This window comes from Oncorhynchus masou, chromosome 30, assembly GCF_036934945.1.
Source record: "Oncorhynchus masou masou isolate Uvic2021 chromosome 30, UVic_Omas_1.1, whole genome shotgun sequence".
NCBI classification, from domain to species: domain Eukaryota; kingdom Metazoa; phylum Chordata; class Actinopteri; order Salmoniformes; family Salmonidae; genus Oncorhynchus; species Oncorhynchus masou.
In genome coordinates this window covers 6,022,232-6,129,315 of record NC_088241.1, presented here as the reverse complement: position 1 = coordinate 6,129,315, position 107,084 = coordinate 6,022,232, and the positions used below count along the sequence as shown (strand labels likewise).

General features: G+C 43.4%; 6 protein-coding genes across 13 annotated transcripts in view; 3 read left to right on the top strand and 3 right to left on the bottom strand.

Moving 5' to 3' along the window:
* LOC135523014 (chloride channel protein 1-like) overlaps positions 1-12,243 on the bottom strand; it is a 31,513-nt gene extending 19,270 nt beyond the window's left edge. Inside the window, exons 1-7 of the mRNA XM_064949743.1 lie at positions 12,184-12,243; positions 11,796-12,012; positions 11,557-11,688; positions 8,045-8,173; positions 7,764-7,897; positions 6,962-7,039; positions 5,317-5,395 (exon numbers count right to left, since the gene is read on the bottom strand). Coding sequence (XP_064805815.1) covers positions 5,317-5,395; positions 6,962-7,039; positions 7,764-7,897; positions 8,045-8,173; positions 11,557-11,688; positions 11,796-12,012; positions 12,184-12,243 — 829 coding nt within the window. The remainder of the gene's footprint in view (positions 1-5,316; positions 5,396-6,961; positions 7,040-7,763; positions 7,898-8,044; positions 8,174-11,556; positions 11,689-11,795; positions 12,013-12,183) is intronic.
* A 27,027-nt stretch (positions 12,244-39,270) lies between these two features.
* On the bottom strand, positions 39,271-55,611 carry LOC135521914 (caspase-2-like). Of its 3 annotated transcripts, none has more exons than XM_064947725.1 (11): positions 55,591-55,611; positions 50,437-50,590; positions 49,901-50,062; positions 46,678-46,750; positions 45,850-45,941; positions 43,025-43,207; positions 42,530-42,658; positions 42,356-42,446; positions 42,080-42,268; positions 41,502-41,611; positions 39,271-41,390 (listed from the first exon to the last, which is right to left on the bottom strand). In XM_064947725.1, exons 2-11 carry the CDS (start codon positions 50,587-50,589, stop codon positions 41,256-41,258), a joined length of 1,317 nt encoding a protein of 438 aa, XP_064803797.1. In that variant the 5' UTR covers position 50,590; positions 55,591-55,611; the 3' UTR covers positions 39,271-41,255. The 3 variants fall into 3 exon arrangements, with proteins under 3 accessions (XP_064803797.1, XP_064803795.1, XP_064803796.1); XM_064947723.1 differs by lacking the exon at positions 55,591-55,611 and adding an exon at positions 51,315-51,381 and having other exon boundaries at positions 50,437-50,593; XM_064947724.1 differs by lacking the exon at positions 55,591-55,611 and adding an exon at positions 51,315-51,348.
* Positions 55,612-60,029: 4,418 nt separating this feature from the next.
* On the top strand, positions 60,030-65,586 carry LOC135521904 (rap1 GTPase-activating protein 2-like). Of its 3 annotated transcripts, none has more exons than XM_064947711.1 (19): positions 60,030-60,194; positions 60,343-60,375; positions 60,544-60,634; positions 60,901-60,936; positions 61,050-61,097; positions 61,359-61,556; positions 61,679-61,776; positions 61,874-61,952; positions 62,068-62,121; positions 62,315-62,398; positions 62,496-62,596; positions 62,771-62,900; positions 63,002-63,181; positions 63,287-63,358; positions 63,444-63,530; positions 64,839-64,994; positions 65,084-65,170; positions 65,279-65,304; positions 65,417-65,586. In XM_064947711.1, exons 1-19 carry the CDS (start codon positions 60,124-60,126, stop codon positions 65,514-65,516), a joined length of 1,731 nt encoding a protein of 576 aa, XP_064803783.1. In that variant the 5' UTR covers positions 60,030-60,123; the 3' UTR covers positions 65,517-65,586. The 3 variants fall into 3 exon arrangements, with proteins under 3 accessions (XP_064803783.1, XP_064803784.1, XP_064803782.1); XM_064947712.1 differs by having other exon boundaries at positions 60,541-60,634; positions 61,365-61,556; XM_064947710.1 differs by having other exon boundaries at positions 60,541-60,634.
* A 5,179-nt stretch (positions 65,587-70,765) lies between these two features.
* Positions 70,766-75,807, top strand: LOC135521932 (glutathione S-transferase kappa 1-like). Of its 3 annotated transcripts, XM_064947749.1 has the most exons (9): positions 70,767-71,136; positions 71,255-71,279; positions 71,638-71,709; positions 71,999-72,080; positions 72,240-72,368; positions 74,043-74,188; positions 74,439-74,555; positions 74,712-74,805; positions 75,697-75,807. In XM_064947749.1, exons 3-9 carry the CDS (start codon positions 71,638-71,640, stop codon positions 75,738-75,740), a joined length of 684 nt encoding a protein of 227 aa, XP_064803821.1. In that variant the 5' UTR covers positions 70,767-71,136; positions 71,255-71,279; the 3' UTR covers positions 75,741-75,807. The 3 variants fall into 3 exon arrangements, with proteins under 3 accessions (XP_064803823.1, XP_064803821.1, XP_064803822.1); XM_064947751.1 differs by lacking the exon at positions 72,240-72,368 and having other exon boundaries at positions 70,766-71,136; XM_064947750.1 differs by lacking the exon at positions 71,638-71,709.
* Positions 75,808-76,023: 216 nt separating this feature from the next.
* LOC135521908 (tyrosine-protein kinase STYK1-like) lies at positions 76,024-90,375 on the top strand. Its single transcript, XM_064947715.1, has 10 exons — positions 76,024-76,465; positions 80,123-80,178; positions 80,357-80,542; positions 80,828-81,199; positions 81,759-81,940; positions 82,064-82,144; positions 84,873-85,081; positions 85,173-85,213; positions 85,387-85,483; positions 86,613-90,375. The coding sequence occupies exons 1-10, from the start codon at positions 76,359-76,361 to the stop codon at positions 86,803-86,805; spliced, it is 1,524 nt and encodes a 507-aa protein (XP_064803787.1). The 5' UTR covers positions 76,024-76,358; the 3' UTR covers positions 86,806-90,375.
* Positions 90,376-91,127: 752 nt separating this feature from the next.
* On the bottom strand, positions 91,128-99,619 carry LOC135521896 (polyhomeotic-like protein 1). 2 transcript variants are annotated; one of them, XM_064947689.1, is made up of 15 exons: positions 99,417-99,619; positions 98,679-98,800; positions 98,152-98,265; positions 97,217-97,282; positions 96,949-97,092; positions 96,699-96,863; positions 96,486-96,567; positions 95,644-96,350; positions 95,420-95,561; positions 95,050-95,228; positions 94,842-94,908; positions 94,116-94,203; positions 93,790-93,961; positions 92,477-92,717; positions 91,128-92,066 (listed from the first exon to the last, which is right to left on the bottom strand). In XM_064947689.1, the coding sequence occupies exons 2-15, from the start codon at positions 98,793-98,795 to the stop codon at positions 91,915-91,917; spliced, it is 2,436 nt and encodes an 811-aa protein (XP_064803761.1). In that variant the 5' UTR covers positions 98,796-98,800; positions 99,417-99,619; the 3' UTR covers positions 91,128-91,914. The 2 variants fall into 2 exon arrangements, with proteins under 2 accessions (XP_064803761.1, XP_064803763.1); XM_064947691.1 differs by lacking the exons at positions 98,679-98,800; positions 99,417-99,619 and adding an exon at positions 98,418-98,640.
* Between the last annotated feature and the right edge of the window lie 7,465 nt (positions 99,620-107,084).

Genomic DNA, 107,084 nt, shown 5'->3' with positions numbered 1-107,084 from the left:
GAGAAAGATAGAGGGGGTTAGCGGGAGAGAGAGAGGTGGATGTAGTGAGAGAAAGGGAGTTAGAGGGACAGAGAGGGATGTAGAGAGAGATAGAGGAGGTTAGAGGGAGAGAGAGAGAGGGATGTAGAGAGAGATAGAAGGGGTTAGAGGGAGAGAGATATGGATGGATGTAGAGAGAGATAGAAGGGGTTAGAGGGAGAGAGAGAGAGGGATGAAGAGAGAGATCAAAGGGGTGAGAGGGAGAGAGAGGGAGAGGGATGTAGAGAGATATAAAGTAGTCGGAATGACATGGAGAGGTAATCAGAAAGGGAGAGCAGGGGTTAAAAAGGACGATAGGGTTGTGAGAGTGGTATAGAAAGAGGTGTAGTGAAGGAGTGATAATGGTATATAAAGATGTGTAGTGAAGGAATGATTATGGTACAGAAAGAGGTGTAGTGAAGGAGTGATTGTGGTACAGAAAGAGGTGTAGTGAAGGAGTGATTGTGGTATAGAAAGAGGTGTAGCGAATGAGTGATAGTGGTATAGAAAGAGGTGTAGTGAAGGAATTATAGTGGTATAGAAAGAGGTGTAGTAAAGGAATTATAGTGGTATAGAAAGAGGTGTAGTAAAGGTGTGATAGTGGCATAGAAAGAGGTGTAGTATAGGAGACAGTATAGGAGTGGTATAGAAAGATGTGTAGTTAAGGATTGTTAGTGGTATATAAATAGGTGTAGTGAAAGTGTGATAGTGGTATAGAAAGAGGTGTGGTGAAGGAGTGAAAGTGATATATAAAGAGGTGTAGTGAAGGAGTGATATTTGTATAGAAAGTGCTGTAGTGAAGTAATGATGGTGGTATAGAAAGAGGTGTATTGAAGGAGTGATAGTGGCATAGAAAGAGGTGTAGTGTAGGAGTGATATTGGTATAGAAAGATATGTAGTGAAGGATTGGTAATGGTATATAAAACAGGTGTAGCGAAAGTGTGATAGTGGTATAGAAAGAGGTGTGGTGAAGGAGTGATAGTGATATATAACGAGTTGTAGTGAAGGAATGATAGTGGTGTAGAAAGAGGTGTAGTAAAGGAGTGATAGTGGTATTGAAAAGGTGTATTGAGTGAGTGATAGTGGCATAGAAAGAGATGTAGTGAAGGAGTGATAGTGGTATAGAAAGAGGTGTAGTGAAGGAGTGCTCGTGGTATAGAAAGAGTTGTAGTGAAGGAGTGGTAGTGGTATAGAAAGAGGTGTAGTGAAGGAATGATAGTGGTATATAAAGAGGTGTAGTAAAGGAGTGATAGTGGTATAGAAAGAGGTGTAGTAAATGATTGATATAGGTATAGAAAGAGGTGTAGTGAAGGAGATATATTGGTATAGAAATATGTGTAGTGAAGGATTGGTAGTGGTATATAAAGAGGTGTAGTGAAAGTGTGATAGTGGTATAGAAAGATGTGTAGTGAAGGAGTGATGGTGGTATAGAAAGAGGTGTAGTGAAGGAGTGGTTGTGGTATATAAAGAGGTGTCGTGAAGGAGTGATAGTGGTATAGAAAGATGTGTATTGAAGGAATGATAGTGGTATAGAAAGAGGTGTAGTGAAGGAGTGATATTGGTATAGAAAGAGTTGTAGTGAAGGATTGGTAATGGTATATAAAGAGGTGTAGCGAAAGTGTGATAGTGGTATAGAAAGAGGTGTGGTGAAGGAGTGATAGTGATATATAAAGAGGTGTAGTGAAGGAGTGATAGTGATATATTACGAGCTGTAGTGAAGGAATGATAGTGGTGTAGAAAGAGGTGTAGTAAAGGAGTGATAGTGGTATAGAAAGAGGTGCATTGAAGGAGTGATAGTGGCATAGAAAGAGGTGTAGTGAAGGAGTGATAGTGGTATAGAAAGAGGTGTAGTGAAGGCTTGCTAGTGGTATAGAAAGAGTTGTAGTGAAGGAGTGGTAGTGGTATAGAAAGAGGTGTAGTGAAGGAGTGATAGTGGTATAGAAAGAGGTGTAGTAAAGGATTGATATTTGTATAGAAAGCGGTGTAGTGATGTAGTGATAGTGGTATAGAAAGAGGTGTAGTAATGGAGTGATAGTGGTATAGAAAGAGGTGTAGTAAAGGATTGATAGTGGTATAGAAAGAGGTGTAGTGAAGGAGGTAAATTGGTATAGAAATATGTGTAGTGAACGATTGGTAGTGGTATAGAAAGAGCTTTGGTGAAGGAGTGGCAGTGATATATAAAGGGGTGTAGTGAAGGAATGACAGTGGCATAGAAAGAGGTGTTGTGATGGAGTGATAGTGATATATAAAGAGGTGTAGTAAAGGAGTGATAGTGGTGTAGAAAGAGGTGTAGTAATGGAGTGATAGTGGTATAGAAAGAAGTGTAGTAAAGGAGGTTTATTGGTATAGAAATATGTGTAGTGAAGGATTGGTAGTGGTATATAAAGAGGTGTAGTGAAAGTGTGATAGTGGTATAGAAAGAGGTGTGGTGAAGGAGTGATAGTGATATAGAGTGTAGTGATGTAGTGATAGTGGTATAGAAAGAACTGTAGTAAAGGAGTGATAGTGGTATAGAAAGAGGTGTGGTGAAGGAGTGATAGTGGTATAGAAAGAGGTATAGTAAAGGATTGATAGTGGTATAGAAAGAGGTGTAGTGAAGGAGTGATAGTGGTATAGAAAAAGGTGTTGTGAAGGAGTGATATTGGTATAGAAAGATGTGTAGTGAAGGATTGGTAGTGGTATATAAAGAGGTGTACTGAAAGTGTGATAGTGGTATAGAAAGAGGTGTGGTGAAGGAGTGATAGTGATATATAAAGAGGTTTAGTGAAGGAGTGATAGTGGTATAGAAAGAGGTGTAGTAAAGGAGTGATAGTGGTATAGAAAGAGGTGTGGTGAAGGAGTGATAGTGGTATAGAAAGAGGTGTAGTAAAGGATTGATAGTGGTATATAAAGAGGTGTAGTGAAGGAATGATAGTGGTATAGAAAGAGGTGCAGTAAAGGAGTGATAGTGGTGTAGAAAGAGGTGTAGTAAAGGAGTGATAGTGGTATAGAAGGAGGTGTAGTGAAGGAGGTATATTGGTATAGAAAGAGGTGTAGTGAAGGATTGATAGTGATATATAAAGAGGTGTAGTGAAGGAGTGGTAGTGGTATAGAAAGAGGTGTCGTGAAGGAGTGATAGTGGTATAGAAAGAGGTGTCGTGAAGGAGTGATAGTGGTATAGAAAGAGGTGTAGTGAAGGAGTGATAGTGGTATATAAAGAGGTGTGGTGAAGGAGTGATAGTTATATATAAAGAGGTGTAGTGAAGGAGTGATAGTGATATATTACGAGCTGTAGTGAAGGAATGATAGTGGTGTAGAAAGAGGTGTATTGATGGAGTGATAGTGGTATAGAAAGAAGTGTAGTAAAGGAGGTTTATTGGTATAGAAATATGTGTAGTGAAGGATTGGTAGTGGTATATAAAGAGGTGTAGTGAAAGTGTGATAGTGGTATAGAAAGAGGTGTGGTGAAGGAGTGATAGTGATATAGAAAGAGGTGTAGTGAAGGATTGATATTTGTATAGAAAGCGGTGTAGTGATGTAGTGATAGTGGTATAGAAAGAGGTGTAGTAATGGAGTGATAGTGGTATAGAAAGAGCTGTAGTAAAGGAGTGATAGTGGTATAGAAAGAGGTGTGGTGAAGGAGTGATAGTGATATAGAAAGAGGTGTAGTAAAGTATTGATATTTGTATAGAAAGCGGTGTAGTGAAGAAGTGATAGTGGTATATAAAGAGGTGTAGTAAAGGAGTGGTAGTGGTATATAAAGAGTTGCAGTGAAGGAGTGATAGTGTTATATAAAGAGGTGTGGTGAAGAAGTAATAGTGATATATAAAGAGCTGTAGTGAAGGAGTGATATTGGTATAGAAAGAGGTGTAGTGAAGGAGTGATATTGGTATAGAAAGATGTGTAGTGAAGGAGTGATAGTTATATATAAAGAGGTGTAGTGAAGGAGTGATAGTGATATATTACGAGCTGTAGTGAAGGAATGATAGTGGTGTAGAAAGAGGTGTATTGATGGAGTGATAGTGGTATAGAAAGAGGTGTATTGATGGAGTGATAGTGGTATAGAAAGAAGTGTAGTAAAGGAGGTTTATTGGTATAGAAATATGTGTAGTGAAGGATTGGTAGTGGTATATAAAGAGGTGTAGTGAAAGTGTGATAGTGGTATAGAAAGAGGTGTGGTGAAGGAGTGATAGTGATATAGAAAGAGGTGTAGTAAAGGATTGATATTTGTATAGAAAGCGGTGTAGTGATGTAGTGATAGAGGTATAGAAAGAGGTGTAGTAATGGAGTGATAGTGGTATAGAAAGAGGTGTAGTAATGGAGTGATAGTGGTATAGAAAGAAGTGTAGTAAAGGAGGTATATTGGTATAGAAATATGTGTGGTGAAGTATTGGTAGTGGTATATACAGAGGTGTAGTGAAAGTGTGATAGTGGTATAGAAAGAGGTGTGGTGAAGGAGTGATAGTGATATAGAAAGAGGTGTAGTGAAGGATTGATATTTGTATAGAAAGCGGTGTAGTGATGTAGTGATAGAGGTATAGAAAGAGGTGTAGTGATGTAGTGATAGTGGTATAGAAAGAGGTGTAGTAATGGAGTGATAGTGGTATAGAAAGAGCTGTAGTAAAGGAGTGATAGTGGTATAGAAAGAGGTGTGGTGAAGGAGTGATAGTGATATTGAAAGAGGTGTAGTAAAGTATTGATATTTGTATAGAAAGCGGTGTAGTGAAGAAGTGATAGTGGTATATAAAGAGGTGTAGTAAAGGAGTGGTAGTGGTATATAAAGAGTTGCAGTGAAGGAGTGATAGTGTTATATAAAGAGGTGTGGTGAAGAAGTAATAGTGATATATAAAGAGCTGTAGTGAAGGAGTGATAGTGGTATAGAAAGAGGTGTAGTGAAGGAGTGATATTGGTATAGAAAGATGTGTAGTGAAGGAGTGGTAGTGGTATATAAAGAGGTGCTGTGAAAGTGTGATAGTGGCATAGAAAGAGGTGTGGTGAAGGAATGATAGTGGCATAGAAAGAGGTGTAGTGAAGGAGTGATAGTGGTATAGAAAGAGGTGTGGTGAAGGAATGATAGTGGTATAGAAAGAGTTGTAAGTGAAGGAGTGGTTGTGGTATATAAAGAGGTGTGTTGAAGGAGTGATAGTGGTAGAGAAAGAGGTGTAGTGAAGGAGTGATAGTGGTATAGAAAGACGTGTAGTGAAGGAACGATAGTGGTATAGAGAGAGGTGTAGTGAAGGAGTGTTAGCGGTATACAGAGAGGTGTAGTGAAGTACAGCAGAGAGGTCATAGTGCAGCGGTTAGGGCTTTATACAGTACCTCCTAGAGGAGTGCCGAAACAGCAGCCCACCCCCACGGCACAGCCCACTGTCAGAATGTCTGTGTAACCACAGGGGTTCTACTGACAGAGAAGAGAGGGAGGAGAGAGGGGGAGAGGGAGGGAGGGGAGGCGAGAGACAGAGGTAGAAAATACAGAACAGCACAGCAGAGAACCGCCAAACCAACCAAGCTCACCAGAGAGTCACACAAGCCCTGAGCAAATCATCAAAATAGACAGAGACAGAGAGAGACCAGACAGACAGAACATGCTGTCTCGTCAATATGACAAAATGCTCAGGCCATTGCAGATAGAATTACTTACACCCAGTAATATTCATTTTTCATTACGCAGTTATTTCCATTCTATACAATACATTTCTATCTGTAACATTCTATGCATTGCACCCCACTGCTCCATAACCCCCAAGTCTCTGGTGCAGCCATGGAGAGGTGCATGTAGGGATATGTGGACGGGACTTGCCTCCCACGGGGGCGGCGAAGCAGGTGGCCACTCCCACAGCACACGCACATACCAGCAGGTCCTGGTTATGGGCACTACTCTGGGGGCAGGGGTCCACGGAACAAACGAGAGGTGGTGGGTGGGTGGAGGGTGAGGTGATAAACAAGGGGGGAAAGAGAGAGCAGAGAGGGAGTGGGAGAGGAGAGGAAGGGGAGAACATGGGAGGCAGGGATGGGGAGGAGAGAAATGTGTGAAGGGAGAGAGGGAAGAGCGAGGGGAGGGGGGAGACAGAGACAGTCACGGGGGGTCAGTGTTAATACACATGCCAGACATAGCCATCACACTATTAATACACAGACAATGTGTGAGAGACTGCTGAGCCTAAACAAAGACAAGAGGGAAGGAGGGAGAGAAAGAGCCAGAGAGGGAGAGAAAGAGACAGAGAGTGAGAGACAGAGAGAAGAGAGAGAGAGAGTGAGAGAGGAGAGCGAGGGAGGGAGAGAGAGAGAGAGAGAACAAGAGAAAGGGGGGAGAGAAAGAGAGAGAGAGAGAGAGAGGAGAGAGAGAAATAGAGAGAGAGAGGAGAGAGAGAGGAAAGAGAGAGAGAGAGAAAGAGAGAGAGGAGGGAGAGAAAGAGACAGAGAGTGAGAGACAGAGAGAAGAGAGAGAGAGAGTGAGAGAGGAGAGCGAGGGAGGGAGAGAGAGAGAGAGAACAAGAGAAAGGGGGGAGAGAAAGAGAGAGAGAGAGAGAGAGAGAGAGAGAGAGAGAGGAGAGAGAGAAATAGAGAGAGAGAGGAGAGAGAGAGAGGAAAGAGAGAGAGAGAGAAAGAGAGAGAGGAAAGATAGAGAGAGAGAGAGGAGAGCGAGGGAGGGAGAGAGAGAGAGAACGAGAGAAACGGGGGAGAGAGAGAGAAAGAGAGAGAGAGAGAGAGGAAAGAGAGAGAGACAGAGGAAAGAGAGAGGAAAGAGAGAGAGCGAGAGAGAGAGAGAGATTGAGAGTCATAACAGCAACAAGAACAAGAGCTGTGAGACTTAAAAGATACATAATTAAGAGGTCAGACATGACAGAGCGACAGCCTCACAGCCACGTTCAATATTACTGGTATTACTCAGGTCAAATGTCATGCTGGTCCGAGTGGGGGTTGCTGGGAGTTGTAGTTTGTTTTGGTCAGGGCTTCGGTTTACCTCATACACTCCAGAGAAGATGGACATGATTTTACTCAGCACAGCAGCACAGATACTGGCAATGTGGACGAAGGGACCCTAGGAAGCACGGGAGGGATGAGGACAGAGTCAGTCATACACTTGAGGTAGAAGTTACCTTCTCCAGTCCCGACAGATCTCGGATCAGATTACCCTTCCCTTAATCCTAATTCTTAACCATTAGGGGGATGAGAAAATACCAGACCTTGTATCAGTGGTTGGGAAAATCTCCTGCTACTCACAGAGACAAAGAGCACAGAGCACAGAGGTAGACCCACCATACACAGGATCTGCATAGACATGGACAATTTGCTCTGACTTGAATTCTTATTAACTAGGGCACATTGTATCAGCAAAGATGAATCATGATATAATTGCTTTGTTTGACAGTTGACTAGGGAAATGTTGATGAGTTGAGTAAATTTGTTTCTGTCCCACAAGGAGGAGCAGAAAACACAACAGAATATGATTTATTATACTGCTCACTGGGAAAGAAGGAGACAGAAAGGAGGAGAGGGGGAGGGCAGATACAGTAACGGAGGAAAGTAAGGAAAGAGAGGACGAGGAAGGGAAGAAGCAGAGAAAAAAAGGGTGAGATAATAGACATAGAGAGAGAGTTAGAGAAAGAGGTCAGAGAGAAAGAGGTCAGAGAGAAAGAAGTCAGAGAGAGAGAAAGAGGTCAGAGAGAGAGAAAGAGGTCAGAGAGAGAGAAAGAGAGCGAGAGAAAGGAAGTGAGAGAGGGAGAGAGATAATACTAATAATTGGAGGAGAGGAGTAGGTCCACCTCTTTCCCCACGGGCATGCCACTGCCCAGGCCGGCGGTCAGCCCGATGACTTTGGCCACAAAGGCTTTAAGAGTTAGATACTCCTTCAACACCACCCCTCGCAGAATGGTCTTCAGCTCAGGAATACCAGAACCTACATGAGAAAAAACAACAGAGAGAATATATGAACGGTAGGTAGATCCTGGAAACAGAGCAGTTATATCCCATTTATGTACTTTTGGGCAACCGGGTGGGAGAAATAGATGGAGATAAGGAGAGCAACACTATGTTCAGTACCTACCTATGGCCTGAGGGGCGACTATGTTGCAGAAGAGGGAGGCGAACATGACGAGGACCATGGGGTAGACGACCCAGGCCAGGTACTGGATCAGGACATTCCCCCTCAGCTCCCCGTGCATCCACTTATACGCTGGGAGAGGGGAGATAGGAGGAGGAGGAAGGGAGATTGGAGCAGTGGATTGCAATCTTTAAAAAAAGGTTATATCTAGAACCTAAAACAGTTCTTCGGCTGTTCTTATAGGAGAATCCAGGTAGAACCCTTTCCACAGAAAGTTGAAACTAAAAAGGGTTCTACCTGTAATCAGAAAGGGTTCTCCTATGGGGACAACCAAAGAACCCCTTTGAATCCTTTTTTTCTGTGTGCAGTGCAGGGAAGAGCAGGGAAGAGTGAAGAGCAGGGAAGAGCAGGGAACAGCAGGGAAGCGTGAAGGGCAGGGAAGAGCAGGGAAAGTGTAGAGCAGGGAAGAGCCGGGAAGATTGTAGAGCAGGGAAGAGCAGGGAAGAGTGTAAAACAGGAAAGTGCAGGGAAGAGTGTAGAGCAGGGAAGTGCAGGGAAGCATGTAGAGCAGGGAAGAGTGTAGAGCAGGGAAGAGAAGGAAATAGCAGGGAAGTGTGTAGAGCAGGGAAGAGCAGGGAAGTGTGTAGAGCAGGGAAGAGCAGGGAAGAGCATGGAGAGCAGGGAAGTGTGTAGAGCAGGGAAGAGCCGGGAAGATTGTAGAGCAGGGAAGAGCAGGGAAGAGTGTAAAACAGGAAAGTGCAGGGAAGAGTGTAGAGCAGGGAAGTGCAGGGAAGCATGTAGAGCAGGGAAGAGTGTAGAGCAGGGAAGAGAAGGAAATAGCAGGGAAGTGTGTAGAGCAGGGAAGAGCAGGGAAGTGTGTAGAGCAGGGAAGAGCAGGGAAGAGCATGGAGAGCAGGGAAGTGTGTAGAGCAGGGAAGAGCAGGGGAGTGTGTAGAGCAGGGAAGAGCAGGGAAGACTGTAGAGCAGGGAATAGTGTAGAGCAGGGAAGAGAAGGAAATAGCAGTGTGTAGAGCAGGGAAGAGTAGGGAAGTGTGTAGAGCAGGGAAGGTCAACATCTATACACTTCAACATCGTCCCCACAGTGACCGTACGCACATATCCTAACCAGAAGCCATGGATTATTGGCAACATCCTCACTGAGCTGCTGCTTTCAAGGAGCGGGACACTAATCCAGATGCTTATAAGAAATGTCCCTACGTCCTCCAACGAACCATCAAATAGGCAATACAGGACTAAGATCGAAACTTACTACACTGGCTCTGACGCTCGTCGGATATGGCTTGCAAACTATCACAGATTACAATGGGAAACCCTGCCGAGAGCTGACCAGTGACGCAAGCCTACCAGACGGGCCCCTCCCAGGTGGTGAGGGTAGGCAACAACACATCTGCAATGCTTATCCTAAACACGGGGGCCCCTCAGGGGTGGTTGTTCAGTCCTCTCCTGTACTCCCTGCTCACCCATGACTTTGTGACCGCGCATGACTCCAACACCCTCGTTAAGTTTCCCGACGACACGATGGTGGTAGGCCTGGACGATGAGACAACCTATAGGGAGGCGGTCAGAGACCTGGCAGAACAACCTCTCCCTCAATGTGGGCAAGACAAAGGACCTTATCATGGACTACAGAAAATGGAGGGCAGAACACGCACCCATTCACATCGACATGGCTGTAGTGGAGCGGGTCAAGTTCCTCGGTGTCCAAATCAGTGAGGCCCTATCATGGTCCAAATGCACCTACACAGTCATGAAGAGGGCACGACAATGCCTCTTCCCCCTCAGGAGGCTGAAAAGATTTGGCATGGGCCCTCAGATCCTCAAAAGGTTCTACAGCTGCACCATTGGGGAGCATCTTGACTGGCTGCATCACCACTTGGTATGACAACTACTTGGCATCTGACCCCAAGGCGCTACAGAGGGTAATGCATACGGCCCAAGTACATCACTGGTGCAGAACTGCCTGCCATCCAGAACCTCTATACCAGGCGGTGTCAGAGGAAGGCCCCAAAGATTGTCAGACTTCAGCTACCAAGTCATAGTGCTCTTTCTGCTACCGCAAGGCAAGCGGTACCGGGGCTCCAAGTCTGGGGCCAAAAGGCTCCTGAACAGCTTCTAACCCGAAAGCCATAAGACTGCTGAACAGTTAATCAAATGTTTGCAGACTCACTAGACTCTACCCACACACTCACACATACTACACTGACACACCAACACACACACACACACACACGCTACATAAGCTCACACATACAAAACACACACACACACACACACACACACACACACACACACACACACACACACACACACACACACACACACACACACACACACACACACACGCATATGTATGGCAACAGCTCGGCATCTGACCATAAGGCGCTATACAGGGTAGTAGGAACGGCCAAGTACATCACTAGGACCAAGCTTCCTGACATCCAGGACCTACTGTATATAATAGGCGGTGTCAGAGACTCCAGTCACCCAAGTTATAGCCTGTTTTCTCTGCTACCGCATGGCAAGTATTACCGGAGCGCCAAGTCTAGGACCAAAAGGCTCCTTAACAGCTTCTACCCCCAAGTTATAAGACTGCTGAACAATTAACGACCCCCCCATTTGTTTGTACACCGCTGCTACTTGCTGTTTATTATCTATGAATAGTCACTTCACCCCTACCTACATGTACAAAATAACCTCTAACCTTTACCCCCGCACATTGACTCGGTACCGGTACCCCAGGTATATAGCCTCATTATTGTTATTTTATTGTGTTACTTTTAATTTAGTTTATTTGGTAAATATTTTCTTAACTCTTCTTGAACTGCAATGTTGGTTAAGGGCTTGTAAGTAAGCATTTCACGGTGAAGTCTACACTTGTTGTATTCGGCGCATGTGACAAATACAGTTTGATTTGATTTGATTTGACACCACACACACACACACACACACACACACCACACACACACACACACACACACACACACACTCACACACATAGACACACTTTCATGCTGCTGCTACTCTGTTTATGATATATCCTGATTGCCTAGTGACTTTTACCCCTACCTACCTGTACATACAGTATTACCATGATGACCTCAACTACCTGGTGGCCCTGCACATTGACTTGGCACTGGAACTCCTTGTATTTGGCCTCGCGATTGTTCTCATTGTCTTCTTGTTTCCTTTTTTATTTAGCAAATATGTGTATTACTTTTGAACTCTGTTTTGTTGGTTAGGGGCTCGTAAGTAAGCATTAAAGTCTACACCTGTTTAATTTGGCGCATCTCACTAATAACATTTGATTTGACTTTATTTGACTTACCTAGGGGGTAGGGACAGGGAGTTGACTTGGAATTGGGTAGCAGGCCTAAATTGAGGTCAAATAGCTCATGATATTGATCATCAGTTTTTATCCTGTCTTGTATGGCCATCTCGTGAGGGTACCTGGCCTGCTACAGCCACAGTGGATTATGGGGACTGAAGTCATGTACCTTGTAAGCTCTTGGCACTGGTGTAGTCCATGCTCCAGCTGACCAGGGCCATAGTGAGGCCCAGCAGCACCAGGAAGATCCAGTCCTCCCCCAGCTTGGTCACAATGTACCGCTGTATACGAGCCACACAGTCTGGACCAACACAATAAGTTATATTACTGTATGTGTTTAGGCCTCAAAATAACTTTTACCGGGGGTTATTTACAGTGATGTAGCTAGAACTAGTCCTTGTCTCTCACCTTGGCATTTGGAGTAGGGGCGGGGCTTCTTTGTAGAGGAGGTGTGGCTGAGATATGACTCCATGGTGACGGGGTTGTGATGTCGTTGGCCACGCCCCCGTCTGGCATTGACCATGTTGTTTTCTCCTGTCTGTTTCCTCCATTGTCTCTCTGTCAGCAGCCGTGTGGCTTCCCGCCTGGCAAAGCTACCCAGTTGTTCCCTGTACTCCCCGTAGAGCTGGACAGAGCAAAGACTACATTACCCAGGAAGCATTGTTGAATCTACATTACATTAACCAGAAGGCCCAGCGGGTTCCCTCTACTCACCCATGGACATGGACAGAGCAGGATACTACATATAATTACCAAGAGCACCTCCTTGGATCGAGCAAAGACTATATAATTTTACCCAGAAACCCTTGCAGTTTCCTGGACAGAGCAGACTGTCCAGCCTTCTAGTTCTCTTCATTACCAAGAGGCTCCCTAGGACTTCTCCCCATAGAGCTGAACACTGAGATCAAAGACAACATTACCCAGAACCCCTTGCAGTTTCCTGTACAGAGTAGACTTCATTACCCAGAAAGCAGTGCAGCTTTTCTTCACTACCAAGAGGCTCCCTGTAGACCTTCTCCCCATAGAGCTAAACACTGAGATAAGAGATTACATTAGCAAGAAATCCCAGAAATCCCCAGGATGCAGTAGGGTTTTTTCATGTGTTGCATTGTCTTGAATTTGAGGTTAGGGGAGAAAGGCAGATGAGAGAGAGAGAGGAAGTGATTGGGAGTGGGAGGATCAGAGGAAATTAAAAGGGGGATCATAAATCGGAGCAGTAGAGAAAACTGGACCCGGCACAGTGGGATAGCTGGAGATAACGAGGTAGAGAGGGAATGTGCGGCGTGTCTGTAAGGGATACACACCAACCTGAATACCCTGCCGCAGGCCAGAAATAGACAAAACGGGCCAAGAGATCGGAAAAACCCCTCCCTGAGTGGAAGCTGGGCTGGACAGGAGCCAGGTTGCCAGAGGAAGAGATCCCAGGAAGACAGAACATTCCACACCTTCCTCTTCCCACACGCTCGCTCGCACACACACACACACACACACACACACAGGAGCTGCTCTAGGATCAGCTTTCACCACCCCACTCCTAATTAACCTACACAGGCTATAAAACACACCTGGACCTGGACCTGTGCTTCAAAACAAGTTATGCTTACACCTACAGTATATCTGCATACCACTAAGTTGCAACGCTTGAGTCTAAATCAGTGGAAGAACTAAATCACTGGCGCCAGACAGTCCTGTATCAGGTTCTCACAGGAGAGGAAAGCTGATGCAACCAACCAGGAGGCCCACTGACAAACATGTCAGATGATACCAGGGTTGTGGAGAAATCCAGTTTGATTTGATAGGAGAATTTACATTGAATTAAATTCAAATTTCAACAAGTTTGGACTGTTGGAATTAGAATGTCATTGGAATTGTAAAAACATGTCATCTTTAGAATTGAATTGGAATTCAATATTTGTACATTTCCCAGTTAATATCCAAAAATTGACAGCATGATTTGTTTTAAATAATTTCAACTTGAATTTCTATATTTCCAGTATAGCTAAGCTGTATGAACAGTGGCATCATGAAAGCCTGAAGGAATTATACTGGAATTGGAATTTGTGGAAATGTCTGGTGGAATTTTAAATTGGAAATTTACATAACATTGGGATTGAGAAGAATTTACATTTTGTTAGAATTCAAATTGGAATTTGTGGAATTGTCTGGTACAATATTGAATTGGGAAAATTAATTATTGAAATTTACTTGAATTGTAATTGAGAATAATTGACATTTTCTTTGAATTCAAAGACTGACCTGAAATTAGATTGGAATTTGTGGAATTAACCAGAACCCTGGATAATACAGGTGCAACTGTTGTTCATTTCAAAATGGCTTTGTATATTTATGCAGAGTAAAATCATTAACGATGTGACACTCTAGTGATTTGTGTTTCACTGTTTACCCACCTCACGTGTGTTTGTAATCTGTTTCTAAATCTCTTCATTCAAAGACTCAATCATGGACACTCTTACTGACAGTTGTGGCTGCTTTGTGTGATGTATTGTTGTCTCTACCTTCTTGACCTTTGTGCTGTTGACTGTGCCCAGTAATATTTGTACCATGTTTTGTGCTGCTACCATGTTGTGTTGCTACCATGTTGTTGTCATGTTGTGTTGTTACCATGCTGTGTTGTCATGTGTTGCTGCCTTGCTATGTTGTTGTCTTAGGTCTCTCTTTATGTAGTATTGTGGTGTCTCTCTTGTTGTGATGTATGTTTTGTCAAATATTTATATTCTTTTTTTATATTTGTATGTATCCCAGGCCCGGTCCCCGCAGGAGGCCTTTTGCCTTTTGGTAGGCCGTCATTGTAAATAAGAATGTGTTCTTAACTGACTGCCTGGTTAAATAAAGGTTAAATAAAAAATTCTAGGGGCAATGTCTAGGCTACTTTGAGGGATTCATTTTTTATGAACAATAAACAGTCAACAACACTAATGCTGAACTGCCTTGTGCAATGTTTCACCTTGGTTGAAACTCTCTTGACTCATTCCCCATAGTGACCCTTCCCTATACCCTAATAGGGTGATGGAATTACAGGCTATAGTGAGGCTGGTGTTAAACACATCTAATGTTGCCAACTGTTCTTGAACACACCTCTTAAAAGTTATTTTGATGTTTTTAAAGTCCTATAGAAAATGTTACTGCAAGTGAGCAAACTATCTCTACGATCTGTTCATTCCTATTGAAAACAGCGCTGTATTATATCCAGAGGCTTATGAACTGCCATGCAACAAGCATTTCATTGTTTTCATTCTGACACTTACACTGTAATAGCTGTACGAACAGTGGATCTATAATGAATGAAGATAAAAACAAGTAGAACACTGATGTCTTGCCAGGGCAAGTTGACTTGAATGTTCCCTCTCTTGAGGAAGCAATAGACATTATACTGTATTGACCACATGAACATACAGTAAGTACACATATAAGTGAAATTGTCCCAATACTTTTGTTCCCCTAAAATGGGGGACGATGTACAAAGTTTTGTTCTTTTTACATGGTTCAGCGGATATGGATGAAAATACCCTCATATTAAAGCTGGCAGTCTGCACTTTAATCTCCTAGTAATTGTATCATTTCAAATCCAAAACAACAAAAACAGCTCACTGTATAACCCCTCAAAAGATACATACGCATTTAACAGCTTAAGATAAATATATAATGCTGTTGCATACAGTACCTGTTCTGTGTCTGCTTTCTTCTGCATTATTTAATGGGACTGTTCTCTCCCTGCCCTACAGTATTATATGTGACTGTAATACCAGGTCAACACTAAACATTAACAACACAACACTATCAATCTGGGATGAACAAACAGGCAGGACTGGGGAGTGATGACAAAAATGAGAGGGGGAGACAGAGGGTGAGAGACAGACAGCATGATAGATTGAGAGATCAAAAGATAAGACACGGAATGAAAGAATGAATCATCGACAGGGAGAAAAGAGTATCTCTCTCTAGAGAAAGAAAGGGAGAGAAAAAGAAAGAGAGACAGCGTGAGAGAGTCTGAGACCTGTGATACATCTATTACTGAGAGCCTATCACTCTTCATCTGTCAGCCTGTGTTGGTCCTGTGTCACTGTGTGACCCTGTGTGTGGAGTCATACACTGTACACTCCACTCAATACACTGATAACACATTCACTACTATTCCACACACATACTCACCATGCCAAAGGACTCAATACGCACAGAGCCAGAGAGAAACTAGCTCAGTGTTCAATCCTACCCATTTCTTTATATTGAAATACATACAAGTGGTATCAGAGAAACACTCACTTCAAAACCAACCTGATGTGGGAGTTGTAAGGGCCTCTATGTGCCTCAACTAGAAGATGAACTGTTAATCATCATGTCCATCAGTAACAACACTGAACGGAAGGAAGAGAGGAGGTATAGAACCGCTTAGAAAGAACAAGGAAGAAACTTCCGATGACTTTAGGGAAGGTAGAGCTGGAGAGAGGGAAAGAGAAATAGATAGAGAGAGAGAGAAAGAGAGGGGTCGCGAGAGACTCGGAGAGAGAGAGAGAGGGGGGGTTGTAGAGAGAGACTCAGAGAGAGAGAGAGAGAGAGAAAGAAGGGTAGAGAGAGAATCAGGGAGAGAGTGAGGGGTAAAGAGAGAGAGAGAGAGAGACGGGGGGTAGAGAGAGACTCAGGGAGAGAGAGAGAGAGAGAGAGAGAGAGAGAGAGACGGGGGGTAGAGAGAGACTCAGGGTGAGAGAGAGAGAGAGAGAGAGAGAGAGAGCGAGAGAGAGAGAGAGAGAGACGGGGGGTAGAGAGAGAGAGTGAGAGAGAGAGAGGGCGAGAGAGAGAGAGAGAGAGAGAAAGAGGGGGGTAGAGAGAGAGACTTAGGGAGAGAGAGGTGTAGAGAGAAACTCAGGGAGAGAGAGAGAGAGAGAAAGAGAGGGGTAGAGAGAGTGTGAGAGAGAGACAGAGAGAGAGACAGAGAGAGAGACAGAGAGAGAGACAGACAGACAGACAGACAGACAGACAGACTCACAGAGAAAGTGAGAGCTGGGGTAGAAAGAGACTCAGAGAGAGAGAGAGAGAGAGGGGTAGAGAGAGAGAGAGAGAGAGAGACAGACAGACAGACAGACAGACAGACAGACAGACAGACAGACAGACAGAGGGGTAGAGAGAGACTCACAGAGAGAGTGAGAGCTGCTAACAGATTCAGAGAGTGAAGGGCAGGGTGACATTCAGAGTTAATTAAAAAATACTAATAACCAAAGATTCCTGGGTCCCTGGTGAGTGTGTGTCTGTGTGGTGCCTCATGTCCTAATATCTGTGTCTGTCCGTCAGTGACTGGGTCAGATTATATTATTAACCTTGTGTCCCAAGACAGGGCTATATTGTCAGGGCTGACCACACATGTACACAACTAACTAGTGACCCCTCGCAGGGAATGAACACACACACGCACGCACACACACACACACAGGTAATCTATAATACCAATAACAACACTCCCATAACAATTTAGAGCATCCAAGTAAACCCTAACAGACAACCTATAAGGATAACCCACTGTTTTAGGACATCCCCTATAAGGGTGAAACCACACCGTTTTAGGACATCTCCTATAAGGGCAAATCCACACTGTTTAAGGACATCTCCTATAAGGGCAAATCCACACTGTTTTAGGACATCTCCTATAAGGGCAAATACACACCGTTTTAGGGCATCCCCTATAAGGGTAAAACCACACTGTTTTAGGACATCCCGTATAAGGGTAAAACCACACTGTTTTAGGACATCCCGTATAAGGGTAAAACCACACTGTTTTAGGACATCCCGTATAAGGGTAAAACCACACTGTTTTAGGACATCCCATATAAGGGTAAAATCACACTGTTTTAGGACATACCCTATAAGGGTAAAACCACACTGTTTTAGGACATACCCTATAAGGGTAAAACCACACTGTTTTAGGACATCCCCTATAAGGGTAAAACCACATCGTTTTAGGACATCCTCAAGAGTCAATGTTTCATGCACAATAGTTTAAAGATAATATTCCAAACTCTATGCAATATCTCTTCACACATATCTTAAACACAATGTACATGTTTTCTTTAGTTGATTGACTGCAATATTGATTTCCTTAAGACATTGATATGTCAAGCAGTTTAAATTGAGAACATAACATTTTTTGAGAACACAAAATTGAGATCACTTGGCCACATGTAAATAAATATGGAACATTCTAACATAAACAATGTCAACATGACCTCTCAATAATTTGCAATTATGTGATGTTATAATATAATAAAGAAACATAAATATTACTAGTAAAATATCAATAAAGGTCTTACCAGAATCTGGTCTAAATTCAGACCTGTCTCAAAAGTGTTGATACGCTCTTGCATCTTCCCTCCTCTCTTCTCAGGTGCTGTGTGATGTCACTCTGTCCTTCCTCTCTCTCATATACATAGTATCTAACCTCTGCCTGGATGTCACTCTGTCCTTCCTCTCTCATATACATAGTATATAACCTCTGTCCTTCCTCTCTCTCATATACATAGTATATAACCTCTGTCTGGATGTCACATCTGTCCTTTCTGTCCTTTAAGACATCCCTGTAAGAGTGACTATACCTGCCTTGTTTTTGTCCAAGGGGAGGTAGTACAGTATCGTCCTCAATGACTTACAGGTATGGTCAATTAAGTACAACACACACACACACACACACACACACACACACACACACACACACACACACACACACACACACACACACACACACACACACACACACACACACACACACACACACACACACACACAGTCTTGTTTAACTAGCCTTGTGAGTACACACAATTCAGTCCCATTCAAAATCCAATTTTCCCTAACCATTAACCCTAACCCTACACCTAACCCTAGCTCCTAACCCTAAACTAAACCTAGCTCCTAACACTAACCCTAAACCTAATTCTAACCCTAACATTAATTCTATCCTTAACCCTAAACCCCCTAGATATAGCATTTGACCTTGTGGGGGCTAACAAAATGAGTTGACAATAGGTTGTCAACAGCTATTCATTCTCCTAGGTCTATTCCCTATAAGCCAGTCGGCCAGTCAGCCAGTCAGTCTAGGAGACTCCAGCTATCCAGTCCAAGATTATAAAACTAACTAAGGACACCTTGCAGGGCATGAATGGAGTAATCAACAATGCAGCTAAAAAAATAGAGTTAAAAAAATATTTACCAAATAAACTAAAGTTTAAAAAAATCGAATCAACCAAAAAGTAACTCAATACATTTTCATAGCAATAACGAGACTATATACAAAGGGTACCAGTACCGAGTCAATGTGCAGGGTACAGGTTAGTCGAGATAATGTGTAAAGTGCATAGATAATTAACCGCGTGTAATGTAAAAACAAAGGGTGGGGTGTAAATAGTCCGGTGGCCATTTGATTAGTTGTTCAGAGTCTTTTGGACCTAGATGTGGCGCTCGGTACTGCTTGCCATGCGGTAGCAGAGAAAACAGTCTATGACTTGGGTGACTTGAGCCTTTGACATTTTTTAGGGCCTTCCTCTGACACCGCCTTGTATTGAGGTCCTGGATATCAGGAAGCTTGGCCCCAGTGATGCACTGGGCCATACTGGGCAGCAGGGTAGCCTAGCGTTTAGAGCATTGGACTAGTAACTGAAAGGTTGCCAGATCGAATCCCCGAGCTGACAAGGTCAAAATCTGTTGTTCTGCCCCTGAACAAGGCAGTTAACCCACTGTTCCTAGGCTGTCATTGACAATAAGAATGTGTTCTTAACTGACTTGCCTAGTTAAATAAAGGTTAAAAAAAGAATGCACTACCCTCTGTTGCGCCTTACAGTCAGATGTTGAGCAGTTGCCATACTAGGCGGTGATGCAACCAATCAGGATGCTCTTGATGGTGCAGCTATAGAACATTTTGAGGAGCTGGGGACCCATGCAAAATCTTTTCAGTCTCTGTCTTGGTGGCATTGGACCATGATAGTTTGATAGTGATGTGGACACCAAGGAACTTGAAGCTCTCAACCCGCTCCACTTTAGTACCGTCAATCCTATAGTCCACGATCAGCTCGTTTGTCTTGCTTACATTGAGTGAGAGATTGTTGTCCTGGCACCACAGTACCAGGTCTCTGATCTCCTCCCTATAGGCTGTTTCATCGTTGTCGTGATCAAGCCTACCACTGTTGTGTCGTCAGCATACTCAATGATGGTGTTGGAGTCGTGCTTGGCCATGCAGTCGTGAGTGAAGAGGGAGTACAGGACGGGACTAAGTACACACCCCTGAGGGGCCCCAGTGTTGAGGATCAGCGTGGCAGATGTGGTGTTGCCTACTCTTACCACCTGGGGGAAGCCCGTCAGGAAGTCCAGGATCCAGTGGGAGGTGTTTAGTCCCAGGCTCAGTGATGAGCTTTGTGGGCACTATGGTGTTGAACGCTGAGCTGTAGTCAATTAACAGCATTCTCACATAGGTGTTCCTTTTCTCCAGTTGGGAAAGGACAGTGTGGAGTGCGATTGAGATTGCGTCATCTGTGTATCTGTTGGGGGGGTATGTGAATTAGGTGGGTCTAGGGATTCTGGCATAATGGTGTTGATGTGAGCCATGACCAGCCTTTCAAAGCACTTCATGGCAACCGACGTGAGTGCTACGTGGTGGTAATCATTTAGGCAGGTTACCTTCGCTTTCTTGTGCACAGGGACTATGGTGTTCTGTTTGTGAATGTTGACCTGTTTAATGGTCTTGCTCACATCGGCTATGGAGAGCGTGATCACACAGTCGTCCAGATCTGCTGGTGCTCTCATGCATGCTTCATTATTGCTTGCCTTAAAGCGAGCATTAAAGGCATTTAGCTCGGCTGGAAGGCTCGCGTCCCTGGGAAGTTCGCTGCTGGGTTTCTCTTTGTAGTCAGTAATAGTTTTCAAGCCCTGCCACATCAGACAAGTATTAGAGCCGGTGTAGTAGGATTCAATCTTAGTCCTGTATTGATGCTTTACCTGTTTGATGGTTCGTCTGAGGGCATAGCGGGATTTCTTAGAGCCCGGATTAGTGTCCTGCTCCTTGAAAGCGGCAGCTCTAGCCTTTAGCTCAGTGCGGATGTTGCTGGTAATCCATGGCTTCTGGTTGGGAAATTGTCGATACAATGTCAATACACTTATTGATGAAGCCGGTGACTGAGGTGGTATACTCCTCAATGCCTTTGGATGAATCCTGGGAACATATTCCAGTCTGTGCTAGCAAAACAGTCCTGTGGCTTAGCATCCACGTCATCTGACCACTTCCGTATTGAGTGAGTCATTGGTATTTCTATTTCCTGCTTTAGGTTTTGCTTGTAAGCTGGAACAGGGGGATAGAATTATATTCAGATTTGCCAAATGGAGGGTGAGGGAGAGCTTTGTATGCATCTCTGTGTGTGGAGTAAAGGTGGTCTAGAGATTTTTCCCTCTGGTTGCACATGTGACATGCTGGTAGAAATGAGGGAAAATGGATTTAAGTTTCCCTACATTAAAGTCTCCGGCTACTAGCAGCGCCGCTTCTGGATGAGCCTTTTCTTGTTTGCTTATGGCCTCATACAGCAGGTTGAGTACGGTCTTAGTGCCAGCATCGGTCTGTGGTGGTAAATAGACGGCTACAAATAATATAGATGAGATCTCTCTTGGTAGATAGTGTGGTCTACAGCTTATAATGAGGAATTCTACCTCAAGCGAGAAATACCGCAAGACGTTTTTAATATTAGACATCGCGCACCAGCAGTTATTGGCAAATTGACACACACCCCCACCCTTCGTTTTACCAGACGTAGCTGCTCTGTCATGCCGACACACGGACAAGCCAGCCTGCTGTATATTATCCATGTCGTCGTTCAGCCAGGTCTCTGTACAACATAATATTTGAGACTCCTTTGTGACTGACAGTACTGGAAATATAGTATATGCATGCAAAGGTACAAGGTAAAGTACCGTACACACCTATTGGGACGTTTTTATTTTATTTAACCAGGCAAGTCAGTTAAGAACAAATTATTATTTACAATGGTTGCCTAGGAACAGTGGGATAACTACCTTGTTCAGGGACAGAACAACAGATTTTTATCTTGTCAGCTCAGGGATTCGATCTTTTGGTTACTGGCCCAACACTCTAACCACTAGGCTAACCACAGCCCTATCCTCTCCATCTCTCAAAACAATCTCACCTATTCCCCCTCCTCCCTTTCACCCCCCCCCCCAAACTTTCCCTCTCACCACCCCTCAACCCTCTCTCCCCCTTAGCCCTCGCCTGCTGGGGTGAAACCCAACTCTGGGTTAAATTTAGGGCCAGTGTGACTCAATGCTCACTGAGACACTTCTCCGCAAACCTCTCTCTCACTCACTCACTCACTCACTCACTCACTCACTCCAAGCCGTTGCATATCATTAACAACTGTTATTGACCAATAGTTACCATATATACAGTAATTAAATTGTAAGATCTGCGTATGAACCTAATTAGACCCTTTAGTACAGATAGTTATATAGTATTTACCTAGATATTACATTTTATTTAACCATGGTGAAAAAGCCAAAACAGGTGACCAAAGCATTCCAAATGTCAGATGGATCTTCTCACCCATGATGTGATGTCTCTATACCAGGCTTCTCAAACTATAGACTACTGACTGACTATAGTCTACTGACCCAGACTATAGCCTGACCCAGACTATAGCCTACCGACTCAGACTATAGCCTACTGACTGACTATAGTCTACTGACCCAGACTATAGCCTGAACCAGACTATAGCCTACTGACTGACTATAGTCTACTGACTGACTATAGCATACTGACTGACTACAGCCTACTGACCCAGACTATAGCCTACTGACCCAGACTATAGTCTACTGACTGACTATAGCATACTGACTGACTGCAGCCTACTGACCCAGACTATAGGCTACTGACTCAGACTATAGCCTACCGACTGACTATAGACTAATGACTGACTACAGCCTACTGACCCAGACTATAGCCTGCTGACTGACTATAGACTACTGTCCCAGACTATAGGCTACTGACTCAGACTATAGCCTACCGACTGACTATAGACTAATGACTGACTACAGCCTACTGACCCAGACTATAGCCTGCTGACTGACTATAGACTAATGACTGACTACAGCCTACTGACCCAGACTATAGCCTGCTGACTGACTATAGACTAATGACTGACTACAGCCAACTGTCCAAAACTATAGTCCACTGACCCAGACTATAGTCTACTGACTGACTATAGTCTACTGACCCAGACTACAGCCTGCTGACTGACTATAGACTAATGACTGACTACAGCCTGCTGACCCAGACTATAGCCTGCTGACTGACTATAGACTAATGACTGACTACAGCCTACTGACCCAGACTATAGCCTACTGACCCAGACTATAGTCTACTGACTGACTATAGTCTACTGACCAGGTCATAGCCTACTGACCCAGACCATAGCCTACTGACCCAGACCATAGCCTACTGACTGACTATAGCCTACTGACCCAGACTATGGCCTACTGACTGACTATAGCCTACTGACCCAGACTATATCCCACTGACCCAGACTATAGCCTACTGACCCAGACTATAGTCTACTGACTGACTATAGTCTACTGACCAGGTCATAGCCTACTGACCCAGACTATAGCCTACTGACCCAGACCATAGCCTACTGACCCAGACTATGGCCTACTGACTGACTATAGCCTACTGACCCAGACTATATCCCACTGACCCAGACTATAGCCCACTGACCCAGACTATAGCCCACTGACCCAGACTATAGCCCACTGACCCAGACTATAGCCTACTGACCCGGACTATAGCCCACTGACCCAGACTATAGCCTACTGACCCAGACTATAAACCAGACTATAGCCTACTGACCCAGACTATACCCCATTGACCAACACTACAGCCTACAGCCTACTGACTGACTATTCAGACTGATGTTGTTGTGTTAATGGAGCAGAACATTAAGTGATTTACTTCCAGGTCACACAGCTGTCTTGACCCCTGGCCTGGCTGAGAGAGGTTGTGACCTTTGGAGCTGGGGCTGTGCTGACAGACATACACCAACATAAAGACACTGTCTGTGTCTCTGTGTGTGTACAGAGAACAGCTCAAAATGCGCAAACAGCGCAAACTGGCTCTAACCAGAACAGAAAGGGGAGTGGGAGGCCCCAGTGTACAAATGAGAAAGAGGACAAGTACATTAGAATGTCAATTTTGAGAAACAGATGCCTCACAAGTTCTCAACTGGCAGCTTCATTAAATAGTACCTGCAAAACACCAGTCTCAATGTCAACAGTGAAGAGGCGACTCCAGGATGCTGGCCAGTTGAGGACTTGTGAGGCGTCTGTTTCTGTGAAGGGAGTAGTACACAGCGTTGTACGAGATCTTCAGTTTTTTTGGCAATTTCTTGCATGGAATAGCCTTCATTTCTCAGAACAAGAATAGAGTTTCAGAAGAAAGTTTGTTTCTGACGATTTTGAGCCTGTAATCGAAACCCATAAATGCTGATGCTCCAGATACTCAACTACTCTAAAGAATGCCAGTTTTATTGCTTCTTTAGTCAGAACAACAGTTGAACAGCTGTGCTAACATAATTGCAAAATTGTTTTCTAATGATTAATTAGCCTTTTAAAATGATTAACTTGGATTAGCGAACACAACGTGCCATTGGAACACAGAAGTGATGGTTGCTGATAATGGGCCTCTGTACGCCTATGTAGATATTCCATTAAAAATCAGCCATTTTCAGCTACAATAGTCATTTACAACATCAACAATATCTACACTGTATCTATGATCAATTTGATGTTATTTTAATGGACAATTTTTTTTGTGCTTTTCTTTCAAAAACAAGGAAATGTCTAAGTGACCACAAACCTTTGAATGGTAGTTTATGTGTGTGTGTGTGTGTGTGTGTGTGTGTGTGTGTGTGTGTGTGTGTGTGTGTGTGTGTGTGTGTGTGTGTGTGTGTGTGTGTGTGTGTGTGTGTGTGTGTGTGTGTGTATTTGTGACCTTGAACTGAAAACCTGTGTATTTGTGACCTTGAAGTGAAAACCTGTATAGAAAATCTGCTCCTCTTACAACATGGGACACACCTCACTACATAAGCCCAGTCCACCATCCTCAGAAGGTGTTTAGCTAGCTTACTTAAAAATCTTGTAGGAAATTATCCCCGGCCGTGCCAAGGCATTGAATAAATAAACAGTATTAAGATAGTGTACCAGTTACAACAGCTCCACACACCCTTCTCCCACGTTTCTCTCCCCCTCTGTAACCCACCATAGTGATCATAACACACACACACACACACACACACACACACACACTCTCTCTCTCTCTCTCTCTCTCTCTCTCTCTCTCTCTCACAGACACACAGCCCCATCATAGTGATCATCCCTGTGTGATAGACGTGGGTACCTCCAGTGGGGGGATATTAAGCCTGTAAATAGTGTGACTAATTTAGATGTCTTATTTTTATCTGACCTCTGGTCCCATAGACACTCTGCTATGGCCAGGGATTAAGGATTTGCCTTGGGCAAGAGGCCACCACGTCTCTGCAACCTCCAAGATAGAGAGAGGGAGGAGAAGAGGGAGAGGGGAAAGACACAGGAGAGAAGAGGAGGGGGACAGAGGAAGGAGAGGGGCCTCCTTGGGTAGAACTCAACTCTATCCTAGCACCTCCAAGGGAAAGAAAGAGAGAAGAGGAGAGGAAAGAGAGGAAGAGCAGAGAGAGAAGGAGAGGGAGAAGAGGGGGAATTGAGGCAGCCTTAGGCAGCTTTCCAACCATTCAGCCATTACAATGAGCCCATCCTCCTATAGCTCCTCCCACCAGCCTCCACTGATGAGGATTTAAAATTATGAAGCTGAGGAGAAGGTGACATGACCATAGAAATACAATGAATAGAATGGGCTTGGAACCTCTAACCCTGGAAATGAGACTGGTAAACTCATGGGCACACTCCCAATGGCTGCCTGGTACTGTGATGCAATCATTTCCATGGTAATGTAGAATGCTCATTCAAAGGATGCTAAGTGATGCTGCTCATTTGATGCATTTTTTGAAATGTCAGTTGAATTGATTTAACAATTCACAGCACAGATGGGTATGGGTACACTTTCTGCTTTTCTCCTATGGGTATACTCAAAATGGCTGCGAGTCCACCCATTTTGTCATCATTGACTTGAATGGGGACACCTGTTCTATTCATAATTATTCTATGGACATAACTTCATCCCTCCACGTGTTCACAGGGAAGTGATGCTGTATAAATACATTGAACCTGTCTGCTCACATTTCCTGCTATAGGAATATCTATTTATATCCATGAAAACAGTGATAGCTTTACAAGTCTGAAGTCTTAAGAGCATTCTGACCACCATACCAGAGATGGATATCATTTAGAGGGATCTTAAATTTTCCCATACACTGAGTATACAAAACATTAAGAACACCCGCTTCCTCTGCTGTTTCCTGAAGTCCACGATCAGCTCATTAATTTTGTTGACGTTGAGAGAGAGATTGTTTTACTAGCACCACACCACCAGGGCCCTCACCTCCTCCCTGTAGGCTGTCTCGTCATTATTGGTAATCAGCCCTACTACTGTTGTGTTGTCTGCAAACTTGATGATGGAGTTGGAGGCATGTGTGGCCACCCAGTCATGGGTGAACAGGGAGTACAGGAGGGGGCTGAGCACACACCCTTGTGGGGCCCATGTGTTGAGGATCAGCGAAGTGGAGATGTTGTTTCCTACCTTCACCACTTGGGGGTGGCCCGTCAGAAAGTCCAGTACCCAGTTGCACAGGGCGGGGTTCAGACCCAGGGCTCCGAGCTTAATGATGAGCTTGGAGGGTACTGTGGTGTTCAAGGCTGAGCTATAGTCAATGAAAGCATTCTTACGTAGGTATTCCTCTTGTCCAGATGGGATAGGGCAGTGTGCAGTGCGATGGCGATTCCATCGTCTGTGTATCTATTGGGGCGGTAAGCAAATTGAAGTGGGTTGAGGGTGTCAGGTAAGTTAGAGGTGATATGATTCTTAACTAGCCTCTCATAGCACTTCATGATGACAGAAGTGAGTGCTACGTGGTGATACTCATTTAGTTCTGTTACCTTTGCTTTCTTGGGTACAGGAACGATGGTGGACATCTTGAAGCAAGTGGGGACAGCAGACTGTGATAAGGAGAGATTGAATGTCTGTAAACACTCCAGCCAGCTGGTCTGCGCATGCTCTAAGGACACGGCTAGGGATGCAGTCTGGGCTGGCAGCCTAGCGAGGGTTAACACACATAAATGTCTTACTCGTGTCTGGCCACGGAGAACGAGAGCACACAGTCCTTGGGAGAGGGCTGCGTTGGTGGCACTGTGCTTTTTAAATTTTATTCAACCTTTATTTAACCAGGGAAAAGCTCATTGAGACCCAGAGACTCTTTTCCAAGGGAGACCTGGCCAAGAAGGCAGCAACAATCAATACATTACAAAATGAAAACATACAACAACACAACACAACATGATCCAGCCTTAAAAAGCATTTACACTCCTCTATAACAGTCTCCCATCAAAATGTAAAATTCATTCAGTGGCACTAACTTATCTAGATGAAGCATGGATTGTAGATTATTCCATGCGTCTGGTGCACAAGAAGAGAATGAAGTCTTGCCTAAATACTGTGTATGTGCTGGGGACTTTAAAAATAGCAACCACCTAGCAGACCAGGTATGGTAACTGCGGGTGGTGAAGGAGACCAGACTACACAGGTAAAGAGGGAGTTTACCCAAATGGGCTTTGTAGATGAACACATACAAATGTATCTTTCTGCGCATATAAAGTGAGGTCCAACCCACCATTTGGTACAATGTGCAATGGTGGGTGAGTGACTTGGCATTTGTAATAAAGCCCAAGGATGCATGATAAACAGAGTCCAGTCTCTGTAAGATGGAGGAGGCTGCATATACAGTACAACAAGTCACCATAATCAATTACAGAGAGAAAAGTGGCCTGAACAAGCTTCTTTCTAGCCATAAGCAGGAAGAAAGCCTTATTACTAAGATAAAAACCCAATTTCAATTTAAGCTTTGTCACAAGATTATCCACATGAACTTTAAAGGACAACTTGCCGTCCAACCAAATACCCATCTGACATTTGGTGGTAAATGTCATGCATTTAGTTTTGTACATTCAAGACCAGTTTGAGACCACAAAGGGGGGTCTGCAGTGACTGAAAAGCAGTCTGGAGCTCTTCAACAGCCTGAACCAGAGAAGGAGCACATGAATATATACAGTTGAAGTCAGAAGTTTACATACACCTTAGCCAAATACTTTTAAACTCAGGTTCACACAATTCCTGACATTTAATCCTAATAAAAATTCCCTGTCTTAGGTGAGTTAGGATCACCACTTTATTTTAATGTGAAATGTCAGAACAATAGTAGAGAGAATGATTTATTTCAGCTTTAATTTATTTTGTCACATTGCCAGTGGGTCAGAAGTTTACATACACTCAATTAGTATTTGGTAGCATTGCCTTTAAATTGTTTAATTTGGGTCAAACATTTTGGGTAGCCTTCCACAAGCTTCCCACAATAAGTTGGGTGAATTTTGGCCCATTCCTACTGACAGAGCTCATGTAACTGAATCAGGTTTGTAAGGCCTCCTTGCTCGCACACGCTTTTTCAGTTCTGCCCACAAATGTTCTAGAGGATTGAGGTCAGGGCCACTCCAATACCTTGACTTTGTTGTCCTTAAGCCATGTGGCGGCAGGGTAGCGTAGTGGTAAGAGCGTAGGACTAGTAACCGCAAGGTTCAAACCCCCAAGCTGACAAGGTACAAATCTGTCGTTCTGCCCCTGAACAGACAATTAACCCACTGTTCCTAGGCCATCATTGAAAATAAGAATTTGTTCTTAACTGACTTGCCTAGTTAAATAAAGGTCAAATAAAATGTAAAAACATTGCCACAACTTTGGAAGTATGCTTGGGGTAATTGTCCATTTGGAAGAGCCATTTGCAATAATTTTCCTACCTCATGGTGCCATCTATTTTGTGAAGTGTGCCAGTCCCTCCTGCAGCAAAGGACCCCCACAACATGATGCTGCCACCCCCCATGCTTCACGGTTGGGATGGTGTTCTTCGGCTTTGCAAGCCTCCCCTTTCCCTCCAAAGATAACAATGGTCATTATAGCCAAACAGTTCTATTTTTGTTTCATCAGACCAGAGGACATTTCTACAAAACGTCCTTTGCTGTGGTTCTGGGATTGATTTGCACTTTTCGGCACCAAAGTACGTTCATCTCTCGGAAACAGAACGTGTCTCTTTCCTGAGCGGTATGACGGCTACGTGGTCCCATGGTGTTTATACTTGCAGGTACACCTCCAGTTGACTCAAATGATGTCAATTAGCCTATCAGAAGCTTCTAAAGCCATGACATCATTTTATGGAATTTTCCAAGCTGTTTAAAGGCACAGTCAACTTAGTGTATGTAAACTTCTGACGCACTGGAATTGTGATACAGTTAATTATAAGTGAAATAATCTGTCTGTAAACAATTGTTGGAAAAATTATTTGTGTCATGCACAAAGTAGATGTCCTAACCGTCTTGCCAAAACTATAGTTTGTTTAACAAGAAATTTGTGGAGTGGTTAAAAAACAAGTTTTAACGACTCCAAACTAAGTGTATGTCAACTTCTGACTTCAACTGTAACTGTATCATCTGCTTATACAGTGCCTTGCGAAAGTATTTGGCCCCCTTGAACTTTGCGACCTTTTGCCACATTTCAGGCTTCAAACATAAAGATATAAAACTGTATTTTTTTGTGAAGAATCAACAAGTGGGACACAATCATGAAGTGGAACGACATTTATTGGATATTTCAAACTTTTTAAACAAATCAAAAACTGAAAAATTGGGCGTGCAAAATTATTCAGCCCCTTTACTTTCAGTGCAGCAAACTCTCTCCAGAAGTTCAGTGAGGATCTCTGAATGATCCAATGTTGACCTAAATGACTAATGATGATAAATACAATCCACCTGTGTGTAATCAAGTTTCCGTATAAATGCACCTGCACTGTGATAGTCTCAGAGGTCCGTTAAAAGCGCAGAGAACATCATGAAGAACAAGGAACACACCAAGCAGGTCCGATATACTGTTGTGAAGAAGTTTAAAGCCAGATTTGGATACAAAAAGATTTCCCAAGCTTTAAACATCCCAAGGAGCACTGTGCAAGCGATAATATTGAAATGGAAGGAGTATCAGACCACTGCAAATCTACCAAGACCTGGCCGTCCCTCTAAACTTTCAGCTCATACAAGGAGAAGACTGATCAGAGATGCAGCCAAGAGGCCCATGATCACTCTGGATTAACTGCAGAGATCTACAGCTGAGGTGGGAGACTCTGTCCATAGGACAACAATCAGTCGTATATTGCACAAATCTGGCCTTTATGGAAGAGTGGCAAGAAGAAAGCCATTTCTTAAAGATATCCATAAAAAGTGTCATTTAAAGTTTGCCACAAGCCACCTGGGAGACACACCAAACATGTGGAAGAAGGTGCTCTGGTCAGATGAAACCAAAATTGAACTTTTTGGCAACAATGCAAAATGTTATGTTTGGCGTAAAAGCAACACAGCTCATCACCCTGACCACACCATCCCCACTGTCAAACATGGTGGTGGCAGCATCATGGGTTGGGCCTGCTTTTCTTCAGCAGGGACAGGGAAGATGGTTAAAATTGATGGGAAGATGGATGGAGCCAAATACAGGACCATTCTGGAAGAAAACCTGATGGAGTCTGCAAAAGACCTGAGACTGGGACGGAGATTTGTCTTCCAACAAGACAATGATCCAAAACATAAAGCAAAATCTACAATGGAATGGTTCAAAAATAAACATATCCAGGTGTTAGAATGGCCAAGTCAAATTCCAGACCTGAATCCAATCGAGAATCTGTGGAAAGAACTGAAAACTGCTGTTCACAAATGCTCTCCATCCAACCTCACTGAGCTCGAGCTGTTTTGCAAGGAGGAATGGGAAAAAATGTCAGTCTCTCGATGTGCAAAACTGATAGAGACATACCCCAAGCGACTTACAGCTGTAATCGTAGCAAAAGGTGGCGCTACAAAGTATTAACTTAAGGGGGCTGAATAATTTTGCATGCCCAATTTTTCACTTGTTGATTTGTTAAAAAAGTTTGAAATATCCAATAAATGTCGTTCCACTTCATGATTGTGTCCCACTTGTTGTTGATTCTTCACAAAAAAATACAGTTTTATATCTTTATGTTTGAAGCCTGAAATGTGGCAAAAGGTCGCAAAGCTCAAGGGGGCCGAATACTTTCGCAAGGCACTGTAGATGTAACTTCGCTGGTTGCATCCCATTTCCCAAATCATTAATAAAAATTGTGAGCAACACAGGAGCTAAAATGACACACCTCTATTAATCTCAAGAAAGCTAGAGTTGTGATTGTCAGTATATACACACTGTGTCTGTCAGAAAGATAGTTCCAAACCAAGCTCCTGCCCCTTTAGTCTCGCTAGCAACAATTCATGGTCAACTTGATCAAAAGCCTTTGATAAATCCACAAACAGAGCAGTGCAATATTGCTTTTTCTAAAATGCATTAATGATGTCGTTTGACACTGCCATAGCTGTAGTTGTGGTGCTGTGCTCCGATCTAAAGCCAGACTGAACCCCGCTCAGTATGTTCTTTTCAATTAACTGTGAGTTCTGTGAGTTCACTAGGGATTCATAGACTTTGGCCAGGATAGGGAGTTTAGAGACAGGATGCATCTGAGGGATCTCCACCCTTTTGTAGTGGGGGACATAAGCTGATTTCCAAATGCTGGGTATGGAATTGGTCAAGAGACTCAAGTTGAAAATGTGAGCCACAGGTTCAGTAATAATACCAGCTGCTATCTTTAACCTCTCTGGGATATGTGGGACGCTAGTGTCCCACATAAAAGCCAGGGAAAATGCAGAGCGCCAAATTCAAATAAATTACTATAAAAATCAAACTTTCATTAAATCCCACATGCAAGATAGCAAATTAAAGCTACACTTGTTGTGAATCCAGCCAACATGTCAGATTTCAAAAAGGCTTTTCGCAGAAAGCAAACGATACTATAATCTGAGGATAGCACCATAGTAAACAAAGAGAGAAAGCATATTTCAACCTTTCAGGTGCGTCACAAAACACAGAAATAAAAATATAATTCATGCCTTACCTTTGACGAGCTTCTTTTGTTGGCACTCCAATACGTCCCATAAACATCACAAATGGTCCTTTTGTTCGATTAATAACGTCAATATATATCCAAAATGTCCATTTATTTGGTGCGTTTGATCCAGAAAAACACCGGTTCCAACTTGCTCAACGTGACTACAAAATATCTCAAAAGTTACCTGTAAACTTTGCCAAAACATTTCAAACGACTTTTGTAATACAACTTTAGGTATTTTTTTACGTAAATAATCGATAAAATTGACGACGGGATGATCTGTGTTCAATACAGGAAGAAAACAAACCGAAGCATGCTTTCTGGTCACGCGCCTCTAACAGTACACTTCAAGTGACCTTCGTTCAAGATGGCCGTACTTCTTCATTACACAAAGGAAAAAACTCAACCAATATCTGAAGACTGTTGACATCCAGTGGAAGCGATAGGAACTGCAAGAAGGTCCCTTAGATATCTGGATTCCCAATGAAAGCCCATTGAAAAGAGAGTGACCTCAGGGTTTCGCCTGCTAAATAAGTTATGTTATTCTCACAGACATGATTCAAATAATATGCATATCTTATCTTCTGGGGATGAGTAGCAGGCAGTTGAATTTGGGCATGCATTTCATCCGGACGTGAAAATACTGCCCCGTCACCAAGACGTTAAGAGGTAGGGGCCCAGGTTGTCTGGACCTGCAGACTTTTTAGTGTCTATTGCATTTAGTGCTTTATAGACCTCATTATAAGAAACAGGCTCAAAGTTCAAATGGTTCACATGAGGGCCTATATCATAGTTGACTGTAGCCGAGCTTACATTAAAGGCCTGGGCCCCACCATTATCAAAAACTGACCCAGCAGATATGAAGTGCTTGTTAAAAGCCCCTACAATATCGGCTTTATCCTTCACAGCCAAATGATACATTAGAACATGATACTGATTTGATTAGCTTACAGAACTTGGTAGGGTTGTTTAGGTTCTCTGTCACTGCATTTAAATAGTCATCTGACTTGGACTTCCTGATCAATCCTGTGCAATTGTTTCTTAGTACTCTGAAGGAGGCCCAGTCAACAGGAGCATTTGTATGTCAAGCTTGAGCCCAATAGATATTTATCTTTTTAATTAATTCTGCCAAGTTATCTGAAAACCAGGGATTGTCCCTTCCACTGATTCTAAATGTCTTCACAGGGGCATGCTTAGTCCCAGGCAGTGTCAACATCGGGAATCAGACTTAGGGCTGATTTCAAGGTGTTACTGCTAACCTACAAAGCATTACATGGCCTTGCTCCTACCTATCTCTCTGATTTGGTCCTGTCGTACATACCTACACGTACGCTACGGTCACAAGACGCAGGCCTCCTAATTGTCCCTAGAATTTCTAAGCAAACAGCTGGAGGCAGGACTTTCTCCTATAGAGCTCCATTTTTATGGAACGGTCTGCCTACCCATGTCAGAGACGCAAATTCGGTCTCAACCTTTAAGTCTTTACTGAAGACTCATCTCTTCTAAGTGTGTGTTCCCTAATTCTCTCCTTCTCTCTTTCTTTCTCTCTCTCGGAGGACCTGGGCCCTAGGACCATGCCCCAGGACTACCTGACATGATGACTCCTTGCTGTCCCCAGTCCACCTGGCCGTGCTGCTGCTCCAGTTTCAACTGTTCTGCCTTATTATTATTGACCATGCTGGTCATTTATGAACATTTGAACATTTTGGCCATTATAATCTCCACGCGGCACAGCCAGAAGAGGACTGGCCACCCCACATAGCCTGGTTCCTCTCTAGGTTTCTTCCTAGGTTTTGGCCATTCTAGGGAGTTTTTCCTAGCTACTGTGCTTCTACACCTGCATTGCTTGCTGTTTGGGGTTTTAGGCTGGGTTTCTGTACAGCACTTTGAGATATCAGCTGATGTACGAAGGGCTATATAAATTGATTTGATTTGACTTACTGTCAACATTGTGGTACAGATCATGTAAGAATGCTTGCTCATCAAATTGTCTAAAATGTCATTTAAAAATATAATGGGGTTTGGCTTTTGTCATTTTTGTATTTCTAACACAAGTAATTGCACAGTGATCACTGACATCATTACAGAATATCCCAGTCGATGTGTATTTGTGAGGGGTCTTCGTTAGAATAATGTCCAATAGCGTTGATTTGTTAGGTGCTCTTGGATTCGGTCTTGTAGGCGCATTAATTCATTGAGCGAGATTCAGAGAGTCACACAGTTCTTTAAAAGATTTCCATAGAGTTGTAAGCATGTCCCAGTTCAAATCTCCTAAAATAATGAATTCAGAGTGATTAAGCTTGCAGGACATCAGAAAGAGAGTTGAGAGCGTGTCCCGAAGCCGAGGGCAGTCTGTAGCAGCCGACTACAGTGATGTGGGAGTCCTTATATATGTTCACTTTAACCGCAAGCAATTCAAAATGTTTGGCTTTTGGAAATCGAGAGAATTTCAGAGGTGTCAAACTCAGATTTCACATAAATTGCAATCCACCCTACTTTACTCATCTGATCATTCTTAAAACCATGTACCCATTATCTGACTCAGATTTATTTAGTCAAGTTTCTGATAAAACCAACGTCTACATTTGTCATTTTGTATTTTTGGAAATAGACTTCTGACGTTAACATGCAAGAGGCCAAAATCTGCTTTGTTTTTAAAATCCTAGAGAGTCGGTAGAGATAGTATGGTATCTACCGGCCCAGGGTTTGGTTACCAGAGATCAACAATAAAAGCATAACAATATATCTCAGTTGCCCAAGTGTGAGGACTTGGTGGAGCCTGCACCATTGTTAATAAAACGTACTGAGTCTAAGCCCCAGAGCGGGCGAAGAAGGTATTTAGCTTGTCTGAAAGCAAGACGTCACTATCCGTGACGTGGCTCGTTTTACCTTTGTAGTCCGTGATTGTCTGTAGACCCTGCCACATACGTCTCATGTCTGAGCCGTTGAATTGTGACTCCACTTTGTTTCTGTACTGACATTTTGCCTGTTTGATTGCCTTCCGTAGGGAATAACTACACTATTTGTATTCTACCATATTCCCAGTCACATTGCCATGGTTAAATGCGGTGGTTTGTGCTTTCAGTTTGTCAGAATGCTGCCATCTATCCATGGTTTCTGGTTAGGTTTTAATAGTAACAGTGGGAACAACATCCCCTATACACTTCCTGATAAACTCAGTCACCGTGTCCATGAATACTTCAATGTTATTCTCAAAGGGTACCCAGAACATATCCAGGCGGCGTGATCAAATCAATCTTGAAGCATGAATTCAGATTGGTCAGACCAGCATTAAATCGACCTTAGCACGGGTACATCCTGTTTGAGTTTCTGACTACAGGAAGGGAAGAGCAAAATGGAGTTGTGATCTGATTTGCGAATGGGAGGGTGGGGGAGGACCTTGTAGGCATCTCGAAAGGGGGAGTAGCAGTGGTCAAGTGTTTTAGCAGAGCGAGTACTACAGTAAATGTATTGATAGAACTCCGGTAGCGTTTTCCTCAAATTTGCTTTGTTAAAATCCCCAGCTACAATAAATGCGGCCTCAAGATATGTGCTTTCCAGTTTGCATAAAGTCCAGTGTAGTTCCTTGAGGGCGGCGATGGTATCGGCTTGAGGGGGAATATACATGGCTGTGACTATAACCGAAGAGAATTCTCTTTAGAGGTAATACGGTCTGTATTTGATTGTGAGGTCGGGGGAACAAAAGGACTTTCTGTTTGTTATCACAATCACACAATCACCCACTTCTTCCCGGAGAGTTCTTTATTCCTGTCTGTGCGATGTACTGAGAACCCAGCTGCCTATATGGATGGAGAAAGTATATCCCGAGAGAGCCATGACTCCGGAAACAGAGTATGTTACAGTCCTTGGTGTCTTCGTGGAAGGGATTCCTGGCCCTGAAGTCCACTCCGAATACCTCTTCTCCGCCGGCAGGGTCTTGGAGCAGCCTCTGGGATAAGTTCAATTGCCCTAGGGGGTAGAAACAAAGGATCGAATTCGGAAAAGTCGTATTCCTGGCGGTAATGTTGATGATTTACCGTCGCTCTGATATCCAAAAGTTATTTCCGGCTGAATGTAATAACACAAAAAACTAAATACTGCAAAGCTGCAATGTCTGTCAACGCCATCTTGCCACATCGGAGGAATTGAAGCTGTTCCAAGGGCAAAAGTAGGGGGAGGATGAGGGTGCAACTCAATATTAGGAAGGTGTTCCTAATGTTTGGTATACACAGATGAATGGGGGGCCATGAAATCTCATACATGAAGAAGCAATGAGAATTCAGATTCTCTTATTGAAGACAGGCCAGGACGAGGGAGGACTAGGTTCTCTACAGTGTCAGATATTTATGTCATCACACCAGCAGAACAGACAAGCTCATAACACCTGAGCACAGAACATTATCGAGGTCAGAGAGAGAGAGAGAGAGAGAGAGAGAGAGAGAGAGAGAGAGAGAGAGAGAGAGAAAGGGACAGAGAGTGAGAAAGGGACAGAGAGAGAGAGGGACAGAGAGAGAGAGAGAGAGAGAGAGAGAGAGAGAGACTGACCCAAAATTAAGGAAAGCTTTGACTATGTACAGAGTCAGTGAGCATAGCCTTGCTATTGAGAAAGGCCGCCGTAGGCAGACATGGCTCTCAAGAGAAGACAGGCTATGTGCGCACTGCCCACAAAATGAGGTGGAAACTGAACTGCACTTCCTAACCTCCTGCCCAATGTATGACCATATTAGAGAGACATATTTCCCTCAGATTACACAGATCCACAAAGAATTCGAAAACAAATCCAATTTTGATAAACTCCCATTTCTACTGGATGAAATTCCACAGTGTGCCATCACAGCAGCAAGATTTGTGACCTGTTGCCACGAGTTAAGGGCAATCAGTGAAGAACACACACCATTGTAAATACAACCCATATCTATGCTTATTTATTTTATCTTGTGTCCTTTAACCATTTGTACATTGTTAAAACACTGTATATATATATATATATAATATGACATTTGTAATGTCTTCATTGTTTTGAAACTTCAGTATGTGTAATGTTCACTGTTAATTGTACTGGAGCATTGGCTCTTGGACCAATAGGCTTTGAGTCAGCTTCTACCCGTAAGCCATAAGAATGGCACCCAAACTATCTGCATTGACTATCTTGCACTGACCATACGCACACACACTCGACTAAATACTGTATACAAACCATATGCACACACTAACTCACACACATTACATTGACACTCCCACACATACTCACATGCACAGACATGCAGACCAACACAACACAAACACACATACATACACAATACACATCATTTGCTGCTGCTACTCTGTTCTTTATTTTACTCTTTTTTATTATTTATTCTGATGCACAGTCACTTTACCTTGCCATCATGTACATATCTACCTCAAATACCTCGTACCTCTGCACATTGATCTGGTACTAGTACTCCCTGTATATAGCTCCATTCTTGATCTGCTACTGGTACTCCTATATATAGATCCATTCTTGCATTTGATTTTATTCCTTGTGTTACAATTTTTATTTTTTTGCATTGTTGGGAAGGGCTCATAAGAAAGCATTTCATGGTAAACGTCTATACAAGTTGTCACAAATAAAATTTGATTTGCAAATGAGAGATGGATGGATGGACAGATGGGCAGAGAGTGAGAGGTGGACAGACGGGTAGAGAGTGAGAGGTAGACAGACGGTAGAGAGGGAGAGGTGGACAGACGGTAGAGAGGGAGAGGTGGACAGACGAGTAGAGAGTGAGAGGTAGACAGACGGGTAGAGAGTGAGAGGTGGACAGACGGGTAGAGAGTGAGAGGTGGACAGACGGGTAGAGTGAGAGGAGGATAGACAGTAGAGAGTGAGAGGTGGACAGACGGTAGAGAGTGAGAGTTGGACAGACGGGTAGAGTGAGAGATGGACAGACGGGCAGAGTGAGAGGTGGACAGACGGGTAGAGAGTGAGAGGTGGACAGACGGGCAGAGTGAGAGGTGGACAGACGGGCAGTGAGAGATGGACAGACGGGCAGAGTGAGAGATGGACAGACGGGCAGAGTGAGAGGTGGACAGACGGGTAAAGAGTGAGAGGTGGACAGACGGGCAGAGTGAGAGGTGGACAGACGGGCAGAGAGAGATGGACAGACGGGCAGAGAGTGAGAGATGGACAGACGGGCAGAGAGTGAGAGATGGACAGACGGGCAGAGTGAGAGGTAGACAGACGGGTAGAGAGTGAGAGGTGGACTGAGACGGACAGACACTCGGACAGGTAGAGCGAGAGAAGTGGACAGACTGATGGACAGACAGAGACCTACCAGGGTCTGTTGGTATCTCAGAGCCTTCCTTTGCGACGCATCTGCAGCCATTGACACGCTGTCACTGACCCAAAAATAACCCCGATGGTGGCTTCAGCATTTCCACCCGCACTCTCAGCTAAACAAACACACGTCAAGAGTGCACACACTTTCTTACATATGCATTCTAACATACACAGCAGTTCAGTTCACACACACTTGAGATTGACACTTGTTCAGATCCAATCTTGTTCAGTTGCTCCAGAGGCGGTGTTCCCTCCACCTGTCCTGTAAGACAGTCAACAGAAAGACGTCTGTACAGAGACTCCTGGTAGTGATATGAGGCAGAGACAGACGCAGCGCTTTCCTTTATTAGAACAGCAGACACCTAATCACACACACAGCAGGGCTCACGTTAACGACACCGATACTGGCATACAAGCCTCTTGTCCCCGTGAGCAGGCCAGCTAGACCCATGGGCCATTAGATCTTTGTTTTTGGATGGGGTGTTTTTGTTTGGACAGGCAGGGGTGAGGGTGATGCCACCCCCCACAGGGCTGCCCCTGCAAAATGAGGGTAGGTGCACATTAACACCCCCGTCATCAGCCAATGATGCAAGGCTATCCCTTAGAACCCTCACATGCTCCAAGCCCTCATTCCCCCTGCTGTATCAACATACCTCTTCCCTATCAGCAATCTGTAATGGACTTCACTAGGCCAGATGTAGCAGTCAACATAACACACATTGCCATCTATCCCATCTGATATAATGGTTTTCAGTCTGGGTTGTAGGCATTTATCTCAAAAGTCTGAAGTGGTTGGCACTCAATCATGTTTACTGATCTGAAATCACCTGTTTCCATTTCAGCCAGATGAGACAGCATGGCACATGGCCCACCCAAAGAGAGGGAGAGAGAGAATGGCCCCGGCCCCACCAATCCCTTAACCCTTCTCTGCTTTGGAGACCACACGCCACCACATTACAACCTAATCTCACTGCATGGTGGTGGCCAGAGAGAAATGTGTCACTCCGACCGCGGGCGAGTGTGTGATGTGTGTCAGGGAGAATGATTATGGACAGCTGGCTGAGGCACTACCTGATACACAGAGAACATTATCACAGTGGTGGTGGTCAGTGTGTGACTCACGACACATATCATACAGTCATCATAGTCCTTACTACAGGGTTGTGAGTTATACTATACCAGTACACTGAGGGGGACTGGATGTACACTGTGATATAAAGAAACAGCAACAAGGAGAGATCAAAATATAATATCATGCATAGTGTACATATGTACAGTGCTCTCTCACACATACACACAGCGCATGTCAACACAACTCATAGAAAGTCAATTCATAGAAAAAACAAAAGGTTGTTTATTTTCCTGAACATTTGGCAGTCTTTGTTTTAGACATAAATAGTCATCATCTCCCCCCATCCCCAGCAGCTCCTTAGCTTATGGCAGTGAACCCCAGCCCTCAGTACTTCACTTTCAAGGGATAACCTACTTCGCCACAAAATCTTTCTGAAAATTAACATTAACAAAAAATATGACTGTCACGACACCAGTTGTGTAGATGCTATTGTACACAAGTTAGTTTAAACCGAACTAGAGGCTTCAAACCGAATAGAAAGCATCTAACAAACATCTGGCACTTAGAATTTGGGGTGAACTGTCCATAGAATTAGAATAGTAATTTAACAGGATCTCTATGGAACTGTTTTTTTTTTAACATGAGCACTACGTGCTGCCTCTGTGATTGGTTGGTCAACAGCTCAATTCATACTGTTCCTGTCATATCACTCCTCCCTACAACACTGTTAGAACCAAACACATTGCTGCTCATACACTTGAATGTGATGCATCGTCCTATGTAAATGATAAACCAAGTATTTTAAAGACAATACTTAAACACATTTCACATGGCACACATTGCTATGGAATATTGCATATAAAATCTAAAAGGAAAATACTGTAGCTGCTTTAAAACCAATCCATCCATCTTTAAAACATCCATGTACATCCATCTTGTGAACTGAAATCTTAATGGTCAAGGAAACGTTGACAGTAGGTAACTTAGGTCAAGTTGAACAGAGATAACAAGCAGTTACATAGAATTCTAATTTAATTCATTGGTGTAACATATAAATGTAATTCATTTAAATAAAATGTTGACATCTTTTATCACATCTAGGTAATAACAGTCTGGTTACCAATGTAGTTATAACATTAATTAACCTACGTGCCTTAACTTGTCTACATTTTTTATTTAACTAGGCAAGTCAGTTAAGAACAAATTCTTATTTACAATGATGGTCTACCCCGGGCAAAAACGAATGACGCCGAGTCAAATGTGCACTGCCCTATGGGACTCCCAATCACGTCCAGATGTGATACAGCCTGGATTCGAACCAGGGACTGTAGTGACGCCTCTTGCACTGAAATGCAGTGCCTTAGACCGTAACCCCCTCATGGAGGTAGAGAGATGGGAGGGGGAGGACAGTTGTTTGTGAGAGAAATGGTCATGACTCCATTCTATTCAAATGGAATGCAGTATACTTGTTGCCTCAATAACACAAATCATTGCTAACAAACCCTGAAACTCCCAATATCACATCTACTTGTCCCAGTATCCTTCAGTGGAAGACTCAGATTACTAGGAGGGTATTGAAAAGCAGCTCCCTCCATGCTGCCTCCTCAGCCAATAACTCTACACCACCACCTGTCTGCCCATCAGATGGACACAGATACACACCTTCATTTGGTCAGGGGGATTTCCTATTATAATGCTATGCATTTTATAATAAACATTTTTTAATACAAAAAGGAGACAAAGGCTTTACAATTCTTACAAAAAAAGAGCTTCAAAATGATTTGATACAAAATAAATGGATAAAAATAGATCTGCATACAAAATACATGTTTAAAAAAAGAATAATCTTCAAACACAAAAGTTGCTGTTTAGTAAGAAATTAAAAGTGATACATTTAAATATTCTGGTGTGTTAGCAAGCTAAAATATTTTCCTCGAACATTTCAATCCCATTTCTAACAGGCACAGATACACATATAGCAAGCCTACCTGATAGGTAGGTACACACATCAGCTTCATACCAGTCATGTATACTTCATGCCCATTACCAAGCACATAGATTTACAACAACTCGTTCCATTTTTCTTTCCAAGAGTTTGTCTGTGAGATGGAATTTGCACAGCAAAATGTGAATGAATTAATCCTCTGTGAGTGTGTGTAACAGCATGTGTGTGTGTGTGTGTGTGTGTCAGTAGTGGGTGCGGTATGTGTGTGGTGCTGTAGGGGTGCAGAAATGTGTGCGTGTCAGTAATGAGGGTGGTACTTGGGGAACAGGTAGAGGTCTTTGCAGAGGGAGCTGGTGAATTCAGACATCTCCTTACAGCGATGGTGGGGGGTGCCAGGAGCATAGCCTTCTCTGTCTTTAATACGACCATTCACCTGAGGACAGAGGTTACAAAAGGTTACTAGCACTGAACTTGCTGATAACTACTTTATTGAAGGAAAATGTACTTACTATGACTGTAATATGTGGTGTGTGTTTGTGTTTACCTGCACCAGTATGTCTGATAGGTGTGTGTCTCTGGCTCTGAAGCGGAGTGCTGAGTTGACCTCTTGGATGAACCAGGATCCTCTCTTGGTGTTCCTCATGGCTGCAGTACCTAGTAGGGCCCGACAGACACTACATTACCTAGTGTGGCACAACATACACTACATTACCTAGTAGGGCCAAACATATTACCTAGTGTGGCCCGACAGACACTACATTACCCGGTAGGGGCCAACACATTACCCAGTAGGGGCCAACACATTACCCAGTAGGGGCCAACACATTACCCAGTAGGGGCCAACACATTACCCAGTAGGGGCCAACACATTACCCAGTAGGGGCCAACACATTACCCAGTAGGGGCCAACACATTACCCAGTAGGGGCCAACACATTACCCAGTAGGGGCCAACAGACACTACATTACCCAGTAGGGGCCAAAACACACTACATTACCCAGTAGGGGCCAAAACACACTACATTACCCAGTAGGGGCCAAAACACATACACAACAAAGAAACACACCACCAAATATTCCAACATTTACATCATAAACAGACAACACACACACACACACACACCTTTGAGGGAGGCGAAGCCACAGATCATGTCAGAGCGCTGGGGCAGTTTGACTCTGAGCCTGCCTCGCTCCTCCATCTGCCTGGTGTCTCCATCCCCCTCTCCCTCCCTCCCTGCATCCCTCTGTTCACAGCCAGGAGACTGGGTCCTCTCTGGCCCGTCTGGCTGCTCCACCCCACAGTCCATCTCCTCTGGAGGGAGACAGAGAGAAGACGGGTTAGAAGAAGAGAACAGGGAAGGAGGGAGAGTGAGGGCAGAGAGACTGTGTGTGTGCTCACCTCCTCTGCAGGCCTGGATGAAGAACATCTTGGGTTTATTCTGCAGTAGAGGACAGTGGGCGTTGTCAAACGCCTCAAACACCCAGTCCAACTGAGAGAGAGACAGAGATTCAATTAATATGATTATTATCATCAGAAAGGGTTTCACTCTCAACTGAATGAGGTCACACACACCTCCAGCAACTGTCCGTCTGTGCCGTAGATAGCCCCCTCTACTCCATGGGACAGCAGACACACCACACAGCTGGATACGGTCTGGTGCTGCTGCAGTCTGCCAAACTGCTCAATGCACTCCCGCATGCCCTGTCATAGAGAGAGATCAATCAAGTATTAAACTATATTCTAATTACATAGAACTTTTAGAATTATTTTGGTATATTTGTCACAAAGTGCAAGCGCCACTAGTTATACGAGGAAGTGTAGAGCTGTAAATTCACCCTTTGTTCTTTGCATTAAACATGGTCATGGAAAGACCAACGCTACACACAGCTGTCTCCACTAGCTAACACCATGACTCTAATAGCAACAGGTCTGTGAAGATCAAGGCAAACAAATGCCTGAGTGCCACTGATTGAAGCCAGTGGGGGATCCACCGATACAGTCCATGTTGTTGAAGCACTGCTGTACCTTTGGCACCACTGTCTTGCGCTCTGTGTGTGTGTGTGTTACCTGAGCTGTGAGGTCTCTCCGGACGGTGACTATGTAGTCCAGCTCAGTGAACACCTTCCTGAGGACCTCCTCGTCCACCTCCCCTCCCTTCCTGGAGTCCAGGTCAGGAGCAGCACAGGGGTCAAAGGAGACATTACTGATCACCAAGGCCAGGCCACGAGGACTGGACACCATACTATAGGACTGAAGGGGAGAGAACAGGAGAAAGAGAGGAGAGGGGAAGAGAGAAAGTGTGAGGGGAGGAGAGAGATGCAAAGGGAGGAAAGAAAGCGAAGAAGGGAAAGGAGGAGAAAAGAGTGAGGGACAAGAAACAAAAATGCAGCGTGAGAAAATGACATGGTTTACCTGAAGGAAAATAATGATGTGCTTCTGTTGCTGCTGTTCTCAGCAGTGTTTGTTGTGGTTTCTGTCCCTGTACTTAAATGACTGTTCTCCAACCCAGTGGAGTTCAGTGATGAATCATCCTCAACCTGAGCAGGTTTACAGAGACTTGAACATATGGGCTGGGGGAATTCTCCCCGTGTCTCTTTCCTGTCAAACTGACTGTGGTCTAGACAAACACTGTCTTCTACAGACCAGTGGGACTTGGTCCTGGTACTGTCTAAACTCTGTCTATACTGCAGAGGTCTAATAGCGGTCTGTTTAGAGCGGAGACACTTCAACAGCTGTTACAGGTTGAGGTGGATGAATAGGAAGATCTGCTCTCCTGCTCCCTAGAAATACCTTGGGGAACAATGCAGCTAAACAGCAGCTGGAAACACATTCTGGACACAGGAAGTGCATGCATGCGTTTGTTGCAAAGGTGCATGTTGCAGTGGGTGCTGCCTTGAAACTAACTGCCCTAGGGGGTTGCATAAAGTTGCATTGTAACAGTTATATTTGCAGTGACAAATATGAGAACCAAAAATATACAGCCGTTAACAACATTAATTGTCTCAGGTAAGAGATACCAGAGAGAGACTGTTTTATCTGTTGGCAGTGACATGGAACAGACAGGTGATTTACTGGTTTGTATTAACAGTGAGCGTTGTACCCGTTGGCAGTGACATGGTACAGACAGGTGATTTACTGGTTTGTATTAACAGTGAGTGTTGTACCTGTTGGCAGTGACATGGTACAGACAGGTGATTTACTGGTTTGTATTAACAGTGAGCGTTGTACCCGTTGGCAGTGACATGGTACAGACAGGTGATTTACTGGTTTGTATTAACAGTGAGCGTTGTACCTGTTGGCAGTGACATGGTACAGACAGGTGATTTACTGGTTTGTATTAACAGTGAGCGTTGTACCTGTTGGCAGTGACATGGTACAGACAGGTGATTTACTGGTTTGTATTAACAGTGAGCGTTGTACCTGTTGGCAGTGACATGGTACAGACAGGTGATTTACTGGTTTGTATTAACAGTGAGCGTTGTACCTGTTGGCAGTGACATGGTACAGACAGGTGATTTACTGGTTTGTATTAACAGTGAGCGTTGTACCTGTTGGCAGTGACAAGGTACAGACAGGTGATTTACTGGTTTGTATTAACAGTGAGCGTTGTACCTGTTGGCAGTGACAAGGTACAGACAGGTGATTTACTGGTTTGTATTAACAGTGAGCGTTGTACCTGTTGGCAGTGACATGGTACAGACAGGTGATTTACTGGTTTGTATTAACAGTGAGCGTTGTACCTGTTGGCAGTGACATGGAACAGACAGGTGATTTACTGGTTTGTATTAACAGTGAGCGTTGTACCTGTTGGCAGTGACATGGTACAGACAGGTGATTTACTGGTTTGTATTAACAGTGAGCGTTGTACCTGTTGGCAGTGACATGGTACAGACAGGTGATTTACTGGTTTGTATTAACAGTGAGTGTTGTACCTGTTGGCAGTGACATGGTACAGACAGGTGATTTACTGGTTTGTATTAACAGTGAGTGTTGTACCTGTTGGCAGTGACATGGTACAGACAGGTGATTTACTGGTTTGTATTAACAGTGAGTGTTGTACCTGTTGGCAGTGACATGGTACAGACAGGTGATTTACTGGTTTGTATTAACAGTGAGCGTTGTACCTGTTGGCAGTGACATGGTACAGACAGGTGATTTACTGGTTTGTATTAACAGTGAGCGTTGTACCTGTTGGCAGTGACAAGGTACAGACAGGTGATTTACTGGTTTGTATTAACAGTGAGCGTTGTACCTGTTGGCAGTGACATGGTACAGACAGGTGATTTACTGGTTTGTATTAACAGTGAGCGTTGTACCTGTTGGCAGTGACATGGTACAGACAGGTGATTTACTGGTTTGTATTAACAGTGAGCGTTGTACCTGTTGGCAGTGACATGGTACAGACAGGTGATTTACTGGTTTGTATTAACAGTGAGCGTTGTACCTGTTGGCACTGACATGGTACAGACAGGTGATTTACTGGTTTGTATTAACAGTGAGCGTTGTACCTGTTGGCAGTGACATGGTACAGACAGGTGATTTACTGGTTTGTATTAACAGTGAGTGTTGTACCTGTTGGCAGTGACATGGTACAGACAGGTGATTTACTGGTTTGTATTAACAGTGAGTGTTGTACCTGTTGGCAGTGACATGGTACAGACAGGTGATTTACTGGTTTGTATTAACAGTGAGTGTTGTACCTGTTGGCAGTGACATGGTACAGACAGGTGATTTACTGGTTTGTATTAACAGTGAGTGTTGTACCTGTTGGCAGTGACATGGTACAGACAGGTGATTTACTGGTTTGTATTAACAGTGAGTGTTGTACCTGTTGGCAGTGACATGGTACAGACAGGTGATTTACTGGTTTGTATTAACAGTGAGTGTTGTACCTGTTGGCAGTGTTTTAGGTAGAAGTCTGGTGTACAGGGAAGAACAGAGCTGGTGATGGGACTGTCTGCATCCAGACACATCTCCATTGACTCTGAAACACATATTAGGATGACATTATACCCTGCATGTATTTCATTCCAGAAATTACACCAGTGGAGACAATTACAATAATGCCCATCAGAGCAGGGTTCCAGTCAAGGGTTCCTGGGGCGGCAGGGTAGCCTAGTGGTTAGAGCGAAGGACTAATAACAGAAAGGCTGCAAGTTCAAACCCCCGAGCTGACAAGGTACAAATCTGTCGTTCTGCCCCTGAACAGGCAGTTAACCCACTGTTCCCAGGCCGTCATTGAAAATAAGAATGTGTTCTTAACTGACTTGCCTGGTTAAATAAAGGTAAAAAAAAAAATAATAATAATTTTAAAAAAAAGTCACGTTTCTGCCTTGAAAGGGAAGCTGTTAGCAACATATAATGGTGTTGTAACAACCTTTGTACTACAGCTATGTGAGCAAGTCACACGGGCGTGGTGCCTGCAGGTGGCGAGACTGGCTGGGCAGTGGCACTCCATACCAAGGCTACAGCACTGCTTCCACACTGATCAAATTATACAACTGGACTCAATTGGGACATTTTTATTTACAGTTTTATTGGATTTATTAAAAATAGCTTCTTTTTTTTTTAATATAAAAGACTGAGTTACAAGCCAACAAACAGAATGATTACATGTATTTTTTTTTCTTCCAAACAACCCCTCCCATGATCTCCTAGGACACGTGCAAATATTGTGAATGAAACAGTTGTAAAACTGTGATCTTGAATGCTCTACTCACCTTGTGTTCTGGCTCTCTTGTTTGGAACAATCCCCTCCTGGGTGGGAAGTGGGAGGGGAGAGTCCACATATCTCTGAAGGACAAAGGAAAAGGAGAATTTAACCAGGTTTTAATTTACCTTCGACGTCAATACAATCTGAACATTTATAGGCAAAACCAGTTCATTCCTGATTGTTTTCCTCGCCTGCAGTGTGAATACCAAAACATCCAGAGGAGGCATGGGTTGGGAGTGATGGCTGACTCACCTCTCTCCCAATCTACATCTCTCCTCTTTTCTTATTCCCCTCTTTCTCCCCATCCCCCTCTTTCTTCCTGTTACAGCAGTCTGTAGCTTGGGTTGGGAGTGTTGTGGTCACTTCTTTCTCTAGTGACTATCTGGGGACAGTCTGTAGTAGAGTTGAATGGCAGGAACCCGGTTTCCGAGATTTACCGTCCAAAACCACTCCTCTTTCCCAGGATAAATAACTGCGAGAAACCGGTAAATTATAATAAATTGTTTATATGAACAGCATGGAGTGAAATGGAACTGTTAAAATGATATGCAATGTCCAAATCTGGCTTCTCTACGGCCGCTGATTGATGAATCAACGCTCAGGGTGGGGACTGACAGCCCATCTCATGATGGAGCGCAATCCACAGTGCATGTAGGAGGACCTACTGTATTGGCATTTTATTAGGATCCCCATTAGCTGTTGCAGAAGCAGCAGCTACTCTTCCTGTATCATCTCACCATGGTAACGTGTTGTGACAGGTAGGCCTACATTGACTGCAGCATAGCCTATGCTACAGTAATAGAAAGACAGAATGATCTGGCTTTCAGGGGTCACCTTGTTTTTCTTGATTTTTTAAATTTTATTTATTGTAAAGAGTTTTAAAAACAGCCTATCACTCGAATTGCGTTGCTTTAAATCAGTGCACACACTATCTCCATCAACTCCATTCAAGTTGCATTAAAATAGATAATCCTGTTCTAAATTGACATAGGTAGGCTAGAAAATCTATATTGCATCCCTCTTCGAATAGTCTATTGGTGTAAGAAATGCTAAAAAGATTGTCTAGCTTTTCCTGCATGGGACGTTTTGTAAGGCGAGGCCAGCGGTGCACAGGCACTTGCATAAGAGACAGAGGCTATAAGTTAGATGCTTATTATGCATAACCCATCATTAATTAGCTAAATGTAAGGCTAATAATGTATTACCTTCAGCCTTATATTTAGCTAATTAATGCAATATATTTTTTGCTGAATGTTATATACAGCAGCCAACAGAACTCACGGGTACTTTGAAAGAACAGTGAATGCGTGCGATGGCGGCAGGCTATAGCAGTTATTTATTCAGACCCATAACCATTCAATCTTCATGAAGGGAAGCCTTCTGCATCTAATTCTAGCCATATATTTTTTTATTTAACCTTTATTTAACCAGGTAGGCCAGTTGAGAACAAGTTCTCATTTACAACTACAACCTGGCCAAGAATAAAGTAATGCAGTTTGACACATACAACAACACCGAGTTACACATGGAGTAAACAAACATAAATAAATACAGTAGAAAAAAAAATCTATATTCAGTGTGTGCATTTTAAGTAAGCATTTCCCCTGTTGTATTCAGCACACGTGACAAATAAACTTTGATTTGCAAATTAGGTAAGATAAGGAAGGCAATAAACAGGCCATGGTGGCAAAGTAATTACAATATACCAATTAAACACTGGAGTGATTGATGTGCAGAAGACGAATGTGCAAGTAGAGATACTGGGGTGCAATGGAGCAAGATAAATAAATACAGTATGGGGATGAGGTAGTTGGATGGGCTATATTACAGATGGGCTATGTACAGGTGCAGTGATCTGTAAGCTGCTCTGACAGCTGGTGCTTAAAGTTAGTGAGGGAGATATGGGTCTCCAGCTTCAGAAATTTTTGCAGTTCAGTCCAGTCATTGGCAGCAGAGAACTGGAAGGAAAGGCAGCCAAAGGAGGAATTGGCTTTGGGGGTGTCTAGTTAGATATACCGTCTGAAGCGCGTGCTACGTGTGGGTGCTGCTATGGTGACCAGTGAGTTGAGATAAGGCGGGGTTTTACCTAGCAGAGACTTGTAGATGACCTGGAGTCAGTGGGTTTGGCAATGAGTATGAAGCAAGGGCCAGCCAACAAGCGCGTACAGGTCGCAGTGGTGGGTAGTATATGGGGCTTTGGTGACAAAACGGATGGCACTGTGATAGACTGCATCCAATTTGTTGAGAAGAGTGTTGGAGGCTATTTTGTAAATGAGATCGCCGAAGTCAAGAATCGGTAGGATGGTCAGTTTTATGAGGGTATGTTTGGCAGCATGAGTAAAGGATGCTTTGTTGCGGAATAGGAAGCCGATTCTAGAATTCATTTTGGATTGGAGATTCTTAATAATGTGAGTCTGGAAGGAGAGTTTACAGTCTAACCAGACACCTAGGTATTTGTAGTTGTCCACATATTCTAAGTCAGAACCGTCCAGAGTAGTGATGCTGGACGGGAGGGCAGCGATCGGTTGAAGAATATGCATTTAGTTTTACTTGCATTTAAGAGCAGTTGGAGGCAACGGAAGGAGAGTTGTATGGCATTGAAGCTCGTCTGGAGGTTAGTTAACACAGTGTCCAAAGAAGGGCCAGAAGTATACAGAATCTATGTAGAGGTGGATCAGAGAATCACCAGCAGCAAGACCGAAATAATTGATGTCGGGCTCATAAAATGTATCGGACTCAGGTAGCATTAGGTTTGAATTTTCATTTCATATTTATATGCTTTTGAATGACACTTCCAGTTTTGGCGGGAAACACAGGGTTACCCATGAGAAAAGTTATTTTATTCTTGGGATGGAACATTTGTAAAATACCAGGAAAATATTCTAACTTAGTATGTGGCTTGGGCTAGGTGTTGGGTAGCGTTCACCTCTTTCTCTTCATCCCCCTCTTCCTCACTGTCTTTGACTGGGGTCTTTGTGAATGGGGAATAGCAGTCTGAAGCTTGGATTGGGTATTTTGTGGAATCACCCCCTCAGCCCTGTCTTTCACCCTAGCTGTCTGGGGAGACTGAGTAAGGGGCGCAGTTTGAGGCTTAGGTTGGTTGTGACACTCACCCCTCTCTATCTCCATGTCTACCCTCTCCCCTTTCTATCTTTGTCCTTCTGCTCGTCTGTCAGGATCAACATCTGATTGTTGTGCTGGTTGTGGTGTGGCTCTCAGTGCCCACTCACCTGTCTCTCTCCGTCCCTCTCTGGTGACTCTGTGAGCAGGGCACATAGGTGCTGCTGCTCTGTGTCTCTCAGTGCTGAGCAGAAGCTGCTGAAGGCTCTGGGACCACGCTTGGGGAGCAGGGACAGCAGACGCCAGCTCCGCTTGTGGGAGGTCAGCTCCGCCTGGAGAACAACGGATATCAACAGATTAGAAAGAAAAAATAGAAAGTGGAATACATGTTAATCTACACCAGGCCCCCCCTCCCGTGGAATACATGTTAATCTACACCAGGGCCCCCCAGGTGCACATTTAGTTTTTCTGCCATAGAACTACATGATTCAAATAACCAACTCATGCTTGGGGGGGGGGCATGCAGGAGTTAAGGACCAAGTATGGGAAACCCTGATCCACATTTGGTTACGTGATTGAAGTTAATGACATACATCAACAATCAGACATTTGAACAATGAATGCATACATTTTTTTTAAGTTGATCAGGGTCATAAGTCACCTGACCTGGTAGTAGTATCGAGTTACACAATTGAACACAACATACCAGGATGCTTTCTGCCATGCTGTCGGTGAGAATGTCGTCTGTCTGCAGCGACTGAATGAACAGCTCGTCCACCACCATCTCTTTGCAGAGAGTCACAGCGTATTTCCGAAGCCCCCTTCTGTCTCGTTCCAGCATACCGCATTCCCCCAACATTCTGCTACGAGACAACACACAAGAAAACGCTTAATTTACTGTCAACTTCCATTCTTCTTGCAAAACCGTGGCGCGGTATATAGGCCTAGCTTCTCAACAACGTGTTAACGTTACTCATTGGAATTGTATCTAGTTATTATAATAGCTCAATTTACCTTGTTTTCTAAGTCGGAGTGGTAAGGATGCTGAATACGTTTTTCTGTAAGATAACTAACATTATACTAGCTGTCTGGATGAATACGAGAAAGTAATTGGTAGTTATATCTCCTATTCTTTCCTAAGTCTATTAACACTCAGCAGCAGATACTTACAATGACTGTCAGGTAACGTTAGCCAACTGTCTCAAGCTAACGCGTTAGCTAGCTAATAATTAATGTGTGAAGGAAAAGTTGACATCACCTTGACGTCCGAACAATACTAACTTGTAAGCTATTGCATAAAAACATGTAGCTATGCTAAGAAATGTGTTCAAAATGTAAGCAAGTGTCAATCAGTTTCGTTGCATTTTTCAAAACAATGTACCTTTAGATATGCAACTGCAAATAGCTAAGTTAACGTTACATCGGCATGCTAACGTTGGGATGTTATTTTTTTGGGTGGATTTCAAACATTCAGAACACCTTCAATGCGTTCATCTGCTCCCAACCCATATGTCCTAAAACTAGATAGCCAATTTAGCTAAATGTATTTGAAATTATTTCGCACAAATTAACAACATAACTTACCCAAGTAAACCAACTTCCGCGCCTCTGCAGTGTGTGAAAATGGTAGCGGGAGTGGTCTAAATTCATTGTGTTGGATTATAGCCAATGACAGTTCGGACGATTTGGATTGGCGTTTTCCTGGTCGAATACGAGTCAGCTTTCCCAGGGCGTGGGTGGAAACATATTAAGCAAATTAATTTTGAATTTGAATCGGTTGTTACAGTAAATAATCAACCAATTGATAAGAATATCATGGAAGACTGATATAAACAGCTACCTAATTTTTAGATGAAGTATAGAGGATGGCATGTCCTTTGTAGGAAATAATGGAGTGGGATTCAGGAATGAACTGGAAACAGCTCACATCTGTCCACAAGGAATTTTTGATTGTGAGAAATCCATATTTGCCAAACTGCTGTTGATTGATGTGAAAAATGATTCTTAAAATGCCACGACATAATTGACCTTATTGCACAAATGGAGCCTAATATGTTGAATTTATAGATTCAGTATGAACATACAGTGCATTCGGAAAGTATTCAGACTTTTTCCACATTTTGTTACGTTGCAGCCTTCTTCTAAAATGAATTAAATACATGTTTTCCTCATTGATCTACACACAATACCTAACAATGACAAAGCGGAAACAAGTTTTTCAACATTTTTGCACATTTTATTTACATAAGTATACAGGCCCTTTGCTATGAGACTTGAAATTGAGCTCAGGTGCATACTGTTTCAATTGATCATCCTTGAGATGTTTCTACAAGTCCATCTGTGGTAAATTCAATTGATTGGACATGATTTGGAAAGCCGCACACCTGTCTATGTAAAGTCCCACAGTTGACAGTGCATGTCAGAACAAAAGCCAAGCCATGAAGTCAAAGGAATTGTCTGCTGAGCTCCGAGATAGGATTGTTGAGGCACAGACATGGGGAAGGGTACAAAAAAACATTCTGCAGCATTGAAGGTCCCAACGAACACAGTGGCCTCCATCATTCTTAAACTGAAGAAGTTTGGAACCACCAAGACTCTTCCTAGATCTGGCTGCCCAGATCAAACTGAGCAATCGGGAGAGAAGGTCTTTGATCGGGAGGTAACCAAGAACCCGAGGGTCACTCTGACAGAGCTCCGGAGATTCTCTGTGGAGATGGGAGAACCTTCCAGAAGGACAGCCATCTCTGCAGCACTCCATCAATCAGGCCTTTATGGTAGTGGCCAGATGAAAGCCACTCCTCAGTAAGGCACATGACAGCCTGCTTGGAGTTTGCCAAAAGGCACCCGAAGGACTCTGACTATGAGAAACAAGATTCTCTGGTCTGATGAAACCAAGATTGAACTCTTTGGACTGAATGCCGAGTATCATATCTGGAGTAAACCTGGCCCCATCCCTAAGGTGAAGCACTGTGGTGGCAGCATAATGCTATGAGGATGTTTTTCAGTGTCAGGGACTGGGAGACTAGTCAGGATCGAGGGAAAGATGAACAGAGCAACAACTACCTTAAGCACACAGCTAGGAGTGGCTTCGGGGCAAGTCTCTGACTGTCCTTAAATGGCCCAGCCAGAGCCCGCACTTGAACCCAATCAACGCTCCCCATCCAACCTGACAGAGCTTGAGAGGATCTGCAGATAAGAATGGGAGAAACTCCCCAAATACAGGCAGGCCAAGCTTGAAGCGTCATACCAATAAGACTTGAGGCTGTAATCACTGCCTAAGGTGCTTCAACAAAGTACTGAGTAAAGGGTCTGAATACTTATGTAAATGTGATATGTCTAAAAACCTGTTTTTTTTTTGCTTCGTCATTATGGGGTATTGTGTGTAGATTGATGAGGGAAAATGTAATCCATTTTAGAACAAGGCTGTAACATTACAAAATGTGGAAAAAGTAATAGGACAGTTTTCAGACCCCAAGGCAATGTATATGGATCTGTGCCATTTACTTTGAACTGGACTGTGTTTATAGCATGAGCGGTCATGAGTAGATGTGCTTGTTTTGAGATCAAAGCGAGAGCCACGTGTGCATATTTTGTTCATATCCTTTGCTAGTTAATGAGTTTTTAGCCCAGTTACATTTATTTGTTGACAGCAATAGGTAGCCAATAGGCAGAGGGTAGCATAATTGATCTGATTCTCTGTAATAGTGGTATGGGAATAATAATACATTTTATTTTGTAAAGTGGTTTCTTGCATCAAACAACACAACAACATTTTCAGTCACCTCCTTGTCTGAAGGACAAGTGGATAAACAGGTTAATGTCAAGCCCTGCATGTTTTTTTTCAAAAGTCTCATGGAATGTAGACCGACATTGAACACCACTCATTGGCTGCTGCTGTGGGCTTAACGGCAGAACAGCTATTTCTATGTAAAAATGTTATGGGGTGCTTTTTCTCCATTGTTTTTGATGGTAGCTTTCTTTGGACACTGTGTTAACAACCCTCCAAACAAGCTTCAATGCCAAACAACTCTCCTTCCGTAGCCTCCAACTGCTCTTAAATACAAGTAAAACTAAATGCATGCTCTTCAACCGATCGCTGCCTCCACCTGCCCGCCCGTCCAGCATCACTACTCTGGACGGTTCTGACTTAGAATATGTGGACAACTACAAATACCTAGGTGTCTGGTTAGACTGTAAACTCTCCTTCCAGACTCACATCAAACCTCTCCAATCCAAAGTTAAATCTAGAATTGGCTTCCTATTTCGCAACAAAGCATCCTTCACTCATGCTGCCAAACATACCCTCGTAAAACTGACCATCCTACCAATCCTTGACTTCGGAAATGTCATTTACAAAATAGCCTCCAATACCCTACTCAATAAATTGGATGCAGTCTATCACAGTGCCATCCGTTTTGTCACCAAAGCCCCATATACTACCCACCACTGTGAACTGTACTCTCTCTTGTTGGCTGGCCCTAGCTTCATACTCGTCGCCAAACCCACTGGCTCCTGGTCATCTACAAGTCCCTGCTAGGTAAAATCCCCCCTTATCTCAGCTCGCTGGTCACCATAGCAGCACCCACCTGTAGCACGCGCTCCAGCAGGTATACCTCTCTGGTCACCCCCAAAACCAATTCTTCCTTTGGCCGCCTCTCCTTCCAGTTCTCTGCTGCCAATGACTGGAACGAACTACAAAAATCTCTGAAACTGGAAACACTTATCTCACTCACTAGCTTTAAGCACCAGCTGTCAGAGCAGCTCACAGATTACTGCACCTGTACATAGCACATCTATAATTAAGCCCAAACAACTACCTCTTTCCCTACTGGCTTTATTTCTTTATTTTGCTCCTTTGCACCCCATTATTTTAATTTCTACTTTGCACGTTCTTCCACTGCAAATCTACCATTCCAGTGTTTTACTTGCTATATTGTATTTACTTCGCCACCATGGCCTTTTTTTTGCCTTTACCTCCCTTATCTCACCTCATTTGCTCACATCGTATATAGACTTATTTTTCTACTGTATTATTGACTGTATGTTTGTTACTCCTTGTGTAACTCTGTGTTGTTGTATGTGTCGAACTGCTTGGCTTTATCTTGTAAATGAGAACTTGTTCTCAACTTGCCTACCTGGTTAAATAAAAGTGAAATAAATCAAATAAATTAAGTAGCCCACTCTGGTAGGCCTACATTATGATCAAATAGCCACAGTAGCCTACATGGCCACTGTTTAGACTGTAACTTAAAGTGGGTACAGCCTCTGTGTTCACAGTAAACGCATGCTCACTGCAGACCTTAAATTTGCTCAGTGCCGGAAAAAATGTGAGGGAACATTGCTCATGGCTTGTATGGGACTTGTGCCACAAATGCTAACGTTTGCATGTGAAAACTGCCAGGGAAACTAAACCAAATCATGGATTGCTGTCATACGTTTTCTATAGACTGCTTCCAGGATAAGTAAATTATTATCAACCCTGGTAACCTTTTTCCCAAATCTAACCTAATTCTCCAAACCTGCTACATTTATTATCCGAGCCTACGGGGTAAGTTCTCCTAACCTGCTATGAAAAGTCCTTTCTGACAAACTAACCATCAAGGCAAAACCTGTGTTTATTGCCCTCTTTTTAGATTCGGTTTATCAGAGCAGATAACACCTGCACACTAGCACAGCTCAGTGCTATCCAAAATCCTTGTGATATCCCTACCCCATTGAAGTTGACATTTCTGAAATGTAACATCGTTAACATGGATAATTAACAATTAACAGCCAAAGCATTGCTTCCACTGTCTTGATGGCCTTCCTCCCTGTGGTGCCTAGTAGTCATAATGCCATGTAGAAGGATTGACCTACGAACCTTCTGCATCCCACTTTGACAGACTCAGAACTTGCTCTTTGGTACTGCTCCACCAGGTCCTCATACTTCGGCAGTGGCTGATCCCACTGAAGATGATTTCCACAAAGGCTTTAAACACCATGTTGTGGCACCAGCGGTAGTGACACTCGCCTAGGGCTTTTGAGCAGCAGTTGAGGATGGATGTCCTCCTCTCTTTAGGAGGAGAGCATGATTGTGAATCGACCCTGCCACAGCAGAACAGGTTAGATGGGCTTGGTAGGATATTGTAGATTATCCCCTGATGAAGACAGCAGGACTGTTTATTCAATTATTGCATCTGAGCTCCTAGAGTCTGCGGCTCTCCTTTTCTTTTTCAGGATATCGTAGAACTTGATGCGATGGGGCTCGGCCTTCCACAGCTCGGACCATGTGCTTTCCACCATTTTCTCCCATCTTGTTGCCTTATTGCCGCATTCCTACCATCCTGCTAGCTCCCTCCTCCTCGACTGTTGCTCACACTTCCTCCGCAACCAGCTTCCGCCTGTCTTTCCCCTGTGCCTGGTCATAGTGTGGTGTTGCAATGCTACCAAGTTCAGCTCTTCCCGGAGTCACCTTACCCACCAGCACAATGTGCCGTAGCCGTGACTCAGCCTGCTCTACTGCATCCTGAGCCCTCCCCTTCCTTCCTGTCCTCGCCTCTATACCTGCCTAGGATACTTTCGAGTTGCTTGAATCCGTGTATTGCAGCACCTCCCTTGTATGAGTCACCATGAATTCCTCATTCAGGCTGCTGATGGGTAGCTTCAGTTTGTTCTTGTGACTGTACAGGGCAATGCTTCTCAGGCTTCAATATAATCCCAGCCATTTGCAGAGGTAGCTACTGAACCTTCTTTCAAAGCACTTAACTGTAGAAATCGGGACCTTGTAAACCAGGAGGGGTCAGAGGATCCGTGGGAGGACACCATGTTGGTATATCCAGGCCTTGATCTTGCCAGGTAAACCTGACATGTCCACTGTAGCCAACCACACTTCCAGCTCCTGGTTGGATGTCTTGATGGATGCTGTATCCCTCAGGCTGCTATCAAACTTGAAGTTCAAGTGGCAAGCTTCCCCAACCCCTGCAGAATCCATCTACTCCCTGGGATGGATGTTGTTGTCACAGTCAGGTCGTCCATGAAGACTCTGTTGTCGCATGCCAGACTTGGTCAGCAGGCCTCAACATTCCACCTCCACTGACATGGCAAGGGCAAACAGGATCACTGAAATGGTGCAGCATGTGATGATTCCATTCCCAGGCCTGTGCCATTCCAATATTGTGGACGCAAAGATGACTCTCAAACTGAAACTGTTGTAGTAATTCAGAATGAGATCCCTGATCTTGTCTGGGATGTAGGGTATGAAGCCTTTGTCATTTGTGAGGTCTAGCCACAGTACAATAAGGTATCTTATGTTCTCCCGGGCTTCCCTGATTATCTGCTTGATCACACCTGTGTGCTCCAGTCATCCTGGCACCTCCAGGATCCCTTCTTTCTGGACTGATGTAGGAGTTCTTCAGGATGTTGTCTGTCAGAAGGCTGGCCCCAATGCTGAATAATATATTTCCTTTACCACTGAGCAGCGAGATGGTTCTGAAATGGTTGATGTTCTTCGAGTTCTCCTCCTTCAGAATCCATACTCCTTCTGCACATCTCCACTGTTGAGAGACTTAGCCCCTCCTCCAGGTCACCTTCAGGATGCTCTTGCCCTCTTGACAACCTCATGTACATCCTTCCAGCAGGGCTCCTTCTTGTTTAACTCTGTGGTTGGTACTGGTAAATTTATCAAAGCCTTGCATTGCTCCAGATCTTTCTTTCTGATTGCGTTGCTGTACATGCTGCAGAGATGGTTGTGGATCTCATCTTTGGAGCAGGTAAGGTGACCCCTGTGCGTCTGACCTAGCAGCTGTTCGGTGAATCCAAAGAGATTTGCTAAAAGGAAGCCCGCTTCCTTGCCCTCTTTTTCCTGTGCCTTCTATGCCACTCAGCTCTCTGAAAGGCCCTGATGATGTTCCGTAGTTCTGACAAGGCTGGTCTTTATTCTTCACTCGCCTCATTGAACTGTTCTTAACTCCTGCCTTATCTGGTGCATCTTTGCCGCTCTATGCCCAGTTGGTTAACCAAGCTGTCTATGACCTGAAGGAGTATTCTCCTTTTGACAGCTTTCTGCTCTCACTAATTGACGTTGGCCTACTGTTTACTATACATCACTTTATTCCTGTACATATCTACGTCAATTAACTCGTACCCCTGCACATCGACTCGGTACTGGTAAAAAAAGTTATCATTACTCATTACTTTTATTGTGAAACTGCAATTCACATGTGAGTTGAACACATTTTATGTGAAAAGGCGGTGTTAACATGTGATCTTAAAATGTAATACATGTGAACATATGGTTTCACGTGAAAATTTCAGCTCAACATGTGAAAACATCTATTTCATATGTGAAAATGCAAATATGACATTTTTTTGTAAGGTCGATTCTTAGATGAGCTTCACAACAGCTCACTGATACGGGTGATTCTGCAAGGTTACCATGCGTTGTGTTTGATCTCAGGAAGCAGCTCCTTGAGATCGATAAGAATGTTTCCACTATGGAACCAGTTGTGAACTTTGGTCTCCATCAAAATCAATATTTGTGGTGGATAAACAGAACTAGATTGAGCAAATTCAGACTTCTTCTCTTCAATGTTCATGAATACAATTACATGTATAATATGTTCCTGGTACATTTTGTTTATCAGTCAAACTGGGGAAATATCATTCAGCATGCCAACGGAAGGGGTTTCATATAGAATACAGTAATCTGTTCATCCAACATAGCTAAAACTTAATACCACAAACGTTATCTCCATTTGAGAATCTTGAGTTTCATTGATTGGAGAGCCCGGCTCTATAGTAAGTGGGGCTCCTATGGTCACAGCCAGAGGAATAGATCCTTTGTCTGGATAGGACAAAAAATGTGGCATGTCACCCCCTATGCAAATGAGGTGTAAGATTTCAAACCCTGCATCTCAGCTCCTTGCGGAGAGCTTCAACTGAGTTGGGAGACTCAGCTGTTTTGCTGAGTGTAAAGCAATTGACGTTGCACTGTTCACAGAACGTTCTGTACACAAAAATTTAGGTCATTCGGAACCAGTCCAGAACTGCTACTAGTCCCCTAAATAAGGGACTTTACATCAGAGGTTAACAATGTACCCTACTAACAACCAACTTCTGCACCTCTGCAGTGTCAGAGTAGTGGGACTGATAGAAGTTTTGGATTACAGCCAATGACAGTTCAGGGAATTTTGATTGACGTTTTGCTGGTTTTGATTATTGCTTGAATAGTCGCAAATATTATATTTGTTTGTGATCTTAAAAAAAACTATTTTGGATGTAGCAATTGTTAGCTAGAATGTGAAAATCCAATCATAATCCCTAAGTAATGTGAAATTGGGCAGCAGGTAGTTGAGCATTGGGCCAGTAACCGAAAGGTTGCTGGTTTCTAATGCCCGAGTCAGCTAAGTGACAAATCTGTCAATGTGCCCTTGAGCAAGGTACTTAACCCTAATTGCTCCAGGGTCGCAGTCAATAATTGCTGATCCCTGGCTGTGAACCCACTCTCCGAGGTTGTCTCAGGGGGAGAGGGATATGCAAAAAACAAATGTCCAATTCACAAATGTGTATAATACACACTTGTACATGTGTGAAATAGGACAAATGTAAGCACCCACCTAATTATTATTATTATTATTATAAATCTACTCATAAGCAACATGTAAATGGAGGCTTTCTTAGCTGACCGTCTATGAGAACTTCCAATATGGCGCGCATCAGCCCCCTGCGGAAACGTTTGCAAACACAGAAAAGGGTCTTTTGATTGATATGAAAAATCTTCCTTGATAACAAAGATTTGTTTAATTACTACCAATGCCACAACATAATTGACCTTATTGCACAAATGAAGCTTAATGTTGTCTAACCTCCCTTCCTCTTTTGTATTCCCCCTTTAGCAGTGTCCCTCAACACCCCTCCCCCTCCACTACCACCCCTCCCCATTCCCCTCCTCTCTCCTCTCCTCTCCCGCTGCCTTGCACCTCTCTCAGTATGTGCTGTCAATAATTGATGGTTCTACAGACTCAAAGGGTAACAGGTCCAATCTCTCATGTATTTATTTATTTACCATTCCTACACACACCCAGTCAGTGAGACCACTATCTGTGTTTCTTAGAGCATGGTGATCGATACCCAGCGACTCCTCTGTCTCTGTGTCCATACATGTACTGCATGTCACGGCAGGGTCATGGGGGGTTTGTTATCCATCAGTGCGTGTCCCTGCGGCCAAGATGGGGTTAATATTGCTCGTCTGGCTGACAGCAGGATAGAGGGAAGGAAGTAGAGAGATTAAATGAGTGAGAGGCAGGGGGCAGAGGAGAGAGAGAGAGAGAGAGACAGAGACGAGTGATTTAATTCATCCCTGATTGACTATAGCTAGCACACTGGCACTCACAAGCACTGACACCCACACCGAACGATGGAGAGAGACAGCAGAAATGAGAAGTTCTTCTCCAGAAAGAGAAGTTTCACTTTTGGGGCATATGGAGGGTGAGTAGCAGTCAAAGTATTGACAACGAATTAAAATGATTTGGTTCTAGAGTCAGAATCTGAATAAAATCTTTAAATAGTTCATAGAAGTAGTCCTTAATGTCATGTGGCACATTGTCTAAGGAGTTACCACTTTCCCTATTCACAGTGTGGACAAGTTCATATGTGAAAATGAGACTAGGTGAGAAAAACTTAAAAATACCTTTATTTACCTTTAGCCACATTAGATGTCGTTTATTTCTCGCTGGTCATTTTACACTGGATTTAAAGCTTGATACACTTGCAGTTGATGAATAGGAAAAGTGATGGGTTGCATTGCTTTGCTCTGTCATTCCACCTGTTGCAGCAGACCAGAACCTTTAGAACACAGCATTCTGGATATTTTGGACTCCCCTACCAGCGAGACCAAACCGTTCCTTTCTGCTGGCAGCAACCGGAAGGTAAAAGGACTTCATTGTGATAATGTGTCTTTCATCATACCCTTTTTGCATTTGTTGATCACATCGTCACTAATTTAGTCTCCTTGCATTTCCCTTCATCTGTGTTTGTCTAATGTTGTTTCTCTTTCTGTTCCTGTTTCTCCCTGAACTTCCTTTCTGTCTCTATCTCTGTCTGTCTGTCTGTCTGTCTGTCTGTCTGTCTGTCTGTCTGTCTGTCTGTCTGTCTCTTTCTGTCTGACTTTGTCTGTCTGTGTTTTCCATGTAAGGTGACAGAGCTGTTTGAGATCATTGAGAAGTTGCAGGTGAGTGTACGGCATCATTCCCTCTCTGTTTTGTGTAGTCTCTGTGTGTACATCAGTTCTCTTTCCAGTTAGTCAATCAGTCAGTCACTGTTACCTTCACTCTCCTTCATCAGAGCAGCAGGCTAGATGAACAGCGCTGTGAATTCCCTCTGCCTTTGAGGGTGAGTCTTTCTCCTAAAATATAATGTCAAGATCTGTGTACACGTGTGTGTGTGTTGATATTTGACCTTTCAATATTATCAACGATACAGAGATTTTTGTTCCCTAAAACGCTGACGTCACAATAGTTGTAACACTCATACCAGCATACATAAAACTCATTATTAGGTATGCTGATGCAACCATCATCCTACAGATACTGCTAGATCTACATTTAATTTGATACACCAGACTTTTTAATTCTCACCTCACCCTTTTGAAAGTCTCAGCTTTTGAAGATAGGTCATGACCTTCCTCTGATCCTGCCTCCAAAGCTGGGTGGTTACTGGATAGACCCCCCGCTACAGACGTTTGCTGAGACCAGTCCGACATCCTCTCATTATGGACTAGACCCAGAGACCTATGACATCATGGAGAGAGACAGCGAGGCCACATACTACCAGCAGTTCTTCCGCTCACGAGTTAGTAGAGTACCGCCCATAGGACTACTCTTATTCTGTTCCATTTGATGGTAGAGATGGACTATGATCCAAGATGATGAAATACATACATAGTAGCTGTGTGACTTTCTCTCCTATGTCAGTATCATCACTCGTTCACAGCAGTGGACCCTTCCCTGGGACCCCTCCTTCTCTCTGTCTGTTTGGAGGAAGAAGAGAAGAGGCTGAGAGTAATACTGAGGTTATATCTGAAAGAATATAATTTATTCAATTAATGTAATGAAACACCCTGGTGAATTCCATGAGCAACAGTTATTACATCTGTCTTTCCTTTCCAGGATGAGGGAATGCTCTATGCATGGGGTTTTCTCTGTGTCTCTGTTCCCAAACATCCCGTCTGCTGTGGAGCTGGCCAAGGTACCATTACTAGTCTCTCCAACAGACGTGTGTATTTTAGATGAACCTTTACTGTGCTTTTACTAAAAACATTTACCATCATTGAAAAAACCCAAACTGACCATGTCCTTTTCAGATGCTCTGCAACAGTGTGACTGTGTCCAGATTTGATGTGGTCAGTTACCTCAAGGTACTTCTTTTTCACTGTACACATTCCCAAATGCTTTAGGCCTTCATGTGACACAGAATGTACTCCTCAAATGACCTCTAAACCCTGAGACCATTTTGACAAAAATGTGTGCTCTCTCCTTCCCCTTTATCTCTCTATCTCTCTCTCCCTCTCTTTGCTTCTTTCTTTCTCTCTTCCCCTCTCTGTCTTTCAGGCACCAGATCTTATAACAGCATTTGATGAACACAGAGTGTCTCTGAATTTCAAGTTTGGTGTCTTGTATCAGAGAGAGGGACAGGTAAATAACTGGAATGCAGGCAGAAGCTTGGAAGCATTAAATAGTAGCACTAGTCTACTGTACATTACCTCTCATATTTTCTCTCTATCTTTTACAGTTGACAGAGGAGGACATACTCTGTAACAATGAGGAAAGTGAAGAGTTTCAAGAATTCCTCTCTATTTTGGGAGATACAGTCACACTTCAAGGGTTCACTGGGTAATGTACAGTAACCAACATTTTGTCATGGCCTTATGGAGAATTACAGAAATATGACATTGTAACAGGAAGAGATGAATAAGAAGACATCAGCAGCTTACTGTCACTCCCTCTCCCCGACTGCCTCTTCCCTCTTTCTCTCCCACATTCTCTCTCTCCCTCCCTCTCTTCCAGGTTCCGAGGAGGTTTGGACGTGTGTCACGGCCAGACAGGAAGTGATGCGGTCTTCACTTCCTTCCACAGCAGAGAGATCATGTTCCATGTGTCCACCAAATTGCCCTTCACAGAGGGCGATACACAACAGGTTAGTCTGAATAACGACACCTAATCATCCTCACCCACAGTCAATCACTTCAACCCAGCTCCAGTGGCTCCCGCTTACCCTCTGCTCATTACTCCTTACAGCTACAGAGGAAGAGACACATAGGCAACGACATCGTTGCTGTTGTTTACCAGGAGGGCCACACCCCTTTTCTGTCTGATGTCATCGGCTCACACTTCCTGCACTGTTTCCTAGTGGTCAGGAGGGTGAGGAAGAGAGTGGGGGACGAGGAGGAGGAGGCAGGAGGAGGAGGGGTGTTCCAGGTAAGAAGATAAAACAAAAGGAGAGACACATTGATCTCTTATCACTGTAGGTATTTTTATTGGAATGGAAAGCCTTTTTCAAACCTGGAAGTGGTCTGTTTGCAGGTGTCAGTCACAGCCAGAGAGGATGTACCTCCCTTTGGTCCCTCCCTCCCTGATCCTCCTATATTCACAGAGGTGAGCAGAATTCACATCTGAACTTGGTGACAAGGTAAAAGACCATGATGCATTCTCAGTGTGTCTCTGTTGGCCTATCTTCCAGAGCTCCCTGTTGAGAGAGTTCCTTCTGACCAAGCTTATCAATGCAGAGATCTCCTGTTATAAGGCTGAGAGGTTCAGTAGACTGGAGGTAACCACAGAAGAACAACTCTAACACCATTATAAATGTATACAATCATTCTTGAGGCATTACACACAAATATCCAAAGACTTTCTAGATGCAAATCTGGTATCTTTTATGTGGAACAGAAACAAAAGAAACAAGTATTTCCTCTTCTCTAATAGCCTCTAGTGACTCCCCATCCAGGGTGCGGGAGCGTAATCATCGAGTGACAATAATTAGCATAACGCAACGGACATAAATATTCCTAGAAAATATTCCTATTCATGAAAATCACAAGTGAAATATATTGAGACACAGCTTAGCCTTTTGTTAATCACCCTGTCATCTCAGATTTTCTAAATATGCTTTACAGCCAAAGCTAGACAAGCATTTGTGTAAGTTTATCGATAGCCTAGCATAGCATTTTGTCCAGCTAGCAGCAGGTAACTTGGTCACGGAAATCAGAAAAGCAATCAAATTAAATCGTTTACCTTTGATGAGCTTCAGATGTTTTCACTCACGAGACTCCCAGTTAGATAGCCAATGTTCCTTTTTTCCAAAAATATTATTTTTTGTAGGCGAAATAGCTCCGTTTGTTCTTCACGTTTGGCTGAGAAATCGCCCGGAAATTGCAGTCACGAAAACCCGAACAATATTCCAAATTAGCTCCACAATATCGACAGAAACATGGCAAACATTGTTTATAATCAATCCTCAAGGTGTTTTTCAAATATCTATTCGATAATATTTCCACCGGGACAATTGGTTTTTCAGTAGGACCGATTGGAATAATGGCTACCTCTGTATTTTACACGAGAATCACTCTGGGAGCCATCAGGTGACCAGTTGCGCAATGTAGCCGCTTACGTGTATTCTTCAACATAAATGCGTTAAACTACGTCACAATGCTGTAGACACCTTGGGGAATACGGAGAAAAAGTAATCTGGTTGATAGCCCATTCACTGCTCAATAGGGACGCATTGGAACGCAGAGCTTTCAAAAGATGAGTCACTTCCGGATTGGATTTTTCTCAGGCTTTCGCCTGCAATATCAGTTCTGTTATACTCACAGACAATATTTTTACAGTTTTGGAAATTTTAGAGTGTTTTCTATCCTAAGCTGTCAATTATATGCATATTCTAGCATCTTGTCCTGACAACATATCCCGTTAACTACGGGAACGTTATTTTTCCAAAAATGAAAATACTGCCCCCTAGTCACAAAAGGTTCTAATTCTTTTCTTCTGCTCCCCATCTCGTACTTAACTCCTATATGATGCCTCCTTCTCTCCTCTGTCTCTGCCTCCCTCTCTCCTCTCATCCTATCTTTTCAAGCTGCGCACTCGTTCGTCCCTCCTGGAGAGTCTGCAGGCGGAACTGTCCACCCGCTCCCAGTGCATGATGGGAGATTCGCCTGTGTCCACCCTCGCGACTTCTGAGGGGATGAGGGGTGTAACTGAGGGGAGTGGCGGGTTCATCAAAAACTTTAAGGTGAAGTCAGAAATCCTTGACTTTCCACTACAGTGTGGGGAAAGGGTGGGTTTTGGACTTGGCATCCATATTTCCTGTCTTTGTTGCAGAGAGCCATTAGGGTGCGCAGTAATTCTTTTGACACTCTTGGGGGACCTAGAAAGATGGGCGGGGTGCCGCTCCCACAGAAGCCCAAGGTAACCCATACTGAAGATGGAAGCACTTCTCTTTTTTCACTGAATATCTTATTGATATATTTGTGGGAAATACTGACCACCCCTGTTGGTTTTTGTCTCCCTCTCCAGGCTGCTACAGAGAGAGATGGAGAGAGGTAAGACACTACAGAGAACGGACAAATCAGACAGATGGACTGACAGACGGATGGACGGACGGACGGACTGACTGACAGACAGACAGACAGATGCTGTTTTTTTGTCTTTCAGTGAGTTGGCCTACAAGCCCCCTGAACCCACCTTTCCGCCCACAGACAACCTGGGCTCCACAGAGGTCAAAGACCACTCCGGTTCCCAGGAGAATATGTAGACAGACAAAATGATGTGTATATTTTAGTAATAACCGAGTGGATACTTTGTATGTACAGTGCATTCAGAAAGTATTCAGACCCCTTGACTTTTTCCACGTTTTGTTACTTTACAGCCTTATTCTAAAATTGATTATTCTAAAATGGATGAAAAAAAATCCTCATCAATCTACACACAATAGCCCATAGTGACAAAGCAAAAACAGGTTTTTAGACATTTTTGCAATTTTATAACAAATAAAACACTGAAATATCAGACCCTTCACTCAGTACTTTGTTGAAGCACCTTTAAATCAAATCAAATCAGATCTTCACCTTACAGTGAAATACTTACTTAGGAGCCACTAACCAACAAATGCAGTTTAAAATAATATGGATAAGAATAAGAAATAAAAGAGCAGCAGTAAAATAACAATAGCGGACTGACCACGCACCCCCGAGGGGCCCCTGTGTTGAGGATCAGCATGGCGGATGTGTTGTTTTGTTACCTACACTTACCATCAGGAAGTCCAGGATCCAGTTGCAGAGGGAGGTGTTTAGTCCCAGGGTCCTTAGCTTAGTGATTAGCTTTCAGGGCACCATGGTGTTGAACGCTGAGCTGTAGTCAATGAATAGCATTCTCACATAGGTGTTCCTTTTGTCCAGGTGGGAAAGGGCAGTGTGGCGTGCAATAGAGATTGCATCATCTGTGGATCTGTTGGTGCGGTATGCGGGTCTAGGGTTTCTGGGATAATGGTGTTGATGTGAGCCATGACCAGCCTTTCAAAGCACTTCATTGCTACAGACAGGCAGGTTATCGTAGTGTTATTGGGCACAGGCACTATGGTGGTCTGCTTAAAATATGTTGGTATTACAGACTCGGCCAGGGAGAGGTTGAAAATCTCAGTGGAGACACTTTAATTTAATTTTATTTATTTATTTTATTTTATTTATTTATTTTTTCTAAGGGGTGGATCAGCTTAATATTGCGGAAAGATTGTTGCTTCCATCAATGTAATTGTCTGCATCATATCCAATCCCCCATATATTTTGGGGGGTAAATATATATATCCATATACATACACACATACAGTGGGGAGAACAAGTATTTGATACACTGCCGATTTTGCAGGTTTTCCTACTTACAAAGCATGTAGAGGTCTGTCATTTGTATCATAGGTACACTTCAACTGTGAGAGACGGAATCTAAAACAAAAATCCAGAAAATCACATTGTATGATTTTTAAGCAATTAATTTGCCTTTTATTGCATGACATAAGTATTTGATACATCAGAAAAGCAGAACGTAATATTTGGTACAGAAACCTTTGTTTGCAATTACAGAGATCATACGTTTCCTGTAGTTCTTGACCAGTCACTGCACAGCTATTTTCGGGTCTCTCCAGAGATGTTCGATCGGGTACAAGTCCGGGCTTTGGCTGGGCAACGCAAGGACATTCAGAGACTTGTCCCGAAGCCACTTCCACATTGTCTTGGCTGAGTGCTTAGGGTCTTTGTCCTGTTGGAAGGTGTACTTTCACCCCAGTCCTGAGCGCTCTGGAGCAGGTTTTCATCAAGGATCTCTCTGTACTTTGCTCCGTTCATCTTTGCCTCGATCCTGACTAGTCTTCTAGTCCCTGCCACCAAAAACCATCCCCACAGCATGATGCTGGCACCACCATGCTTCACCGTAGGGAGTGTACCAGGTTTCCTCCAGATGTGACGCTTGGCATTCATGCCAAATGTTTCAATATTGGTTTCATCAGACCAGAGAATCTTGTTTTGTCATGGTCTGAGAATCCTCTATGTGCCTTTTGGCAAACTCCAAGCGGGCTGTCATGTGGTTTTTATTGAGGAGTTGCTTCCGTCTGGTCACTCTACCACAAAGGCCTGATTAGTGGAGTGCTGCAGAGACGGTTGTCCTTCTGGAAGGTTCTCCCATCTCCACAGAGGCTCTGGAGGTCTGTCAGTGACCATCGGTTTCTTGGTCATCTCCATGACCAAAGCCCTTCTCCGCTGATTGCTCAGTTTGGCCAGGCAGCCAGCTCTTGGAAGAGTCTTAGTGGTTCCAAACTTCTTCCATTTAAGAATTATGGAGGTCACTGTGTTCTTGGGGGACCTTCAATGCTGCAGAAATGTTTTGGTACCCTTCCCCAGATCTGTGCCTCGACACACTCCTGTCTCGGAGCTATATGGACAATTCCTTTGACCTCATGGCTTGGTTTTTGCTCTGACATGCACTTTCAACTGTGAGACCTTATATTCGTCTTGCCTTTCCAAATCATGTCCAATCAATTGAATTTACCACAGGTGGACTCCAATCAAGTTGTAAAAAACATTAAGGATCATCAATGGAAACAGGATACATTTGAGCTCAATTCTCATAGCGAAGGGTCTGAATATGTAAATAAGGTATTTCTAAAAACCTGTTTTCACTTTATCATCATGGGGTATTGTGCTTAGATTGATGAGGGAAAAAAATATTTCATAAATTTTAGAATAGGGCTGTAATGTAATAAAATGTTGAAAAAGTCAAGGGGTTTGAATACTTTCCGAATGCACTGTACAAACTATAAAATAAGATGTCAAAATGTATACTTACATAACAGGTAATACAAATATATTATTTTAGAATATTTTCACTGTTAATATATGTACATCATTGTAGTAAATGAAGTCATGCAATAATTATTACTATTTTACTATTTCAGAGCTTTGCAATAATTCAGGGCTACCAACTTTTGAAGAAAGTTTGGAGTGAGATTTGCTATGTGAATGTCATTGCCCCCTGGCCAATCCATAGACGGAGGACTAGGAGTTTACTGTTTTAAAGCGAATTTCCTGAAATTCTATGTATTTTTACATGGCGTATGCCTATTACCAAGGTGTACAATTAGGTCTATTCAGGATGCTTTGAACATTAAATTAACACTCCAAATTTGACTACTTTGTTACTTTTGGGTATGATATGTAAAGTATGCTAATATGTTTTTAAATGTTTTTTTTTCGGTGGTTTGACACTTTTTTCAGACAGTAATGAAATGAGATAGGAAGACAGGCAAGTGTTATAAACAGTGGGAAGGTTGGAAGCCGGGATTGATCCCTGTTCTCAGGTGGAAAGTTATGAGACGTGCCCGGAAGTGTTAGCACTACAACAAGGCTCTGCACAGGAAATGTTAATATCAATGGTTGATGGCAGTGGGTCACCAAATCATAGATTGGAGTCTGCTTGTCCATAGACTGCTTTGAAGGTAAGGACACAAACATTTCATATTTTGTCATTTGGGATCTATCTCGTTAAAATAGGGATGGAAGAAAATCCTCTCCAGGAGGATTGGCCACCCAGATCTATGTTCACCAAGTGCTTTGTGTTTGAAAATGTTCTTGTTGTAACACCGCATTTTTCAAGATGACCCAACCTTCAAGAAAAATCTAATGAAGATCAATATTTAGGTGGTTTATGACTACTAGTTAAAGATCAATATTCAGGTGGTTTATGACTACTAGTTGAAGATCAAAATTCAGGTGGTTTATGACAACTAGTTGAAGATAAATATTCAGGTGGTTTATGACAACTAGTTGAAGATAAATATTCAGGTGGTTTATGACTACTAGTTGAAGATCCTTGCCATCATTTTACTCTACATAGACATTATGTGATGTGTTTATGAGTTGTGAGTCCACCTACGATCTCTGCCTAGCATGTGCACAATACTAAAATGTTAAAAATGATATTTGATTCCTGGAGCATATAATATCCAATGCAATGTATGACTTATTCAAAACTGTCCATGACTGGCAAAAATACATAGCCTCATATAATTCATTTTCAAAGACACAAGTAGGCATATCAGATTTCAGATATGAGACTGTGTTGGCAAAACTGGAAAGAAGTGGAATCCTAAAATACGTGTGGGGGGTGACAGTAGTGTTCTTGCTGACAAGCACAGTAATTACCCTATATTTTAGCCCATTATTAAGAATGAGAATTGTTCCACTAATCAGACTAAATAAAGTAAATAGCTAATAAAATCTCATGGAAAAAAATATTACATAAATCTGCCCCTACACTCTACCCAAACAATTTATATTTTTTTGTATCCACTCTAGAATGAAATGTACTCTTTTGGGTTCGCAATCTGTTTGACAAAAGGATTTTCATAGTTACAAATCAGGTCATCCTACCCAACGTCCCTGCTAAAACCTACTGTAGGTCTGTCTTCTGCCTTTTCATTGTCACAGCATAAATGCCAATCACCACGTGAGGGGACTAACGCAAGTGTGGATGAAATCGACTTTAGTACATAACATCAAATCCAAATGGTTTTGTAAAATGCTTACTTACAAGCCCTTAACCAAGAATGTAGTTTTAAGAAAATAATAAGGAAATCAGTGAATTGAAATAAATGAATTAGACCTTAATCTATGGATTTCATTACTGGGTAGGGGTGCAGCCATGGGTGGGCTTGAGAGGGCATAGGCCCACCCACTTGGGAGCCAGGCCCAACAACTGGAGGGCCAGGCCCAGTCAATCAGAATGAGTGTTTCAGACAGAAATACTGTCTTCTCCCCAATTTTGTGGTATCCAATTGGTAGCTGCAGTCTTGTCGCATCATTGCAACTCCTGTGAGAGGTGAAGGTCGAGAGCCAATCGTCCTCCGAAACACGACCCAGCCAAGTCGCAGTGCTTCTTGACACAATGCCCACTTAACCCGGAGCCAGCCACACCAATGTGTTGGAGGAAACACCGTGCACCTGGCGACCGTGTCAGCGTGCATGCGCCCGGCCCGCCACAGGAGTCGCTAGAGCGCAATAGGACAAGTACATCCCAGCCGGCCAACCCCCCCCAACCCGAATGATGCTGGGTCTCCCAGTCGCGGACGGCTGCGACAGAGCTTGGACTCGAACCAGGATCTTTAGTGGCATAGCTAGCAACTGAGATAAGTGGATGGATTATCTTGACAAAGGATAAAATGCTCACTAACACAGATGTAAACAAATTTGTGCACAATAGTTTAGAGAAATAAGCTTTTTTTTTGTATGAAACATTTCTGAGATCTTTTATTTCAGCTCATGAAACATAGGACCAGCACTTTACATTTTGTTCTTTATATTTTTAGTGGATGGCTGCAAACCAGGGCAGTGTTTTTGTATCAAAACGAGCAAAGCGGTAGAAGAATGTCTCGTGGTACAGGTACGGTAGGTCGTGACCGGTATCACACTCCAGGGCAGTAGGAGGCAGTGTATGCACATATCAGTTGGTTGCGATTCGCCAATAAAATTTGAAGAAGAATGTATAAAGTAAACAAACACGGTTTTGACTAGACGGAGTACAGTTTGTCACAATTGACTATAATTTATTTTTCGCAGCAGGTTATGATAATTAACGTAGCAGGTTATGATAATTAGGTTATGGTTATGAAAAGGATTAGGACTAGCTAGTAAAACGACTTTATTAAACGTAATTTAACACAATGTATCCCATCTACCAATGACCCAGAAGCACTGCGCGCAAGACTGCATCTAATTCTATTCGCGTTATCTAAAGCGGCTTCAAATTAGTGTCTTTATTGTTAGTTTACATGTATCCTTGAAATACACAACGAAAGAACAAAGTTAACAGCTTGTTTGACTTTTGCACGGGTAATTTGAATGATCGTTTGGTGCATATGTACACATTTCTAAACTTGAAAACATGCAGAGTTCAAAGTGCATTTGATTGTTTTCAATGGTTGAACTTTGACATTTTTTTCTTTGACAGACGGACATCTAGCTGGTGGTCAAAGGTAACGTGCACATAATTAACAATGACGTAAGATAGAACGTTTTAATTTACCCCACAAAATAACGTTATAACTAAGTGTTTGTGGCTACAGGAACGTTTTTACTTTCAATAACAATGATACACGGATGTTACAACTAGCTAAATCTTTTGGCTACAGGAACGTTTTTACTTGCGTTAACAATGTTACACGGATGTTACTGTATCCACACATTAATGATGTCCTGAATTATATTTTTTTCGGGGGGGTTTGCCTGGTGTTCTAGTATTTAATTTTTTTTTCATTGTATTCACAAGAATGTCCCTGTCTTGATGTGTAATATTGTTATTACTGTTGCAATAATACAAAACAAATCCTTCAGATGGCAAGTTCTAGGAAAGTGATTGAACTGTTTTATGACGTGGTCTCTCCCTACTCATGGCTTGGCTTTGAGGTTAGTGTCTTTAGATCAGGGCCCAACCCTCTTCCTGGAGATCAACTATCCTGTTGGTTTTCAGTCCAACCCTAATTTAACACACTTGATTCTACTAATTAGCTGCTCAACAAGATCTTAAATAGCTGAATCAGGTATGCTAAACTAGGGTTTGACTGAAAACCTACAGGACTGTAGATCTCCAGGAAGAGGAATCGGCAGCTCGGCTTTAGATTGTACATTTTTAGATTTCAGACGTAGAGTTATATGCATTGACTGATCATCGTGCATGCATGTATCCGATCTTTAGGTCATGTGCCGTTACAGAAATGTGTGGAACATTGACCTTAAACTACGTCCTGCGTTCTTGGGTGGCATCATGCAAGGATCAGGTAATTAGCTAAGATCAACATTACACAAACCAGGCTTCACAATAGGCTATGGATGGATTGTTATGTTTACATTGCACATGTTGTCAGTCAGACATTAAGTCAATATGATAAGTCATCTGCATTGTGATGTAAAGTCTGTACTTTTATCCTGTATTCCAGGTAATAAGCCCCCAGGTCTGGTCCCAAACAAGTTCCTGTATATGACCACAGACCTGCACCGTCTAGCCCAGTACTTCCAGGTCCCCATCAGTCCCCCTGCTGACCCATTTGAGGCCATGTTTGAAAAAGGTGCACCCCCCTGCATCTCCTTTATGTAAATTTGCCAGTATATATTCAGGATACACATGGGTGGGAACAGCATTAATATGCCAGTACTGTTTCTTATATAGAACGTATCTTAAAGATCAATGACGGTTTCCTAATATAGATGGAACAGCATCTTTAACAGGTCTAGGCCTCAATGCAGTAGGCCAAGATTTGGTAGCTGGTGCTGTCAGGTCCCTCCCTGTAACATTCCATTGAGTACTGCTGTCTGTTGGGGACACTCAAGGGGAAAAATGTCTGTGCTGTCAACAACAGCCTGTTCTACATTATCAATGAGCTTTATCCTTCTGAACCTAATACACTGCTCTGTATGGTCGCTCTTAGCCTTTTTGTGCCTCACTGTCATGTAAAATAAACTCCTTGCTGACCTCTTTCACCACATTTTTCTCTTGCAACCATGTACATTGGGGCAAAAAAGTATTTAGTCAGCCACCAATTGTGCAAGTTCTCCCACTTAAAAATATGAGAGAGGCCTGTAATTTATCATAGATACACTTCAACTATGACAGACAAAATGAGAAAAGAAATCCAGAAAATCACATTGTAGGATTTTTTATGAATTTATTTGCAAATTATGGAGGAAAATAAGTATTTGGTCAATAACAAAACTTTATCTCAATACTTTGATATATACCCTTTGTTGGCAATGACAGAGGTCAAACGTTTTCTGTAAGTCTTCACAAGGTTTTCACACACTGTTGCTGATATTTTGGCCCATTCCTCCATGCAGATCTCCTCGAGCAGTGATGTTTTGGGGCTGTTGCAGGGCAACACGGACTTTCAACTCCATCCAAAGATTTTCTATGGGGTTGAGATCTGGAGACTGGCTAGGCCACTCCAGGACCTTAATGCCCGGGCAACAAAGGACCACTCCTTCGTTGCCCGGGCGGTGTGTTTGGGATCATTGTCATGCTGAAAGACCCAGCCACGTTTCATCTTCAATGCCCTTGCTGATGGTAGGCTTTGTTACTTTGGTCCCAGATCTCTGCAGGTCATTCACTTGGTCCCCCCGTGTGGTTCTGGGATTTTTGCTCACCGTTCTTGTGATCATTTTGACCCCACGGGGTGAGATCATGGAGTCCCAGATCGAGGGAGATTATCAGTGATCTTGTATGTCTTCAATTTCCTAATAATTGCTCCCGCAGTTGATTTCTTCAAACCAAGCTGCTTACCTATTGCAGATTCAGTCTTCCCAGCCTGGTGCAGGTCTACAATTTTGTTTCTAGTGTCCTTTGACAGCTCTTTGGTCTTGGCCATAGTGGAGTTTGGAGTGTGACTGTTTGAAGTTGTGGACAGGTGTCTTTTATACTGATAACAAGTTCAAACAGGTGCCATTAATACAGGTAACGAGTGGAGGACAGAGGAGCCTCTTAAAGAAGGAGTTACAGGTCTGTGAGAGCCAGAAATCTTGCTTGTTTGTAGGTGACCGAATACTTATTTTCCACCATAATTTGCAAATAAATTCATTAAAAATCTTACAATGTGATTTTCTGGATATTTTTTCTCATTTTGTCTGTCATAGTTGAAGTGTACCTATGATGAAAATTACAGGCCTCTCTCATCTTTTTAAGTGGGAGACCTTGCACAATTGGTGGCTGACTAAATACTTTTTTTCCCCACTGTATTTGTCTGTCCCAGGCTCGCTGTCTGCCATGCGCTTTGTGGCGGCGGTACAGGAGAGGGAGGTGGGAGGAGATAAGCAGGTAGAGCAGGTGTCACGGGAGCTGTGGATGAGGATCTGGAGCCAGGACAAAGACATTACCCAGCCTGCATCACTCTCTGAGGTACCAGGAAGTACTCAGTCGCTGGAGCTTGAGTTCAAGGCTTCTCTCCATTCATCTGTCTAGTGTTAGTCACATGTGCCTTTCATATAATATCTGTTAAATAAGTGCTATCTCCCAACACTAATGTAATTGCACTAGTGGAGGGCATAATCCTCCTAGTGCATTTTGAGATTGGGTCTGGTTAGACGGTGGCGTGACGGAGTTGAACATTGCAGGTTGTTTGTTTAATGTGATTCATGTTTTTTTCCAGGCAGCCATGAAGGCGGGGCTCTCAGCCTGTGAGGTAGAAGAGCTGCTGAAACTGTCCACCTCTAAGGAAATCAAAGACAAGCTGAAGAGATCCACCCAGGAAGCACTGGACCATAGGGTCAGTGTCTCCCCCTCCTCTCCCTGTTCCCTCCCAACCAACCCCACCCCATACATGTAGATGGTTTAGATGGCTGTTAATGATAATAGCAGCTATCAGCATCAGTGCATTCACTTCTTTTGCTATCTCACCTTGTCTCTGTACTCTTTCATTCAGGCCTTTGGTTTTCCTCTGGCTGTGTGTCATGTGAATGGAAAGGCGGAGGTGTTCTTTGGCTCTGACCGGTTTGAGCTCATTGCCGACTGCATAGGTGAGCCCACACTTCCTCTGGCATCATAAGATGTCATGTTCCTGCATAAACTCCCACTTTGGCTGCATCAGAATATTCACAAATAGCATATTATAGAATTGACTTTAACCAATATGACTTATCAATGAACCATTATACCAGGGCATGTAATGCTTAAAAACAAATACAATTTGGATGAATACAATATTTAGCTACAGAAGTGCCATTTCTTACCGATCGCTATAGCGTCTGTCCAAAAACAAATCCTGTGATATTAGGTCAACACATACTGGAGGAGTTACTGGCTAGCTACAGTGGCTAGCTTAGCTAACGAACTAGCTACGTCAGTCGCGGGGTGCGCATGACCAGAATGACACATCGACGAACCACCAAAGTCACACCCCGAATTGAGAAAGGGGCAGAGTTTGACCGTTTTGTGTCCAAAGTCAACCTTTAAGATAACACTTACTGTAGGCTATATACTTACAGCAATTTGGCATTTTACGTCATTTAGCAGACTCTCTTATCCAGAGTGACTTACAGTAGTGAGTGCATACATTTTAATACTTTTTTTTGTGCTGGTCCCCGTGGGAATGGAACCCACAACCCTGTCGTCATGCTCTACCAACTGATCTACACAGGACTGCAATCAATACTGTACATCTTATTGTAATACGTCACATGTTATTGTACACGTTTTATGTCATGCACCTCAGTCTTTTGATAGATTTAGCTATCAAACGGTATGTAAACACACAAGACAGTCAATATCATTATTTCGTCCTGGTTGCTAAATATGGTAGATTCTATTGTTTTGAATTTTGGTTCCTATATAATTACTATCATCTCTTTGAGCCCATCAAGATTCACCTCAGCGCAGACCTTATCCAATCGTATCCTTCTGTCTTCTAGGAGAGAAGTGGATGGGACCCCAGCCTGCTGCTGCCAAACTGTGACTTGAAACATGAAACTGGGACTGTCATGTATGGAATTCATTAACATTAATAAATACTATAGATATGATTTGAAATGGTCTTTTTTTCTAAATCTGCCTGAAATGTATTCTTTGAAATAGATGACTGTCTTTTCACTAATCACTTTTACTGCCACAAAGAAACCTGACATTTACATGTAAGGACAAGTAAGGCTTTAGGAAGATTAGATGCCAGATATGCGACACAAAAGGAAGAGGACAGAAAGAAGTGGAAGGACCTGTTTCCCCAGACAAAAGATAGTTGACAAAGGGCTAGCAAACACAACGAGAGTTTGACAGGTCAAGACAGAATAAGGAGGGAAATAACTTCTACAGAGAGAAGTCCACTAAACTGGTTTAATGTTACGATAGACTCCCTGGATGAGGGAGGAAATGGAGTGAGAAACGGTGGGAGAGAAAGATGGCTGTAGTGCAGGTGATGAGGGCGGGGTTGAGACGACACTGAACGTGTGACTTACACAAACACAGAGCCGCACAACCGTAATCCCGGGAGCCTGACAAACCCCCTGAGAGTAGAGAATGGGAGAGGAACCACGACACTAACCCTGGACTACACACACTGACGCAACAGGGAAAATGTATGAAATGTGATGCTTTCTGTGACGGAAAGGGCCAAGGATTATATCACTGGATTGTTAAGGTTTATTTCTTAAGGTCTGAGGCACACACACACACGCAGGGAGAGAGGTAAGATGACTACACTGTGTGTTTACTTTGTCTATGTGATTGTTTTATAATTTGTCTGAACTAGATCTTGGTTCCATTACTGTATATGTGCGATAGAGAGCGATTGTGTGTGTGTCATTGTGCTTTACCTGGTTGAAAAAAATGCAGCCGGACAAGTTAAGTAATCACTGCACTGACACACAGGTGATTAGGGAGATTGTTTCCTTGTGTAACTGGGAGACACATTTTCATAGTTGGCCTGCAGTAAAACGGTAGTAATGTGTTAATGCCAAACAAGGCAGAAGCCCCAGATGCTGTGCCACATAGGTGTACAGATGTGCATTGGTCCTGCAACGTGATGCTTCATACCAGGTTGTGCCCTTTTGTGAAGCTTGGGCATATAATTTTGCATTCACAGCTACAATGAGCTGTGTATGTGAGTGAAACGGGGAGGGGAGGTTGAGAGAGCAGAATAGAAAGACTTGACAGGACAAAGAGACAATTGGTTTCCTTTAAGTTAGTACAATTGGTTTCCTTTAAGTTTGTAATTTCTGAATAAATTGGAGGTGACTGTGTGTGTGTATGATAATCACATTGTATTAGTGTCTAGGCACACCTCAGATTGATTGTGAGAATCTCTGAGGGTACTTGCTAGGTTCCTGTAAGGTGAAACGTGTCTTTTGGGGGAGTGGTTGGGATAAAACAGAAGTCCAATTTCAGTTGGACTTTGTGTACACCTGACGAATAAATTGATCATAATCTCAATCTTAATTCACATCACAGGATCTGATCTAGTTAGTCCACTATAAACATAGGATCTGAAACTCACTATTACTGGCCATCATGTGAGGATTATGTTGTTCATCATTCATGTGATTCATCCGTTCTTGTGTTTTAATGTTTAAGCGGGTTATGTGTGTAAGTGTGACCTTTCCTCATGGAAAAAAAGAAACAGGATGTGTTACGTGAATATTCTTTCCCCAGTCACTGAGCTGTCTGCCACTGAAACCTTGTTTTAAACCTGATTGAATGTCATCTCTTGACATACAGTACCAGTCAAACGTTTGGACACACCTACTCATTCAAGGTTTTGAATTTATTTTTACTATTTTCTACATTTTAGAATAAAAGTGAAGACACCAAACTATGAAATAACACTTATGGAATCATGTAGTAACCAAAAAACTGTTAAACAAATCAAAATATATTTTATATTTGAGATTCTTTTAAGTAGCCTCCCTTTGCCTTGATGATAGCTTTGCACACGCTAGGTATTCTCTCAACCAGCCTCATGAGGAATGCTTTTCCAACAGTCTTGAAGGGGTTCTCACATGCTGAGCACTTGTTGGCTGCTTTTCCTTCACTCTGCGTTCCAACTCATTCCAAACCATCTCAATTGGGTTGAGGTCGGGTGATTGTGGTAGGCTAGGATTTCTGATGCAGCACTCCATCACTCTCTTTCTTGGTTAAATAGCCCTTACACAGCCTGGAGGTGTGTTGGGTCATTTTCCTGTTGAAAAACAAATGATAGTCCCTCTAAGTGCAAACCAGATGGGATGATGTATTGCTGCAGAATGTTGTGGCAGCCGTGCTGGTTAAGTGTGCCTTGTATTCTAAATAAATCACTGACAGTGTCATCAGCAAAGCACCATCACATCTCCTCCTCCATGCTTCATGGTGGGAACCACACATGTGGAGATCATCCGTTCACCTACTCTGCATCTCACAGAAACACAGAGGTTAAAACCAAATATCTCAAAGGACCGATTTTCCACTGGTCTAATGTCCATTGCTCACGTTTCTTGGCCCAAGCAAGTCTCTTCTTCTTTTTGGTGTCCTTTAGTAGTGGTTTCTTTGCAGAAATTCAACCATGAAGGCCTGATTCACGCAGTCTCCTCTGAATAGTTGATGTTGAGATGTGTCTGTTACTTGAACTTTGTGAAGCATTTATTTGGGCTGCAATCTGAGGCTGGTAACTCTAATGAACTTGTCCTCTGCAGCAGAGGTAACTCTGGGTCTTCCTTTCCTGTGGCTGTCCTGATGAGAGCCAGTTTCCTCACAGCACAAGATGGTTTTTGCGACTGCACTTCAAAAAATAAATCACCTTTATTTAACCAGATAGGCTAGTTGTGTCATGTCTTATTATGTCTGTTCCTGTCCTTTCTCTTCACTCTGTCTCTCTCTGCTGGTCTTATTAGGTTACCTTCTCTTTCTCTCCTTCTCCAGCTGTTCCTCATCTCCTCTAACTACCTCGTTCACCCTTTCCCCACCTGTTCCCTTTTTTCCCTCTGATTAGGTCTCTATTTCTCTCTCTGTTCCTGCTACTTTCGGTGTCAGATTCTCGTTTGTGTTTCTCATGCCAGAAGCAAGCTATCGTCTCGTTTGCTTCCTCCTAGTCCTATCCTGTCGGAGTCTGCCTGGCAGGTGCATCCTGTACACTACTAACTGTCTTTCGTTTGCACTGTGTCCAGTTCATCTGATGCTACGTGTGATCAGGTACCACCGTTCCTCTATGACCCGTGCCTACCCAGAGCGACCTGCAGCCTGTCGCCGCTACCCAGCTATTCTCCTCTGCTGCTAAGAAGGGGACTCTCTTGCTATTCATCAGAGGGACTTTATGCTTCATTTGTCGCCCTCTCTGCGGGTAGTCTATTGTGCCATTGTCAACGTCTGAAGAGGATCTATGCCTTTCCTGTTTTCTCATTAAAGAACACTGTTTCTGTTAAACCGCTTTTGGGTCTTCACTCAAGTGCATAACAAGTTGAGAACATGTTCTCATTTGCAACTGCGACCTGGCCAAGATAAGGCAAAGCAGTTTGACACATACGACAACATAGAGTTACACATGAAATAAACAAACATACAATCAATAATACAGTTGAAAAATCTATATATAGCATGTGCAAATGAGGTAGGATAAGAGAGGTAAGGCAATAAACAGGCCCTGGTGGCAAAGTAATTACAATATAGCAATTAAACACTGGAATGTTAGGATGTGCAGAAGATGAATGTGCAAGTTGAGATACTGGGGTACAAAGGTAGATTGGGGTAGATGAGGTAGATTGGATGGGCTATTTACAGATGAGCTATGTACAGGTGCAGTGATCTGTGAGCTGCTCTGACAGCTGGTGCTTAAAGCTAGTGAGGGAGGTAAGAGTCTCCAGCTTCAGAGATTTTTGCAGTTCGTTCCAGTCATTGGCAGCAGAGAACTGGAAGGAGAGGCGGCCAAAGGAAGAATTGGCTTTGGGGGTGACCAGTGAGATATACCTGCTGGAGCGCGTGCTACGGGTGGGTGCTGCTATGGTGACCAGTGAGCTTGAAGAAACTTTCAAAATTCTTGATCTTTTCTGGATTGACTGACCTTCATGTCTTAAAGTGATGATGGACTGTTGTTCTTGAAACTGGTTGAGAGAATGCCAAGTGTGTGCAAAGCTGTCATCAAGGCAAAGGGTGGCTACATTGAAGAATCTCAAATATAAAATATATTTTGATTTGTTTAACACTTTTTTGTGTTATTTCATAGTTTTGATGTCTTCACTATTATTCTACAATGTAGAAAATAGTAAAATAAAGAAAAACCCTTGAATGAGTAGGTGTCCAAACTCTTGACTGGTACTGTACAATGTTGTAACCTACAAGGCCTCATGTTTTACCCACTTTGCCTTGCTTTGTTGTTAGAATGTCTTCAATGTCAGAAGTAGACTCCCGCTGTAAACCGGGAGACACCATCTGTAGTAAGTGTTACTCACACTGCACACACACACACACACACACACACACACACACACACACACACACACACACACACACACACACACACACACACACACACACACACACACACACACACACACACACACACACACACAGTTATCTCTCTTCGTTGTCTTAATGCTCACATCTGTTCCTCAGATATCAGTGTGTACGAGCAAGAAGTGATCATCGTGCCCATCCTCCTATTGGCTAGCTTCCTGGTCGTGCTGGTCTTCATCATTCTGCTACGGTACTGTCCTGAGAAGGTGGACCGCATCCGACCACAGAACACTGTGGCCACGTCCAGATCACAGCGCTCCAGAAGACAACTGCACGGCATTGATGGTGAGTGTGTGTGTATGTGTGTATGTGTATTTGTGCTCAAGGATGTGACTTTGAAAAACTGTTTTCATAGTGAAACACTGTAGGTAATTTGCGGTAATGAGTGTGTATGTTTCTGTCTATGTCAACAACATAGGCGCTTATTCTATTTGCACAGGCTAGTAATGAACAGAATCAAGCCTGTTATTATAATGTAGCTATCTACTTCTAAACGTCAGGTAATAACCTCTTCCTCTCTCTGTCCTCTCCCCCTCCTCTCTCTATTCATCCTCCCCTCCCACTCCACAGCTCCCCTGGGTATCAACCCCCTGGAACATGAGACTATTGCTCTCGATGCCCCCTCCTACTCTACCTTCTCCCCAACTCACTCCCACCCCTCCTCAAACTGTCTCTCCTTCTCTGTGAGGACTCCCTCTCTCCCCCCTATCCCCCCACCCAAGACCTTTACCCCATCCTCCCCGTCCAGCCCCCCACCCCAGTCCTTCACAACTTCCTTCACCCCTATGGTCCAGCCCAGGGAGCTGCCTCGCCAGAGGCTGCCAGAGTCCTTCAACCTCGTGGCCTCGCTGCCCGCAGCCTTCTCCCTGCACTCTGACAAGGCTGTCTCTCTCTACAGGGCCCGCATGGACAACAGGAACGCTGTGCTCCGAGTGCTCAACGGTGAGAGGAGTGGGAGGAGATGAAAAACAGCTACTACTGAAACAAGCTATTTAATAATGTCTTTTAAGCAGTGTATTAGCATACCAAAGTGGTGATATTGTCAGAACTACTTAGGGTTAGGATAAGGGTTAAAGTTAGGTTTGACATTAGTGTAAGGTAGAATTTGTAGTCAAAGCATGTTACTTCAATCTTTTCCAGCATGGTCAAGAAGTGAGGAAACAGCCACTGTAAAGAGCCATTGAATGGGGGAACAGCGTCATTAGGCAGTTTCTTCCCTAGTTTCAATAGGTGTGGCTGGTGCTTGTGGAATGTTAGACAATCACCACCATAATTTCAGCAACTGTTTACTTTGTAAAACTGGTCTCTCTACAACCTGTTTCTCTGACCTCCCTTTCAGAAATGTAATTACCAAGTGGAACAGCAAGTCTGCTTCAAGGCTTTGAGATACAGACAAAATATGTTCAGCCATAGCAGTTGTTTATCAAAGGCTTTGGAAGGCCGTTTTCACACAGCATGTTGGCAGGCAATTTCATCTTCCTCTCCTCCTCCTCTCCCTCAGACTCTGCGAGCGCCACAGAGAGGCACAACTTCCTGGGCTTTGCTTCCTTCTTGTCCCAGCTGGGGCCACACCCCTTCCTGCCGGAGCTCCTGGGCGTGGTCTCTCTGCGTGTGCCCCTAGTTACCGTTGTTGAGGAGCTAGAGAACAGAGATCTGCTCAGCTTCCTGTGGCGGTGCAGACAGGTAGGAATCACATTACCCATGAGGCATTGTCTCTACTTGCCCATTATTTATAGTAGAATTAGGAGCTGTTTGTGATAAGGATGTTTTGCGGTATAAATTGATTCTCTTTGTGTGTTATGTAAGGATGGTGTGGGCGGGGACCCTCCATGTGAGATCACAGAGAGACGTATATTTACCATGGCCAAACAGGTAGCCTCTGCTCTGGTGAGTAGACTATGGTAATATGTTGACTTAATGTGTTTCTGCCACATGTTTCTGTCACAGAAATCAACATGTTTAAACCATTTACAAAACATGAACATCCCCCATCATCAAACCATAAACATGCCCCATGTTCAAACCATCAAACCATGAACCTGCCGCATGTTCAAACCATCAAACCATGAACATGCCCCATGTTCAAACCATCAAACCATGAACATGCCCCATGTTCTACCATGAACATGCCCCATGTTCAAACCAAACCATGAACATGCCCCATGTTCAAACCATCAAACCATGAACATGCCCCATGTTCAAACCATCAAACCATGAACATGCCCCATGTTCTACCATGAACATGCCCCATGTTCAAACCAAACCATGAACATGCCCCATGTTCAAACCATCAAACCATGAACATGCCCCATGTTCAAACCATCAAACCATGACCATGCCCCATGTTCAACCATGAACATGCCCCATGTTCAAACCATCAAACCATGAACATGCCCCATGTTCAACCATGAACATGCCCCATGTTCAAACCATCAAACCATGAACATGCCCCATGTTCAAACCATCAAACCATGAACCTGCCCCATGTTCAAACCATCAAACCATGAACATGCCCCATGTTCAAACCATCAAACCATGAACATGCACCATGTTCAAACCATCAAACCATGAACATGCCCCATGTTCAAACCATCAAACCATGACCATGCCCCATGTTCAACCATGAACATGCCCCATGTTCAAACCATCAAACCATGACCATGCCCCATGTTCAACCATGAACATGCCCCATGTTCAAACCAAACCATGAACATGCCCCATGTTCAAACCAAACCATGAACATGCCCCATGTTCAAACCAAACCATGAACATGCCCATGTATTTTCCACAGTGGCTTCCTGTGCTTATGTATTTTCCACAGTGGCTTCCTGTTCTTATGTATTTTCCACAGTGGCTTCCTGTGCTTATGTATTTTCCACAGTGGCTTCCTGTGCTTATGTATTTTCCACAGTGGCTCCCTGTGCTTATGTATTTTCCACAGTTGGTTCCTGTGCTTATGTATTTTCCACAGTGGCTCCCTGTGCTTATGTATTTTCCACAGTGGCTTCCTGTGCTTATATATTTTCCACAGTGGCTTCCTGTGCTTATGTATTTTCCACAGTGGCTCCCTGTGCTTATGTATTTTCCACAGTGGCTTCCTGTGCTTATATATTTTCCACAGTGGCTTCCTGTTCTTATGTATTTTCCACAGTGGCTCCCTGTGCTTATGTATTTTCCACAGTGGCTCCCTGTGCTTATGTATTTTCCACAGTGGCTTCCTGTGCTTATGTATTTTCCACAGTGGCTCCCTGTGCTTATGTATTTTCCACAGTGGCTTCCTGTGCTTATATATTTTCCACAGTGGCTTCCTGTGCTTATGTATTTTCCACAGTGGCTCCCTGTGCTTATGTATTTTCCACAGTGGCTTCCTGTGCTTATGTATTTTCCACAGTGGCTTCCTGTGCTTATGTATTTTCCACAGTGGCTTCCTGTGCTTATGTATTTTCCACAGTGGGTTCCTGTGCTTATGCATTTTCCACAGTGGGTTCCTGTGCTTATGTATTTTCCACAGTGGCTCCCTGTGCTTATGTATTTTCCACAGTGGCTCCCTGTGCTTATGTATTTTCCACAGTGGCTTCCTGTGCTTATGTATTTTCCACAGTGGCTTCCTGTGCTTATATATTTTCCACAGTGGCTTCCTGTTCTTATGTATTTTCCACAGTGGCTCCCTGTGCTTATGTATTTTCCACAGTGGCTCCCTGTGCTTATGTATTTTCCACAGTGGCTTCCTGTGCTTATGTATTTTCCACAGTGGCTCCCTGTGCTTATGTATTTTCCACAGTGGGTTCCTGTGCTTATGTATTTTCCACAGTGGCTCCCTGTGCTTATGTATTTTCCACAGTGGCTTCCTGTGCTTATATATTTTCCACAGTGGCTTCCTGTGCTTATGTATTTTCCACAGTGGCTCCCTGTGCTTATGTATTTTCCACAGTGGCTTCCTGTGCTTATGTATTTTCCACAGTGGCTCCCTGTGCTTATGTATTTTCCACAGTGGCTCCCTGTGCTTATGTATTTTCCACAGTGGCTTCCTGTGCTTATGCATTTTCCACAGTGGCTTCCTGTGCTTATGTATTTTCCACAGTGGGTTCCTGTGCTTATGTATTTTCCACAGTGGCTTCCTGTGCTTATGTATTTTCCACAGTGGCTTCCTGTGCTTATGTATTTTCCACAGTGGCTTCCTGTGCTTATGTATTTTCCACAGTGGCTCCCTGTGCTTATGTATTTTCCACAGTGGCTCCCTGTGCTTATGTATTTTCCACAGTGGCTTCCTGTGCTTATGTATTTTCCACAGTGGCTTCCTGTGCTTATGTATTTCCCACAGTGGCTTCCTGTGCTTATGTATTTTCCACAGTGGCTTCCTGTGCTTATGTATTTTCTTTCTCTGCATTGATTTGGTCAGCTGAATTCCATGGTACGTTTCCTGTATGTCAGTGTACTGCACCTGTCCTGTATATTCTGTACAGATGAGGGAAAGGAAACAAGAGGACAAAGTCACTGTGGACTTTAGAGACTAATTGAATGAAAGGGAATCATTTACAAATGTTGAGATATGACACTGTCCCACAGCTTTAACCTCTGACCTTTGACCTCACGTTATCCCCTGTCATCCAATCAGGAGTTCCTCCACAGCCGAGACCTTCTTCATGGCAACGTCCGTGCTCACAGCGTACTGGTCAGCCGGGAGCTGACGGCCAAGCTGTGGGGACTGGGCGGGGTCTACACCAGGAATACCCAGGGAGCTACTCAGACTGAAGTTCCCAGCTTGAAGAAATGGCAGGCCCCCGAGTTATTGGCTAAGAGGCCTGCCAATCATAGCAGTGACGTGTAAGTTACCCTACTTAGTCTATGCTGACATTTCAATCAATTTTCAAGATATGCAAAATACACTGATACATGTTTGTCTTTCTCTCACTAGCTGGTCGTTTGGCATCTTGTTGTTTGAAATGGCGACCTTGGGTGAGTTACATGAAATCTATTCTTCTGACTTTGAGTGCCCCTTTTGGCCAATGATACACATAACAACCAGTCTCATTTATTCTGATATAATCTCTTTCTCTGAGCTACAATCTCTAATTTGTGTCATTAACCTTTCCTTCTCTCACCTCTTTCTCTCTTTCTCCCTCTCTCAGGTGATGCTCCGTTTTCAGATATCTCCGTCAACGAGCTTCTACAGTTTCACCAGAGAGGGAAAACACTGAGAAAGCCAGCCAACTGCTCCAACTCACTGTAACTATCCATTTTACATCACTATTATTACTGCGTTATTGCCAGGAGAGGGGCCTTCTTTAGACTGACTTCAAAGAGATAGATAGAGGACTCTAGTTCCTAAAAGCCTGTTTTAGTATGGGCAGCACCATTGAGGAATTTCACAATTTTGAAGTAGTCAACTGGGTGGGACTTCCTATGGGTTAAGGAAGGGTCACATAATTCCATCCAGGTGATCAGAAGGGATCGGCCAATGAAATATAGTTATGAGCAGGGGAAAGGCGGTACGGCGTCCTGGCAAAATAAATAGTTGGGGTACACCGTACCGGTAAAACACCAATGAGCATATTGCAATAATTAAAACAAAATGTAATAAAAATGTAGGCTCTTCCACCTCTTGTTATCATTAACGAATGTCAGAGGCATGACAAATGAGCGAAACTGACTTGGAAACAGGTGATAGTTCCAAAATGTGATGTGGTTTGACGAGAACACAAACATTTGGCAAGGCAGAGATGAATATCCGACACCGAGATGAGAACAGACAGCAGTGGAAGCATAAGTTCTTGCCTTATGTCATTACACTTTGTGGTGTTTTGTGTAACAGATTCATGTGCCTGGATAGCCTAGTAAAGGAGCCCTTTGAAGGGATTGTTTGACAATCAGGTGAAAACATCATGACAGGTTGTGTTCATGCCACAATAAAAGGTAATACATTGTAAAAGTTCATTGACACATTTTGACGACTAGATCCACAGAGATCCTATTAAATGAATAGGGATTCTATATGTAAGTAATGACTAAGCACATAAAATGATTTATGCACGCACTAATAGGAGGTCCCGTACCAGGAATAAAGTAATTATACTTTCATCTGTTCTTGTGAGCAAACATTCCATAACTGCAGGTGGCAGTAAATCCCAAACCTTGGCTTTATACTTGTTCAAACAACACACTCCAGGTGGCAGTGTGCACCCTTTCAGTTTGTTTACCAACTCATAGAAGTAGTAGAAGAAGAAAATTGACTAGTTCATGCCCATGCTCTCACAGATGCCAAAAGGGGACAGACAGATACAATGTTCTTTATCCTCTGTTTTTTTAACTGAGATATACCTCTATTCCCTCTTAACCACGCCCACCCTTCTCACAGGTACTCCATCATCAAGGCCTGCTGCCAATGGAAGGAGCAGGATCGTGCCACATTGGCTGAGGTTGACCGCAAGCTCCATTCAGGAGAGAAGAGTGCCAACGACAAAGTCCTCAAGGTGCCTGAGCCAATCAACATCGAGCAGTACCTGCAAGAGGCTGGATATGGAGAGTCCAACAGCTACACTGTTTTCTGAGTGGCGGCTGTGCCGTCCAACGAAATGCACTATGCCGAGGGACGACGGTGGATGTTTATATATGTATGCCTCCATTCATTCCAGAAAGATATGAATTTCCTTCTGCCCTTTTTGTCTTTGTACCATAGACTTAAGATAGGTATAGTTGAACAGACACAATCGTTGAGTCAACTTTGTAGTTGATTGTTTGTAGTTGATCGTGTATACCAGTAGAGGCTGCTGAGGGGAGGACGGCTCATAATAATGGCCAGAATGGAGGGAATGGAATGGTATCCATTTAATTTGTTTGATACCATTCCATTCACTCAATTCCAGCCCTTCCATTCCATTCCAGTCATTATTATGAGCCGTCCTCCCCTCAGCAGGCTCCACTGATGTACACTACTGTTCAAAAGTTTGGGGTCATGAAGAAACGTCCTTGTTTTCCATGAAAACATACATAAAATGAGTTGCAAAATGAATAGGAATTATAGTCAAGACGTTGACAAGGTTATAAATAATAATACATTTTTTATGATTTTTTACATTTATTTATGAAGCCCTTCTTACATCAGCTTATGTCACAAAGTGCTGTACAGAAACCCAGCCTAAAACCCCAAACAGCAAGCAATGCAGGTGTAGAAGCATGGTGGCTAGGAAAAACTCCCCAGAAAGGCCAGAACCTAGGAAGTAACCTAGAGAGGAACCAGGCTATGAGGGGTGGCCAGTCCTCTTCTGGCTGTGCCGGGTGGAGATTATAACAGAACATGGCCAAGATGTTCAAATGTTCGTAGATGACCAGCAGGGTCAGATAATAATAATCACAGTGGTTGTAGAGGGTGCAACAGGTCTGCATCTCAGGAGTAAATGTCAGTTGGCTTTTCATAGCCGATCATTCAGAGTATCTCTACTGCACCTGCTGTCTCTAGAGAGTTTATAACAGCAGGTCTGGGACAAGGTAGCAGGTCCGGTGAACAGGTCAGGGTTCCATAGCCACAGGCAGAACAGTTGAAACTGGAGCAGCAGCACGGCCAGATGGACTGGGGACAGCAAGGAGTCATCAGGCTAGGTAGTTGTGTCCTTCAAACTTTGCTTTCGTCAAAGAATCCTTAATTTGCAGCCTTGCAGACCTTTGGCATTCTAGTTGTCAATTTGTTGAGGCAATCTGAAAAGATTTTACCCTATGCTCCATGAAGCACCTCCCACAACTTGGATTGGCTTGATGGGCACTTATGTACCATACGGTCAAGCTGCTCCCACAACAGCTCAATAGGGTTGAGATCCGGTGACTATGCAGGCCACTCCATTATAGACAGAATACCAGCTGACTGCTTCTTCTCTAAATAGTTATTGCATAGTTTGGGGGGTCTTTGGGTCATTGTCCTGTTGTAGGAGGAAATTGGCTCCAATTAAGCGCCGTCCACAGGGTATGGCATGGCGTTGCAAAATGGAGTGATAGTCTTCCTTCTTCAAGATCCCTTTTACCCTGTACAAATCTCCCACTTTACCACCACCAAAGCACCCCCAGACCATCACATTGCCTCCACCATTCTTGACAGATGGCATCAAGCACTCCTCCAGCATCTTTTCATTGTTTCTGCATCTCACAAATGTTCTTCTTTGTGATCCGAACACCTCAAACTTAGATTTGTCTGTCACTTTTTTCCAATCTTCCTCTGTCCAGTGTTCTTTTGCCCATCTTAATCTTTTATTGGCCAGTCTGAGATATGACTTTTTCTTTGCAACTCTGTTTAGAAGGCCAGCATCCCGGAGTCGCCTCTTCACTGTTGACGTTGAGACTGGTGTTTTGCGGGTACTATTTAATGAAGCTGCCAGTTGAGGACTTGTGATGCGTCTGTTTCTCAAACTAGACACTCTAATGTACTTGTCCTCTTGCTCAGTTGTGCACCAGGGCCTCCCACTCATCTTTATATTCTGGTTAGAACCAGTATGTGCTGTTCTGTGAAGGGAGCAGTTCACAGCGTCGTATGAGATCTTCAGTTTCTTGGCAATTTCTCGCATGGAATAGCCTTCATTTCTCAGAACAAGAATAGACTGACGAGTTTCAGAAGACAGTTTTTTTTTATCTGGCCATTTTAAGCCTGTAAACAAACCCACAAATGCTGATGCTCCAGATACTCAACTAGTCTAAAGAAGGCCAGTTGTATTGCTTCTTTAATCAGAACAACAGTTTTCAGCTGTGCTAACATAATTGCAAAATGGTTTTCTAATGATCAATTAGCCTTTTAAAAGGATAAACTTGGATCAGCTACCACAACGTGCCATTGGAACACAGGAGTGATGGTTGCTGATAATAGGCCTCTGTACGCCTATGTAGATATTTCACTAGAAATCAGCCGTTTCCATCTACAATAGTCATTTACAATATTAACAATGTCTACACTGTATTTCTGATCAATTTGATGTTTTTTTAATGGACCAAAAAATGTTTTTCTTTAAAAAACAAGGACATTTCTAAGTGACCCCAAACGTTTGAACGGTAGTGTATATACTGAATATCAGGGGTGGGCAACTCCAGTCCTCAGGGGCCTGATTGGTGTCACACTTGTGTCCTAGCCCCAGCTAACGTACCTGACTCCAATAATCAACTAATCAGGATCTTCAGTTTAGAATACATTTAGTTTAATCACCTGTGTTTGCTTGGGATGGAGAAAAGTGACACCACTCCGGCTCCCGAGGACTTGAGTTGCCCATCACTGCTGTTTATGAAGGTTTACAAATCTCATCTTCAAAATGATTGTGTAATAGGAATAATAATATATAACTAAAAATCATTATTTTTGTTGTGATTTGAGGGACTGAAAGAACACATGGGTGGAGACACCAGGCTTCATTAGAGGTTTAGAAGGTGTTTATAAGTTGTTTTGTGACACTTCATTTATCATTTTAAGTCCAAAAATGTATGTAGCAACTAATGATTCTAGCTTTAAATATGCCTGTCTCATAAGTAGGACCAGAGTTTAATTCTCCTGACCACGTAAGGTGAACAGGAAAAACTCAGGACCCTGGTTCTGCCTCCAGTTTGTTCTGGTCAGGTCATGTGATCATGGAACCTCCCAGAAGAGGAAGCAAAATCTCACTCACTCCTTTTTTCTGGTTCATAAACAATCAATGAAATTAAAAAGACCAGACTCAGCCGCTAATGCCATGGTGCCATCCCTTAAGCAGACCGGAACTGTGACAATTTTTTGTCCTATGGTAAATGGCCTGAGTGGGATATTTGGTACAAGCTATATGGAAGGTCAGAGTTCAGTGGTTGATGTTCTACTGTAAATGAGCACATCTGTAGTCACGTCATTTGCACACTCTCCACAATGTGAATCAAGATAGAAGTTTACCAATGTCAATTAAAACCGGTCACAGTGATGCTTTTTCTCATCTGAATTGGTCAGCAGTACTCTGTGCCAGTGGCTGTTTTTGTCTTTTGAATTCTCTTGTAATTTTTTTCTACTTCTACTTAATGCTTTTCTACAAGCCGGGTGTTACAGGAGTTTGGCCTTGAATGATTGTATCATCGCTGTATATTTGTGCATTCAAATTGCCAACCGATAAAATGCAATTGTGTTTGTTGTTCATAGTTTATGCCTGCTCATACCATAACCCCACCGCCACCATGGAACAGTCTGTTCACAATGTTGACATTAGCAAACTGCTCGCCTACACAATGCCATTACACATGGACTATGGCTGTGAGGCCAGTTGGACGTACTGCCAAATTCTCTAAAGCGACATTGGAGGCTGTTTATGGCAGAGCAATTGACATTATATGCTAACAGCTCTGGTGGACATTCCTGCAGTCAGCATGCCAATTGCATACTCCCTCAAAACTTGAGATGTCTGTGGCATTCTGTTGTGTGACAAAACTGCACATTTTGGAGTTGCCAGCACAAGGCAAACCTGGGTAACGACCATGCTGTTTAATCAGCTTCTTGATATGCCACACATGTCAGGTGGATGGATTATCTTGGCAAAGGAGAAATGCTCATTAACAGGAATATAAACAAATGTGTACAAAATTTGAGAAAAATAAGCTTTTTGTGCATACAGAACATTTCTGGGATCTTCAGCTCATGAAACATGGGCCAAGATTTTACATGTTGTGTTTGTATTTTTGTCCAGTGTAGTATCAGTCCCGGAGGGCTGAAACATTTCTAGTTTTCATCCTCTCCTAATAAAGGACTTGTTCAGACCTGGGACAACAGGTGAGTGCAATTAACTACCAAGTAGAAACAAAAAGCAGAAGTGTTTCAGCCCTCCAGGACCGGAGTTGAATAGCCCTGACAGTCTGTAGCAGCCATATACAAACAACACTCAGAGCATAGTTCCAGTAACAGGTGTTTATTGGTAGTACTGCATACAGAGTATCTCCCCTCTCCGGACAAATACCCATATTCAGGTAGTTCAGTCAGTTACTAATATTCACTACATCCCCCTCCATGAAAAACTTCCACACCAAAATAATAACTTTGATTGTAGTACAAAAGATCAACGCTATAAAAGAGTCATATCTGGTGAAATAAAAAAACGATTTGTTAAAGCTCTTCAATGTCCTTTCATACACTTAATTAGAGCCTGGCATCTACATTAACATTACAAATCCACTTTGTAAAAAGAAAAGTGAAATGGACCATTTTCAATAATAACACTATGGTTATAGCACCGTTGAAATGTAGAAAAAGGCAACTTGAACTGTCCGAGCTAGCTAGCCACGGTTACTGTAGGTGACCACATTTGCAGTTTCACATGAGTATGTATATGTTTCTACTGACAGACACACACATATATGAACTCACCCATGCTTTGTCTGTTTACCTCACAAACATGAACTCTAAAGACAGACTGATGCTCACCTCTTACTCATAACAGATTTTTTGCACAATCAATGTCCAGTAAAGTCAAAGCATATTCTAATTATTTCCCCTCTTACCTATATTTAACCCCCTTCTCTTCATCTAGTCTCTAAAATGATTGATGTTTATGATAAAAATCAACCCCCATTTTCACCTCTCTTTCAGTCTTGGTCTCAGGCTTGAATGTCACTAATACAAGTCTTTAGTGTGGGTCCCAGTTTCAAGTTCATTGAAACCCCTTTTCCTCCTCCCTCCCCCGTCAGTCTCGTAGGCTGTTGATGAAGGCACAGATCTTGAGGGCGGGTCCTAGTTTGATGTTCATGGTGGAGATGAGGTGTTCTTCTCTGAGTAGCAGCAGGGCCTGTCCGTCAATCTCCTGTGACAGGAACTGGGCAGCCAGGTCCTCACAACCTGGGAGGAGAGAGAGTGAATATGCTATGAAAAGGGACTGCTCACTAGCAATGAACATCAACCTAAAATACACTTTGTCGTGGGTTATGGGCAAACCAGAACTCTTGGTTTCTTTGATCTAATTCAGGGTTACCTAAACTGGGTCCTGGGGCCCCCCTGGATGCACATTTAGGTTTTTGCCCAAGCACTACGAAGCTGATTCAAATAAGCAACTCATCATCTCAGGCTTGAACGTTTGAATCAGCTGTGTAGTGCAAGGGAAAAACCCAAAACGTGCCCCCAGGACCCAGTTTGGGAAACCCTGATCTAATTGACCAGTTGGCCATGGGTTCCATTTTTACAGATTCCCCTACTATGAAGACTCTTAATTCATTGTTTACTTCATTGACTGTTAACGAATGAGTACTGACCTTGTAGTGAAGAGATGAACCTGCAGACCTCCTCCACACCCCAATGGACGGGGCTCCCAGACAGGAAGTTGGCCTCATCCAATGGGAGGCTGCCTTGAGCTGAGTCGTCCAAATGGGGATCACAGTGGGCGGGCCTAGGGCAGGAGAGGGAGGAGCTCGGGGAGAGTGATGGAGAATCTTCCTCCTCCTCCTCTCCGTCACAGCTGGACACATCCTCTGAGCGACTGGACTCAGAACGACACTACAGCCAATCATAGAGAGAAGAGCGTCATACATGTAGGCCTGCAGTTTAAATATGGTACTGGAACTGACCCTGACCCTGTATGTATGAAGAAAACTATAAACACATCATGCAACAATTTCATTGATTTTTACTGAGTTAGAGTTCATATGAGGAAATCAGTCAACTGAAATAACTTCATTAGGTCCTCATCTATGGATTTCCCAACTGGGAGTACAGATAAGCATCTTTTGGCCAAAGATAGCAACAACAACAACAAAAATGTCCTCGGCATCTCATCACTGTATTTTTGTGAATTCAAATTGCCATCAATAAAATGCAATTGTGTTTATTGTCCGTAGCTTATGCCTGCCCATACCATAACCCCACCATGGGGCACTCTGTTCACAATGTTGACATCAGCTGACCACTCAACATACTGCCAAATTCTCTAAAACAAAGTTGGAGGCGGTTTATGGTACAGAAATTAATATTAAATGATCTGGAAACAGTTCTGGTGGACATTTCTGCATTCAGCATGCCAATTGCACGCTCCCTCAAAACTTGTGACGTCTATTGTGTTGTGTGACAAAACAAAACATTTTAGAGTGGCCTTTTATTGTCCCCAGCACAAGGTGCACCTGTGTAATGATAATGCTGTTTAATCAGCTTCTTGACATGCCACACCTGTCAGGTGGATGGATTATCTTGACATGGGAGAAATGCTCACTAACAGGAATATAAACAAATGTGCCAAAAAATTGAGAGAAATAAGCTTTTTGAGGGTATGGAAAGTTTCTGGGATCTTTTATTTCAGCTCATGAAACTTGGGACCAACACTTTACATGATGTGTTTATATTTGTGTTCAGTATAGTATGCTTACTTACTTTATCATGTTCTTCTCTCTGGTGTGTTTCAGTTCTACCTTGTTATTTTTGGTATTACATTGTTATTGATTACTGTAGTGTTGGGGTTAGAGCTGGTTGGAAACTATTTTCACTGTAGTTGTGTATGTGACATTCAAACTTGAAACAGGAGGAGAGTAAACAACAACAACATTTCTATTTCATAGATCAGAAACATCCCCTTTACCTCCTTGACAGGCAAATGTCTGCCGGCTATTTTAGCGCAGGCGATCTCCGAGCTACTCCTGCGAGGACCCCTGCGTCTGACGATGTTATCTGGGGGAACGGGAGGACCAGGCGGCCGTGCAGAAGCTCGCCCCCTACTGACCTGGAAGTGATGACTGCAGCTCACATTGTATCTGGAGGAGAGTGGACAAAGCACAAGGAGTCAATAGTGTTGGCTGCACCCAGGACAAAAATGTGATGTCAACAGTGCTGACTTTAAAGTGTAGACCTGTTCTGGTCAGAGAGGTGTGTGATATAGTGAGAAGACAGGTGAGGTGGCTAGGGTACCTCTTAGCGCAGGTCTTGGAGCAGAACCTCTTGGAGCCCCTGAACTGGCTGGCTGGAGCCAAGCTCTCACAGTACTCGCACTTCAACACTGGTGAGGAGAGAGTCAGACTGTTAGTTGAGAGATGACTATGGGTCAGAGGAGGCTGGTGGGAGGAGCTATAGGAGGACGGGCTCATTGTAATGACTGGAATGGAATAAATGGAACGTTGTCAAACACATTACAATGATTCCGTCCTCTTATAGCTCCTCCCACCAGCCTCCTATGCTAGGGGTGACAGCTACTGTACAGAATCAAGCTATAGTACTGCAACCTCTCACAGACAACTGGATCAGAGGCAGAATCAAGCTATACTACTGCAACCTCTCACAGACAACTGGATCAGAGGCAGAATCAAGCTATACTACTGCAACCTCTCACAGACAACTGGATCAGAGGCAGAATCAAGCTATAGTACTGCAAACTCTCACAGACAACTGGATCAGAGGCAGAATCAAGCTATAGTACTGCAACCTCTCACAGACAACTGGATCAGAGGCAGAATCAAGCTATACTACTGCAACCTCTCACAGACAACTGGATCAGAGGCAGAATCAAGCTATACTACTGCAACCTCTCACAGACAACTGGATCAGAGGCAGAATCAAAAAAATGTAAAGGCTGGTACATTAGTCAGCTGGTATGGAGTGTATTCTTTAAGGAAGGTAGAACATATACCACCCACTAACCTGCAGGGCCTCCATTGTCAGCCTGTTGAACACCCATGGCTAGAGGCTCCTTCACTGGCCCAGTCACCTGTCAATCGATGTCAAGTTTGGGTGTTAGAGAAGAATATGTTCTGGCCCTAAAGCAAAGTTCTGTGCAAACAAAACCACATCTCCTCTCCTGATCCATGGTAAGCAGGTAGCTAGGTGCTAGCCAGGTATGTGAACTCACAGGGAAAGGCTCAGCTCCCTCCTGGATGACAAAACCCTCTATGAGGTGGGTGAGGACCTGAGGTTTGACCACCGCCTGGGGCAGAGGGGCTCTGTCTCCCTGGCCCCCCACTCCCCGAGACAGGGGCAGAGGCAGAGACAGGGTGGGGGGAGAGGAGAAGGCTGGCAACACTTTAGGAGCTGGAGAAAAGGAGAGAGAGGAAGTGAGGGAACCAGGGTTTTTACACTATTAATTCAAAAAACAAACATGAATTTATCAAATATGAATCTAAGTTTTACAACTTAACCTTAAATCCTTGTATCAAGCGATCGCCAACCTTAGATAGGATTTAACTAAACAAGAACATACATTATGTCTTCAGACATCTTACCTGAGTCCAACGTGGGGGCGGGAGATAGAGGAGGGGCAGAATCTCTCATTGGTGGACAGCAAAGTTGGGAAGGTTCGACTGCCATCTCATTGGTTGCATCAGTTTCCGACTTCCTCTTCAATGAGCCAATTGCAGGCTTTGCCTGATGCAACAGCAAGAGACACGTTTTGATTAACACACGCACACACACACACCCCAACTCTTTTAGTATCTAAGAGGGTTACCGTGGTGTTCCCTCCAGTAGAGGCTATAGCGGTGCCGTTGTCCTGGGGGCAGCAGCTTCGGGCCTGTGCCAAAGCCTGGGAGTTTCCTACTGAGCCCTGCCTAGCTCCCACCAGCTGGACTGGGACATGGGGCGGGTGATGGCCCCCCGTGTTGGGCGGAGCCGGGAGGATAGGTGGAGGGTGGCGTGGGGGAAGCTGGACAGGTAAGCGGTGACCCTGTGAGGTTTTGGGCTGTATGTGCACAGGGCCAGAGTTGTGGCTCACCTTGTCCATGTTAGTGTTGGACTGTTGCAGTGGCTGCACCACCAAGGTCTGGGTGTTGACGTTAGTTTTGGGAGTGACTGAACCTATGGGGTAGCCCTGGGAGGAAGTAGGAACGTTGGAGGTGGGGACTAGGATGTGCGTTACCGTGGCAGCAGGGGTAACTGTGGTTACCGCCCGGGCCTGACAAAGGCCTGAGGGGGAGATGAGGAGCTGGGAGAGAGGGAGCGTGGGAGAGGGGGAGGAGGCAGGAACTGAGCTGGCAGCGGTTGGGGCCATATTCAGCTGGTTTCCAGTCTTGATATTTATACTGGTGAGAGCAGTGGGATGAGTGTAGCTAGTCAGTTTGTTGGCCATATGTTGTTGTTGCTGTTGGGTGTTCTGAGAGAACTGCTGCTGTTGCTGCTGAGAATGCTGTTGTTGTTGTTGACTAAAAGAATAGTTGGCTGATAGAGGGAGAGAGAGAGAGTTTAAAGCATGTTTAAAGTTGGAATAAGAGAGACAGTTCTTTGCATCTTAGTGGCACACAAATTGATATAGAATTGTGTCTGCATATTGGAGGCAAAGATAAGTCATTTCACCTGCGTCTCTCCTGTCTGGAAACTCAGTCTTCACTGCGGCCACTCTGGGAGTGGAGATACAGTGGAGAGCCAGGTTCTGCACCTGAGAGAGTAAGTAGAGGGAGAGAGAAAATAAGGCAAACAATTAGAAACAATATTATCTGTGCAAAATCTTAATTACAGACAAATGTTGACTGAAAAAAATTGCTTCTCACAACAGGAAGTGGTTACTACCTGGTCATTGTCGGATTGGGCATTGGAGGTGGGATGGACTTCCTGTTGCTGCTGTTGTTGCTGAGGCTGTTGCTGCGCAACAGTCGCCACAGCAGCCGTTGCTGTGCCACCAGGCATGAAGATGAGCTGGGAGGCTGCGAGGGGTGCCCTGAGGGAGCGGTTGACCTGTGGGCTCATAGGTCAGAGGTTATTGAATATAAAGAGGCTCCTTCTCAATTGACAAAAAAAGTATTCTCCTTGTTCAACTCACTCTCAGGTACATCTGGCCCTGTCCGGCTGAGTTCCCACCCAGCAGCACTGATTGGCTGAGAGCTGATGATGTCACTGACGTGGCAGGGCCGAGGGGGCGGGTATTGGTCATGGTCCCTCCCCCAGAGGCGGTGCTCAGATTGACCTGTGACAAGAGGGAAAATGTTGATGCTGCCATATGTGAGGAATCTCAAAGAAAGCTAAGAAACTGCAATTAAGGATAACAGCGCTTGCCACGTTTTATTTGAGATATTGACTGTGAAGCTTACAGTGGTGGTTGCTTGGGAGACACTGTGGTTGGGAGAGTTGGACTGGCGACTAGCAGCGAGGGTGGCCTGAGAGAGAAACACAAAATGAAAGAGTTCAAGAGAAAGTAAAAACTTTGAACGTTGTGGCAGTGCAGTGCATTCCTCTGCTTAGTGTTATTGTGGGATAACTAACCTGCTATGTAAGGGATAACTAAGGGATAACTAACCTGCTATGTAAGGGATAACTAAGGGATAACTAACGACAGGTGATGCGTTCTATGGAAAATAATGAATGATGTGGAAGGTGTGTTCCACGAGGCGCTAGCGAAGTGGAACTGACCTTCCACGGGGTTGCATTATTTTCCAGAGAATGCAAAGTCCTGAGTTGATTATCCCTTTTATACCATGGCTATAATTTAACACATTTACTTCTAGACATGTGTTAATTTGCCGGTAGAAATGTGTTCAACATCCACTGAAGAAGCTAGCAAGTTTACTAGATAGCTACAGTTGTCTTAGTAAACAAACAAACAAACTTGCTAGTTTAGCTAACCAAAACATCATGCCTAGCTTGCTACTATGAACATCGAATTCAACAATACCAATGCTTTCAATTCAACTTTTGCTTTCAAAAGCAGCTCAAACAGAACATACAAGAATGAACTAAAGCCATTGAATTCTACAGTGTGTTATAGGGAAATAATGCATGCTCTAGAATGCCATTCAAGCTAATCAGAAACAAGTATTCAACAATGCCATGGTATAATAGTGTTATTACCTGTTGTTACCTGCTACTGTGTTATTAGCTGTTACCCATTAGTCTTATTACCTGTTGTGCTACCTGTTATTGTGTTATTACCTGTTATTATTGTGCTATTACCTGTTATTATTGTGTTATTGCCTGTTCTGTTACCTTTCATTGTGTTATTAGCTGTTGTGCTACCTGTTATTATTACCTGTTGCACGGCAGCCAGGTTGTGAAGCTGCTGGGCACTGTTGATTTGCTGCTGCAGCATCAGCTGCTGGAAGTACTGGGCTGCGTTCGGCTGTCTCTGCAGCGCCTGAAGGGCCTAGAGAGTACAAATCACCACCATCATCATCATCATCATCCTCAACATCATATTCATTAAGATTAACATCACTTCAGTGTTCAAATAAACACAAGGTCCAAGCTAAATCTGACTTCCGCTTTTAACCCAACCACTACGAAAGACACACATACAGGTATTTTCTGGAGAGGTGCAGGGTGCTGCGACACTGGGCGCCCGGGGAGCTGTTGTTGTGGGGGGGTTAAGTGCCTTGCTCCAGGGCACAACTGCAGGCAATGGCATCTAGGATTTTATACCAGCAACCCTCCAGTATGCACATGGTCTTCTTGACTGGCCATTCCTAGGCAAGGCTAGTCGTTCAACATTCAGTGCAGACAGTCACCCTATTATCAAAGATAATGACTCATGCAGCAGGCTTTTTAAAATAAAATCACCTGCACAGCTTGCCTCTCATACAGAGACATGTGGGCTATCTGGGGAGGGCGGGTGTTCCCAGCAGACGGAGCATTCCCATTGGTAGAGCCCGTGTTCTGGTCATCACCTGCATCCATGCTCTCTGCACAAAACACAAATGTCAATCAAATCATGCACGGATTTCTTACAGTACTGTCAAATCATTATTTTTCTTTGTTATATGAACATATATACCATAACAATTACAAAGTAATTGTATAACCTAGATATCTATATTCTCAGTATCACACATTTGACCTCAATAGACCCTTACCTAGTTATCACGTTCTAATCTAGTCTATAAATTAACTGGCCATAACTGCTAAAGCTATATCTTGCTGTATGTTTTTGCAGTTGCTATTTTTAGCTAGCGAGTGCAATGGGTGAAATTGTCATTAGCGGTAGGAGGCTGGCTGGCTGTCAACAACATGATCGATGACCGAGGGATGCAGCCAGAAGGGAACAAGGACGGACAAAAAGTTCCTCTTCCAAACGTTTAAAACGTTAAAATAGACATTCAAAATTAAGGACTGCCAATTGCGTTTTGATATTAGCTAGCTATATAATTTACTTTCAATAACTGGCAATGTTGAATTAGAACAAAAACTAGGCGAGATCATTGCAGCAACAGTGCATATGGCCAACGTTAGCATAGCTAGCTATTAAGCTAGAGCTAGATAATAAGTTAACCGCAAGACTTTGTGAAATCTTTCTCTTACCTCAACCTCCTGGACCTTTATTTGTACTTTTTTAATATAAAATCCAGCTTTTATCCGTAAACGTTTTACGCAATTTGCTTTTGGAAGGAATATTTGGTGATGTTTTTCAGATTATTGTTTGAAGCAAACAACGGTGAGGCAGATGAGAAAAATCCCGCCCCCTCTCTTTCTTTACCGTTCCTTTCCGGCGCCAAAAATTACGTCATTGAGCTGCATCAAAGACAGAACAGTAGGCCAATCCAATTATTGCAAGAACTGCGAGCTCTTTAAATTTTAGGTGTCCAAATATCTTAGAAAATGTGGTAGTAATCTTGCTAAAACCAGAAGAGCTGAGGAGGAAAAGATAACGTCCCTTTCTCAGAGGTCCCCAGCAGGCCTCTCGGGGAGGAGAAGATGGAACTGATTGAGTTACAAAATTAACTGGATAATATATATAGATTCAAAGCAGAAGGAGCCTTTATTTTATCTAGGAAAAAATGGATTGAGGAGGGAGAACAGAATTCATCCCATTTCTTTAGACTTGAGATATTTCACTCTACAAATAACACTATCCATAAATTAAACATTGATGGTGTTATTACAGATGACCCAAAATTAATCGCTAAATACTGTAGCAATTTTTACAGAAATTTGTATAGCTCTACGTACTGTCAGGAATTCACATGTATGTTTTTGACTCACTGAATAATGTTCACTCTATCAGTGATATAGAATCTAAACAGTGTGATGAACCCATCAAAGTTGAAGAGATTATAGACATCTAAAGAAAAATAAATCACCAGGTGTTGATGAAATTATATCAGAATTTTACAAATTATTTTCTGAACAAGTAGCTCCCTTCCTATTTTAAGTTTTTTTTTGTTCTCCCTCCTACAATGACTCAGGGGTTAATAACACTGATACCTAAGCCTAAAAAAGAAGTTCTGCTCATCAATAACTGGCATCCAATTTGTCTTCTTAATAATGACTATAAGATATTAGGCTTACCACTTGCAAAAATAATAAAATAAGTCCTGGATGCAATCATTGATGAAACACAGTCGGGCTTTATGAGGAACAGACATATTTCTAACAATATCAGTGCCATGTTCTGACCTTAGTTCTATTATGGACGGAAAGGGACCCTGGGCACAGGCAGGAGAATATCGCCACCCAAAGGCTGAGCTGGAGGCAGCGAAAGCCGAGAGGCGGTGGTATGAGGAGGCAGCGCGGCTGGAAGCCCGAGAGGCAATCCCAAAAATGTATTGGGGGGTGGCACACGGGGAGTGTGTCGAAGTCAGGTAGGAGACCTGCGCCAACTCCCCGTGCTTACCGTGGAGAGAGAGGGACCGGGCAGGCACCGTGTTATGCCGTGAGGCGCACAGTGTCCCCGGTGCGCAGGCATAACCCGGTGCGGTACGTAGCAGCGCCTCGTATTGGCCGGGCTAGAGTGGGCATCGAGCCAGGTGCCATGAAGCCGGCTCAGCGCATCTGGTCTCCAGTGTGTCTCCTCGGGCCGGGGTACATGGCACCAGCCCTACCCATGGTGTCCCCGGTTCGCCAGCACATCCCAGTGCGGGCTATTCCACCTCGCCGCACTGGCCTGGCTACGGGGAGCATTCAGCCAGGTAGGGTTGGGCAGGCTCGGTGCTCGAGAGCTCCAGTGCGCCTTCACGGTCCGGTCTATCCGGTGCCACCTCCACGCACCAGCCCTCCGGTGGCAGCTCCCTGCACCAGGCTGTCTCTCCATCTCCTTCCTACAGGTGCTCCCGCCTGCTCAGCGCTGTCAGAGTCTTCGTCCTGCCCAGCACTGCCAGAGTCTCCCGGTTATCCTGAGCTGCCGGAGTCTCCCGTCTGTCCGGAGCTGCCGGAGTCTCCCGTCTGTCCGGAGCTGCTGGAGTCCCCCGTCTGACCGGAGCTGCCAGAGTCTCCCGTCGGTTCTGAGCTGCCGGGGCCGTCAGTCAGCCAGGAGCTGCCGGGATCGCCGGCGCTGCCGGAATCGCCCTTCACGCTGAAGCTGCCGGAGTCTCCCGCCTGTCCGGTGCTGCCGGAATCTCCCATCCATTCTGGACCTGTGGCTTGGGTCCCCAGTCCGAGGTCGGTGACAAGGGTCGCAGCGTTAAAGAGGCCACGGAGGCGGGTAAAGAGGCGGAGAAGGACTATGGTGGAGTGGGGCCCACGTCCCGCGCCAGAGCCGCCACCGCGGACAGACACACACCCAGACCCTCCCCTATAGGTTTAGGTTTTGCGGCCGGAGCCCGCACCTTTGGGGGGGGGGGTACTGTCATGTTCTGACCTTAGATCTTTTATTATGTCTTTGTTTTAGTATGGTCAGGGCGTGAGTTGGGTGGGTTGTCTATGTTAGTTTTTTACGATTTGCTATTTCTGTGTTTGGCCTGGTATGGTTCTCAATCAGAGGCAGCTGTCAATCGTTGTCCCTGATTGAGAACCATATTTAGGTAGCCTAGTTTCACTTTTGAGTTGTGGGTGATTATTTTCCGTGTTAGTTACCACACGGGTCCGTTTCGTTTGTTTCACTTTGTTATTTTGTATTTTTGTAGTGTTCAGTTTGTCTTATTGAAATGGACACTTACCACTCTGCAAATTGGTCCGACCTCTCTTACTCCTCATCAGAGGAAGACAACGAACGTTACAATCAGACTAGTATTAGACATACATGACTACTCAGACCTAATAACCGAGGACAGCTTCATATTATTTTTTGATTTTTATAAAGGATTTGACATAGTAGAGCATCAGTTCCTCTTCCACTCCCTTGAGAGACTTGGTTTGGGGATTTTTTCCGTAAGACTATTAAGACTCTATACAAATGGTAACAGCTCTATCAAATTGAAATATGGCACCTCACCTAGATTTGAGTTAAAGAGAGGAATTAGGCAAGGTTGTCCTATCTCTCCGTACCTGTTTTTATTGATCACCCAACTTCTTTCTTTAAATAATAGTCCTGTCCAAGGTATTTCCATAGCTGGTAAAGAAATTATTATAAGCCAGCTGGCTGACGATACTACACTTTTTCTGAAAGATGCTAACCAAATTCCCATATCGATCAATGTGATACAATCCTTTTCCAAAGCATCTGGTCTATATCTTAACATTAATAAATGTGAACTCATAGCTGTCAAAGATTGTGTGACACCTTCATATTATGGAATTCCAGTAAAATAACTTACATATTTAGGCATAACCATTACTAAGGATCAGAAGTCTAGAGGCTAACTAAATTTGAACCCTTTTGTTAAAAAACCCCAGAAGAAGCTAAATCAATGGCTACAGAGGGACTTATCTTTAAAAGGAAGAGTCCTAATAACCAAGGCTGAAGGTATCTCTAGACTAACATATGGCGCTCTATCTTCATATCTTGACGGTAAAATATGCAAGGAGATAAACCAGATGCTTTTCAACTTTCTGTGGAGAAACCATACCCATTACATTATGAAAACTGTTGTAATGAACACTTATGAGAATGGTGGTCTGAATTGTCTGGACTTTACTACCTTAAATAATACTTCTTAAGATTAATTGGATAAAACAATTCCTAAGAAGACCCACTTCTATGTGGAATTTCATTCCTCCTCATGTCTTCTCTACTTTTGGTGGCCTTAACTTCATGTTGGTTTGCAATTATAATATTTGCAAAGTTCCAGTGAAACTTTCTGCTTTTCATCGCCAGGTTTTCTTGTCATGGTCCTTAATTTATAAGCATAATTTACACAGATATTATATATGGAATAATCGGAATATATTGTATAAAAATAGTTATGTTTTTAGAATATTGGTTCTGAATTAATATCCTATTGGTGAGCCAACTGGTAAATGCAGAGGGTCTTTTACTCAGTTATAAAGGATTCTTATCACTATACAAAGATTTTCCAATTCTTTTAGATGCCATTCCCTCAGGTGTTGCTTTATTATTCAGGAACATGTCAAGACCTGACCCTCAGAGCCTATCTTCTATTGACCCTGTTGACTCATCAGTAGGAAAGATTTGTTTCTCTTTTGGTCCATTAAGCAACAGAGCGATACGAACCTTGTTTCAGCAGGATGTTGTATCTATACCTTATGTCATGCCTTATTGGAATGGATTTATTGATAATATCTGTTGAAAAAAAGTTTGGATGTTGCCACACACAAACCTAATTGTTAACAATATGAAGGAAGTTTCCTTTAAAATTATTCATAAATATTATCCTGCCAACCACTATATGAAGAAGTCTAAGGAAAACAACAACTCAAATTGTTCCTTTTGTAATGACCACCCAGAAACAGTGTTGCATCTTTTTTGGGCATTGTATTCACGTAAGAAAACTGAGGCAAGACATCAGTAGATTTATAATTGAATACATTTATGAAGATCTTACACTAATGTGGAGAGATGTACTGCTTGGATTCTTTACCTATGATATAAAAATGTTTCAGCTTATTTCTGTCATTAATTTCATTATTCTTTTGGCCAAATGTCATATTCACAAATGTACATTTACAAACAAACACCACATTTTCTTACCTTACAAAAATAAATTGAACTGTATTTTAAGACAATGAAATACTCTACTAACAAGAAAACTGTTAGAATAATAAGTGTCTGTATGTCCCTTAAGGTCCTTGTGTAATGTGATATTGTACCCCCTAGCTGTGCCCCTAGCCCAATTGTCCTCTGTATATTGTGTATATATACTTGTTTCCACATGTACTTCCTGTATTGATTTATTGTTAATAATTTTTTTAAATAAAAACAATAGGCCAATCCAAAATTGACTCCTAGACCCTAAAACCCAAGACAATTTGACAGGTGTTAGTAATATGGCAATAGCTCCACATTGCCCTCTGATAGTCTCTGAATACGTTTCACCATATTGCTTACACCTGTCAAATCCTCTTATACAGTAATGTGGATGCTACCAACATTACAGATAGTCTTGAATGAATCGTGAATAATGAGTAAAAAAGTTAGACGCACAAATAGCACACCCCCAAGACATGCTAACATCTCACACCATGACAATAAGAGGGGAGGTTAGCATTTTTTGGGGGGGGGGGTTGATACTGTATTTGTGCGTCTTAACTCTTTTACTCATTATTCACGATTCATTCAGGATTATCCGTAATCATGGTAGTATCCACATTAATGTAGAAGTGTTTAGAGACATATTCTATTCTTATTTACAATAAAAGTGACTCCAGAATGACCCAATACGTTATTTAGCATACATTTCTATTGGGCATAAAATTATCAGAAACACAACCAAAACAAACAGCAAATGCATCCAACAAGTTTGAAGAGTCACAAGCTTGACGTAATCATTGCGTGCTAGGAATATGGGACCAGATACTAAACTTTTGAATACTTTAATACACATAAGTGAATTTGTCCCGATACTTTAGGTCTCCTAAAAGGGGGGACTATGTACAAAAAGTGTGGTAATTTCTAAACGTTTCATTAATATGGATGAAAATACCCTCAAATTAAACCTGACAGTCGGCACTTTATTGTATCATTTCAAATCCAAAGTGCTGGAGTGAAGAGCCAAAACAAAAAATGATCACTGTCCCAATACATTTGAAAATCACTCTTTTTTTTATACTTGTGTGTCAGTAAAGTTGATTGAGTTGCCTACCTATTTCAGTGATTAAGAAGGTCTACTTTGCTATTTTATACAACATAAAAGGGAAACGTGTACTCTTTATCATTTCAGCCAGTAGTTTTGAAAGTAGAGCTCACGAGCCAAATCAGGTCCCCGAGAATAAAGTCATCCATTTCGTATGATATTTTACGTGTTGCAACATTATTTTTTCCTGCAATTCATGTGATGTTATAAATTCAAATTTCTATGATATGTTACAAATTTGTAACTGCTTTGGGGCCCGTTCAATATCTTTAACTGCTCTGGAAAAAGATTGATGTATGTTTTGTGTTTATTTTATTTGTAGTCATTGTTGTTGATATTAGAGCCATTTTTATCAGAAAGGATGAAATTTGATGTCATTTATTTTTTGTATCAATAGGTCCACACCACTTTACATTGGGAGTTGCCTCTTTTAGGCATATGACAATGATTACAACACTGTCATGGAGAAAATAAACTGACAAGTGAGAGAGGATATTGTGAAATAGTGGGCTGGCAGATCCCAGTCTTCTCTACTTTGAGGTTTGTCTGACTGTGAGTCACTTCATCAAACCAAACGGGTCTTTCTTTTTCTTTTCTATTTCCATCCACTACAGAGGCTAGAGTTTCTGACTGTAACTCTGGCCAACATGACAGGCTTCCACATGAGATCGTAGCTTTGGCAGAGGGGGGGTGGGGAGATGCAGGCGGAGGAACAGAGCTAGTAATCAAATCAATTATAAGTGTCACAAATGGAAAAGAAAATGTTAGAGAGAATGGAAAGGTCGAAGGGATAGAAAATGGAGGAGAAGAACTCAAAGTAAGGGACAGAGGTCCAGGGAGACAAGGGAGAGGAGGAAGGAGAGGAAGGGGGTGACTGCAAATACAGACGGTCTAGGCCAGGGAGATGTAGAACCAGTAGAACTGAAGAAAGAGAAGAGAGAAAGAGTGAACAGAGGGGTGGGTGGGAGAGGTAATGGAGGTTTGGGTGGAGGGAAAGGGGGTGAGAATGAGGTAGGACAGAGAGGAGATAACACCGTGGTTGGTGGAAGACCAGGAGAAGACACATCTAACCCAGCAGGACTACCTCCAGATAATGAAATCACTGAGCGTCAGGCTCCCTGAAGGTGTCCTAACCCCACAGATGATTGAGCTGGCTAACATGGAGAGCAGAATCCAGGATGTCCAGGCCGTCATCCCGGACCTGGAACACTTTAACATCCGGTTCAAAGCCGTTCCTCGACTGGGCTGCCGGGAGGTTAAAAGGGACAGCCAGGTCCTTCAAATCACAAAACTCCTCTTCTTTGACCAAGAGGATGATGAAGAACAGCGTAGGAAACACTGGAGGGGGAGAAAGACCAACACAGGCTGAGGAATAGGTACATGGGTGATATGGCTGTCTCAACACCGGCGATGCACACCAATGCTGCCACCAGGAGTTGGGCTAGGTTGGAGGTGAGGGGGGGGGGGTGTGTCTTCGATAGTGACTAAAGGAACCAGAGTGAATGTGAAAGACATTGAGAGCAAAGAGTATTGTGACGAGTCAGTGTTTTGGAGGAACGGAGTGTCACCCGGGCCTCGGAGGTTCGGTATGTTCTTCCAGAATAAAGCAGAGGAGTTGGAAATGCTCAAGTTCTTTCATGAGCTGGGAGAGGGCGGGTCAGGTGGAACCAGGACAGCGTCATACACCAAAGGCAACAAAAGTTTAGTATGGATTCCTCAGCGCAAGGTTGGACTTCCTGGCCCAAATCCAGACGGGCAATTCTGGAAAAAACGGAAAAGCCGCTGAAAAGAAGAAACGTGAACAGCTCGTGATCGAATGCAAAAGCATTACCGGCAACATGGTTGGGAACCTGGTCACTACAATTCCCAACAGTAACCAGTACAGCTACCAGGTCCAGACCTACATGTACATTCTGAATAGGGAGGGGGAGGTAGAGAAGTGTTCTCAGATAAAGAGAGCAGTGATGATTGTGAGACACTACCACCAGGGAGGGGACCCTCCCAGGGACTTCCGCTGGAGTTACCTGCAGATAGAGCCCTCTGTCCAGGCTGAGATAGACAA

What these genes read in the sequence shown, in the direction of transcription:
- LOC135521896 (XM_064947689.1), bottom strand. Translation starts at nt 98,795, where the DNA reads ATGGATGCAGGTGATGACCAGAACACGGGCTCTACCAATGGGAATGCT. An exon ending in CCCAATCCGACAATGACCAG is followed by an intron (nt 96,568 to 96,698) that starts GTAGTAACCACT and finishes TTACTCTCTCAG; the next exon opens with GTGCAGAACCTGGCTCTCCA. An exon ending in AGGGAGCTGAGCCTTTCCCT is followed by an intron (nt 94,909 to 95,049) that starts GTGAGTTCACAT and finishes ATCGATTGACAG; the next exon opens with GTGACTGGGCCAGTGAAGGA.
- LOC135521932 (XM_064947749.1), top strand. Translation starts at nt 71,638, where the DNA reads ATGGCAAGTTCTAGGAAAGTGATTGAACTGTTTTATGACGTGGTCTCT. An exon ending in ACTCATGGCTTGGCTTTGAG is followed by an intron (nt 71,710 to 71,998) that starts GTTAGTGTCTTT and finishes TCCGATCTTTAG; the next exon opens with GTCATGTGCCGTTACAGAAA. An exon ending in TGAGGCCATGTTTGAAAAAG is followed by an intron (nt 72,369 to 74,042) that starts GTGCACCCCCCT and finishes TGTCTGTCCCAG; the next exon opens with GCTCGCTGTCTGCCATGCGC.
- LOC135521914 (XM_064947725.1), bottom strand. Translation starts at nt 50,589, where the DNA reads ATGTTGGGGGAATGCGGTATGCTGGAACGAGACAGAAGGGGGCTTCGG. An exon ending in CATCCAGGCCTGCAGAGGAG is followed by an intron (nt 42,269 to 42,355) that starts GTGAGCACACAC and finishes GTCTCCCTCCAG; the next exon opens with AGGAGATGGACTGTGGGGTG. An exon ending in TATCAGACATACTGGTGCAG is followed by an intron (nt 41,391 to 41,501) that starts GTAAACACAAAC and finishes CTCTGTCCTCAG; the next exon opens with GTGAATGGTCGTATTAAAGA.
- LOC135521908 (XM_064947715.1), top strand. Translation starts at nt 76,359, where the DNA reads ATGAAATGTGATGCTTTCTGTGACGGAAAGGGCCAAGGATTATATCAC. An exon ending in ACACACACGCAGGGAGAGAG is followed by an intron (nt 76,466 to 80,122) that starts GTAAGATGACTA and finishes CTTTGTTGTTAG; the next exon opens with AATGTCTTCAATGTCAGAAG. An exon ending in GCCAACTGCTCCAACTCACT is followed by an intron (nt 85,484 to 86,612) that starts GTAACTATCCAT and finishes CCCTTCTCACAG; the next exon opens with GTACTCCATCATCAAGGCCT.
- LOC135521904 (XM_064947710.1), top strand. Translation starts at nt 60,124, where the DNA reads ATGGAGAGAGACAGCAGAAATGAGAAGTTCTTCTCCAGAAAGAGAAGT. An exon ending in CAGAGGGCGATACACAACAG is followed by an intron (nt 62,901 to 63,001) that starts GTTAGTCTGAAT and finishes TACTCCTTACAG; the next exon opens with CTACAGAGGAAGAGACACAT. An exon ending in ATCCTCCTATATTCACAGAG is followed by an intron (nt 63,359 to 63,443) that starts GTGAGCAGAATT and finishes CCTATCTTCCAG; the next exon opens with AGCTCCCTGTTGAGAGAGTT.